Genomic DNA, 106051 nt, shown 5'->3' with positions numbered 1-106051 from the left:
TTCAGAGTGGCTCACCTTTGTGGAACTGAGCACTTCAAAACTATCTCTAGCCTCTCTACTACTAAAGAAATGTGCATGGAGCAGGAGAGCGAAGAGCTTAGATCTACGGGCAACATTACTTTTATACAGACTGTCTTTTTTTGCTTAGAATTCAGTAGTAGAGATGAGACGGCTTGAGCGAGCTGGATAGTAATAGAACTGAACTTGGCCGAGGTCCCAAATAACCTAGGCAACTGAGAAGAGAATTAAGCCAATTAAAGGTTTGTAGAAAAGACATTTAATTGACATTATTTACAATTTAAGCATAAAATAGGTCTAGTTTAAATACAAGACCCTGGATTTTCCCCAATTGCTTAAAAATGTTAGCATCATTTTAGTAATTATCCAAAAAGGGGCTTCATTCCATTTATAAGTTATTGAGCCTGAACTGAAACATGCGTGTAATAACTTTTAATTGCCTGCTTTCCATAGACCATGTAAATGCTTCACAAATTTAGCACAGGTAATGTGTAGCTAGCGCACACTAAAAAGCCTCATTTGAAATCAAGGCTATCTTCCCTTTAGCTAAATCTTGGGTTGAGAAGCATAAATGCTAAAGTGGTTGGCAAATGCAGAGGTGACTTTGCAATGATGACATCAGCTGTAGCATTTTGAGAGACCTGCATGTTAACTGCACTGTAGTTCCACTAGAAACACTGGTCCTGTAGCTTATGATGCCCTACCAGAGCGCTACCTAAATATAAGGAGGAAAGTAAAGCAGCAGTTGCAGGACTATTTGTTTGAAGAGTATCCAGGGAAAGTCCCTGTTCAAGATGCTTTCCCCAGACTATTATTTCTGAAACATGGACCATGATATTGTATCTTTAGGCATTAAACCATTCAAGTGTTTGCAAAGACTTGTATCGAATAAGCTAAAGTTGAGTGCATTTTAGTTACCCTAATCTCAGATGCACTGTTGGTCTAGCTGCAGCCCAGTCATACTGCTATGTGCTGTTACACAGCATCCATCACTGTCATATCAGTATTTTCCTTCAGAGTTGATCCTAACAAGCAGAGGACCATGGCAAATTCTGTATTTAGTTTGACAAAACTCTTTCATGCTCATGGAATTAGTTAGTTTTACAGCCTGTCTTTTACAAAACAGTTGCATAAGTAATAGCATTTTCTTAAAGGTTTTTTTGCTACCCCCATCCTCTCCCTCCCACTGAAATCTTGATGTCCTTTAGTTCTACTCATTGCCTCAGTAATCTGCCATTATCTGGGGAGACAAGTCTGCACAGAGCATTCCACTTCTAAGTTTGCTCCTTGCCTTATTTTCTGGTTTCCTCTCACTTCCCCATTAGTAGCTCCCTTAAATAAAAAGTTAACTGTCTCCCTTTACCATTTTCTTCATGGAATATAATTCTTGACAAATGGTACTGTCACACTGTTTCTCAGATTTGCCTGTCCCCCTGCTTTAGGTGCTACAGGTTCATTTCCAAATGGTATATAGTGCTTTAATTGCCTTACACCTGCTAAACTGGTAACAAGTGTCCAGCACAGGTGAATAAGTAAGGTGCATCTATATACTTTCCAGGGGCCAGCACACACCTTTATCATCAGTGGGCAGAAATTAGTTAGTAAACCACCTTTCCACTCTAAGGCTAGATTCTGCTACCCTTGCTCTTGCTGAGTCCTGCTGGACCACTGTAGCATTCATGTAAGTGTACAGACAGCCTTTGCTCATCTGCATTTATTATTTCATTAGTAGCTAAGCATGAACATGAACTTCCTTGCAAAGAAACTGAGGGGAGTAAAGGTGGGAGTAGTGGTCAAACATCGTGTGTACTTCCACTGGAGTCGATCATGACTATACATACAGTACACAGACAATTGGAATGTTTACTAGCAGGTTGCCTGCGCTGTCCCTTCCAAAGTTATAGACCGTCATCGTCCATGTGCCTTTTAACGGGATAGCAAGTCATTTAGCATTAGGTTGCGTTGACCAGAACAGAATCAGTTAAATCTGAACGTAAAGGAGACGATGCATTGAAAGAAAACGTGAGTTTCTAGAATAATTTTTGTAAGTGTATCATTATTAGTATCACACACGCTGGTAAGGGGCCCATCATAATATCAGTGTGCAGTTGCATGATTGAGATTAAAAACAAGCATGTTCAACAAAATAGAGAGCACCTAATCCGTAACGTCCTCTGCCCCTCTTACTTAACAATAATGGCCAAGGATTGAGGAATTTAGACTCCAGGCTAATACCAGGAGATTACAGAACCTGCAGCTAGTTGTAAATCAAATGAAAGAGATGCAGCATAGGAGTTGTCTACAGCATATTTACCAGCAGAATTATAGTGGTGTAATTATACTGCTAAAGTTATTCCAGGATAATTCCCCTTAGGAACACTATTCCCTCAGAATTAGTGTAGTAGTATAATTATACTGCTGTAGTTCTGCTGCTAAATTTTACCATGTAGACAAGTCTTTAAATGTTAAAAACTGTTTTATATAAAAAATTATACCTATAAACTTTGTTCTTGTTTTCTTCATGCATCTTTACATACTTTTAAAGAATACTCTGTACCTGAAATATCATTTTACTTTTCAGCTGGATTAGAAAAAGGGAAATAATTTAGACTAAAGATTTTTTTTTGCAAGTTGTACAGTATTGCCTGATGTCTTGTATTTTGCTCCCAGATCATACTAGAATTTTTTTAAACACAAAAATAAAATGTGGCCTTGCCACACTTCTACAACTCTGTATTCAAAGCAGATTTTTATCTTGTACAGTAATTAGATTTCTGTAGCGGAAAAAAGAAAAAAATCAAGGAAAAAAAACATCACAACTCTAAGTTAGCATTTCTGTCCATCCAGGTATTTTTGTTTTCCTCTAAGACCAGCAGTTTGCTGACTCCCTCTGATAATGTACTGTTGACTTCATCATCACTAAAAGTAACCCAGTGACTAAAATCTTTTGGGCTGGGGAGTTTCAAATTGCTCGGAGTGTGTGTTGGGCTAGTTGTTGCTGGTGTGGAAAAAGGAAAGGAAATATCTGTGTCCAGGTCCAAGAGATTGACGCTCTCTGTTAGTGAATTGGTGGCTAACAGCTGTGGCTGCTGGATGTCTGGGGTAGGAGGGCCTTGAAGGTCAGCAAAAAAGTCCAAAGCAGTTGGTGTCAAGTGCTTAGTGCCACTGCTGTCTGGGCTGGCAGTGGATGTTGGAGCTGAAAGATCAGAGTCTCCGGGAGAAAGGGGGAGGATGTCAGAGTCCTGTGTTGTAGGGTTGTACTCAGAAGGACTATTGTTGTTGTTGGAATTGAATGTTAAGCCACTAAGAAGCAGACTGTTACTGCTCTGAAGCACCTGCTGGTGAAGGGCAGCAGGAGCAGACTTCTTCCTTCGTGGTGGAACCTTTGGGGCAAAGGAGTTCTGCAGGGCCACCGCACTTTCCTCTGAAATGCCTAGGCTGGGCGGCTGCCTATCGCTGCTGCTTCTTCTCTCAGGAGCTTTCCCGGGCGGCGTTGTTCTCGGCTTAGGAATGGGGGTGATCCTAGTGGGACTGGTAATGGCTTTGGTTTCAAGGCAGGACTCGGACAATCCAATGTGAAAGCGGACGGGCTGCTGGTCAAGCTGCTCTTCCAGACACACACACACAGAGAGGGGAACAAAAGGAATACGAGTCAGAGCGGTGTTTTAGATTTAGACTCGGCCACTGCACTAGCTCTGCCCATCCAGATGGGAAAACGCTCAAACAATAGGTGGGATAAAGAGGATGTGAATTGTGTTGGGTGCATTATTGAAAGAAGTTGGTGGAATCACTGAATGAGATGAGGAAGTGGAAAGTGAAGGCATGAGAGTAACAGCTTTAAATCAGCCCTGCCCTTCACTCCCTGTGTTAAAAAGACATCCTTTTGTGACCATTTGCCTTTCCACTTTAGAATTATGTGTGGGGTCAAATCTCCAGCCACCACAGTTCTGAGGAGTTCTTTTACTGTTACATTTTCCTGCTGCTGTAATAATATTGAAACGATAAGGGATGACAGGGATTGCATTAATGGGGCATTAGGCTTGTGTGCCTTGTGATACATGAGGCTGAAGGACAATTAGCTTCAGCTACCCCAAAAACTGCATTCATGTCTTACTGTGGCCAGGATTTGTACCATAATGTGGAATTTTGCATTCTTCCTTAATGCCTCATATTCCACTTAAAAAAACCTTGCCTAAGCAGAAAAGGTTAACCGGGAAAAAATGTGAAATTGCATACATTTTTAAAGGTGTTGTTACGTTACTAGTGCCACTGTGGTCCCCATCCCTGCCATTATAAATTCCTGGCCATATGGATTCCTCCCTCCCTGGTAAGGGAAGCAAAAGGTCATTCCTGTTGCATTTTAGCCCAATATGCTTAAACTGCATGGCCTGGATCACTAACCAGGCACATTTGCATGAAGAGCCCATAGATCAATGTATTTTGGGCCCAGATTAAATTAGTGCTAGCTAATTAGCTTGATGTAACTATTATTCCCAATCTCCTATTCTTAGTACTTCTGAGTGAAACCACATGAACTCCTGGCTAGTCTCCCTTAGTATAAAACTATGCAAACCCAGTCTTTTTATATGCTCAGAAAATGCATCTTACATTGAATACAGGGCAATCCCCCTTTCATTTATGTCTAGAGATCTTTCTCTTTTTTTGGGGGGGGGCGGGGGTGATGGAAGAGGTGGAAGGGTTTTTTGAGGTACTGAGCTCCCTTCTAAACTCACTTCCAGATGGGGGAAACATCACATTAGGACTTGTCTACATTGTACATCAGTCTGCACCAGAAGGGTGTAAATTTTAATGCGCAGTAGGTTGTTGTGCAGTAACTGGCCCGTATGGACCCTGCTGGTGCGCACTAGAAGTTCCCCAGTGTGTGTTAATGCAGTCCCCTATGTCAGCACTCACTAGGGAACTTTTACTGTGCGCTAGCTGGGTCCCATGGGACAATCAGTGTACAATATACTAATGTGCGCTAGAATTTACACCCCTCTAGTGCAGACACATACTCTGAGTCTGCTGTGGACAAACAAGTATATGAACTTTCAGATCCTATACTGTTCAATAACTGCAGCCTTTCTATTTTGAGATCTTTCAGGAGTACGTGGATGATGGGCGTGAGTTAAATATAGGGAAACAAAGGTGGGGCTGTTTGGTTTACTTCTCTTTCTTTTTCCTTTGTGGTTCTGCGCAGTGGAAGGCTGTGCAAACTGCCTGAGGGGATATAGTAAGTGCCCTTTCAGAGCGAGGTAGGATGGAGACCCTAAAGACTAACCTTTAGGGAAGAACTGTCTGGCAAAGGCGGTCACAGAGGAAGAATATGAAAGCGCATATTTATGGTACTTAGCCTGCATTACTGTACTGTACTATATGAGCACCACAATCGTTAACGTATTTATCCTTACAACACTGCTGTGAGGTAGGCAAGCACTACTATCCCCATTTGACAGATGGGGAACTGAGGCTATGTGACTGCCCAAGGTCACACAGAGTTTGTGGGAGAGCCAAGTGTCTGGCTAGAACCCTAACCACTGGGCTCCTGCCTCCCTGGAGACCCTGTTTTACGATTTATTGGTTGTGGCAGGCCATTGCTCCTGTGAGTTTTCAGGTATGTTTTGTTCATGTTAATAAGTGCTGTTTAAATGGCACATGCTAGAGTAGTGTAGCTGGCACCAAGGGCTCTGGTGACTCAAATGAACCAACTTTGTGATTTGTAACTTCATAAATACATTATTTTTGGTTCAAAGCCTGACCTACAGATTCTCGGTTCAGAAGGGACAATTGTTAGCAGATATGAACAAAACTGATTGGATGGACTTTGGGGGATTTTGTTTTTTTTCTCTAAAAAAGCAACAAATGTTGTCCTAAGTAAATATTTTTAAAAAAAATCTAAAACACAATTTCCAATCAACTTTGACTTCAGTTTGAACTAAGGGCTTTGGATGGAGATAAGAACAATTAAAATGGAATTTCTGCATTTGCCCAGGAGGCTAAATTCTCAGCATTTTAGCAGACTGTTTCCTTCTATCTTACTGAAGGAAACCTACACTGTGGTGATGTAGTGTGATTAGTAGAGCAAAAATGCAGAAACTTCGGGTTGAGAGTAGTCACTAAACCAGATCCAAGTTCACAATGAATTATCTCAAGTTTAGGATGCATAAGAGGCAGATTTGGGAGAATATCTGGAATTCTGTGTTCAGTTCTTGACAATTCAGAAACATGTAGCCAAGATAGGAGTTCAGAGGAGGGCAAAAACCACTAGGAGGATGGACCATCACAGCGGGAAGTTAAAGAGCTGAATATGGATAGCTAAGTTTAGTGATAACTTTGTCAAAATGGGAGATAATGATTTCCTCTACTTGATGTTCATTTACTGTGCATATAGGCCACAGTAACTGCTATATGCAAAGACACTTACAGGACAGAAGAGCTCAAACAGATGCTTGAGCCAGTTGATAGAACTTCATGTGAATTGTTTAACAACTTGCCCCCTCTGCTAAAACACTCTGCAAAATGAATAGCTGCTGTGGCTATCTTACATTTTCTGATTTGACTCCAGTTCTTTGCTGGGGCACCGGCTTCTTTATGGTTGGAACTTTGGGTGGAGGGCGATGGGGCACGAGCACTGGTCCTGATTGTGACCCCTGAAATGATGCTGACTTTGTGATGCTGGGAAGGGAGTCAGGCTGGGTGAATGTTTGGGTTCTTACTGGAGCAAGCTTCAGAGCATTCTCTTGTGTTCCTGAAATGCAAAAACAACCATTGTTTGAATCTGTCTGAAGCGTAGCTCAAAGATCTCTTTCCTTTGTGGTCTTGTTTTCCAAAATGCTTTTGCCCATTATCGTACAGGGACAGCATTCAGGTTGAAGATGAAGGTTTTAGAAATAAATACAGAATTTCACCAAAAATGTATCATTAGAATGTCTTTAATTTTATGAAAACTAGTCATTGCATATTCATTATACTCCTTGCCAGCATTACTTCTAACCCAAACACAGAAGCATTGTGCTAGTGTGTGACCTAGGTGATAGGTCAATGGAGGGAACTTGGGAGAGATGGGTTAAATTCCAAACTCTGCCACTGGCCTGCTGGATGACCTCTCCATGCCAAATATTCCTCATTTGTAAAATAGGGATGATGATACTAATCTCCTTTGTAAAGCACTTTGGGTTCTATGGATGAAAAATGCTGTAGAAGAGCTAGGTGTTACTAGAGCATGAGAATCCTAAAATGAAACTGACCAGCCTAGTTTTCTTAGCCAAGCGAAATATAAAAAGTAAACAGTAATAAACTAGTGCAAAGTAAACTTGATTTCACCCATTCTTTCTCCTTTAATGTGCAAATGGGCTCTGAAGAGCAAATATAAAAATGGCATTCCAGGGTTGTTCTCTCAGTGATTCCAGATTACATTTACTCAGTTTTACGAATGAAAAAAATTTTTTTTTTCTAATTGCCAGCCCTATAAACTTGGGCTGGGATGTGAGAGTAAAGCTGAAATGTTTCTGGTTCATGCTTCATCAACAATAAAGACTCTGCATTTGTAATTTAGTTAACGATTCTGTTGCTGATGTGTGAGCCTGGATAGAATCCAGCTCACTCTACTGGTGCTGTGTAGGCTCCGCCCTGCTATCTGCGGAAGCGAACATTGTTGTTACTAAAGCAAGCAGCTACCCCTCTGGAGTCACAGATATGTTGAGAAGGAAGGTGACATCTGTCTTTCTCAGAGTACAGTCGAGTACCATAATCTATGATGTTCTTAGTAACAGGAACAGCAAGGACATATTTTAAAATATGACTTATTTTATGGGGACCCTTTAAAAGACAGAAATTAAGTAATCTTGAAACAAAAAGGCTAATGGTATCCAAGCTGACAGAAAACATTCAAAGAAAAATCTTGCAGGACCCCCCAAGGTTGTAGTAAGGTTAACAGGAGCGTTTTAAAGGTAATACATGTCTTATTTAGGTTATGGTCAGGGAGGATGAAATGCACCTACATTTTCTTTATTTGGAGATTTTAAAACTCCATTGGAAAGCTCTGCTTACCGCCTTTTGCTTCCATCAGACATCTAATAGCTTCCTCCGCTTCCTGAGCTGTGGTGGTTTTGATCTGCTTGACGTTATAAGGCTTACTTATTCCAGTCCGGGCTTTAGGCTTACAACAAGAAAAGGGGGAAAAGAGTAGGTGAGTGAGTAATTCTGAAGGAAAAGGCTTTTCCTGTGAAACCCTTTAACCCACAGGCTGTACGCTGTACCGGTGTAATCACTTCCAGCGATTCATGCACCTGTCTCCACAGAACTGCACTGGCTGCCATTTAACAATCTACTAATATTTCAAAATGGCTTTATTTTAATTTTTCTTTGGCAGCTATCATATCTTTGCTACTGGCTGTAGCTGCCCCAATTGATCTCATTACCTGTCTCTTGTCTGACGGGGGGAGAGGGAAATATTTTCACAGCATTTGTATGTAACTTTACTTTCCATAAAAGCCCCCAGTTACAGCCCCAAGCCAAGTCTGAAAGTACAGCACAGGGAACAGCAGTGCAAAGATCCCCACAGGGTCCCATTAATGTGCCTCCTCTTGACTAGTAAGGGGGTCCTCTGTGTGAGGAAGGAGAGTCTAATCCTCAAGTCTATTCAGCTCTGGGCCTCTCCATTGAAGGTGCCAGCTATGGGTGTGCTGGTCTCTCGTGTGCACTTCACGTATACACTCTGCACTGGACAGAGGCCATCAAAGCAGTGGCTGACATAGGAGCACAGCACAGCCTTCAACCCCCTCAATCTTAGACCAGGCCTATACTAAAAAGCTGGGTTGACCCAGCGGCGTGAAATACCCACTGCCCCGAGTGGCACAGTTAAGCTGACCTACCTCCTAGTGTAGACAGTGCTACGTCCATGGAGCCCCTCCTGTCGCTGCAGTGAGCGGCTACACTGACGCACTGCAGCAGTGCAGCTGCGGCTCTGCCACTGTAGCCGTTTCAATCTACACATAGCCTTAGGGCGGGTCCTCCAACCCTAACCCTAAAGCTTAAGTTGATCGAATTTATGCCACTCAAGAGTGTGAAAAAGACACATCACCCCCCGAGTGACGCAAGTTACAGAGACCTGAGCACGGTCCACACCAAGCTATGTCGGCAGGAGGCACTCTCCGGCTGCCATAGCTTCCACCTCTCGTGGAGGTGGAGTCGTTATGCCGATGGGAGAGCGCTCTCCCATCGGCTTAGCATGTCTTCACCAGACGCAGTACAGTGGCGCTGAGGTACTGCTTCCAGTGTAGACCTGCCCTTAGTATCAAATGATTGTGGGCCTGCTGGCCCTGTAGCCAAATACTAGAGCATGGTTGTTTCAACTCCGTAGTTCCAGCTCAGACCTGTGCAGAATCCCTACCTGTAAGACTTGGGAGCTATATGCAGATAATATTCCCTCGGAAATGGGGGAAGGACGCCAGGAGCTATGGTGACACCACTCTATAGGCTGATTTAGATGGATCCTGGGGCCTGTCTAGAGCAGTCCTTCTCAACCTTTCTAATACCAGTGACCAGCTGGCTGCCTTCCTAAATTGTGTCAGGGAGATCTCAGGGACTGGCACCAGTCATGGATCAGTCGTTGAGAAACACTGGTCTAGAGGATGCTGAATATTAGGATTTGGCATTGAAAAAGAGCCATTGGCAGAGAGCTAAAGTAAGTAAATCTAGAATGTAGCAGGCAGGCAAAGCTGACAAGTTCAAAGGGGAAATTTGTTAAATAGCTGTAGTTTATTCATTTTCAAGTTGTGAGGCAGCCATTATTTATTAAAGTAAGTCTCCCTGTGTCTATATGTACATATACACACTTGCCTAACACATACTCTGTTCTGATTATGCCCCCCCAGTTACTGATCCTGGGTAATTACAGGGTGACTGTATCCTTACTGCTTTGCTCAGCACTCCTGACGTAAATCGCATCTGCTGGCTGGTGGGTTGAGACTCTAATTAGCACCTGGTCCCCTTTTTAGTTAATTGTGTGGTGCAGTGCTGCTGAGGGACTCACTGGTTGCTGAGGCGCCCCTGGGAGAAGCTTTGCCGTCTGCAGGATGGAGCACAGGGAGTGACCTCCTGAGGAGATGGAACCATCGGATGGAGATTTTTTGACAGATACTCCAGCTGCAAGGGAAATAAGAATGAGTTTTCAAATGCAAGAGCCTGTGCAGTGTTTGTTAATAATAAATAATAATAATAATAATCTCAATTGGGCATTAATACTGCAGCCCAGCTATGACTATTTCAATGGCAATGTTGTTAACTATTCATTTCTGATCAAAGAAACATAAGAAAGGAAGGACAATGCTGAAGAACTGAATGTATTTCTAAAAGAGAATTTCTAGTTGCACTCTGGAGCATATGTGCTGCATGAAAGTCGAATGCCTGTGATCTATGCAGGAGTTCAGACCAGAAGATCATAATGGCCCCTTCTCATCTTAGAGTCTATGAGTGAATCTGAACAATCTGACATGACTGGCCTCTCATTTTGGCATCCCAAGTGAGTAGAGCTTTGAATACCATCACTTCACCCTCAGAAATCTATGCCGTGGCTGAGGTCAAACTATCCATCAAATGAAGAAAAACAGCTCTATTTTCCTCAGTGCTATCCCAAATGTGGGCAGTGCGTACGTATGTGAGGTAACCATCTAATGGGAAGGGATGAAAATCAGACCAAATATTTTGTTTAAACTTTTCAAGGGAATATTGCATAAAAAATTAAACCGAATAAACAAAAAAATGGTAATAAAATGCTTTGAGTATTAAAAAGAAAAGACTCGGGGAGATTAAACACTGGTGTCTTTTACTGTACCAAAGCATCAGTTATTTGCAAATTCTCCCCCTTTGCTGTTGGGTGGATGTGAGACATACACGAACTATTATAACTCCACTGAAGTGGAGAAAGGACTTTCATTACTAGAGTACCTTTCATCCCAAACTATTTCAAAGAACCACTTCACCCATCACTGAAATGCAGCCACTGCTGGAGTGAAACACAGCAGTTGTTTAACACCACAAGAGTTTAGGGAAAGAAATGAAGGCGAACACTGTGCCTGACTGAAACAGCAGGTGATGGGGATTTAAACAGGCATAGGTATTTACCTGTTTGTTATTACTAGAAACAATAGGGTGGCAACAGAGTCCAGCTGACATGGGACAACATTTAAAAAGAAACTGAAATTTTACCTGGAGGGGGAGGTCTCTGGGGTGGCTGAGGCGGGCGAGGCCTGTCAGGAACAGACAGAGATCTGCTTGGAGACCGATGGCGAAGCCCCACACCTAATTCCAGCTCCTGCTTTAATTCAGCTAGGTCAGCATCATCTAGGGGGAAATTTCAGGGAAAAAACAAACAAGAGAGTTTTGCATTTGAGAATTACGGCAGAGATGGATCAAGACTGGAGTGTCAGGAGACAGGCACCTGTGATTTGAAAACAAGAGCTGGTTAACTGAGGCTTTGTCTACACTGCACTTTCGTCGGTAAAACTTCTGGCGTGTCAGGGATACCCTGCAACTTCTGGCTGTCCCAGGTGGCAGCGGGACCCTGCAGCTCCCAGCTGCCTGCAGGCTAAAGTCATGGGGTCTTCAGAAGTCATGGATTCCATGACCTCCGTGATAAAATTGTAGCGTTAAGCATGGTTAACTGCTAAGGCAACCTGGCAGTTGCTGAGATAACTATACCATGTTACCTCAGTATCTGCAGTATTCCTTAGGGAATCCCAATACTAAGGAGAGGGAACGCTGTAGATACTGAGATTAACATTGTATAATAATTTTAAGCAACTGGCAAGTTTTTCAAAGCAACATTGTTTAAGTCAGAGGGTGCCCGAACCTCAAAATTGCCAAAAATAAGTAAAATCAGAGCACAGAGGGGTAAAGCAAACTCTTAGTCTTGGTCGTAATAGGAACTCGTTTGAAGTAATTCACCGGCAAGTTTCCGGAGAGTTCAGATTCCACTGCCACCAATGCCTATGGTTTTAAAGCCTGAATTAAAGTCCATCGAAGTCAATGGGAGTCTTTCAATTGACTTCACGGACGAGGCCTCACTGACAAGAACATAAAGTAAGGACAACTCTGCATTGTGTGCGCTGGTGCTATGTGATGCGAGATAGATAAGGAGAATTACTGCTATTTCCTATGATTTATAATACATACACACTTAGGCACAACTACCCTACCCTGAACAGAACAGCGTTAAGGCAGGGTTACGCTTAATTACTTATTTATTTTTTGTATGGCAGTAGCATTCAGAAGCTCCAGTCATGGATCCTAGGCCCCTCTGCACAAGGCACTCTTATGAACCAGAATAAAAATCTGGTCCCTGTCCTGCAAAACTTACAATCTACGTATAAGCCAAGAGAGAACATGTGAACACAACAAACAGCCAAGAGATGCAAAAGGAAACAAGCTTTAAGGCCTTCCTTTAAAGAAGCCATGTAACTTACCTTTATATGGATGTGGCTTTCCTCCAGTAAGCAGTGGAGATTTGCTTGAAGTTACTGTGGGTGCAACCGTAAAATATTCAGGACCCTCAGGTAAGCCTTCTGTCATCTCTGCTACCGGGTGCTGAGGCAGCATGTCATCCAAATAATCATCCTCATCATCTAGTATATCACCTGAAACAAAACATTTGAAAATGCAGACAGACATTGTCAGAAAACACGTTCTCTTCTCGCTCCCATTTTCTATACAGGTTATTTTGTTAGGCAACATTTTTGTTGATTCCATGTGTTTTAGGATTGCTTTTTTGATCAGGCGTTCTCAAACTTTTTTTGCTGGAACCCCTTTGAAAATATTTCAGGCTGTGATGACCCCCCACCCCCCAAAAAAGTGATAGCAAATTATGGTACATACTCATAGGTGCATACTCATGGCGTCGCTACCCTTATATCTGCACCGCTGCTGGCGCTGTCTTCAGAGCTGGGTGGCTGGAGAGTGGCAGCTGCTGGCCAGGTGCCCAGCTCTGAAGGCAGCGCCGCTGTCAACAGCAGCAGAGAAGTAAGGATGGCATGGCATGGTATGGTACTGCCACCCTTACTTCCGTGCTGCTGCTAATGATGGTGCTGCCTTCAGAACTAGGTGGCCAGAGAGCAGTGGCTGCTATATCCCCCACAACTCCTCTTTCCCCCAGCGACATTGTTGTGATCTCACGACCCCCCTACAATAGCCTTGCAACTCCCTTTTGGGTTGGGACCCCCAGTTTGAGAAACCCTGATATAGATCATTTTAATGTATTATGACTGTGATAGTGTATTTTTTTATTACTGAGCAGGTACGGATAGTTGATAGTCAATGGGGCTCTGCATGAGAACTGGGGTCTACCTGAGTAGTTCACAGTGCCAGATCAGGGCTCTGTTCACAAACCTGTTTCTAAGAATTGTTTTATTACAAACTAAGATAGTGATCACATGCAGATATCTACCCTCTGCCCACAGTGAACAACGCAAATTCTCATAGTTCAGCCTAGAGTTGTGCTACTAACCTTCTGATTCATAGTCCAAACTTGAAAAATCAAAGTTTTCCTCCAGCAGACAGGAGTTTGCGGTGGGTGACATGGGTGCAATGCTCTCCCGTTTTCGAGCAATTTCCTCCTGAAAGCCCTTCAGCCAATCCTTAGTCTTAGGCCGGATATTCACTGCTCTGCCTTTGACCTAGAGTCATGAAAGAATTGTTTTCCCTTTGTTAAGAAAATGAGAATGGTGCCCCAATAGGCTAGTAAATGCAGATGTTCCACCTGACAAATGCTTCAGAAATCTAGATGGCATCAGGTTCATTTCAGAAGTTCAGTGATAAGGAAATACTCTTCCTAGTACCATCACGGGGAAAAAAACCCCCAGAATTAATCCTTTGGATGTAACAATACTCCAGGTATTGACTGAACAACTCTGCTGCTCTTATTGGGCTTGTTTATGTTGCGGCTTCCTTTCTTCAAAGTTTTCATACTGAAATTAGCCTTGTAGTTCTTGGTTACTCAATTCTGCACTCAACAATCATTTGCTTTTGGAGAGAAATGGTAAAATATCACAGCAATTATGCTGTATAATTTTTAAAATGATAATCATAATAATTAGGGGTGGTATTTTCAAAAGTGCCTTAGTGACTTAAGAGCATATGGGATATGTACTCGTAAATCACTTAGGCCAGTGGCTCTCAGCCTTTCCAGAATACTGTACCCCTTTCAGGAGTCTGATTTGTCTTGCGTACCCTAAGTTTCACCTCACTTAAAACTACTTGTTAACAAAATCAGACATAGAAATACAAGTGTCACAGCACACCGTGACTGAAAAATTGCTTACGTTCCCATTTTTGCCATATAATTCAATTGGAATGTAAATATTGTACTTATATTTTAGTGTATAATACATAGAGCAGTACGTGTACCCTTGGTTGAGAATCACTGACTTAGGCATTTTGAAAAATCACACCAGCGCTCTAGTAGCCTGATATCTAACCATAAAGCAGGCCCCAAATTGCCTCCCCAAACGAACAAACATGACTGTTGATCCATGTGAGAAACATACCTTAAAGCAGAGTAGAACCTTAGCTGCTGATACATTTTGCATTACTGCACATGTTGGCACCATTACGCATGTTCCAGTTCCAGAGCTCTGTTTAGAAGCTCCTGAAGAAGCAATACCTGCCTTCCTTATATGGCCAGGCCTTAGAAGTGATCATTGTGGGTATTCAGCTTCTTTGAAAAATCAGGCCATAGATTCAGGTGCCTAGATATGGACTTAGGTATCTAACCTAAGCTACCCATTTTTGAAAAGTTTGGTGTGCATTCACTAAAATAAACCGGAGATGGTTTTACCTTGCTACCATCCATATCCAGAACACTGAGAGCTGACCTGCTGTCTGCAAATGTTACCATCATCTGACCTCGATTGATCCTAGTAAGAACAGAGAGACGAGACAACTGTACAGTTTGCTGTCCACAAGGAAATAGTAGGACTAAATGGTGACTATAGTAATTGTGCAATTTTTCATTTAGCTCTTTCAATAACACAATTACTAACAAGTGTTTTTGTGACAGGTGGGACCAAGCATCCCAGCACTGACTCTCCCTCACCACCCATCCTCCCTCATGTGGCCCCACCAGAGTGGACGCTACTGGGGTTGTCCTCAAAGCAACAGTTCATCCCTCTGAACAAAGGTTAAGAAAATGTTGCACACCTTCCTGCATCCACAGTATTTTCCCCATCCCCGTGTAACATACCTCTCCCCTTCCATGTACCCGCTTCATCTGCTCTGTGTGAACTCTGCACGAAAGCTGCCTCTCAGAGGGCACACAACCTCCTCAAAGGCTACTACTCTGTCCTACAGCAAGCTGCAAAGGGGTGTGAAAAAAGCAAAGCACATTTCCTTCATGCTCCTCTCAGCAGCCACGGAATGCTCCAAACCTTCATAAACCATGCGGTGGTGGGGTCCTAGGGCTGCTCCTGAACCCATATCCCCTACTTAGTAGTATGCAGGGCTAAATAGAGAGAGCCAAGCTGACAGTATTTAGCAAAACAATCTCCTGAAATAAGTAGGTCAAATGCCTCGTAATTGATTTGTTGGTCTTGCTGTCAAGTCACAACTACTGCCACAAAGAAGTTAGATTCCAGGAGGAAGCAGCAGGCATAGCAGCATTTTGTGGCCAGGCACGACTTCAGATGTATGCCCCAGCGGAACAGTCTAACATCACTCCCATTTCAGTGGCACACTCGGTTCTGCTAGCCCTTTTCCCACTTTGGACAGGTACTTTTGATGCTGTTGTTTTCTTCCACTCATGGTAATGTAAATCAGATAATGCCAAGCTGTGCTTGTTTTCTTCAACACAGAAGTACCATAGCTACCAGGAGGCCCAAAATAACTCAGCTGGAAGGAAACAAAACTCCTCCAACAGGGCTTAGAACGAAACACCCTCCCTCGCACTCAGTAGGTCCAGGAATGACAAAAGAGCCTGAGCCCCCAAGGATAGGCTAGAGGCTCTTAAATCCAAAAGAGGTGGAGTCACTCAGGAGAGCCAAATGGGTGTGAAAGATTGCCAAGGAAGGCAGACTCTCTCAGTCACAGGAATGGGAGGCACAAATTAGAAGTACTGCAAATTGAGGCAACACCCAATGCATGAGGATAAAAGGGCTGAGCCTGAGCAAGGTGAAGAGCTGGCCCCAGGAGGCACACTCAGGGCGAAGCCTCTGACCTGGAGCACTGCATACCCTTCTCCCCGACATAGCCAAGGAACCTGTTAGGATATTTCTTTAGTCGGATAGAGAGAAATAAAACATAAGTGCTAATAATTTCTAATCATTAATGCAATCCGAATGCAATATGTTACAGTCTAAAACGGTTATTCGTATTCCACACAGTTAATGCATTTTAATTAGGATTTTTTAAAAAAATAGATTGCACATGTCAAGAAATCAACATTTACCTGACAAGAACAATGGTGCCATAATTCTCAAATATTTGCATAAGCTCAGTCCGCAAGTCCTCGGGAAATTCGTTTTTCTCTTCAGGGGTTGGTGACTGGAGATTTACCATTACGGTGGCATCCAATGGTCCCTGGAAGGATGACACTTCCTGGAAAACGCTTTCGCGAGCAGCCACGTTAACTTCCTGGACTTCCACTTCTACAATAGCTAACACGGGCCTAGATTTTACACACACACACAAACATTGCTTTCATGTTATCTAAAATCACCCTCAAATAATAGGACATGCAAAAGATTGGTTGTCTGAAAGCAAGAATCTATTTTTAGATGTATTTCTGAAGCACCTTTCATCCCGGGATCTCACAGCACTTTGCAGATATTTTAATTAAGCCTAACAATACCCCTTTGAAGTAAATAACTCTAATACCCATTTTACACATAGGGTATGTCTACACGGCAGCTGGGAACATGTGTCCCTGCTCAGGTAGACAGACGTGTTAGCTCTGCTAGAGCTAGTATGCTAAAAAATAGTAGTGTAGCTGGGGTAGCAGCTTGGGCTAACTACCCAAATACATACCGATGGGGTCTGGCCGGGTTTGTACTCAGATGGCTAGCCCGAGCTGCCACCTGTGCTAACCCCAGCTATGTTGCAATTTTTCATGTATTAGCTGGAGCAGAGCTAGTGCATGCCTATCTACCCAAGCTGGGAAGCACGCTCCCAGTGGCAGCGTAGACATCCCCAGAGAGAGAGAGAGAGAGAGAGAAGTTGAGTAGTGGGCCCAAGGCCACATAATGAGTAAGCAGCACAGCGGGCAACAGAACCCCGGAGTCCGGACTCCTAATTTATTACTCTGTCTACTCCCTCATATAGGGTCTCACAGATTTACCACCACTACATTTAGTGAAAGATAGTGGTGATAATATACTGTAGTAGCAAACATAATAATAATACGAATATAATACTTGGCACTTCCATAGGACCTTCCATCCCAAGATCTCAGAGTGCTTTACTTATATTAATAAATTGTTTCCCAACACCTCTATGAAACAGGGAAGTGTTATTTCCCAAGAGGCATAGTGAGGTTAAGTGGTTTGCCCGAATTCACACAGGGTGCCCAAGATAAAGCAGTTTTTCTTCTTGACTTCTAGTTCTTTTGCCCAGGACAAACAGTGAGAGGACAATGTACCCTTAAGTGTGCAACATGTTTGTGTAGCACAGACAATGATTTTCTAAGTAGTTATGAACCATCTCTTATGTGTTAGCTCTCTGTGTGTGTCAGGTCTACATAAATAGGGGCACGCTGTCCAAAGGGCTGAGGCTCGGCCTCTGTAGATGCAATCTGCACCCTCAGGATTGTACTTGCAGATGTATTGAAGGCACTCATTGGACACTTGCATATCTAAGCTCTTGTCATTGCTACCCGCTATCTGCACTACAGCTGGTTCTGTAATACGCACTACCAGACTGAACAAAAAGACTGACGGTTGAGATGAAGGGGAGACAGAAATTAAAACAACCCTCTATAGGAAGCGTTAACTATTTCTGAAAACACTGTTGTTGCTTAGTACGTTGCTGGATGTTAGAAGAGATACACTGGAGTTTCTTTTTATAGCACATCCTGGAAAACCCAACCTACTGAGTGTAACTAACAGGTGTTGTTGAAACATGGTTACTGCAGTGGTGGTTGCTATAACTGGGAGCCAAGGTAAAAGAAGCCTTGCTTCAAATGTTGCATTTTATAATGATTGTGGCAATTACACTGTTAGCTGCAGGAGCCAGTAGTGTCAGTGCGAATGGGCTAGTGCCTTGACATAGAGAAATGGTTTGTTTGTGAGAAGCATGTTCTTTCATTGCTGGAGAAAGGTGTAGCAATGCTACAGAGTAACAATGCTGTGAAAAGCACTTTTGTGATTCACTGAACTCTACCGTGAGAAACAAAACAGCATTTCCATAGAGCACCCCAGGATAATTACAGAAGCTATTTTGAAAACAGACAAGCTTTTGAGATACATTTATCAAAGCACTCATAGCATTCATTTTCAGAACAAGTGAAACAATAAGAGTGAGCAAAGAAAGTTAATCTGTATAATTTTTCTTTAGGGAGAAGATCTATAATCAACGTGGCTGTCTCAGCTTTTGATTTTGTTCTCTTCCCCTTTCTCCGTAAGTGGGGAGGCTTAATGTGTTTGCATCTCAGAGAAGCTCATTAACATTCACACACCCCAGCTCTACACACACAGTTTATGCCGCTAAGGCAACACATCTCAGCTGCCTTCATTCTAGCAGAAGACTGGGTGGTGCCTGTCAATGCTGCACCTTTAATTGGTTTGAGCAGTCAGAAATGAATGAGGAGAGGCATCAAATCATCCAGCCCTTGCCTCTGCATCTTGTCCAGCCCTTGCTGATATCATAGTACAGAGGAAAATTAATACAAGGCCCACGGGCATTGCCACCCTTTGGTTTAGAACCATGATGGGGTTAAATGTCAAAGGGCTGAACAGAGAATAAGCATGTAGCATCCATTAACAATCATTCTTGGCCCTTCCATTGAATATATACTTCAGTGAGCCTCAATGTAATCAGAGAAAGATAATCTAAGCTAGGACATTACCTGTGATCAGATGCCTGCAGCTCCGCTCTTCCATAATACATCAGGGCACCAGGAGTCCAAGTGTGTTTGACTTTTGTTTCGGCACTCAGATCACTATCTAGGAGATTGATCTCTCCAGCTATACAGCACAAAAGAGCATTAAAGTTCATAGACTTGTAATAATAATTTAAACTATTTTAACCATTTGCATTTCACAGAACTGTGGTTTTCACCAAAACACATTGTTCCTGAAGCACTCCATCTAAAGGATGGCTTATATCCCTCTAGACCTTGAATTTCCTAATAGAAAACAAAATGTAAAAAGAAGTGCAATCGATAGCACAGATCATTAGAACAAGACAAAATGCAAACCAATAACTTTTCAGAGACCTATATAATTTAGCATCACACAACGTCACATTAAAGTATAGCATTTTTCTCCAGCCTGAAAACACCTATATTTTGAAATAACCACATGCAGTTAAAGAGACCAGACAGAGGAAATCCTGTATGGCTCTAGCTTCTCTGCTTTCCACATGGTTTTTCTGGGTGACAGGAAGTGTTCAAATCTGGGATAAGAGTGTAGTATAGATTGTTGCTTCCTTACCAGCTAGTGCCACTCTGGACTCTCCCTTTATGCTAGGGGAGGCCCTGTGCTGCACTCAGAAACATGAAGAAATGGAGGGAAGCATTGCTAGGCCTGGGGAGAAGGGTTATTTCTCATCTCCAGAGCTCAAGATGAGTTACTGTGGGACATGATCACTTCTCCTGGCTGCCTCATACTAGCTATACATCTCTTCCCTTTGATCTAGGAACTGAATTGTAAACAACCTGCAAGGAATGTCTCCCCTGCAAACAGCTCTCTGGCCCCAGTATCCTCCACTGTATAGAACAGAAATGGAAGTTGGACTATTCGGCAGATCAGCAGTAGAGAGAGAGAGAGAGAGAGAAAGAGAAGAAGCTTTGCCACCAAATCAGAAGGGGTAGTGGAGTTTATAGGTGGAGAATGGAACCAGAAGGATTGGGTGGGGCTCAAAGGCAGAAAATGGGGAGGGGGAGAAGATGGATCTCCTAGCTGTGTTACCACTTGGGCTAGCTCTGGAAGGTCTGTAAGTACAGGAGAAAGAGGTTTCATTTATTTGCTACTTTCTTCTGATATATGGTGGGCTCTTGCAGCCCTGCTAGATCATCCCATCTACAATGTCTGCTCAGCCAGCTGAAGTCCTCTCTGGAGCCACTTGAAAGAAGAATTGAGAGAGAAAGGGAAATTTATTGAATAGCTGGGGATATTTTTTTAGCTGAAAAGATGCAATGGAATTACTGGATAGTCTGCAACAATCATAAAGCAGTTGGGAAATATGAGGAGAGTTATTCAACTTCTGCATGCATTTAGAACAATGGCAGACCTGCTACAAACATGAAAAAATGACAAAAGTTGTAGAAACGTGAAAAAAATGGAAAGGGTGAGAGGTAGATACTTAAGGGAGGATTTTTAGGCTAACTGTGGTCTACAAGGTGGAAGGGGAAAAAAAATTGGGTCAATTATTGAGCAGCCAGAAGTGGAGAGAGGGTGCCTCTGCTAACTGTGAGAAGTGTAGGGAGGAGATACCAGCACTTTTATCCTCCCATCCAAGTGTTATTTTCTTCTTGGTTATTCATCTGGGATATTTCGATTATCTACAGCAACACAAACCCCTCTATTCCTGTGTGTAGGACCCTATTGGCTTAGAAGAACTGCAGCCCTACCAATATTTGAGCTTATTTCTCACACAAACTGAAGTTCACCTATTGTTATCCCCTGCATCTCATCCCTTCTATGGTTTTATTGCTTTGTAAGCTCATGCCTCTATTTACTGGTCATGATCCTCTTTTTACTACACCATCAGATTTTAAAATCAATATGAGATTATTTATGTTACATTGACATCCTCTCTGGAAACCCTCACTTTCCTTCATGGTATTTATACTGAGGCAGTCCACGGGATGACCCTTGTATCTTAAGAGGTAAAGTCACATTTGTATGCATGGATCAGGTAATTTCTCATGTAACTCTTCACTTTGCATGCGTAAGTGCAGTTTTTACACATACTAATGGATGACATGCAGATTCAGAGGCTGGTATGGAAATATGGCTCTGGCGGCAAAAAGTTGTTTTTTTTTTAAAAAACTGTCCTAGTATTTTATAGCTTTTAACTTACAGATAAAGTAATGCACTGCACTTCCGTAGCACTTTCCATTCAACGATCTCAAAGCATTTTACAAGTATGAATTAATAAAACCTCACAACGTTCAGTATTATCATTCCCTAATAACATCTGAGGAAACCAAGGCACAAGGCTCAGATCCTTATTGAAATCAGTAACAACAGGAGCAGGAGTAGGCTGTAGCTAAGTGACTTGATCAGGTTTCAAATGTGACTTCTATGTTCATGAAAGCAGTCCCACTGAAACCAAAGGGAGTACCACCATGAGTAAGGTAATCACAGTTTCACCCAGACTAAAGGCCAGATCCAGGTATAGAACCTAGAATCCCAGACTGTCCACCTTCTTCTCTAACCACTAGACCAAATTCCATCCCTTGGATCCAGTGAGATCTGACTGCCAGGCATCATTATTTAAAATGAGAAATGCAAAAATGAGAAAGACCCTACGCACCTGTTTTATCAAATGAAAGCTTCTTTCTCCACCAAAGCACTCGGTCAGTCCAAGCAGGGGTTCTGCACTTATCGCTTGTATCATAAGCCTCTGAGCCAACGTCATATTTATATGTTGGTCCAAAATGAATAGTGCCTTCATGAAAGTCTTTAAAAATCTATTAAAATAAATATCATTTCTTCAATCAGCTAATTCCTGCTTATGAAGGTTTCATAGTCACATATTCACTTTTATTAATATAATCACACTTTGATTTTTTTTTAAATGAACATACCCCTAGAAACGCATTTCTGAAAATGCCCTCATTTTCATTCTTACTTAAAGGCAATTAGTTTGGATCAAAATATGGGTGTTCTGGAAAATGGCTATTTTAAATTTGGAGCAAATGGGATAAATCCCCTTACTTTTCCACTGGATTTCTGCTGCTGTAGTTGATCAAATTCCAGGAGTCTTTTCCAGTCTTGTCGTTTAAGAAAATAAAAGACTTCTTCATATGTCAGATCAATGCGATAGTTAAAATCGCCACACCAGAACACATAGTCATGTGAGAACACATTCCTCCCCTGGTTAGAAGATACAGAATTTAAGACATAGTTTAAAATGATACATTTTAATCAACTGAGTTTTAAAACTCAGTCTCCCTCGAATACTATATTTTGGACTTGTTTACGAGGTTTTAATTGCTAAATCCAGTGCAGACTAAAAAAGTGGTCTCTACATTTCTTTCTGCATCCCACAGTTATTTAGTCACAATTTTACATCCATAATTTAGATATCTTAATTCTGGCACAGTCAAGGACTTATATGCCTGCATGATCTAAACTGCAGCCACAAAATGCTCTTGCTATTGTATGCACCCGCAAAAACAGAGGCTTCAGTCAAGACCAGGCTGAAAATTTGCCCCTACAACTGCATAGCACATTTCTGTAAATGTAAAGTAATAATATTATTAACAGAGATTCACTCCAATATTTAAGCTTCATGTGTTATGCTACAGATAACTGCACTTTCAAAAAATAAGCTCTAAACCTCTGAACACAGGGATTCATAAAGGAAACACTTCAGACCTGTATCTCTAGCATCACTAGAGGGCACTGTTAATATATATTACACACACACAAAATATACACCAATATAGTAAACTTACAGGATATAAAATAGTTAATGAGCTATTGGAAGTAAGGACTGCTATACGCATGATTTTATGGCCATTTAGAATGAATATTCTATGCAGGTCTTCAATACTGGGACTATTATTTCTAACATAAATGGAAACTGATTAATATGCTATATGTGTCAAGCCTGTAAACCCTGGAAACAACAGGGAGTTAAATTTTATGCTCTTCAACCTAAATGCCATTCTTTGCTGACTTAACAAAATAAATGAACACATCATAAACTGGTCCTTTCGTTCCCTGGCTTACAGGCTCTCTGGAGAAGTCTGAAAGAAATGGCAGCTGTGGAAATCTAACGCGGCCAACACCATTAAGGCAAGCACAGGAACAAAGCCACAAAAAACCTACAGGGCCACTTGATGGCCTTAAACAGAGACAACTGAGAGGTGATCAACAGAATACCATCCAAAAGATATCATATCTGATATAAATACAGAGGAAAGGGATCTCAGAATGTCTGTTTGCGCCACATTCTGATAAAGATAAAAATTAATTGTGCTTGGTCTTCTTGGGAAATGAGACTCTAGGGGAAGTGTAGGGAGAAAGGATGAAGAAAAGCAGGAGGCATGTAGGCTGTGTGCAGGAGACTGAGAAGTTGTGGCATGTCACAATCAAAGAGAAGGAGTAGCTGGAGTATGACACACTCTGGGTATGCTCTGATAGAAAATGGTCTTTTTAGGGACTCTTGCTAACTAATTCAAATTAGAGCAGCCCCAGGGTGAACTAAACTGTTCTGGGTCTGAGCAGAGAACCAGGGAGCCATTACTGTCTGTGTGATGCCACCACACCTGGTTCTTAAAGCGTAATCTTGGCAAACTGGTCCACAATGCATAAAGTTTTCAATCTGTGAATCAGGTGGGTGTGATAGTGAGTGATGAAACATTATGATGGTGGGAAACTGGTTATATCCCTTCATTGTTCACGTTCAGGCATTCTCACATCTGGGTTATTTAAAGGTGTAGAATTTTTGTAAAGAAAGTATTGTTTGTTTTTGGGTTAGCTGGTCTCCATGGAAATAAGCTTTCAACCTTACTTTCTTTTTTATTAAGTTCTTTTGTGTGAATACTCTATGACTTTGAATTGCCTCCCGTGCTGACCTGCCAGGTAGTATAGATTGCTACTGACTCTCACAATTAAAAATTTAAGGATATAATTTTCACTCCCATTCACAACATTTCTGTCTGAGACATCCTAAATACTTACCATTGGGAAGCTGAGTTTCTGTGTAATCTCTTTATAATCTTCATTCCTCTCTTTCACTTGAGACTGACCAGCTGTCAAGTGACTGCATATGAAGCAAAAACTGGTACTGTGGAACTGGAAACGGATGCCTACTGCACCTTTATTCCCAGCTTTCCCTCCCATCCCGGTTTTCACTGTGTCTATTGCTACATCCCTGGACCAAAAAAAAAAAAAAAAAAAAAAAAGGTGGGGGTTGGGGGGAGAGAAAAAAAAAATCAGTCAGTCATTACTGGAAAGTGGAAAGGAAAACCCCATCTTATTTAGAATGATGCTTTTATTTTCCCTCCAGTTATTAAATCCATGAATGAGCAGAGATTCATGTTGGTCAATGGATCTCTTAGGGTCTTTTGCTGCAACATTACTATTGGCGGTATAGATGTTCTAATGTTTCAGATTACCAGTTAAAAAACAACAATACAGTAATAAAACAATCAAGTGAAATAACTTTGTCCTTGGGCCACCCCTCTTGGCATCCTTTCCAAACTATTCAGCATTCTTTGCATGAAAACATTTCTGTACCTTTTGTAACTTATATGAGGTTTACTTTTGATGTTTGTCTTTATCAAAAAAATTCCTTTGAAGTAGTGACAATAATTAAGGGTCACTTTTTACTCCCTTTTATTTTCCATTCTGCTGACATGAATCTGCTAACAGCTGGTTATCTACTGAAGTGGCATTTCCATACCATGAAATGCAACTTTTGTAGTGGAGAGCGGGCCACATCTCTGGTGTATCAATGCAAATATCAAAGCATACAGATTATAAAATCTGTATTTATCATACTAGTTGATTGTTAGAAACAAATACTCAGACCTTGAGCACTGAAATGGCATCAGTTTTGATAACAAATTGCCTGTTGCATCCATATTATTAATTACATCTTAGCAATTAACATATCATTGTTTTACATTATATTACAACTTGGCAAAACAAACCACCTGTTAGCAGAGTAATTACTCCCAGATAGCCAGTCTATTTTGAGAATAATGCACGCCTGTCTTTTCAGATAAGCAAATAGTGAGATCATAATTGTAATTGCCCCAGTCCTGTGTGAATCCTTCCTATTGAGAAAATTTCCAGTTACTTTGTACATAAAATCATGAGCACTGGATTAGAATATTTGTGTCCGTTGATGCAGGGCAATATCTGGAGGGGACAAACGTTAAGTCTTTGTTGACTTTTGGTTACACACATTCTTGGAGGTTCTAGAGGTGTTGGGGCAATTTCATACCACAACCCGTGCTTTGCTTCTCTTTCCTGGCTGGTGAAGGCCAGTGGGGAAATACTAGGTCCTGGGTTGGCTGATGGGGAACATCAACACCTTCTCAGAGAGTTTTGACCATTTTAAGGAATCATGTGTTCTGTCTCTGCTCTAAGAAGCCATCCATTGATGTGCCAACCTATACAACTATTAACTGGAATCTAATCCTCCATTCTTGGTTAAGGTTATAGGAAAGGTTGTGGTGAGACAGCCTCATAGTATCCTGAGCCTCTGAGTTCCTTGACCCATTCATTGTGATATATACTTCAATCACACCCCATTTTATTAATCTCCTCTTTACACTAGTCTAACCTTTTAATCTCCCTTAGCATAGAAATCTTTCTCTGCCTCTGATGATTTTTGTTGTCCTTTTCTGGATTTTTCTTTTTTATTTTTAAACTACAAAATCACGTGACTAGGATTGGCTGTGTCCATGTATCCTGTAGCAGCTCATTAATATTAAATAACGAAACTCAGCCACTTATTAAAATCAAAACCTTTCAGGACTTTCAATGGCCCACTGTTGTATATCTGAGTGCTAACAGGTTGACAGTTGCAATAGAACCAATCTGTAGAAAGAAAAGGAGTACTTGTGGCACCTTAGAGACTAACCAATTTATCTGAGCATAAGCTTTCGTGAGCTACAGCTCACTTCATCGGATGTATACCGTGGAAACTGCAGAAGACATTATATACACACAGAGAATATGAAACAATACCTTCTCCCGCCCCACTGTCCTGCTGGTAATAGCTTATCTAAAGTGATCATCAAGTTGGGCCATTTCCAGCACAAATCCAGGTTCTCACTCTCCTGCTGGTAATAGCCCATCCAAAGTGACCACTCTCTTCACAATGTGTATGATAATCAAGGTGGGCCATTTCCTGTGCAAATCCAGGTTCTCTCACCCCCTGGAGAGTGAGTTTGTGTGTGTGTGTGGGGGGGGGGGGGGCGGAGGGTAAGAAAACCTGGATTTGTGCTAGAAATGGCCCAACTTGATGATCACTTTAGATAAGCTATTACCAGCAGGAGAGTGAATTTGTGTGTGTATGGGGGTGGGGGGGGGGGTGAGAAAACCTGGATTTGTGCTGGAAATGGCCCACCTTGATTATCATGCACATTGTAGGGAGAGTGGTCACTTTGGATAAGCTATTACCAGCAGGAGAGTGAGTTTGTGTGTGTGTGGTTTTTGGAGGGGGGTGAGGGAGTGAGAGAACCTGGATTTGTGCAGGAAATGGCCCACCTTGATTATCATACACATTGTGAAGAGAGTGGTCACTTTGGATGGGCTATTACCAGCAGGAGAGTGAGTTTGGGGGGGGGGGAGGGGGGGTGAGAAAACCTGGATTTGTGCTGGAAATGGCCCAACTTGATGATCACTTTAGATAAGCTCTTACCAGCAGGACAGTGGGGCGGGAGGAGGTATTGTTTCATGGTCTCTGTGTGTATATAATGTCTTCTGCAGTTTCCACGGTATGCATCCGATGAAGTGAGCTGTAGCTCACGAAAGCTCACGCTCAAATAAATTGGTAAGTCTCTAAGGTGCCACAAGTACTCCTTTTCTTTTTGCGAATACCGACTAACACGGCTGTTACTCTGAAACCAATCTGTAGAGTAATTCTGCTATTGATCCCTTTTTATTCAAGCTGGAGTACTCAAATTTCACCTAGTAAAAGTTATTCTCCTTCTTTGGACTACTTTTATCAGACAGGTTAGTTAAAAAAAATAAAAAATAAATAAAATAAATTCAGGAATTTAGTCTTTTCCCTTTAGAACGCAGAAGGCTGCAGTAAGGGAACACTAGTGTTACCTGGATTCCATTAGTCTGACTGCAGAGCTAGGTACGACATGAAGACGGCATGGACCTTCATGGTGGATATTTGACTAGTGAAAGAGAAAGTAAGATAGCCCAGCAGGGTTTGAAACTCTCGAAGGTTTTAGTGACCCAGCAGTGCATTTGGTATGGGGTGGATGATATTGTTCTAGTCTTCTCTGGGAGATGCCAGTGTGTAGTTCTGGCCAATTACTCCGCTCCCACCTGCATATCCGTAGGCATGCTTCATTCCACTGCACAGGCACTTTCATGCAGGCTCTGTTCTGTTATCCACCCTACCCAATGTGTATGTGAGTCTGTTGAGGTAGACAGGGAGCTAGTTTGGGTTCCCCTGTTATCACTACTGTACACAGAGGTCACACAACTCTGTCTCTGTCAATTTAGGCCCAGATGCTGTAGTCTATTTGGTTCCACAGCGCTTGGTTGAAATGGAGACTTAATGACAGTAAGCTCGCTGAAGCTAAATCTAGAGAAGAAAGGAGTCCTGGTGGCAGAAGCAGCATAAATATACGGTAGGAGAGTTTTCTCATCTTACGACCAACAAGATTATCCACTCTCTAGCCCAAGAGTTTTTGGATTTTAGTGTACTTTGCAGCCCTGATTGCTCCTGGATCTCAGATGTCATCCGTGGCCAAAAGCATATTCTTTCCCAGGTGAATCTGCCTTTTATCTCAGATCTGGACCTTGCAACTCCAGGTTGTATTGCTACAGCGCTCTCTCCATGAGACTACCCCTGAAGAACACTCCAAAGCTGCAGCTGGTGCAGAGTGCCACTAGCTACCTGTTTGGCAGTGTTGGCCACAGGGAGAATATTATGATAGTTCTGCAATGGCGAGGTTGGCTTTCTATTTCCTTTAGGGTGCAAGTCAAGGTGTTGGTAGGGATCTACATATGGCTGGGTTCCTGGGTGCCTCAGAGACTGCTCCTCTCCCTTTGTGCTACTACAACAATTGGGGAAGGTGCTCTTAATGGTTACTGTAGTTAAAAATCTGAGGTGAAATCTTGGCCCAACTAAAGTCAATGGAAGTTTTGCCATGGTCTTCAATGGGGCCAGGATTTCATCCTGGGGACTGACGGCAGGACAGTCTATCTAAGGATCTTATACAATCCCCATTACCACAGCACCTCAACGTCACACAATCTTTAATGCATTTGTCCTCACAGCGCCTCCGTGAGGTAGGCCAGTACTACTATTCCCATTCTACAGAAGGGCAACTGAGTCACAGAGAGAAAGTGACTTGCCCAAGGTGACACAGGAAGCTTGTGGCAAAGTAGAGACTTGAACCCACGCTCCCTTCCTCTATCAAAGGAATGATCTTCTCAGAGGAGAGATCTTGACTCTAGGATTTGCTTCCCCTGTTGGTTCTAGGAACTGCATTAGGCCTATATCTTTTCTCCAGCTTTTGTCTGTGTTGGGGATGGGTGCAGGGAAGCTTAGCGGGGAGAAATTTATAAAGGTGCCCTCGACAATTAGATGGCTCGCTCCTAGTGAAAGTCAAAGGGAGCAAGTTGCCGGACTCCAATTTGTGCTTTTGAAAATATCTCCTCCTTGGTCTATTTTTGATGGGAGTCTTCTCCTTTTGCCCAGTTTGGCATCAGTACAGCTTACGTTGTAAAATACTGTACAGATGTCCTAACTTGCTCGTTTCTATTGATTTTATTTCAAATAAAGAAATAAAGTAAAATTATTACTTCTCATGTCTGAAGAATTTGTTAGCCAATGAAATTCTGTTTTTAACAGGAATTTTTATCTCTATCCCTAGCCCAACCTCACGTTTACAATTGTACGGGTTAATGAGCTTACACGAAATGAAGAACACATTTCTGCAGCAGGAATTCTCAGCAAAAACCAGGCCTTCACCTCAGGGCTAGATTGAAGAACTTTGGGGCCCTGTGAACTATGGCATTTAGGTGTCCCCCACCTTTCCTTCTCCTATAGGTTAGGAAGCCTTGGGATGAGGGTCAGGTACTGCCCCAGAGGGTGGGACAATCTGTGTGTGTGTGTGGGGGGGCGGTCAGGTTCTGCCCTGAGGGAGTGAGAGGCCCTGGAGGGGCTGTTAGAGAGTGAACTCACCCTGCACTCAGCTAGCAGCAGTTCCTGTCCCACAGGGCTGGCCCGGCTCCCCACTCCATCCCACTAGTTCTTGCCACAGCATGCTGGCAGAGCCCTCCCTCCAACTCCTTCCTGGCCCATGGTGGGTGTGTGTGTGTGTGTGTGTGTGTGTGTGTGTGTGTGTGTGTGTGGTGTGTGTGTGTGTGTGTGTGTAGTTGGTACCCCTAGAGTCAGGCCCCCCACTGAAATGGCGGCACTGGTTCGACTGCACTGTGTGCACATTGATTAATCCAGGCCTGCTTTCCCTGCTCCCAACTCCAGGCCACAGGAAACCATTTGTGAAAACATGACACCTTCGTACCTAATGAAGGGGACGTGATAAGGTCGTACAAAGATGAAGAGACAAACGCCAACAAGCTGTGCCGATGTCAGCAGAATGTACCGGTGAGTCCTGGAAACCGCTTTCTGAAGCTGCTCCCCCCACATCTTCCTATTAGTTGTACTGGAACAAAAACAAACACTGAATGAATTGAACAGAAACGAAATAATAAAAATCATGTTGAAGCCTCTTTCTTTGCAATGTCTCTTTCCCCTGCTCTTGCAACACGAGGCAGAGGGCAGTAAGGTGAGAGCTAAATGGACTTTAACTGCTTAGGAGGTGACCGGCTACATGTGCTCAATATTGAATGCACTGCTACTCTCAAGTGATGGTTGGGCAGCCATGTTCTGCATAGATTTGACCTTGTAGACCTCCTTATTTTTCTTGTCCTAAAGATCCACTGATACATGCAGATGAATACTGACCCACCAACCATGCTACATACTACTGTAGCTTTGCTATTCCTAAAGATGATATCTCAATGTTAAGCTAGAAGAATCAGCAGTGAAACGCTACATTCCTTGGTTGTTTTTGCCCCTTTCCCCTTGAGTCCTCCTCCAGCCTGTCAAGGAACAAATTTTTTCACATGCACGGACAAGAAAAGTTCATTCCTTACCTCTACTTCCTACCCTAGCAGTACCTTTATGAATACACATACATAAATACTTAAGCACAGAGAGATATTGCTCACATTGTAAAATTCCACACATACATTTCAGTTGTGTGTAGAGACTTTGACAGTTTAACATTTCAGCATCAGACAAGGATACTGAGAGCACAGTGCTAAAGTAGGGCCCTGCATTGGCTTAGAAAGCTCAATGATATGCATTGTATAAAAATGAGAGAGTGCACATTTGGGCTGGTAACCTTGGCATTTGTTAATGACAAACACATTCCCACACAGAGTGACTATATGCAGGTGAATGTACAAAGCACAGCTCTGTTTTCACCTACCTGGTATTTACAATATTCCCTGCATTTAATTCCACCATCTCTTCAAATCCCACAGCAAACATGTCAGCAGGGCAGCTTTCATCGTCTGCGTATAGAGGAACAAAAGTCATTCAAGACTTACCACTTTATTTGTTGTTTCGTTTAATCATTTGCATACTTGACAGAAATTAGAAAAAGAGACGTCCTATAGTTAATTTTGTGCATCCTCTGCCAAGTTATATAATTATAGCTCTTTTATATACTCTTCCTCCCTCCAGCAGGACAGTTCAGTTTCTATCTTTAGAAAGCAACCCTTGCAGTTCCTTTTATCATTTTTCTGCTTGTCTCCTTCTGGTTGTCTGCATCTTTCTGGTAGGAAGGAGCCCAGAACAAAGCACTTTATTCTAGGTGTGGCCTCAGCAATGTTGTTTAGAGGGAGATCCTCTCTTCCCAGATTTAAGATATGATGCCACTGTGTACAAAACCCAAAAGTCACAATGGTTTGCCCCATCCCATCCAGTCACATTGAAATCTCATACCCAGTATGCGGTCCAATATCTCAACGTCTGTTTTTGACACAGAATTTATCTAGCTGCAACTATTGTCCACTACCAGCATGTTTCTTCCTCCCCACCCATGCCCCCAAGTAAGATTTTCCACTACTTTGAGGAAGTCTTGGAGGTTCCTTGCTAACTTTCTTCCCTGTCTTCTTCAACAACATACACCACGGATTGTAGCCGCTTACCAGTGAAGAAATGTGTCTTGACAACAGTGCTCCTTAGACCAACTGGTACAGGAGTTGGGGGGAGGTGTCACTGATGGGCAACCCACCTAGGTGTGAGCATGCTCCTTGGAGAGGACTCAGACAATCAGACACTGATCTCTCATGGGGCGGCACAAAACTACATCTACATCTGCTTGTTCACCAGGTTTGCCTTACATCTAAAGGGTTTTCATTATTATTCACCAGACAACAAGAACTTCACTCAGCCCTTAGGGCTATACAGAAGAATACTGTAGGAGCCTAAATCAGGTTTGCTCACAAATTAAGAATAAGAAAAGCAGAAAAGTGCACATGCAAAAATAGTAACTGCATATTTTACATGCATAATTTTGACACCCATTTTTGAAAATTTAGCCATTAATGTAGATTATTAAAACAGCTGACTGCATGAGGCGCCTGACTTCATTGTCAGTAAGTATGTCTAATGTGCATGAACAGAACACATACAGCATAACGTTGTTAATCTCCTACTTCCTGGGCCTTCTGAGACTACAGTAGTATGGGCTCAAGAGAAGTAATGCTCACGTGAGACAGCCAGGGATACATGGAATTTATTTGTGTGCTACGCACAGGAATATCTCAGCAATGCCTGCAAAGGATTATGTATTACGCTGTAACAGGGAAAGTGAAGGACAAGCAGTAATTTTAGAACCACTTCATTTCTGAAGGACAGAACACTATCTTTGCTGTTTTCTTTAGGAAAATCTGTAAGTCAGTTACAATCACAAGCCCTGTTTTGTAAACTGGAAAGTCAGCAGCCAGTTCAAACAAGCCACAAACACAACAGTTTGACACACTACTAAAAAAAATGACCCTGCTTTGTAATGATGTAATGTAATAAAATGTTACCCTTACTGTATACAATTCCTTTTGTCTGGGGGTCTCGGAGTGCTTTATAAACACTAAAGGATTAAGTGTAACATTTTCAGAGGTGCCTAAAGGCCAGACTTTTAAAGATATTTAGATGTCAAAAGATGCAGATAGATACCTAGTGGAATTTCTAAAGGCACCTAGGCACCTAACTCCCAATGAGATTGAAACACAAGGGGAGGAATGGAGGAGCATGAATAAAACTGATATTTAGGGACAGATTTTGTGCTGTCTGGTGAGAGATTCAGTGCAGAAGGCCACCTCAGGGTGAGGTGATTTTATGCCACCGTCACACACTCTGGATTCTGGGATGCTGTAAGGGCCAAAACACTCGTCAGCATCAGTTAGTGCAGCCCTGAGGGTTTCTCTAACTTATAGCAGCCTTCCCCGCCCCACCTATGGACTGCTACACCAAGGCTTGTGAAGGGGTGCAGTATAAGGCCAAGTGGGAGCAGAATCAGCCACTTAGAATTCCCCACCAGATGATATATGAATGGCCAAATATGGGACCTAAACTACTTGGCAGTTCCATTCGACACTAACAAATAATAGATTCATAGTTTCATAGATGCTAAGGTCAGAAGGGACCATTATGATCATCTAGTCTGACCTCCTGCACAACGCAGGCCACAGAATCTCACCCACCCACTCCTGCGAAAAACCTCTCACCTATGTCTGAGCTATTGAAGTCCTCAAATCGTGGTTTAAAGACTTCAAGGAGCAGAGAATCCTCCAGCAAGTGACCTGTGCCCCATGCTACAGAGGAAGGTGAAAAATCTCCAGGGCCTCTTCCAATCTGCCCCGGAGGAAAATTCCTTCCCGATCCCAAATATGGCGATCAGCTAAACCCTGAGCATACGGGCAAGATTCACCAGCCAGATACTACAGAAAATTCTTTCCTGGGTAACTCAGATCCCACCCCATCTAACATCCCATCACAGGCCATTGGGCCTATTTACCATGAATATTTAAAGATCAATTAATTACCAAAATCATGTTATCCCATCATATCATCTCCTCCATAAACTTATCGAGTTTAATCTTAAAGCCAGATAGATCTTTTGCCCCTACTGCTTCCCTTGGAAGGCTATTCCAAAACTTCACTCCTCTGATGGTTAGAAACCTTCGTCTAATTTCAAGTCTAAACTTCCCAATGACCAGTTTATATCCATTTGTTCTTGTGTCCACATTGATACTAAGCTTAAATAATTCCTCTCCCTCTCCGGTATTTATCCCTCTGATATATTTATAGAGAGCAATCATATCTCCCCTCAACCTTCTTTTATAGTTAGGCTAAACAAGCCAAGCTCCTTGAGTCTCCTTTCATAAGACAAGTTTTCCAATCCTCGGATCATCCTAGTAGCCCTTCTCTGTACCTGTTCCAGTTTGAATTCATCCTTCTTAAACATGGGATACCAGAACTGCACACACTATTCCAGATGAGGTCTCACCAGTGCCTTGTATAACGGTACTAAAACCTCCTTATCTCTACTGGAAATACCTCTCCTGATGCATCCCAAGACCGCATTAGCTTTTTTCACGGCCATATCACATTGGCAGCTCATAGTCATCCTATGATCAACCAATACTCCAAGGTCCTTCTCCTTTACTTCTAATTGATGCGTCCCCATCTTATAACTAAAATTCTTGTTATTAATCCCTAAATGCATAACCTTACACTTCTCACTATTAAATTTCATCCTATTACTATTACTCCAGTTTACAAGGTCATCCAGATCCTCCTGTATGATATCCCAGTCCTTCTCTAAATTGGCAATAACTCCCAGCTTTGTATCATCCGCAAACTTTATTAGCACACTCCCACTTTTTGTGCCGAGATCAGTAATAAAAAGATTAAATAAGATTGGTCCCAAAACTGATCCTTGAGGAACTCCACTGGTAACCTCCCTCCAGCAGGACAGTTCACCTTTCAGTAGGTCCCGTTGTAGTCTCCCCTTTAACCAATTCCTTATCCTCCTTTCAATTTTCCTATTGATCCCCATCTTTTCCAATTTAACTAATAATTCCCCATGTGGCACGGTATCAAACGCCTTACTGAAATCTAGGTAAATTAGATCCACTGAGTTTCCTTTGTCTAAAAAATCTGTTACTTTCTCAAAGAAGGAGATCAGGTTGGTTTGGCACGATCAACCTTTTGTAAAACCATGTTGTATTTTGTCCCATTTACCATTGACTTCAATGTCCTTAACTACTTTCTCCTTCAAAATTTTTTCCAAGACTTTGCATACTACAGATGTCAAAATAACAGGCCTGTAGTTACCCGGATCACTTTTTTTCCCTTTCTTAAAAATAGGAACTATGTTAGCAATTCTCCAATCATATGGTACAACCCCTGAGTTTACAGATTCATTAAAAATTCTTGCTAATGGGCTTGCAATTTTGGGTGCCAATTCCTTTAATATTCTTGGATGAAGATTATCTGGGCGCCCCGATTTAGTCCCATTACGCTGTTTGAGTTTCGCTTCTACCTCATATATGGTAATATCTACCTCCATATCCTCATTCCCATTTGTCATGCTACCATTATCCCTAAGATCCTCTTTAGCCTTATTAAAGACTGAGGCAAAGTATTTGGTTAGATATTGAGCCATGCCTAGATTATCCTTGACCTCCACTCCATCCTCAGTGTTTAGCGGTCCCACTTCTTCTTTCTTTGTTTTCTTCTTATTTATATGGCTATAGAACCTTTTACTATTGGTTTTAATTCCCTTTGCAAGGTCCAACTCTACTTGACTTTTAGCCTGTCTCACTTTATCTCTACATGTTCTGACCTCAATAAGGTAGCTTTCCTTGCTGATCCCTCCCATCTTCCACTCCCTGTATGCGTTCTGCTTTTTCTTAATCACCTCTCTGAGATGTTTATTTTAAAACAGATACACTACCACTCAAAGTCTTACCCTGAAATTCAGAAACCCCAGAGAGCTTGGGAGAATCCAGCAGCCAGTCTGTTAACTCACTGGTACCAAGGATGTTGCTTCTAAATTGTTTGCCTCCATTTACATTCCAGGTCCCCATGGCAACACGAATCCGCTTGAAGCACGTGAATTCAAACTGACGCTCTGACATGGCCTTCAAAATACTGGGAGTCACTGATGGACAGAGAAAGTAAAAACAATTTGCTGCAGTGGAATAAATGGTACTATGTCAGTGACATGTAGACTTACTGTGAAATAATGATAGTTACCTTACTGGCATCAGTGCAATAACTAAAAAAGTAATTCCCGTGGAAATAACAATAACTGTGTAAGTGAAAATGATGCCACCAATTTCTTTCCTGGTAACTGGGTGCAGTCACTGAAATGAGTTGTACTAGTGGAGGGGAAGGGAAAACAGGACTTTCACAGTGACAAACTTGAAGAAAATATATTCAAAATATATGTTACTAGAATTTTCTAATCCTTTCCCTAATAATGACTGAATAATACGGTTTGAGATTGGTCTTTCTTGAGATTTTCAGCTTGGCCCACAAAATGATGGTTGTGTCACAATTTAAGAACCAAACCCAAGACCCATTAGATTTTTTTGGTGCATACTGTTATACACTAATTCTGAAAAACTATCATGAATTTGGATCTATATTCTGATATGGCCAGGACTCCACATAAGACCCCACCATCTTGATTATTCCTGATTGGTCCCCATTTTAGCCTTGCTTTAATCAGACTTCCTCTCTCTTTTTTTTTTTGGTGGGTGCAAATAATTAAGAGTGTAATTTTTTGACCACCATTATTTGCAGGAGCAATTTAGATAATTTCAGCATTTAAGTAACTGATTTGCACGTGCAGTCAGATATTTAGACACCTAAATGGCCTAAAGAATCCAGAAATTGCAGGCACAAAAAGAGGGGCCAGTTTGTAAAAAAAATCTGGTCTCAAGACAATTGCCCATGGTCAAAGAGTGAGTCAGGGACAAAGCTGGAAAAAAACCCGCAGAAATTCAGACTCCTAATCCACTCTTCTAAACAGTAGACAACAACTTCCATCAGCACAGATTATCATCAGTGAATGAGTCAACCTATGCAGAAGTTTAATTGAATATTTTGGGAAATAAAAATAGTGGAATTCAAGCACATGCTGTGGTGACTTGAAAGCATTGCCTCTATACATCAATGCCTTTGTGCAACTTCTGTTTATTTCTAGACTCTTCAAAAGAATGCAACTGGTCATCTAGAACATCTGGAAGCGAACACAAGACAAAGAAGATAGATTTACATCTGACTTACCCAGCAGAGCTGTGCTGTCCATAAGCATCCTTCCTTTGTCTGCATGTTCCTCGCTGAAGAAATCACCCATGAGTAGCAACTTGATGGCTTCCTGCTTCACACTGTCAAAGAAATTTGACTGAATGGTGCGTGACACAGCGCGGGCTCCATCCTTGAGCTTCCCTACCTGCATTAGGCAAAAATGTTCAACACAAGTGACCTTTGCAGTGATAGTGTAGACTTCCTTTAAAGTCACTCATGAATAAGCAGCTCTGATATTCTCCTTTACCTTGGCTTTCCCCTCCAGGGCACGACTGCCTGTAAACACTTTACTTAGATTGTGACCATTGAGAGTCCACATTGCCTTGTAGGACTCCACAAAGCGGTCAACAATAGACTTTGAGTTCAACCCTAGGCTTTCTAACTGAGTGTGCAGAACCTGGAGTGAAGACAGAAAGAGAGGTGAGGAAAAGCGACTTTTCATATTTCATTTCCCCCCCGCACCTCTTGTAAGAAATTTCACCCAGCCATCATTCTATAGTTAAACTAATGCAAGTATCTTAATGATGGAAAGACAGAGCTAGGAGACCTCCCTCTTGCCCTTTCTGGTAAAGCACAAAATACAAGCAGAGTGCGTGTGTATGTGTATGCAAGACCATTAATGAACTCACCTCAAGTGCAATGAAGGACTGTACGCTATTTGTACGATCAAGACAGTCCAGGCAATTCATTCGCAAGGTACCTGTCTGCAGACTTCAATAACCAAAAAAAGAATAGAGAGAGATACAGCAGGTTATTAGGAGCCTCCACATCCAGTTGTTACTGATAAACTATTGTTTTCTTTTATCATCAGAAACATTTAAGTTAGAAAGTCAATAAAAATGGCATTTGATCCACAGGTAGATAAGACCAGATTTTCAAACACTCAGCCTGGATTTTTCCACCCACATTTTGTAGGTGCAAAAAGCTTGCCTGCTCAATTTATTTCAAGTACCCAACTGTGCCTGCAAAACCACACCTGCAATTATATGTGTGATGCTTGCAGACCAGGTGTTAGCTCACTCCAAGGCCCTAGGCCTCACTGAAAACCTGTCTGGCTGACCTGTGTGTTAGTATTGCTAAAAAAAGGTATTAGATTTATAAAAATGCGTTCAGACTTTAATCTCACTTAAGACATCTGTATCCCATGTTACACGGTAATATTTAAGTGTTTGGTCTGTAACTACAAGAGTATTTGCTTTAAAACCTTAAACCCCCACAGTCAGGAGAGAAGCACTACTAAGTGTGAAATGCTTGTTTATCACAAAGAGGTGTCATCTCCTCTCCAGAGGAGCCACTGTCGAACATCAGGGGACAAAAGACTTTGTTGATTGCTCCTCCTACACCCATGAAGAGGAGATGTGCACTAATTTATCCCATCAGCTTGAGCTCTGGCGGAAGGGAATAAAAATCCCTGTCAAGAAGAAATTCTTATCTTATGCTGCTTGGACATCAGGGAGAGGGCAAGACTTCTAAGCATAAGAAAGGGATCACTGGCTGTTTAGCTTGGATTAGCCCTAAAGGACATATAGAGCTTGCTTATTATAGAAGCTTCTATTATCTTTGGAACCTAAAACTGTAACTCATTTGTGTGTGTGTTTACCTGCTTTAACCTTGTAAATGACACTCATTTCTTTTTCCTAGTTAATAATTCTTTAGTTTATTATAGGATTAGCTACAAGTGCTGTCTTTCCTGAGAGATCTGAAGTGAAATTGACCTGGGGTAAGTGACTTGTCCTTTGGGACTGGGAGTAAACTGAATATTATTGTGGTTTTTGGTGTTTTTGGATTATCTGTCACAAAGACAAGCTTGCCTATGCGTTAAGCTCAACTGAAACACCCAAGGGCACTGTCTGTGACTCCATGTTAAAGCTGTTATAGTGCTTGAGGAGTTCTCACTTGACACTTGGTTGGTGAAATCTAATTATAGAACACACAACCAGTTTGGGGTTTGTGCCCTGGTTTGTAACAGTCTGCCCTGAGGTTGGTATTCATGTTTGTGAGCTACTCTAGACAGCTTGACAACATGCACAAGCAATTTTCCAGGGTCAAGAAACTGGAGAACTAGTTAAGGCCTGGTGGTAAATTTGGCAGGGGAAAGCAATCTCAGAACTGTTAGCAATTATCTTTGAAACTCCTGGAGGAGGGATGAGGTCCCAGAGGACTGGTAGAAGGGCAAACATAGTACCTATTTTTAAAAAGGGGAACAAAGAGGACCCGGGAATTATAGACCAGTCAGCCTAACTTTGATTCCTGGAAAGATATTGGAATAAATTATTAAACACTCAATTTGTAAGCACCTGGAGGATAACAAGGTTATAATGAATAGCAATCATGGATTTGTCGAGAACAAATCATGTCAGACCAACCTAATTTCCTTCTTTGCCAGGGTTACAGGCCTAATGGTTAGGGAGGAAGCAGTAGATGTGATATATGTTGATTTTAGTAAGGCTTTTGACTCAGTCCCACACAGCATTCTCATAAGCAAACTAGGGAAACACAGTCTAGCTGAAATTACCATAAGGTGGGTGCACAATTGGTTGAAAGACCATACTCAAAGAACAGTTGTCAATGGTTCGCTGTAAAACTGAGAGGGCATATCTAGTCAGGTCCCGCTGGGGGTGGGGTGGGGGGGCAATCTTGGGTCTGGTACTATTCAATGTTTTCAAAATGACTTGAATAATGGACCGAGAGTGTATGCTTATAAAATCTGAGGATGCTTGTTTATCACACCAAGCTGGGTGGGGTTGCAGGCACTCTGGAGGGCAGGACTGGAATTCAAAAAGACCTGGACAAATTAGAGAATTGGTCTGAATTCAGCAAGATTAAATTCAATAAAGACAAATTCAAAGTAGTTCACTTAGGAAGGAAAAAATCAAATATACAGCTTACAAAATGGGGAATAACTGGCTACATGGCAATACTACTGAAAAGGATCTGGGGGTTATAGGGGATCACAAATTGCATGAGAGTCAGCAATGTGATGCAGTTGTGAAAAAGGCACATGTCATTCTGGGGTGTATAAACAGGAGTATTGTAGGGAGGAAACTGTCTCGCTCTACTCAGCACTGGTGAGGGCTCAGCTGGACTATTGTGTCCAGTTCTATTTTAGGAAAGATGTGCACAAACTGGAGAGAGTCCAGAGAAGAGCAACAAAAATGATAAAAGGTTTGGAAACCTGACCTACGAGGAAAAAGGAAAAAAAAAATGGCATGTTTAATTCTGAACAAAGAAGACAGAGGGGACCTGATAATAGTCATCAAATATGTTAAGGGCTGTTATAAAGAGGCCACTGATCGATTGTTCTCCATGTCCACTGAATGTAGGACAAGAAGTAATGGGCTAAATCTGCAGCACGGGAGATTTAGGTTAGGTATTAGGAAAACTTTCTAACTATAAGGATTGTTAAGCTCTGCAAAAGGCCTCTAAGGGAGGTTTTGGTATCCCCACCTCTGGAGGTTTTTAAGAACAGGTTGGACAAACACCTGTTTGGGATGGTCTAGGTTTAGACTTGAAATTAGATCATAGAATCATAGAATATCAGGGTCGGAAGGGACCTCAGGAGGTCATCTAGTCCAACCCCCTGCTCAAAGCAGGACCAATCCCCTACTAAATCATGAAGATGAAGGTTTCTAACCATCAGAGGAGTGAAGTTCTGGAACAGCCTTCCAAGGGGAGCAGTGGAGGCAAGAGACATATCAGGCTTCAAGACTAAGCTTGATAAGTTTATGGAGGGGATGGTATGATGGGATAGCCTAATTTTGGCAATTAATTGATCTTTGACTATTAGCGGTAAATATGCCTAATGGTCGGTGATGGGACACAAGATAGGGTGGGATCTGAGGTACTACAGAGAATTCTTTCCTGGGTGTCTGGCTGGTGAGTCTTGCCCACATGCTCAGGGTTTAGCTGATCGCCATATTTGGGGTCGGGAAGAAATTTTCCTCCAGGGCAGATTGGTAGAGGCCCTGGGGGTTTTCTGCCTTCCTCTGCAGCGTGGGTTCACGGGTCACTTGCTGGAGGATTCTCTGCACCTTGATGTCTTTAAAACACGAGTTGAGGACTTCAATAGCTCAGACATAGGTTAGGGGTTTGTTACAGGAGTGGGTGGGTGAGATTCTGTGGCCTGCATTGTGCAGGAAGTCAGACTAGACGATCATAATGGTCCCTTCTGACCTTAAAGTCTATGAGGTTTACTTGGTCCTGCCCCAGCCGTTGGGGTTTCTATGATTCTATATGATGGACTCATTGGTCCATGTAGTCCATTATCGTACACCAGTGTCCAGTATCTGATGCTTGAAAGGAATGTAAAAAACAAAAACAAACAAAACTATACACCACCCAGAGACAGGTACAGTGCTGTAACTGCGGGAGGGAGGGAAGATTCCTTCCTGAACCCAGTAAATCAGCTTCCACCCTGAAGCATGACATTTGATTATACTTGTTATCTTGCATAACTATAAATGTTGTTAGTGGTCATGAAGAAGCGTCCCAATACAGACGCTAAACAAGCAATGAAATATCTGCTCTTTTCAATGTACTATCAAAATAGTTTCTTTCTCCTTCCTCCTAAAATTATAGTGGTTATTTACAGGAAGGCTAAATGTTATTTATCAGCTCACTCTCAGATCCTCTTGTACACAACAGGCACTTCCATTAACAAAATCTATCAGCACAGCCAACAAATCAATATTTTCAGCATCACTTGCTACAAATACTTATAGTTGGACCTATAGTAGAAAGATGGACTCTTTCTACCACAGTAGCTCAACAAGTTTTATAAAAGCTAAACTAAGTCTGTGAACAGGATATTTATACTCTATGAGGAAAAACAAACCTGAGATGGATCTGGTATTGTGTCACCTAATTAAAATGATTCCAAGAGAGAGAGCCTCACAAAGTTAACTGAATTTGTGAATCAGAACTACAAGTAGTAAAATAAAATGGACCGGGGTCTAAATTTTCAAATGGCCTCTGTCTTCTGGACACAGAAAAATATTTGCACAAGCCCATGTGTACAAATGGAGGCTACTTGAAACTTTGAACCAACATGTTTTTAAAACATAAATAGCACAGAAAGCTACAGCAGTCTCCAAACAAAGTGATGAACTTGGTTCAGTAGATGAACTTGGTTTAGTAGATGGCATGATTTGTGTATGGAAAGTGATAAAGGGGCAGGGACACTCACCGGGCAGGTACATTCTTGCCCTTTGTGAAGATGCCAAATTCATCCCAGTGCAACTTTAGCTGAGGCCTCAACAAATTCTCCAGCTTCTCTATTTTCCCACCTTTTGCAAGCTGATGGTAGTCAAAATTAATCATGGGTGTGTCTGCAGCATGGGAAGAGGCCCACAGCAATTTCTGTTTGAAAAGGGAAGAAGGAAAGCAAATTCTACTTACTTCTACAGCCCAGATATCAATACCTGCATGCCTTATACTGTTGATAAACTTTAATCATGGCTTTCATATAGAGAAGTCTAGAGGGAAGTACATTATTTTGCTGTATGCTTTTCTAATGCAAGTTCCTTGTTTTTTACTTTCCAAGAGTAAATTGGACTGTTAGGGCCAAATTTTCCTATGTGGGAACCTAAGTTGTAGCTGTAAAATATAAGCGTAAGCTGGTTATGAGTGTGTAACACAAGCAACTGTGCACATAAGTACCTATATGGCCTCAACAGTCTAGCTTTTAGAGCAAAAAAAATTTAAGACGTTACAAACCAAAAGCATACAATGAAATAATGTTAGTGATCAAGATAAAGCATGATACTTTCCTCATTCCTCATATGACTGCACATGATGTATGTACGATCATCTTATATTTTATTAACATACATCATGCACTTTTCAGAATTCTATCACAAACCCATGAAGTAGTGAGAATAGCTTTAACTCTGAATATTTATGGCCTTTTCCCCAGCATGGACACTCTTATTCCAGTTCATGAGTGCCTTTTTTCCATGTTGCTTATGTTGCTTGAGAAGGGATTTAAACTAAACTGAAAAACAAACAAACAAAACAAAAAAATGCTCTGATACCAAACTAAGAATGTCTCCACAGGGCTATAACTATATCAGTATAACCATTAAAACTTCCCTGCATAGACAAAGACAAAAGGTATTGTATGTAGTTTAGTGAAGAGGTGTATTTCATTGTACTGTTATCAGAGTCAAACACACTAATAAATTTGTTAGTCTCTAAGGTGCCACAAGTACTCCTTTTCTTTTTACGGATACAGACTAACAAGGCTGCTACTCAAACACACATCTGTTTCTCTGGTAACTGTCCACATTTCAGTTTGTACATTTACATTTGACTGTACTGGTAGTATTCTTGGGAATGATATCTCACTACTACCTCAGTGCAAACCATTGTCAAAAGTATTGCACCCCATACACTGTGGCTTTGTTTTTAGTACAAACATAATTGCAGTCTGTTATAGTGGTTAAGAAATGCTTGCAAAATCACTGGGAAAAATACTGAATTTCATCTTCTGCTACCAAGTAATGGTGGAAATTCAGAGGCATGGTACTGAATTAAAAAACAAACAAACAGAAAAGAAAAAAAAGATTTTTCTGCATATACTAATGATATTGGAGACCATCCTACTCAGATCAAAGGAAACTAGCAGCAACTGCAATGAACATATTTTAAAGTGATTTAAATAAAACTTTAAGACTGAGGGAAGAAATGAAAGGGAAGGGAAGGGAAGGGAAGGAAGGAAGATGGGAAATTAAAGTGGATAGTGGAAGATAGAGAAGCAAGGAGATAAGCTTATGACAAAAGGGAAATGAGGGTCCCATTACTTATACTGCCTGTAATTTTTAATTTGAGTATTCTGAAATGCACCAAGTTAAACACTGATAGCACATCCCTCCTAACCATTTATTTATGAAGAAACAAATATAATGAAAATGCCCAAGGGGTCTCTGTTTTGGATAAATACAGAATTTCAGTATCCAGTGCTGTCAATGCAGATCCTTTCACCTTCACAATAATTCACTTACAATTCTGTTAGTCTGACATACAGTTTAAAAAAAATGGAAATCAACCCAACCCTTTATTTAAAACAAATGAACAAATGCATACAATCTTTATATGACAGATGCACTAAATTCTGATTTAGTAACCAATTTCCTGTTCTATGATCATAACAAACAATGTAGATAATTGTAAAGAACTTGTCTAGAGAAAGATGGATCTCATATAAAATAAGGAAGACGTTATTTTTGCACCCATAAACTGTTAATAAGATAATAGTTAGTCCTGCCATGAGTGCAGGGGACTGGACTAGATGACCTCTCGAGGTCCTTCCAGTTCTAGGATTCTATAAATGGTGAGGATAATATCTTCAAGAATGTGGATATTGCATATGCACTACCTAAAATAATCTAAGTAAGAATTCACCAGGGATGTCAGTTTTAGATTCCTGTAGTTCTATCTTGACATTTGTGAGAAGACTGTAATTTTAGAGTAGCAATATTCAGCTCTTAATTATAGATCTCAAAGTACTTTATAAAGGGGAGTAAATAATCATTATTTCCAATTTACAGATAGGGAAACTGAGAGCACTTATGAGTTAACTCTGGGACTTAGGTGGCTAAGTACTTCTGAAAACCCTACTAGTTGCCTTGCTGCAATTTTAAGTGCCTAACTACCATTAAAAATCAGGCCCTAAGTGACTACATCACTTTTGAAATGGCATTTCGGTGCTTTTGAATATTTACCCTAATTCTCTTGAGAGGTTAGTAAAGAAAAAGTGAATACAATTTGAAGAAGTAAGGAAAAAGACAGCCTGATCATCCATTCAGGAAATATTACACACAAAGAGAAAGATGCAATATAGGCAGTGCAGTTTCCTGGACTAACTTCTTCAGATCAGGTGCCCTGAGGCCGATCTCAAGTGATTTTCCCTCTTGAAGAAGCAGGACTCTGACGCTCAGCAATTTAACAAAAGTTGTTGTTATTGTTTTTACCTTGAAAGCTCTGTTGAGCACCTCCTCTCCTCCTCTGCTTCCCAACAGGTTAACAATCACTTGTTTTCCATATTGCTCTTTCAGAAGCATCATATGCCTGCAACAGTAGCAGCAGCAGTACAATCTAGTTTAATATATATCACGTACCAGCCACCCTTTCCAAAACACTTGCAGAAGAGGTCGCTGGCTGCTTGAAGGTTTCAACAGCAGTAGCTCCACAAATATATCTTAGCTTCCTTTTAGTCAGCTTTTACAGTAAAGAACTGCTTTATAGGGCCCTCATTTTCTGTCATCATAGTAACTGTGGAATTAATAACTGGAATGATACTTTACTTTTATTGAGTGTAAAGACTGGAGAGGTAGGACAAGGATACAGAGCTCAGATGATCAATAACATTGTTAGTTTTCATACAGTCCTACGTATGCGGCCTTTTTATGGCCCTGTAACTGCAAGGACTGAGCAAAGCCAATGGGAGTTGAGAGGACTAAGCACCTCCAGGAATTGCTCAGCATCTTGCAGGACTGAACCCTTAGGCCTTGTCTACACTACAGGGGAAATTCAATCTAAGCTATGCAATTTGAGTTATGTGAATAGCATAACTCAAATCAATGTAGCTCAGATCTACTTACCGCAGGGTCCACACTATGCGATGTTGACGTGAGATGCTCTCCCGTCAACTCCCGCTACTCTTCTCGATTAAGAGTCAACGGGAGAGCGATCTGCGGTTGATTTAGCGGGTCTACACCCGCTAAATCGACCGTCGATTGCCACTTGTTGATCTCCCAGGCAGTGTAGACAAGTGCTTAGAGAGTCAGCTATGGTCTGGGATTCCAGACCCAAGGTCAGCAAATGAGTCATTGCCAGATAAATGTCATCAGCCACACCGATCAATTATTTCTGAGCTGCTACATAATTCAGGTTTGTAAAACTATTCGCATTCCACTTGTATGTTTTTAGCAGGCAGGTTGGTGGTTAAGAGTCAGATCTTAGGTAGGTAGATACATGGGCATAAATTCTCCCCTCAACACATGTGTGTATATTGTTTGGGTGTATGTGTGTGTTTATTATAGGAGTTAAACAAGCTCAGCAAGAGCCTTGAAGGGTCCAAACGTAAGAAACCCTGCAGCAGTTAAAGCTGCTAAAGCACTAAAGCAAAGGCCAGGTATTAAACGCACGCTAACACAGCACTAATGAAAAGGTTGCTTGTGCTGCCAGTGCTTGCATGGCCTGGCGATAGTGTTGTTAAAAGGTTACTGTCTCTCTAACTGGCAAGTACATGTCATAGGCTGCATTGATGAGTCCCATGAACAAGAAATAATGTGCCCTGTAAAAGACAAAAAAAATTGGCAGGCTTTCCTGAAAGAAAAACAGCCAAAGATGCTGGTGCTATCTTACAACCCCGATCCTACACTTGGATCTGTGCAGGCAGAACCTTGCTCCACACAGCCAGCCAGCCCCTTTGAATTCAGTGGGTCTCAGCAAAGCTCCAATTGAAGCATTGGAGCCTATTTATGGACTAAGAATGTGACTTTTCATTTTTTCCCCTCCAGATTTGTGATAAAGGGCATCAAAGTGCCCCTACTGTGAACTTAATAGTTACACCAAAATGCCCTCAAGTCCACTTAAAAAAAAGGAAGTAGGATGTTTTAAAAACAAACATATAAAAAGGCGAATCCAAAACCTTTCATGTGAGCCCTGCATTGGGATTTATCAGAAACAGATGCTAAAACAGGACATTTGTATTCACTGCTCCCAGTGTCTTTTCAAGATGTCAAGGTGTGAGCTGTGAAAAATTAACAGACTGTGGCCATGCCAAAACACATGAAAAGGCTGCAGTGACTTTACAGGCTTCAGTGAATTTTTCTGTATGAATGTTCAATTGCCCCTTACCAGAAACGCTCTTAACACAATCCTTTAAAAATTTAGTTTGGGCTGGACTGTCTCATGCAATTCTGATCTGGCAACTGGGCTGTGATGTACACAAGTAAGAGAGGAGCTAGATCCAAGCCATTCTCCCACTTCACTCTACCATGAGGAAGCCACTCAGGGGTATGTCTACACTGTAGCCGGGAGAGAGCCTCCCAGCCCAGACAGACAGACTTGCGCTAGCTCAGCTTGAGCTAGTGAGCTAAAAACCACAGTGGGGACAGTGCAGCTCAGACGGCAGCTCAGGCTCTCAAGCCCTTGGGTTGTTAGCCTCAGTTTCTGCTGAAGCCACAACATCCACACTGCTATTTTTAGCATACTGCTTGAGCCCCACTAGCACGAGTCTGTCTACCTGGGTTTGGAGGCGCACGCCATGCTGCAGTGTTCACATATTCTCTGTGGTTGCTCTGGGGTAGGGAGAACAGGGTTTGGGGTTAGATGGGGTAGTGGGGTCATAATCTGCATCACAGTTTCCCCTCAACCTTTCGTGGATTATGCATCCTCAATATTACCTTATGTGGGTTCCCTCTCTGCTTAGTGAAACCCTCCAACGTGAAGGCAGTTCAGGGAAAGTGGCAGGCAGAGACTTCCCAGAGTAGACTACCACAGGAACCAGAAAACAGTAAGATCCTGGGGCAGGGTCCCCACCATCACTTCTTAGTAGCGAGTCTAGAATAATAGGACCCTAATCCCTGACCGGAGTCCTGAGGTGCTACAAAGTGATCGATAATAATCATCTCCACTAAAAGCTGCAATAAGTGAAATCAAGAAAATACTGCGGCCTATTAAAATAGACATGTAACTTGAATATAAATTTTGATTTATCACTTAAAATCACATGCCGAAGGCAGACTAGGGTGTGGTAATTCATCAGAGGTCAAATCCTCTCTCAGACAAAGCTCCCAATATGAATTTGCTCCCAAAGAACTGCAGGGTTTTCCCCACTTGATGATCATGCACTCAGAAGACCCACATTAATGTATGGATTTTGGATATTTGGATAGCTTCCAGCAGAGTTGCAGAGTCTGATGGGGTTAGATCCATTCCTCTGGGTCGGAGCAAAAGAATGTTACCAGGAGAGCATCTCACGGGGGGGGCGGAGAATGGGCTGCTGCTGTTACTCTGCAGCAACAAGCTCCAGTCATAGAAAAACAGGGAGAAAAATAAACTCAGAAGGCAACGGGGTTTGCATTTAGCTTCTATTTGGTTGGGACAAAAGGAGAAGAAGAAAGAGTATGGAGAGGCTATTTCCAAATGTAAATTTCTCGTTTTTGACTTGCAAGTGGTTACATGGCACTTTTTTGCACAGTATTCAGAATTTCATAACTCCTTCAGAAATAGGCTGAGATCATTTTGATTCAATTTCCACCAAAACTAGAAAGGACAAAGCACTAAAACCATACCGTAGGGAATAACTGTGCAAAAGCAAGGGCGATGGACTAGATGATCTAATAAGTGCTTTCCTTCTCTAACAGCTCTGGTTCGCTGGGACGGAATACCGCTGTGAAATCATGGTTACATGCTTAGCTGATGTGTTACTGACAGAATCTAGTGAAGCCTACCTGTCAAAAGCAGGAGCATTTGCTTCTAGGCCTCTGTTAAGTCTCAGATGATGGGAACCAACCTAAAAAAAAAAAAAAACAGAAGAAATATTATGAAGTAATTCTCTAAGCTGCTGAAATCCTGAATCATTAGATGTCTATTTCCCTCAAAGAAAATGTCTGTTTATTAGCACCCAGACACCCCGAACAGATTACATACACCCATACGCATAATGCACTTAGTACAAAAAGCTTAGCTACAGCTTTTATTAGAAAACAACATTTTCAATTACAATGAAAAATAATGAATAATTAACATTTGTTAATGGAACACCTACGCCCTTATTTATGGCCAAACAAATTCTCTATCCTGGACAATACTCTAGCAAAAATCTCACTGCACCACAGGAGCGTGCTCTGTGCTCAATCCTCCTTACCCCTGTAAGTAATCAGGAGGCACTGCATATCCACCAATTCTATGGCGAGACTGTGGACTGACTAGTTCGATCTTTTGTTTTTTAGATTAATTGGATAATACTTGCACGGTGCTTTCTAAATATAAAGGATTATGGGCTACATCCTGTATCACTTATGTCAGTGGGAGTTTTAACACTAACAATAGCAGTAGGTTTAAATAATTTATAAGTACTGGTATTTCTATTTAGTGCAGCTGAATATATATATATTTATTGTATTTTTTCCAATGAATATCTGAATCCTCTAAAAGACCCAATCAGAATTTTCAAAAATCTTCTTTGGTTAACTGTTTGTCAGCATTTAATCTGTATTTCTTTCTACATAAGGGCAACCCTTCCTCACTTTGGCGCCAGCACACGTACACAAGGAGTGAATGAATGCTCCGATGAGTAAGTGCTCACATATGCAAGTAAAGGTTGCACAATCCAGCCCTGAATGAGCACAAATGTGTGCCATTTCCTTCTTAGAGAGGGAAAAAATTCTGTATTAAAAAAGGCCATAAGCACTAAATTCAGGGATAATCTCCAGGTTTTAGAATATACAAAGCAATATAGAACTGTCATAATTCATATCCAAGCAAACCTGAGGCATTTAAATCAGTCTCAGACATTATTATAGAATATTAAAAAGATAACTTATTCTTATTACATATTATGTACATACTTAAATTGTTTTTTTCCCTCTATTCTGACAATGTGAAAATACCAGGCTGCCTCTTGCTTGAGCTTTTCAATGACATCTCATTGAAAGTGTGGCCAGTATAAATGGTTGGGTGGAAACGGGTTTAAAAACAAAATAGTTGCTTCAGGAAGCAGCCCATGTGGAAAATGTGTTCTAGGATTGGACTTGTAGAGTTAAATTCTATGGTCAAGCTCAGTGCGGCCGGTGTGCGTTTGGCATGACGACTGCAGGTAGGTTCTGGCCCAAAACGTCAATATCATTTGTAGGGAGGTGTTTTGTGTGTTTGTTTTATTCTTCATTGTATTTAGATGACATTCATCTCTTTTACAATACTGACGCACAATGCTGGATCACACAGCTACTCTAAACAAAAGAATTTTGGAAATGAGATTTTGAAAATTATGGGGATGTATAGCAGAGGTGGGCAAACTTTTTGGGCCCGAGGGCCACATCTGGGTATGGAAATTGTTTGTCAGGCCATGAATTCTCACAAAGTTGGGGGCTGGGGTGCGGGTTCTGGGGTGGGGCCAGAAATGAGGAGTTCAGGGTTCGGGAGGGGGCTCTGGGCTGGGGCAGGGGTGCGGGTGGGAGGGTGAGGGCTCCAGCTGGCGGTGCAGACCTGGGGTGTAGGAGGGTGGGACTGAGGGGTTCGGAGAGCAGGAAGGTGATCAGGGCTGGGGCTGGGGCAGGGGTGCTGGAAGGGGTCATGGGTGCAGGCTCCGGGCAGTGCTTACCTCAAGCAGCTCCCAGAAGCAGCAGTATGTCTCCTCTCCAGTTCCTACGTGGAGGCACGGCCAGGCAGCTCTGCACACTGCCCCGTCCGCAGGTTGCCGGCCCTACAGCTCCCATTGGCCGCGGTTGCTGGCCAATGGGAGCGTCAGGGGCGGTGCTTGGGGCAGGGGCAGTGTGTGGAGCCCACTTACTGTCCCTACACGTAGGAGACAGAAGGGGGACATGCTGCTGCTTCCAGGAGGCGTGCGGAGCCATGGCATGCGTGGAGTGGGGCAAGCCCTGGGCCCCGCTCCCCGGCAGGAGCTCGAGGGCCGGATTAAAATGTCTGAGGGGCTGGATGCGGCCCCGGGCCATAGTTTGCCCACCCCTGGTGTATAGCATCTAACTGTGCACAACTGTTAAGCTGCTGGGCTGCTGAGATCACTGCCTGTCATGCTGATCAGTATGGTCTCATTGTTTCCTTGCACTCCCCCATTGGTCTTTCTGTAACCATTTCTTGTCTTAGTCTGCAAGCTCTTTGGGGCAGGGACTGTCATTCTGTTCTGTGTGCAGCACCTAGCACAGCAGGGTGCTGATTCAGGACTGGGGTTCCGAGGTGCTACGATAATACAAATAATCATAAACACATTTTAACTTTCAAATTGTTATGTAAGTTATTGGAGTTGATGCAGGAAACACTTGGTAAAATTCTCTGGCCTGTGGCATGCAGGAAGCTAGACTAGATGATCATCGTGGTCTCTTCCGGCCTTAGCTCATGGTCCCTTCCAGCCTATGCATCTATGAAATCTATTGAATACACCCATATACCAATTATATTTATTTTAAAATCATACAGCTCCTGCACTGGAGCCCTCACCTATACTATGGGGGACTAAGACACCATGCCAAACTGGCATTTCAGATGGAAAGGTTATTCTGGATGAAGTAAAAAAAACATTATTAAGAAACATCTGTGTAAATAAATTATTAACTCTTCTCTGGAGTTATCTGAGCACTTAAAATATTAATCTTCAAAAACTAATCACTGGATAGATATTTGCCTATTCCGTTTAAAAACAGCTTAACTTTCCCACAAATAGAAACAGAGTCGAAAGAGTTCAGTACTTCACAGAGCAAGTCTCCTAGTGAATGAATACCATTAATAAACAAATCCTATGCAACTTTTAGTAGCGCTAGTGACAGGCCACTTGATTTTTCATTATATTTACCTGAAGCCCTGGTTGCTCCCAAAACAGTGGGACGGAGCCTCTGATTTGAACAAAGGAAGAGATGTCATCGTCCAAATAAATTGTCTGCAGCAACAACATAAAGGAAAAGAGATTCTTCAGTGAAAAGTACTGTTCTCACTCCTCAATCAGACAACACAAGTTAAGATACAAATACTGAAGAAAAGGCGAATGGTGGATCTCAGTTTATCTTTATCTCAATCTCTGTCAGTATTCCTGACCTCACAGAAACGGAAACAAAATCATGCCTTGTTTGCTTTCATGCCAACTCACTAGGTTTAATTTGCTACTCACTGGTAATAAAAGAGAATTTAAGGCACAGATGCTTGTATGACAGAGATTTCCCTCACACTGAAGATGAACTAGCTACGCTGGTGGACAGACTGAGACAGGCCACTTTCTCTTTCATAGAATTTTAATTATGGAGATGTCATCACTCCATGTGACCAGTGATGGTTAAATGCCAGGTGTGGGATGAGCTTATCTGCTGCTCTATTAAACTATTTTCTTTGACCACACATTTTGTCTGGTCAATGTGGCCAATAAAATGTGTGTGAAACCTTCAGCTTTTCCGCTCCTATTTTGAGATGGGCGGGGAATAAGATTATGTGCACTATTTCTTATCTAGGATGTTTATAGTAAAATCTTTCCAGTCCTCTTTTCTCCCCAGCCAGCACTCTCTCCCACCCTTTGTATTTATCTCTGTGAACAATGCTAGTAAACTAATCTTGCAGCAAAGCTGACAATTAGACGCACAAAGGATGTACCCCATCCTCCCCTCTAAACCTACCTCCAAAAGTATTATATTTTCAATGAGCCTAGTGTAAAAGGATGTATGTTCATACATAGTATTACCACAGGGCAAGAGTGTAAAGCCAACTTCACTGCCCTGGCCTATACTTAGCAATGGAATCCTGAGCCTTTTGCATTTGTGACATATAATACAAGTCTCAGTTTTCTTGTACATCACAATGAGCCTTCCAAAGCCCAGCAGATGAATGGTATCAGTCAGCTCATTCAGGTGCCTTTTTTTTGGTCACACTCTATCATTTAGCTTATCAGCTAGCAGCTTGGCAGTAGTTCCAAAATGGGATGAACAGCAGGTGCCAAGAAAGAGGCTGCATAAGAAAGAGGTTTAGGCAACGGGAAACCAGTTACCACACGACTATAATGAGGTTCTATTCCTGGCTCTGCCCCTGGCCTGCTGGGTGACCACGGGAAAATCACTGAAGCCCTGTGCCTCAGCTTTCCCATCTGTAAAATTACCTCTTTTGTAAAGTGCTTTGAGATGAACAGGTGAAAATATTATTTTTACATATATCACTGACAAACACTCGCAACACTTTTGGGAGGTAGGTACGTGTCTATTATTATCCCCATTTTGCTGAGAGAGAGGTTAAGTGACTTCATCAAGGACACAAAAGGAGACAGTATCAGAACCAAGCTTAGCCTGATGGAGTTCAGGTCATGATGTAACACACACTTGTTCAAAACGGCTTTTCAGTCAATGCTCTTAATTGTGGGCAATGCTTGGTTACCATGGTGACAGGTGCTCTATAAAAAACTAAGATTGATGCTGTTCTCCTTCTGTTTCTGCCCTAGGAAGTACTTGGTGTAATGTGAAGGGGCTGCAACATGAGAAGTAAGTAACCCCATCCTCGCCTCTTTCTTTTCCTCACTGAGCAGGCCAGTCATAAAAATTAAATGACTCAATGACCTCTCTAATCATCTGTGAAAATAAAGTCAGACAGAGCAGGCCTGATTCTCAGCTAGTGTAAACTGGTGTAGCTCCATTGACACTAGCAGAACAATGCTGACTCTCACCAGCTCAGAATCTGGCCTACAATCTAAGAAATTCTGGAGTCGGATCTTGACTCATTTATGATTTTAAGAACAGTCACCTGCTGACAAATGGGATGAGTCAGTTATCAGCATAACTTGAAATGAAATGTTAAAGCTACATTATGTCATACACAGACAAAGCTCTTATAGAAGGAGATCATATACATACAGTATCACATATATAGTACAATTCTGTGGATAGTGGTGGATAATCAGCTGTGCATGAGTTCCTGGTGCAATGCTGAGAAAAAGGGCTAGTGTGATCCTTGGATGCATCAACAGGAGAATCTCTAATAGGAGTAGAGAGGTCATTTTACCTCCATATTTGGCACTGGTGCACCCAGTGCTGGAATACTGTGTTCAGTTCTGGTGACCACAATTCAAGAAGGGTTTTGATAAATTGGAGAGGGTGCAAAGAAGAGCCACAAGAATGATTAAAGGATTAGACAGCATGCCTTAGAATGACAGACTAAATAAGCTCAATCTATTTAGCCTAGCAAAGGGAAGGTTAAAGGGTGATTTGATTACAATGTATACGTATCTACATGGGGAAAAATATTTGAAAATGGGCTCTTCAGAGAAAGATATATCACAATCCAGTGGCTGGAAGCTGAAGATGGACAAATTCAGACTGGAAATAAGGCACAATTCTTAAATAGTGAGAGTAATTAACCACTGGAACAACTGACCAAGGGTTGTGGAGGTTTCTCCAGCACTAGCAGTTTTTAAATCAAGATTGGAAATTTTTCTAGGAGATCTGCTCTAGGAATTATTTTGGGGAAGATTTATGGCCTGCGCTATACAGGAGGTCAGACTAGATCATCACAAGGAGCTTTCTAGCGTTGGAATCTATGAACATATGAACAGTCAGACTAATCTACTCCTAGGAGGCTAGTATTCATCCAAGTGGATTAGGATCAAGATCATGCCATGCCATTCAAAAGGGCACTTCCTCCTAGATTACTGCACCTACGTTAACTCCTCCTAGACCAGTGGTTCTCAAACTTTTTTTTTCACGGACCACTTGAAAATTGCTGAGGGTCTCAGGGACCACTTAATGATTTTTCCAAATGTTGTTTCTACCATTAGCTAACTATTGTAAAGCGCTTTGGAAAAATGGGCTACATAAAAAAAACTTAATAATAATTAACTTTTTGTTCTATAAATAAAAGCACACAACTCATTTTAATATCAGTAGTCTTACCTTTCTAATGCGATGGATGTGCCCTCTCTCCCCTGACGTAGCAGCCCACAAGCTGGGACTAGGAAGGGTAGGGGAGTCTCTAACCTGCCACAGAGCTGAGGCTGGGAAGGGGTGGGGGTGTCTCTCCCCAGCAGCTGCGGAAAGTCACATCTTTCTCTGGCTGCTGCAGACCTGCACATCCCAACTTCCCCTCACCCCCTCTTCTCACCCCACTGCCCCCTCCCACCTACACCTTATTCCTCCCAAGGCCACCACCTCATCTTACATTTGCATCTTCTCCAGGGTCCACGCATCTAATTAGTGGAGCCTCGCCGGCACGGCTACACAAATTAGGTGGGTGGCCCTTCATTCTCTCACGTGCGGCTGCCCAGGCATGCACCTTAGAGGGAACTATTCGCGGACCACCTGAATGGAGCTCGCGGACCACAGTTTGAGAACCACTGTCCTAGACAACTGGGAGTTCAGTCATGCCAGGTCATTGAAAAAAGCAGTTTTCTCTAAATTTTGCAATAAAGTCTCAGAACTGCCATCTTGCCGCTCTGTAACAGGCAAAGATCAGGAGAAGAAAAATGGTTTTTTAACATGATTAGACCCCACTTCGGTCCCTGCCACACAGACTAGAACAAATCACAGCCCTGATCCTGTAAACACAGGCAGAATCCTATGCCCAAGTAGAGTGCTGTTGAAGTCAGTAGGACTCTGTGAAGGAATGAGGAGCCACCTGTGTGGATTCCATTATAGAATCAGGCCCACCGCTGTCTTTAAGCCACAAACTTAGGTGAGGCCTAAATCTGGACTACCATTTTGGGGAAGGGCCGTAACAGTTTTCAAAAAGCAGATTCTGACAAGGATAATCAGGATGCCAAAAAAGAAAATCCTGATGAAAATTTCTCTGGAAAAAATAGTAGGACCCATACACAGCTATTCACATTTCTAAATATTAAGGCCTCAATTCAGGAAGGAACGTAAGCATGTGCTTAAATCCATTCCTATTCAGGGCAGCAATCAAGCGCTACTGTAATTGCTGTCATGAAACTGCAAAGCTTTTCTGAATTGGGGTCCAACACTATTTTTCTTAAAATAGGGAAGGGAAGGTTAATTGAAAAAGATCCTATTTTCTTTTATGGTCTGTAAAATTTCAATTTTAAATACACCATGTAACAGATTATATATATATATACATACATATATATACACACACACATACACAGTAGAACCTCAGAGTTATGAACCACAGACCAGTCATTTATGGACCAGTCAACCACAGACACCTCCATTTGGAACCAGAGTGCGTGATCAGGCAGCAGAAGAGACCCAATAAATAAAATAAATAAATAAATACATAAATAAAGCTAATACAGTACAGTACTTTGTTAAACACAGCATTTTTCTTCTGCATAGTAAAGTTTCAAAGCTGTATTAAGTCAATGTTCAGTTGTAAACTTCTGAAAGAACAATCATAACGTTTTGTTCAGGGTTATGAACATTTCAGAGTTATGAACAACCTCCATTCCCTAGGCGTTCGTAATTCTGAGGTTCTACCGTATAGGGGAAAACAAAAAACAACCCCCACACACACACTAATTAATCTTTTTGATCATTCTTTTTGCTTAAAAGCAGTCAAAATCATACACCAAGAATTTAATACTGGGGGGAAAAAAGAGGTCCGCTCAAGAGTTGACAGTTCCCTGGAAGACAAATGCGGAGAAGGAGGAGAAAAATGAAATGTTAACACTGACAAGCACATAATCTAAATAAGGAAAGCATACTTGCTTCTTCAGTACAAACTGGAGAAAAGAAAGGAATGGGGGGAACGTTGAATCAAGTTAACTTTTGTTCTCAGTAGAAATCCATCAGAAAGATGTCTTACTTTTTTCCTTGCTATATGAAACATTGTGAACAAAGCGAAAACATGTTATTTAGGCCCCTTCTGGGGAACAAAGTATCATTTCAAACCCTTCTCAAAAGGTTATTTACAGCATTGTGAGTAGGAAGAGGTGCCCCTTTTTTTACAAAATGCTGGCTACAGTGGTTCAAGTGCACACTTTCAGAAGGCTTTTTCACAATGCCCCTCACCCTCTACTTCTGCTGTGTCAGCCTAACGGCTTTTATCTTTCTTGTAAAGTGATTAAACTAAATGACCAAGTAACTAAAAGATTGACTGGTGGCCCGATTTTGAAAAGAAAAAACTAAAGTGAGATATTTAGCTCCCCCACTCCTTTTCTGCACAATGAGTCACCGCAGTTCAGTGAGCCCACAAAAAATGACTCATTGCAGAGCTGAAATGCCACAAGGCTAACTCAGTGGGAGACAAAAGAATCCCATCTACGCATTAAAGAACTGCCTGGAGAGAAGGCTAATTGTTTCTTCTTCTTAAAACAGAAAAATATTAGAATTAAAGCTTTGTAAAGGGGGAAGAGAGTCTGGCCTTTTCAGAATCCTGGGGTGATATTTATTCATGAAGCACAGAGCCAGCATGCCAGTACTGTACAGGCTGCTGCAAATGGAAACAAAATGTTATTCTAATTACAGATGGCCAAGATATTACCTCATAGCTGATTAGTCAGTAGTCTACTGTGAAAGCAGAAGAGAGTTTAATTTAGGGCTTTTACTTCCTAATGGTAAGTGGATGCCAGCTTGAACTGGACCTCACGTATCTTGATGTTTAGTTCTCACTTTGTTTTCGTAGGACAGTTAGCCTGACAAAAATTATACCTATTACCAATGACAAAGTGAACATTTTTTTCTTCCTTATAAACAGCAGAGCACTCCTATAGTTATTGATCTTCCAAGTCCTTGAGTCACCCTGTACTCATTTCCTCCCTGCTTTGGCTTTGCCTCTTCCAGTTCCGAATCACTCAAAAACCTTTAGTCTTCCCACTCTTAGATGACGACTTGCTGAACTGGAAGAGAAGTACAGCAGGCCCCATGAAGGCTGCACGGCTCCTGACAAACCCCTGTCCCATTCAACTGTCAGCAATCTATCAACATTTTGCCATTCCATCGGGGGCTGAACCCCACTTTTTCTGTGATGCAATGGGCATTATATTTTTATGTTAATCATTTCCAGCTTGCAAGAGTATAATCAAATAAGCTAAGGAACCGTGGACCCAAATGGCTGGCATACTGAGAAACAGTAATTGTATACAGGACTAGCAACTGAACCTAGGAGGTAGCACTGCGAATTTGGGGCTGACCTAAGAAAGGTTGGCTACCCATCTCAACATCTAACTTTCCTTCCTTTACAAGAAGATCAAAGCATCCCACACTTATTTGGGTGAGGAGGTACTATACTATACTTGGTATGGTTTCCGGGGATTATATATTGCTTTAGAAGGCGAACATAGTGACATCTTTCTCTTTTTTCTGTTCCCTCTGCCCAGGGGTAAATTTCACCTACATGTGCACAAATCTGTGCGCTCCAACAGATATGTTTTCCAATGGACTAGGCACCAAAATTCCAATCTTCAAAAAATAGATTCTCAAGCTTTGAGGGCAGAGTTTTGTATATTTGCTCCTCAAAACGTTGAAAACTGTTGACCAAGTTTAGAGGTGATGTTTTGTATGCTGGAAGTTATGGCCTTCTCATTTATCTCTGTTCTCCCATATAGATGTACCTCTTTGTGAACATTAAAATCTGCATTTGTTTAAAACTATCGTTCTTTTGGCTGGGAGTAGCTTCCAAAAAGGAAAGAGAGGCTATAGCTGAATACGAAAGTGCTCATTTCAGCAGACATAGGAGGTCTCAGGTTCTTCAGGGTCCAGTGCTTTTTGTTTATTTTAAATGTAACAAACCCAGCAGTAAACATATGACTGCCTTTCCTTGTTTGCTTTGCAGTTGTAGCTGTGTTGGTCTCAGGATATTAGAGATCAGCTTTCAAAGCTTTCTTCATGTTCTGAAAAAGACAAGTTTGAAAGCTTGTCTCTTTCACCAACATACGTTGGTCCAGTAAAAGATATTACCTCACCCACCTTGTCTCTCTATTATTTAGCTTTGTCATGTTAATTTAGGGACCCAGATCAAATTAACACATTTCACCCTCGTGTTTGTTATCAGCACCAGTTGGAATTAGGGTTTCCACCTTTCTGCTGGGCAAACCTGAAGCCTAAAGTCCTGCTTTATCCCCTCTTATCAAACCACACCCCATATGCAAAGCCAAGTCTATCCCAATGGGGATGTACTGGAATTTGCCTCCTGGCCACTGACCAGATGACAGCTTCTCTCTTTGTCCTCTTTGCTCTACTTAGTTGGCTGGAGGAATTTTTTAATCTCTCACCCACTTTCTGGTTTCTTTGTCATGCATCTTCCTTCTGACTAGTGCATTGCATTTCAAAGCTCCAGAACCTTTCCCTTATTATATTCTGGAGATTATTATGGTATCTGAATGCTGACAACATATTAATTTAGCCTTGCAAAAGTCCTGGGGGGTAGGAAGTTGTTAGTATCCCTTTTTACAGATGGAAAAATTGTGAGACAAAAAATTATGACGCTACCCTGAAAACACTTATCCATAAATTAACCATGTGCATGCACATTGTCCTGGGACTACTTATGCAGGTAAGTGCTTGCAGGATCCACGGCTAAGTGACCTGCTTAGGGTCACAAAGGAAGTCTTCGCAAAAAGAAAAGGAGTACTTGTGGCACCTTAGAGACTAACCAATTTATTTGAGCATGAGCTTTCGTGAGCTACAGCTCACTTCATCGTATGCATTCAGTGGAAAATACAGTGAGGAGATTTATATACACACAGAACATGAAAAAATCGGTGTTATCATGTGTCTTCACCACAAGACCCCTTTCCTCTTAAGGAGATTAAGGCCAGGTCCACACTAGAAACATTTGAAAGTATAATAATGTTGGCTAGGGATGTTATTTTTATGACATTTTTATGCCAGCAAAAGCCCTAGTATAGACACAGTTACAATGGGGGGAAAAAATGCTTTTGCTGGCACAGCTGATTTTGTTTCGTGAGCTAGTGTAAACTGTACTGGTTACAACACATTTTTGCCAGTAGAAGCAGTGTCTGTACCAGCAAATCTTTTCTAGTGTAGTCTAGACCTAACAAAACAGACTTTAAAAAAAAAAAAAGGCAAAAAAAAAAAAGCGTGGAATAAAGTTACATGAGCTTTCAAAAGAACTTCTGGTTTTTTTAGGATGACCAGATATCCCAATTTTATAGGGACAGTCTCGATATTTGGGGCTTTTTCTTATATGGGTGCCTATTACTCCTCAACCTCTGTCCTGATTTTTCACATTTGCTATCTGGTCACTCTAGCTTTTCTCCCACCTTCTCTTGCATGGGGAATCAGTCGTACTTTAGAAGAAAAGTGCTTTAAAAAAAAGATTTTATTTTCAGAGCAAAATTCACAGTCATTTTATAATAACTGTATTTTAAAAACCTTCTTCTTGTGATGAAGCACTGGCCTCTTGATTGATTAAATACTTGGTGCCATTGAGAACCTTGTGGCTTATGTCAATGGTTCCCAAACTTTAGCAACCCCAGGACCCTCATTTTGATTTAAAAAAATTTGTGGACCCCCCCCGCGCCCCCCCCGCTCAGCCCCAGATCCTGCCCCCACTCCACCCCTTCCCCCAAGGCCCCATCCCCGGCCCACCTCTTCCTGCCCCCAATCCACCCCTGCCCCTCCTCTTCCCCGCCTCTTTCTGCCCCCTCCCTCAAGCACGCCCCCTCTCTGCTCCTTCCCTCCCTCCAGACGCCTCCTGAATGCCGCTGAACAGACGTTCCCAAGCGTGCAGGAGGCACTGGGAGGGAGGGGGAGGAGTTGAGGGATGGAGGGGGAGGAGTGGATCGGCGGGGCCAGTGGCCCCAGACATGATTCTGCCCCCTTCCCTGAGCACAGCCCATCCCTGCTCCTCCCCCACCTCCCGCAAGCCACTGAACAACTGCTCCCCAGAGTGCAGGAGGCACTGGAAGGGAAGGGGAGGAGTTGAGGGAGGGAGGTAGAATAGTTGATCAGCGGGGCCGGCAGGCCCCCTGGAGTACCCTTGTGGACCCGCAGGGGTCCACGGACCCCAGTTTGAGAAATGGTGGTTTATGTGTTGATTTTGCTCATGAGTGATTGTTGCTCAAGACAGGAATTTCTGAATCCACTGAAAAATGCACATTTATAATTTGACAGAAGCCTGGGGAGCTAGAGCTTCCACAGTGGGAAATAAATCAAAAACATAAGTTACGAGTGCCCAAGAAGCTAGAAGTACAGAAGGAGAACTGATTGCGTAGGAGCTTAATGAGCGAGAGTGAAGAGACACTTCATACATAACAGCATCTTAAAACATTGCATGCAGAAAGCATTTGCCGAGCTCCTCTGATTCTTGCCGTAAACGATTCCCCAATTATACACTGATGTACTGAATTATTTAGTATCATAGGATCCATTCAGTCATTTACCTGCTCTGTCTCAACAAAATTAGATACGTGTCCATCATCACTGACCCCTCGAATGTGAAACCTGGCCCCAGCTCGTTCGCAACTGATCCGGGAAATGAGGCAGACCTTCGCCTTCTTGTGAGAGGCATAAACCGTGTGGATGTCCACTATGCCACAGATCACTTTTAGCAGCCAGTCGGAGCAGCTCACCTGGTTGTGTTTAAAGGGCACATGCAGCAATTGGTTCCTGCAAGATTCAACAGAGCATAGATTCATTTACTCAAAAAATGAGAGAGAGAAACAAGTTGTACCCCACATTGTTCACTAATTAAAGCTTATAATAGGAGGTTATTCCTTTTTTATTGCACCTCACTTTATCTGAAACTAATAATTAATAGATGGCAATCCTGGTGAAGGCCATAATTCACAGAAACTGGGAGATTTTAACAGTGTGACAGCCACCATACTTTTGCCCATGTGTCCAGAAGACTTTGCCCCGGCCATACAAGTTCATATGCAAATCTCACCTTTCCCAATTTTCTGATCTCTGGAAACATGCTGGTGGTCATTAAAAGGCTCTTACCTAAATTACAGTGTTGTCCAACTAACTCGTTCAGGCAGTGCTGCCTGGAACCTGGTCTACACTATAGTTCCAACAGGTTTTAAAACTGGTTTAGCAGAACTCTTTTTAAAATCTGTTGGAATTTTGAAGGAAGTTTTCCCAGCATAGACCAGGCCTAAAAGTGAAAGGAACTGTTACAAACTGAGTTCTGCATGGTTTACAATGGAAGTATTACCTTTGTGGTTTTTTGTTTTTTTTTAAAGCAAGCCAGTCTGTGACCAGGTCTGAGAGGCATGCATAGTTTCTCCAACTTACTTCCATCAGACATCAGCAATTCCCTATTACAGTTACTATACCAGTGGAATTCTACTAAAGATTTGCGCTTTGCGAAGCAAAGAATTTGAAAAAGGTAAAGAATTGTTCTACTATTTTTATATAGCACAGCTAAAAAACAGCTACAAAAGAATTACATTTTCCTCATTCCTTCCATATCTCCATGTAAGAAGAAAATCAGATGGCACTGCCTACAGTTAAGGTTGCCTGACACTGTTATAAGAACCTTTTTTCAGCTGTTTTTATTTTTTTCCCAAACTTTGGAAATTGGGGATGAAATTTTCCATGCTAGTGGCCTATCTTGGGTTTTTTTTTAAATTTCACATTATACATAATGTTTCACATATTCATATTAGAAATACAAGGGATCTTATGTTAGACAACATATAAAAGCATAGGGCTTCCACATAAACTAAGATTAATCTAGCGAGACACAATAGATGGATACAGAAAGCAGATGTGCCACTGAATTCAAATATGTATCTTCTGAGAGCAAACTATCAAAAGAAAGCCTTTAACAACTGTATATATTGTACTATTTCTATATTAAAGATAGACCTCTAATTTGGCAGTTTAATTCTGTTGGAACACAGCTGGTTTGCTGTGTCAGCTGTTCCATGAGGAAGGCGCACACAGCACAGTTGAAACTGGGTTTTATATTGCACTATTCTGAACTAAACACCACTTATCAGGTGAAATCCCATCCCAGCTGGAGAGATTATTTACCAAATTGAATTCCTCTGCCTTATCTGTTAATCATCTGTTACAACCCTGTTCAGCTATTGATATTTACCTACTGCCGGCCACAAGAAGTATTTCACACTATCAGCGTAATTCTGCCAAAGTATTACTTTTCACATGCATTATATAACTTCTTATTTATTTCCAGTACAGTTTAGCTTCCTATGGGACTTCCTACCATTAAAAAAAAAAAACATACTGGATGAGGAGGTTTGGAGTACCCTATCAAAACTGGTAGGATAAACAAACTGAACTCCCTCTGCAGCAGGCCCACATAGGAAGGATCCTCGTTTCTATGTATTTTTTTCCATTCAACCAATCTTTGCTGCAGTGAGACATATTTTTACTTTGTTTTTAAAACTGTGTTACTCAGTAAATAAAATAAGTGCACATCAACATACCAGAGGAGTTAGTGTATGTGCAATGGTTTGATTACAGTTTTAATTACAAATTAATTGATTAACATAGATATTTGCAATGTAAAAACTAGGGTACATTACTGCAATGTTAATTTAGAGACTTTAAACCCACAAGAATTAGGAAATAACACATAATGCAGCAGAAGTGATGTATGAGCACAAGTATAGGTTTTTACCACATTAACGATGCTTGTTAAACAAATAATTAAAAAAAAAAAAAGCCTTGGGAAGTAAACTACTTATCACATATAAAGAAATGTATTTATACTGTATGCAGTAAATATAGCAAATATATTTTTTCTTTCTAGAAAAACCAGAAACTCCAATTATTAAATTTGCTTTTGCAGCTAGATTACATAAATAAGCTAGATGTTAGTGGCTCAACCCTGATTGACCATGAATCTGCCAGAGCACATGCCCTGTAAAGTAAAATGTTAGTTAAGCAAAACGTATTTAAGTTTAAATCTATAGCTTTATTTTTCTCCAGGGTTATAGGAGATTGAGAGGGAAGCCATGCTTAACTAAAGACTTGGAGATATCGTGCAGTACTAACCAGAAGAAGGAGTTACCAGATTCATAGTTGTTATCACCCTGCTTCTGGGCCCGCACTGTCAGGTCAAAGTTTGAGCCTGCATTTGGCCAGGAGAAATAGAACATCCCAGAGTTCAGGATTTTCTTAAGGGCATTAACACGATCCTCTTCCTTGGTTTCTTCCTGGAGGGGACAGAAATCTGTTGCGGTGATTTTGTAAACTTCAGCATCCAGGATTTTTCCCACCGATGTACAGCCTGTCACCAGGACCAGAAAATGCAGCCGCATGTTACCTAGAAGGTGACAGTTACATAAGAATTATATAGAAACACAAGCTATGCCATTCCAAATCAGCCCAGCAATCTGTCATGTCTGCTGTCCTGCCTCCAGCCATCAGTATCTCTTGCTTCAGAGGAAATAAAACCTATGCTGTGTGTGGCTAACATGAGATCACAATATCTATAAGGATAAGTTAAGTTAAAAAGACAATGTAGTTATGACACACATTTAAGAAGCAGCAACATTTCACAGACCAACCAATTTATTTGAGCATCTCTAAGGTGCCACAAGTGCTCCTTTTCTTTTTGCGAATACAGACTAACACGCCTGTTGCTCTGAAACATTTCACAGACCGTAAACTTTTCTACTCTTCCCTCTGTTATCGTGAAAGCTGGCCCTGTGCATGGGCCCAGGACAAAGCCTATTTTGAGGGTTTAAGTGGGACTGGCCCTGGTGCTGGTTCACCGCACAGGGGCAAATTTCACCCTTGCACGGCAGGCAGTTTTCTTAGTGTGCAATGCATTTGTTTCAGGTGAAACCCTGCGATAAAACATCAGTTACATTGAAGCTTTTTAGCTCAAACAGAGTAATAAAATGCAAACATCACCCATGCTGGCAGAACAGTGTCCCGTTTACTCATACAAGGCTCCTGAAGGCTTTTGTTCCAATTAGCATGAATGCAATAGGTTAATGCAGTGGTGAGCTGGAGCCGGTTTGCTAGAACCGGTTGTTAAATTTAGAAGCCCTTTTAGAACCGGTTGTTCCGCGAGGGACAACCGGTTCTAAAAGGGCTTCTAAATTTAACCAGCCAAAAGTGGGTGCTCCAGCCCTGGAACACCCAAGGGGAAAATTTGGTGAGTGCAGAGCACCCATCGGCAGCTCCCTGCCCCACCCCAGCTCACCTCTGCTCCGCCTCCTCCCCTGAACGCGCTGCCCCGCTCTGCTTCTCCGCCCCCCCCCCAGCTTCCCGTGAATCAGCTGTTTGCGCGGGAAGCTGGGGCAGGCTGAGAAGCAGGCGGCGGCTTCCGCTCAGGCCCAGGGAGGCGGAGGTGAGCTGGGGCAGAGGGGCGCGAGGAGAGCTGCCCGCGCCGTAGCAGGTAACCCGGTGGGGAGGGCACACAGGGGAACCGCTCCCCGCCCCAGCTCACCTCCGCCTCCCTCGGCCTGAGCAGGAAGCCGCCACCTGCTTCTCAGCCCTCCCCGGCTTCCTGCTGAACGGCTGATTTGCGGGAAGCCGGGGGGGGCGGGGTGGAGAAGCAGGGCAGGGCGGTGCATTCAGGGGCGGCGGCGAGCGGGGGCCAGGCGCGGGGCGGGGAGCTGCCGGTGGGTGCTCTAGCCCTGGAGCACCCAGGGAGTCAGCACCTAAGGCGCCACTTTTGATGTGATCAGTGGGGGAGCGGCCACTCCCCCTGCTCCCTGCCCTAGCTACGCTCCCTTGCCCCTAGGAGCCAGAGGGACCTGCCGGATGCTTCCTGGGAGCTGCCCCAGGTAAGCACCTCACCTCGCCCCCCAGCAGGTGCCTCTAGCTCTTAGGGGTGGGGTGGGCACCCACTACGGTGGCCCACGAGACCCTCCTGCCCGGTTCCAGGGGCAGTCAGAGGACAGGGGAGGGGGGGTGGATGGGGCAGGTGTCCTGAGGGGGGCGTCAAGGAACGCAGGGGGGTTGGATGGGGCGAGGAGGGAACCTGTTGTTAAGATTTTGGCAGCTCATCACTGGGTTAATGTACAGAAAGATTGAGGCCTTGTCTACCCTACACAGTTTTGTCTGCAAAAGGCAGCTTTTGCCGATAACACAGTGGAGGTGTACGCGCTACAATGCTACTTTTGTCGGCAAAACTCTCCTGTTTTGCTGACAAAATAAAACCACCTCGACGAGAGGCACAAAGCTTTTGGTGGCAAAGTTAAAGCAACAAAGCGTCAGTGTAGATGCTGCCGTTCATTATGTTAACTTAACTGGCCTTCCCCAGTATCCCATAATGCCCGCCATGACCACTCTGCTCACTATTTTGAGCTTGGCTGCCCTGCAGGCATGCACCCCTCCCCTTTCAAAGCTTTGGTAAGTTCTGACAGCTAAGTGTGCCGCTCTGGCAGCAAAGAGCAACTTGGAATCCTGCTCTCCCCTGCACTAGGAACACAGCGGCCGGCAGGTTGCTACTACCCGGGGAGAAGGGGGGAGGGACTGCTGTGCTGAGCCAGGATGGGAGGAGGAGGCTGACATGTATGGGGGTGTCCCCTTACCCCTGCCTCAGGATTGATTGCTGTCTGAACTTAAAAAGACAGCATGCCAACACACCCACTCTCCCCCAACAAGAACTCTGTCTCTCTCACATACACACTCCCCCAACATACAATCTGTCTCTGTCTCTCTCCTGATACGCCCGACACACACTCCCTGTCACACACTCTCCTCCTTCCTCCTCCCCATACACACTTCAGTTGAAAAGCAGCTGGCAACTTAGTAGGATGCCCATGGAACAATGGGATTGAGAAACTTGCATCATGTGATGCTGTACCTGCCCATGAAACATTGGAAACCCTCCGCAACGCACCCTGCAGCCAGTTGCACAGTGGGATAGTTACCACAATGCACTGGTCTCTGTGTAGATGCAACAGCTCCTAATGTGGATGCGCTCCACCGACACAAGGAGCATAGTGTGGACGTGCAACAGCAGTTTAATTAAAGTGGTGGCTGTACATCGGCATAACCTTTGTCTACAAAACTCTGTAGCATAGACATAAGTCAGCAGTAGGGAATCAGGCTTTCGATAAAAAGGCCTTGAGCACTTAAACTCCCCACGACTCTTACTTTCAGACATCAGATCAGGTGAGAAAACCTGCCTTAAGAGGGATATTTGGGGAGCCCAGAACATTTGTGTGGGACTTCAGCATGAAGCACGAGACTGTCTGAATCTACTCATGCTGTTCTGCAGAGTTTAGTTCACAATAAAGGCCAAAGTAGATGGTTATTTATAAAAAGTTATTTTCATAGTGTTTCTTTCTGTTAACAAGGGTACACCATGTTCCCATTCTTGTGTGTGTGTGGGGAAGGGGTTGTTAAGCACATATGTTATGTTTTCTTAGCTAGTACTACAGCTTTGAGTGTTAGAAATGGTAATAACCCTATATTTTATTCCCACTTACTTTGTAACTGACTATGCATAAAGGATTAAAACGAGGAGATTACATCAATTAGCTTAATGGTGAACCACACTTGATCACACACTATTCTGTGGCATCTAATAGAGAGGATCCAGAAAAATATTCCTTGTTCTGGGTTGCTTACAGACTATGAGCCAGGTCCTCACCTGGTGTAAATCAGTGTAGCGCCTCTGAAGTCAACAGAGCTATGCTGATTTACATCAGCAGAGGATCTGGCCCACAGTGAGGAGTTTGGGGGCAGCATTAAGTGATCCTGTAAAGAAACACAAATATACACAAATAAACACAAATTGTTCTAGTCAGTTTCAGCATGAGGGAGGTGGCCCTGACAAACTGATGGCTGCCTGGTGGGTGACAGATATGGCAATTTCTGCCAATATCTTTGGGTGATCTTACTGTATTAAGTTTATGTATCATTGTGGGCCAGGGACTGTATAGAATACCATGGGGGAGGATGACCACAGCTCCTTCAGGAACTAAGAACAGTGTGGGGTGATTAGGCAAATTCACTCAGGTAGTCAATCCTCCAAAGTACCACCATCACTTGAAGATGCTCACATACACTCGTTCAAACTGGATTCTCCAGAGACCAAAAGACAAAGAAAGGACTTTTGGATAAAAGGTCTGAGTTTAAGCTGACTCAGAGACTTCTTTCTGATCCAGCAAATGGACAAGATCTTCTGTCCAGGGGAGTCCCCAGTTCTTTTTGGGAAAAAGTTGGAAGGGCTTTGAGGCCCCATAAGACTGATGGTTGACTTCTGGTAAGCTTTAGCATGCGTCTACAAACTTCTATGTTTTTATATGTTTTCTCTATAATGCTTTCACCTTAAGAATAAATATGCCTGCTTATTAAGAACGGTATGGCAATTTGTGACTGCTGGCAATTGCAGTTGTTCATAGCCTTTAAAGAGAAATCAAAGCACAGATGCTGGCCTGTTTAGGCAGTCTGGCTTGCTGGGGATATCAAGCATCAGCAGGAACTCTGAAAACCCAGTCTGCAAAACCCCTGATCAGGAGGGAGAGAGATTCAGGTTTCTGCCCAAGAGAGGTGGTGGCCAAGGAGCCGGGAGCCTAGAGAAAACACTCGAGGGACAGTTGCCCTGAATTGTGACAATAGGAATGCTGAGACAAAAGGGATTTTAGATCTAAAACAGGATCTCATGCAAAAGTTTTCACTGGCTGCTGGGATCCTAATCTTTTTTATAGGGATCATAGCCAGAAGGGATTGAAGGGAAAGGCAGTGTCAGACTAGGAAAAATTAAGTTCAAATCTAATAGTACTTAAAAAAAACCAAACAAACCCATAGCAGGGTGCATTGTGAACAGCTCATTGTTACTGAAACATCTGACCATGTGAGGGGAGACGCTCTGACAGTCAACACCAGGTGCTTCAGACTTATCTTTAAAGTTGTATGAAGTGGTGGTGTAACCACGTCAGTCCCAGAATATTAGAGAGGCAAGATGAGAGGCTTGCTGCTACCATGGGCTGCGTGGACATGCCCAAAGTTATGCCAAGCAATGCTCCACCCTGTGGAGCCACCAGGATTGGAAGGGTGCAAAGATGGCTTAAAGCCACAATAGCGCCCCACAGCTGTGAGCTTTAGATGTATAGCACAGAATCTAAGGTGACCAGATATCCCAAAATTAGAGGCTTTGTCTTCAACAGGCAACCTATTACCTCCCCTCCTGATTTCTCACACTTGCTATCTTCTCACCCTAACAGAATCTAACCCAAGATACTTTACTATTTCTTTGCCAGAGATATTAGCCTATTTTTTTTTTAAATAGGAAAGCACCTGAGATGTGCAACCTCTACCCTAGGGCCCCAGATGTTTGGGAAGGGCCTCATCCTGTTCCCATTGAAGCACTGTGTCTAGAAGACAGGTCATTAGCTGGTCATAGTCACACTAGATGGGAGCCTAGGGTTGACCAAAATCAGCTAACATATTTTTAAACATTACTTGCCCTGTCTACAATAGGTGTGATGTCCTGTTTAAAATCATGTTTGTGAATATCCTATTTTCCTAGTCTAGACATGGCCTAGTGATTTTGCCATGGACTGCAATAAGAGCCAGAGCAGGCCCATGATATGCAGTTTAAGCACTCTCTACTGTAAGGCTTCTCTGTTAACTTTAAAGGTATTAGAGCAGGGGTCAGCAACCTTTCAGAAGCGGTGTGCCGAGTCTTCATTTATTCACTTTAATTTAAGGTTTTGCGTGCCAGTAATACATTTTAACGGTTTTTTTTAGAAGGTCTCTCTCTATATTATATAACTAAACTATTGTCGTATGTAAAGTAAACAAGGTTTTCAAAATGTTTAAAGAAAAGGAGGACTTGTGGCACCTTAGAGACTAACCAATTTATTAGAGCATAAGCTTTCGTGAGCTACAGGAAGTGAGCTGTAGCTCACGAAAGCTTATGCTCTAATAAATTGGTTAGTCTCTAAGGTGCCACAAGTCCTCCTTTTCTTTTTGCGAATACAGACTAACACGGCTGCTACTCTGAAACCTGTCAAAATGTTTAAGAAGCTTCATTTAAAATTAAATTAAAATACTGATCTTACGCCACCGGCCCGCTCAGCCCGCTGCCAGCCTGGGGTTCTGTTTACCTAGGCCAGCAGCAGGCTGAGCGAGGCCTGCGGCCGGGACCCTGGCTGTCAATGGGCAGGCAGCCAGAACTCCAGACCGGCAGCGGGCTGAGCGGCTCAGCCCACTGCCGGTCTGGGGTTCTGTCTGCCAGCTCCTGCCAGCTAGGGTCCCAGCTGCTGGCCCCGCTCAGCCCGTTGCCAGTCTGGGATCCTGGCCCTGCCCACATAGAGTGGATACCTACCTTCTCCCTGGTTCTAGCCCATTCTCTTCCTCTCTCTGCACTGAGCTGAGGTTGGGAGTGCACTGAGCACAGGGCTGGGGATGAAGGAGCAGGCTGGGGGTTGGGGTGTAGGGTCTGGCCAGGAGCTAGAATGAGGGAGGGGGCTCAGTTTGGGGTAGGAGCTTTGGGTGTGGAGTGCTTACCTGGGCAGCTCCCATTTGGTGAGGGCTGCAGATGGGAATGGGGGGGGTTTGCAGGAGCTCCCATTTGGTGCTCAGGGTGGGGGTTGGAATGTGGGGGGTGCAAGAGTCAGGCATGGAGGGCTGGGTATGTGTGGGGGTGCAGGAGTCAGGGCAGGGGGATGGGGGCGTGTGAGGAGGGTGCAGGAGTCAGGGCATGTGGGGGCTGGGTATGTATGAGGGGGGTGCAGGGGTCAGGACAGAGGGCTGGGGGTGTGGGCTAGGGTCTTGGGGGTGCTCCCAGCCCCCTGCCCAGAGCAGCTCACGGCAGGGGGCTGGAGGGGATATGCCCTGATTCCACCCCCGTTCCCCACCTCTTCTCCGCCTCCTCCCTGGAGCAGCAAACGCGCTGAGGCTCCGCTTCTCCCCCTCCCGTGCAAGGGCCGTCAGCTGATCGGCAGCAGGGAGGGAGAGAAGGGGCAGGAACCCAGCACACTGGGGGAAGAGGCGGGGGAGGGAGGAGCTTGCCTGCCCTGCAGCAGCAGCTGGCAGGACCAAGCTTCTTCACCCTGCCCCCATGGGGAGCAGAGAAGAGCAGGCTGGGGTGGGCAGGATTTTTAACGGCACGCTGCTGCCTGCCGGGGTCCCAGCCTGGGTTTGAGAGCAGGCTGAGCTCACACCCCACCCCGCCCCACCCCACCCTGCCCTAGGCATCAGAGTGAAATCTGGAACTTAGAAGTGCGGTCTGCACAGCTAGCCCTGCAGGCCCAAGTCTGTCGTCCCAGGCTGGAGGGTCGCTCTGCCACGAGCTCTGTAGACATACCCTCTTAGGCAGCCCTGAAGGCCTCTCTAATTTACAGCAGCCTCTCAAGGCTACATTATGGGCCACAGCACACTCCAGACTCTCCAGTGCTGTGGCCCTGACCCTCCAACATGCCACCTACACCAGAGCTTGCAAAGGGGTCCGCAGGAGGCAGCCTTAAGGCTGTCTCACAAAGCCTATCCTAGGGGAATCCTCACCAGATGGAGGTGGAGCTTTGACAGTCCTAGGCCACTCTGGCCCTTTTATGTGAGGTACAGGGGACAGTGTGGAGGTGAAGATCTCGCATCTCAAGCTTTCAGAAACATGCACAATAATAAGAATGTTATCAATATAATACCATTCTCAAACTGTAAATCATGTCTCTTTCAAGCCTCAAAACCACCAGATAGTCTCCATTCATGAAAAACCAAGCCCTCAGAGACAGACTTACTGTACTTTCCACCCTTAAAAAAAAACATTCAACTCTTCTTTTTCAGGGTTCAGATGCTTGGTGGGTCACCAGCTAGTTTCCCACACTCATTACATTTTCTGTGTGCGCGCAATATATATATTATATATATGCATGTGCTGTTTAGCATCTGGTCATGAACATTTTGATGCAGCTTCCTCCTTACTCGCTCCACCCCTTTCCTTCTTTGCCAACACTTTCAGCTTAGCCTTGGAAATGCTCTTCTCTCAGTTCTAAGAAAACTTGCTCCCCGTGTTATCTCACTCCTGGGCCTTTCCCCAAGCACAGGCTGCCAATTTCCCCTCCCCAAAGCGGTCTCTAATTACATCTGCTGCATTTGTGATGCGAGCCTAGACTGAACTATGTCCATTCGTCATTTCACTTAGACATTTTGTTGGACTGAAAACACAGTCCCAGAGAATAAAACAAAAGCTTTATTTACCCAAGCATGCTGTTTGAAATACCATTTTGTGTGGCAATAGCAGCATTACCAGCTGCAGGGCCAACCCCTCTAGTTACCGTACTTAACAGGAGCAGACAGGCCATACAAGTCTGATTATAACAACTATTAGTATATCTCATTCTGAAGCCAGCAATAAATCAAAATCCAACTTTATTTATTTCCAGCTAAAATTTTTTTTTTTTTTAAATGTGATTCCTCTTCTGGTATATATCACTTCAAGTAACCACCCTGCCACCCCCACCCCTCCGGGCCTTTTTTTTTTTTTAAAAATAGTTGCTTTAATGTGAGAATAACTACTCAGCTTTTGGGCTCTGATCCTACAAAGACTTATGTATGTGCTTAACTTTAAGGACAGGAATAGTTTCACTGAAGCAATGGGACTACCCACATACTTAAAATCAAGCACACACAAGTCTTTTCAGGGTTTCGGCCTTAGGCTTTGTCTACACTGGCAAGTAAAAGACAGAGTAACAGCCGTATGGAGTGGAAATCTATCAACTGCATGAAAAAACTTGTACAGATACAGACAGACATCATCTTCCTTTCCAAATGCAAACAGATGGGCATCGTACCAAAAGGACTGAAGGTAAAAAATCCATTACAATCTACATACCACACAGACTATGCTGACAGCTTGTGCCACACGGTCTCAGAGAAACTGCGGAACCACCTGATCAACATCCTCTACAGCAAACAGGGAAAGATAAAGAATGAGCTCTCAAAAATGGATACTCTCATAAAAAAACAGACTTCCACACAAACTTCCTTGTGGCTGGACTTTACTAAAACTAGACAAGCCATTTACAACACACACTTTGCTTCTCTACAAAAGAAAAAGGACACTAAACTTTCTAAACTACTACATGCCACAAGGGGCCACAGCAATGGTTCCCTCAACCCACCCAGCAATATTGTTAACCTATCCAACTATACTCTTAGCCCAGCAGAAGCAGCTGTCCTATCTCGGGGCCTCTCCTTCTGCCCCTCCACCCCCACAAACATGATACAGTTCTGTGGTGACCAAGAATCCTATTTTGGACGTCTCCGACTCAAGGAATATTTCTAACATACCTCTGAACAACATACTAATGCACAGAGACCTCCCTACCATCACTACAAAAAGAAGGATTCTAGGTGGACTCCTCCTGAAGGTCGAGACAGCAGACTGGACTTCTACATAGAGTGCTTCCGCTGACGTGCACGGGCTGAAATTGTGGAAAAGCAGCATCACTTGCCCCATAACCTCAGCCGTGCAGAACACAATGTCACCCACAGCCTCAGAAACAACTCTGACATCATAATCAAAAAGGCTGACAAAGGAGGTGCCGTTGTCATCATGAATAGGTCGGAATATGAACAAGAGGCTGCTCGGCAGCTCTCCAACACCGCTTTCTACAAGCCATTACCCTCTGATCCCACTGAGGGTTACCAAAAGAAACTACAACATTCGCTCAAGAAACTCCCTGAAAAAGCACAAGATCAAATCCGCACAGACACACCCCTGGAACCCCGACCTGGGATATTCTATCTGCTACCCAAGATCCATAAACCTGGAAACCCTGGGTGCCCCATCATCTCAGGCATTGGCAACCTGACAACAGGATTGTCTGGCTATGTAGACTCCCTCCTCAGGCCCTACGCTACCAGCACTCCCAGCTACCTTCGAGACACCACTGACTTCCTGAGGAAACTAAATCCATCGGTGATCTTCCTGATAACACCATCCTGGCCACTATGGATGTAGAAGTCCTCTACACCAACATTCCACACAAAGATGGACTACAAGCCGTCAAGAACACTATCCCCGATAATGTCCCGGCTAACCTGGTGACTGAACTTTGTGACTTTGTCCTTACCCATAACTATTTTACATTTGGGGACAATGTATACCTTCAAATCAGCGGCACTGCTATGGGTACCCGCATGGCCTCACAGTATGCCAACATTTTTATGGCTGATTTAGAACAACGCTTCCTCAGCTCTCGTCCCCTAATGCCCTACTCTACTTGCGCTACATTGATGACATCTTCATCATCTGGACCCATGGAAAAGAAGCCCTTGAGGAATTCCACCATGATTTCAACAATTTCCATCCCACCATCAACCTCAGCCTGGTCCAGTCCACACAAGAGATCCACTTCCTGGACACTACAGTGCTAATAAACGATGGTCACATAAAAACCACCCTATACCGGAAACCTACTGACCACTATTCCTACCTACGTGCCTCCAGCTTTCACCCTGACCACACCACACGATCCATTGTCTACAGCCAATCTATGCAATACAACCGCATTTGCTCCAACCCCTCAGACAGAGACAAACACCTACAAGATCTCCATCAAGCATTCTTACAACTACAATACCCACCTGCAGAAGTGAAGAAACAGATTGATAGAGCCAGAGGAGTTCCCAGAACTCAGTTCTACTACAGGACAGGCCTAACAAAGAAAATAACAGAACGCCACTAGCCGTCACCTTCAGCCCCCAACTAAAACCCCTCCAACGCATTATTAAGGATCTATAACCTATCCTGAAGGATGACCCAACACTCTCACAAATCTTGGGAGACAGGCCAGTCCTTGCCTACAGACAGCCCCCCAACCTGAAGCAAATACTCACCAGCAACCACATACCACACAACAGAACCACTAACCCAGGAACCTATCCTTGCAACAAAGCCCGTTGCCAACTGTGCCCACATATCTATTCAGGGGACACCATCACAGGGCCTAACAACATCAGCCACACTATCAGAGGCTCATTCACCTGCACATCCACCAATGTGATATATGCCATCATGTGCCAGCAATGCCCCTCTGCCATGTACATTGGTCAAACTGGACAGTCTCTACGTAAAAGAATAAATGGACACAAATCAGATGTCAAGAATTATAACATTCATAAACCAGTCGGGGAACACTTCAATCTCTCTGGTCACGCGATTACAGACATGAAAGTTGCGATATTACAACAAAAACACTTCAAATCCAGACTCCAGCGAGAGACTGTTGAATTGGAATTCATTTGCAAGTTGGCTACAATTAACTTAGGCTTGAATAGAGACTGGGAGTGGCCTATTTCCCCTTGTTTTTTCATACCCCCCCCCCCCAAGACGTTCTTGTTAAACCCTGGATTTGTGCTGGAAATGGCCCACCTTGATTATCATACACATTGTAAGGAGAGTGGTCACTTTAGATAAGCTATTACCAACAGGAGTGTGGGGGACCTGGATTTGTGCTGGAAATGGCCCAACTTGATTATCATGCACATTGTGAGGAGAGTGATCACTTTAGATAAGCTATTACCAGCAGGAGAGTGGGGTGGGGGGAGGTACTTTTTCATGCTTTGTGTGTATAAAAAGATCTTCTACACTTTCCACAGTATGCATCCGATGAAGTGAGCTGTAGCTCACAAAAGCTTATGCTCAAATAAATTGGTTAGCCTCTAAGGTGCCACAAGTACTCCTTTTCTTTTTGGGTGGAAATAAAGCATTTAACGAACAAGATTTTACAGGAGGGTTTCCTAGGCTCTAAACAATTTCACTTGTATTATGCAGTAAGTCTCCACAAAAGAAAAGGCCACAGAAAGCTTCCTCTTTGAAAAAAATAAAATAAAATCAGTTTGTCACATGGCAAACTATTTCCTACAGTATGTGAACTGACGACAACCCGGGATTCTCACGGGATCATGGTTTACAAATTTTCCTGAGCCACAGATTGGCATTAATGCTGATATTTTGCCAGCAGAGAGAGAATGGCTTTAAGCCATGGAACTTACACGGAGAAAAAGATATACAGCAGATACTGTAATCATGAGGGGAGAGAAATGAAAATAAGACACACACTGACATCCCCCTAGGTCCATATGGTACTTCCCCCAATTTTTTATTTTCAAAATAGAGGAATAGTGTTAGCCTCACTAGCCTTAACTTTTCACATGTGTAGCTTTCTATCCATTTTATTTCTGTCATAATATTTTAATGTTGCATCCCTTGGGATTCCAAATAAAACTTTGATTGAAAAAAAGTGTAAATAATGTGAACTACCATATTCATATAAATCAATCAACACTACATGATTTGTTTCATTTTTGATCCATCTTGCTGCATCAGCAATGTGCACATGCGCGAGGATCCAACTCTTAGGAGGAGCTGAACAGCAGTCAGAAGATTTATGCTTGTTTTACTGAATACACAAGCAGCAGAATTAAAAAACTACCGCAGATGAGACATAGACATTTGTTGCTTTACCAAATGTAACTGGCTTTAAGATTAGAAGAAGGTAGACAGTATTCCTTTAAGATCAGAAGAAAAATTAACCCAGAATCAATTCCCTGCAGTTTTCATTTGCTAGCAGTGCTAGTCAGAAGCAAACCTTGCACTCAGGGGACTACATGTACTCTAACTGTGGCCAGCCTTCATTTGTGGCCAGGAGGTTCCTTGCACACTGTGGAGGGACAGGCCAAAATCCAGCCCTATTTCTCAAACCAAAAAATCTTAGATGAGAAACGAATGCAAATAAGGTGGAAGAAAGAGGAAAAATATGGTTAAAGTTTCCTTTATATCAATATCCCAGGGCAGCAGAAGAAAGCATATTACATACTGCTTAAAGAGCTACAGAGTGCTTGATGCACAGAGCGAGCAGAAAAGAAACAATTTAAAGAAATCCAGAAAAGGAAACCTTAAAGAGTAATCAAAGAGCTCAAGGTCTTAATATGCACTTCACACTTGCACAAGCAACAATGCCAGCAGTGGACCTTTTAAAGTAGCTCTCACCTTAGAAACCCTGAATCTTCACTTAAATTGCTTTTTAAACAAAAATTAGAATTTACTTTACAAGTGGGGTAAAATCTACATTCCTGCTTCATTCCAGCCTTTACAACGCACTTGTAGAATGACATTTTCATCACTACAGTGCTAAAAGGTGTTTAGGAACCCAGAAGCAGCCATAATGGATCAGACCCTGCCCAGTCTAGTCTGGTATCTTGTCTCCCACGATGGCCAGAATCGGATGCCTCAAAGTCAGATATAGAAAATAAATATATTTGAGAAAGATGGAGGAGTGCACTTTCCATTTCACTAGAGCAAATACAAGAAAACAATCCTTTCAGGGATAATGAGATAAATTCTGAACACAGTTATCCTGGTGTAAATTTGATGTATAGTAACTGAGATCATTATGTAGCCCAGTGGTGAACCATAATAATCATAGTTGGCTTTAAAGAGGAACTTTACAGCAAATGGGAAAACTCAGCTATTCGCAGAAATATGTGCTGAATGCCCCACTTACCAGGCTGTGTGTGGGAGGGTGAGTCTGGGAGAACATTCAGCAAGACAATAAGACAAAATTAACTTTTATACTTTTTGTGCGACGCCTATGAAATCAGCTGCCTTGACCAAAGTTCAGCGAGGATACCACCAGGAAGCATAATTCTGGAACATCGCTGATAACAATAAATGTGGCTGCTGTATTAAACCTGCGTATATATGCCTCTTGTTATTCATTTTCTCCCACAGTGTGTCATAGGTTTCAAAGCTTTCTATTATGAAATACAGTAAAAAGGAGAAACTAGTCAATTTTCAATTCACATTGTTGTGAATACCTCAATCTACTCCTTTCTCTTTCCTTTTGCAAGTGAAATCACTCATGGTTTTTCACTCTCGTTATATGAAAATCCAGAACCCAACCATCTCCTCCTAATTCAGTCTCTGCTATATTTCAAGGTAAGGTGACCAAAGCTGGACACCGGACTCCTAATGAAAACATGTATCTCTGCTCGATAAAATACAGTATTTTTCAGAATTTTTTTTCTCGCCTTATGTTATTGCACCAAGTATGCCATTTTCTTTTCTGAACTGCGGTTGTCCACTGGGCTTCATCAAGCTATCTTTGCTGACAATTTATACAGCAACTATCTGTATTGAGGGTTCTATTAATCTCCATTTTTATGGGTACTGAATTTAAATTAAATTTTTAAATAAAAAACCCTCCTCAGACTTACAGACTTTGAGGCCAGAAGGGACCATCATGATCATCTAGTGTCTGACCTCCTGCACATTGCAGGCCACAGAATCTCACCCATCCACTCCTGTAATAGACCCATAATCTATTTATATGGCTCCCAGACCTATGGTAGCCAAGTGCCTCATTGTCATCAACACACATATCCTCACCCCTTCTCTGTGAAGTACTATTATCCCCATTTTACAGACAGGGAGTTGAGGCTCAGAGAACAAGCAAAGTCTGTGCTGGTCACAACTAGAACTTGATCTCCCAAATCCCAACCCAGTGTTTTAACCACAAAACATTTCTTCGTCCCTCTAAGCAATGACGCTAGACTTTAAGGAGGCAATTTTTAAAGGCAAATGGAAGCTGGGCACCTATCTGCCCTTTGTGCCTGTGAATATCTCTCACTTATATTTTAACATATGTATACATACCCATACACAGAGAATGTTTCTCAGAAGAGAAATCTGTTATTTCATCAAATAAAGCAACCCCCATAGTTTGTAGTGTCCAGAATTTACCTTATACAGTACACATCTTTTACTGGCACTACTGCATCTGAACAGTGTGCTGTACAATACCATAAACCCAGCGTTAGCATACTGCTTAAAATAAACATCACTGCTAAACCTGCCTTGAGAAGCAAAACCTTGGCTGAAGCACAGCACAGAAACCTTCAGCTGTTAATGCTATTACAACTCCTCCCAAACAAAAAGAAAACGGGGAATCTAGTGAGTCATCCAAATTGACGTAAATGCACACAAGTGAATGCTGTCACTTCTGGGAAACATTAACCTTGTGAGCAGCTTCATAAAGTCCATCAGCATTCCTGTGCAAAGGCAAGGCAATGTAAAAAGCAGCCTCTATTCTCTTCTCCTTGGCAGGTGGAAATGGAGTACACTAAACTTCTGCAGACAAGGAGACTCAAGACTACACTGATCCCTAAGTACTAGTATTTACAGGTTAATTCATTGCCCGGAGAGCTCCCAGACACATTTTATATTTCCTACAAGAGACTGTTTCTCAGCTTGGCAAATACTCTCCAAAGGCATACACAAAAGAGTGTATCTTCAAAATATTTTTGGCTAATTTAGCACTCACAAAAGGTGCTGATTTGCTTGCACATCTCCCATAGTTGGTTTGAGCATTAGCTTCCTAAACCCAGGGTTGTGAGTTCAATCCTTGAGGGGGCCATTTAGCGACCTGGGCCAAAAATTGGGGATTGGTCCTGCTTTGAGCAGGGGGTTGAACTAGATGATTTCCTGAGGTCCCTTCCAACCCTGATATTCTATGAAATCCAAATAGTGACCAACTGGTCAAACAGACCACTCTGTCACTGCCTATTCCATAGGTTCCTGAACTGTGGTCTGCAAACCACTGGTGCGCTGCAGAGAGCTGGCTGGTTGCATTGCGCTGCTCTCCTTGTATTTTTCACTTCTTTTAATGCATTTTAGCAGCTAGAAACATTAAATATCTTCCTATTGTCACTTTTTCCATGGAAACAACTGCTGTAGGGATTGTGAATGAGAAGGAAGGCAAGTCACGTATTTGGGACCAGAGAAAAATGGTCCCCCAACCACCAATGAAAGAGCAGGTGCGCAAATGACATTTTCTCTCTCTAGCTGAAATCTGCCCTGGGAAATGTTTGGGAATCATAAAATCATAGAATATTAGGGTTGGAAGAGACCTCAGGAAGGCATCTAGTCCAATCCCCTGCTCAAAGCAGGACCAACACCAACTAAATTATCCCAGTCAGGGCTTTGTCAAGCCAAGCTTTAAAAACCTCTAAGAATGGAAATTCCACCACCTTCCTACGTAACCCAATCCAGTGCTTCACCACCCTCCTAGTGAAATAGTGTTTCCTAATATCCAACCTAGACCTCCCCCTCTGCAACTTGAGATCATTGCTTCTTGTTCTGTCATCTGCCACCACTGAGAATAGCTTAGCTCCATCCTCTTTGGAACCCCCTTTCAGGTAATCCCCCCTTACTCTTCTCTTCTGCAGACTAAATAATCCCAGTTTCCTCAGCTTCTCCTCTTAAGTCATGTGCCCCAGCCCCCTAATCATTTTCGTTGCCCTCCACTGGACTCTCTCCAATTTGTCCACATCCCTTCTGTAGTGGGGGGACCAAAACTGGACACAATACTCCAGGTGTGGCCTCAGCAGTGCCGAATAGAGGGGAATCATCACTTCCCTCGATCTGCTGGCAATGCTCTTACTAATACAGCCCAATATGCCGTTGGCCTTCTTGGGAACAAGGGCTCACTGCTGACTCATATCCAGTTTCTCATCCACTGTAATCCCCAGGTCCTTTTCTGCAGAACTGCTGCTTAGCCAGTCAGTCCCCAGCCTGTAGCGGTGCATGGAATTCTTCCTTCCTAAGTTCAGGACTCTGCACTTGTCCTTGTTGAACCTCATCAGATTCCTTTTAGCCCAATCCTCCAATTTGTCTAGGTCACTCTGGACCCTATCCCTACCCTCCAGTGTATCTACCTCTCCCCCCAGCTTAGTGTTATCTGAGAACTTGCTGAGGGTTCAATTCATCCCATCATCCAGATCATTAATAAAGATGTTGAACAAAACCGGCCCCAGGACTGATCCCTGGGGCACTCCGCTTGATACCGGCTGCCAAATAGATATCGAGCCATTGATCATTACCCATTGAGCCCAACAATCTAGCCAGCTTTCTATCCACCTTATAGTCCATTTATCCAGTCCATACTTCTTTAACTTGCTGGCAAGAATACTGTGGGAGACCGTATCAAAAGCTTTGCTAAAGTCAAGATATATCACATCCACCGCTTTCCCCCATATCCACAGAGCCAGTTATCTCATCATAGAAGGCAATCAGGTTGGTCAGGCATGACTTGCCCTTGGTGAGTCCATGTTGACAGTTCCTGATCACCTCTCTCTCCTCCAAGTGCTTCAAAATGGATTCTTTGAGGATCTGCTCCATGATTTTGCTGGTGACTGAAGTGAGGTTGACTGGTCTATAGTTCCCCGGGTTCTCTTTCTTCCCTTTTTTAAATATGGGCACTATATTTGCCTTTTTCCAATAGTCTGGGAACCTTTGGTCTGTTCTATTTAAGTACAGCCCTCTGTGGCTTTTCAGTTAAGAGAACTATGCAAATATAACTTGCAGCTGGTCCTTATTATCAAGACATTAACAGAATTTTTGGCAGCCTCCCTTCAGAAGTGGCTCTGAACAGGAACAGTATAGAGGTAAAATTGGGACAAGAGAGATGCACTGGCAGAGCTCGACAGGGGGAATTTTCTTAGGTCACGGTCACCAGAAATAACTAGATTTTCTCAAAAAATAAATAAATAGATGTGGGGAAACATAGCAGCAAAAGTCTGAAGAAACGAAAAATAGGTTATAACACACAGCTGCCATATGTTTATCCCCTATAAAATTATTATTAATACAAGATTTAATATGAAGGTTACAGGGACTTCATAGAGTTCATAGAGTTCACAGATTTTTAAGGCAGGAAGGGATTACTACGTCATCTAGTCCAGGGATGGGCAAACTTTTTGGCCTGAGGGCCACATCTGGGTATGGAAATTGTACGGTGGGCCATGAATGTTCACGAAATTGGGGTTGGGATACAGGAGTGGGTGAGGGCTCTGGCTGGGGGTGCAGACTCGGGGAGGGCAGAAATGAGGAGTTCAGGGTGAGGGAGGGATTTCCGGGCTGAGGCATCGGGTTGGGGTGCGGGAGAGGGATCAAGCCTGGGGCAGGGGTTTGGGGCATGGGAGGGGGTCAGGAATGTAGGCTCCGAGCAGTGCTTATCTCAAGCAGCTCCTGGAAGCAGTGGCATGTCCCCCCTCGGACTCCTATGTGGAGGTGCGGCCAGGCGGCTCTGCGCGCTGCCCCACCTGCAGGCGCCACCCCTGCAGCTCCCATTAGCTGTAGTTCCCAGCCAATGGGAGTTGTGGGGGTGGCGCTTGGGGCGGGGGCAGGGCATGGAGCCCCCTGGCTGCCCCTAAACATAGGAACCGGAAGGGGGACATGCTGTTTCCGGGAGCCTCACCATGTGTGCATAGAGCAGTCTCTGACCCTGCTCCCCGGCTGGAGCGCGGAAGCAACGCAAGCCCCAGACCCCGCTCCCCAGCAGGAGCTCGAGGGCCAGATTAAACCAGCAGGAGGGCTGGATGTGGCCCGTGGGCCATAGGTTGCCCACCCCGATCTAGTGTGACCTACTCTGTATCGTAGTGTATCACAGAACTTTATCCAGATACACCTCTCTTGATCTTAGTGACTTCAGACAACTGAACTGTTGTGTGTCACAGGCAGAGAACAGGAGGGACTGAGGTGCCACCTGTGATTGATTTAGTTCCCCTCTGCAAAGAGGGAACTAGCTATAGCTGTGGTTTGAACTGCTCGTATTTATTCGCCACATCCCTTAACTATCACAACAACAGATTTAATTGAACTGCTCTCAGGAAACATAGTTCTATGTGCCAAGAAAAATGGACCATACACTATCTATTTTATTTTCAAGTGCATGAACAAAACTGACATTCAGTTTAACAGAATTACTCAACTACCCCACAAGAAACTTAACAAACCAAACAAAAAATCCCCTTCTTGTTTCAAGTAGTGAGATAGATCTGCAGATTTACACCGTGATATAGAGTGTTCATCTGTAAGTAACTACTTCAAATCCATCCCAAATTGTAGTAGATGGAAGTCATTACCTCCTAACAGCTGTTCAGTGCCCTATATGTAATGAGCTAGGCTATGTCTGCACAACACCACTGTAAGGTCTCCTGTGTAGCCACTCTATGCCAGCAGGAAAGAGCTCTCCCACCAACATAATTAAACCACCCCCAAAGAGCAGCGGTAGCTGTGTCAGCAGGAGACACTCTGCTGCCAACATAGAGCTGTCCACACCGGCGCTTTTGTTGGTGAAACTTATGTTGGTCGGGGGGGGGGGGGGGTTCACACCCCTAACTGACAAAACGTTTGCTGACAAAAGTGCTAATGTAGACAAAGCCTAAGTACATAATCTTATATGATTCCTAGTGTACAGCCATTACTATGTTTGTTATCCCTGTTGGCAGGTTCATTAAAGAGGCCAAGGACTGAGTAGATGCGGAATGGAAAAGTAGTAGTCTCACACCTCCAAGTCAAGGTAAAGGCTCATTGCCAGAGCAGTGTGGGGAAGTCTGTACAGCTATTACCGGCTTTATACATGGAGAATTTCAGTCTCTGAAGCTGTAAATGAGGCACATTTTACAAGCACTAAAATTTACTTAAATATTTGGTTTAAAAACCACCTTAAGCAGTGAACTGAAATGTATTTTATTGGGCCCAATTCTGCAAGGTACTGAGCGCCCTCAAATCAGTGTCATTTGGCTCTGTTCCCTATAGCACTACAAAAATTCATTTTATGTTCCTGTTGTAGAGAGTAGCAGCAACTTCTTTGCTAATTCAAGATTCCTGAAAGCATATGAAAATTAACAATGCTGATGCATAATGATATTCTGCAGTGTGTTACTTGAAGTTATGGGGCTGATTCAGAAAACACTCATGCATGCAAGAAGGCTCTTTGAAGTTAATTTGGCTTTTCATGTGAGTAAAGTCATTCATGTACTTTGGCGTTTGCACAACTGGGCCCTTAGTAATCATAAGAGCCATTATTGAAACTAGCTCAATTCAAAACAAAAGGAGGGGAGGGGAAAAATCAATATTTGTATTATACAAAAGTGGTAGGAAAAACAGCAAGCTGTTAACAAAAAACAACGAGGAGTGCTTATGGTACCTTAGAGACTAAAACATTTATTTGGGCATAAGCTTTTGTGGGCTATAACCCACTTCATCACATGCATGGAGTGGAAAATACAGTAAGCAGGTATAAATATACAGCACATGAAAAGACGGAAGTTGCCTTACCAAGTGGGGGGTCAGTGCTAACGAGGCTACAAAAATAAATTTTCCCTTTGTTGATTCTCATGCCTCCTCGTGAACTGCTGGGAATGGGCCACATCTGCGTTGATTGAACTGGCCTCATATTAGCACTACAAAAAGTAATTTCCCCTGTGTTGATATTCACCCCTTCTTGTCAATTGTTGGAATGGCCACATCCACCCTAATTGAATTGGCCTTGTTAGCACTGACCCCCCCCCCACTTGGTAAGGCAACTCCCATCTTTCATATGCTGTATATTTATACCTGCTTACTGTATTTTCCACTCCTTGCATCTGATGAAGTGGGTTATAGCCCACGAAAGCTTATGCCCAAATAAATGTGTTAGTCTCTAAGGTGCCACAAGGACTCCTTGTTGTTTTTACTGATACAGACTAACACAGCTACCCCTCTGAAAGCTGTTAAGAGGGTCTCATGAAACAAAGGAACGTAAAATACTTAACCTAAAAACTCTTAAGATAATATTTTACAGTGTGCTTTTAACCCAATGCACAGCTTATAAAAAATATGTTTGCATCAATAAACCTATCAATAAAATGGTTATATTGGGCAAGAGCCCAAATGTCTTCCAAAACTGACAGAAATCAGGCAACTCTCTGGTCACTGGGATTAAACGAAGTTTGTTTGGGCATGGGCATCTAACAACTGTCCTCATCGTCAAAGCTACTTACCACATTTTAGCCGGAGCTCTCCCAAGCAGCCATAGGCATCCATGAGCTTTTCATATTGCCCTTTAATTACCTCCTTTTCTTCAGGAGCTGAGAAGAAACACAATAAAAAGGCAGCAAGCCTTAGTTACCCAATTCAGTTTTCAGACTGGTATAGTCCTGTACCAAACCCTCCCAGGAGATCTCACTCAACAAACAAGACAATTAGATAACACATGAATAAGTATGTGGGGTTTACAGTGTTAAACTAGGAAGCTATTTAAAAGTTAATGGAACATCCCCATAAAAGACTGAGTGTTAAAAGGTACAAACACGCCTGTTCAAACACCACACAAAGGAAAGAGAGAGGTGCCAGTTGTAAATCCACAGATCATTAATTAATTGTTGCATCTACTAACACATGGTGCAGACACCAGCAAATGGCCTATCACTATCAGAATAAAAACACAAACGATTAATTCATACAGTCCTAAGACCAGAGCTGTTAAAAAAAAATTATTTGTTTGAATAGCACTCACACATGCTAGGCATTTTCCAGACATATGAGAAGGGACCATCCCTGCCCCAACAATCTCACAGTCAGACTGAAGACAGACAGAGGACATGGAAGGGGAACAACAAACCGGGATTTTTTTTTATACAAGGCAACAAGATTCAATATAGGCAGCATGGCAAAAATGAGTTTTTGAGAGTCAAAAAATGTATTTTATTGAAGTCAAAACTATTTGGCAAAAGAGCAAATCAGTGTAAATTTACAACAGAGTAAACAAGAGAACCTATTCTGATCTTAGTTACATCAGTGTAAATCTGGAGTAAATCTTCTCAGGCCATCTTTATAGATCATAAAGAAATGAAGAAGGGGCAGAAAACCGTTTTCCTCCTTTACTAATGGCAGCAGAAGCACACTTTATGATAGAAGAAAAATCCTTGCCCCGAACACTGCAACCTTCAGGACCCTTCACTAAAAGAAAGGATAACAGAAATAGCTAAAGAGATTGAGATAACAAACTGATGGGGGAGGAGGTCAGATTAACAAATTTGCAGGCTAGACACAAGAGGCAGCAGGGAGAATGGAGATATTTCTTCAAGAACCAGGGACTGGAATGTGCGACATCAACATTATTTTAAGGGCATGATCTAAACTAAAGACTGAAGTGTACAGTATGTGTATCAATGTGAGATTAAGCAATACATAAATATGACACCACGTGCAGCTCATGGCAAGCAGCAGCTGATGTTGCCGTGTGTAGAAAAGCCACAAAAATTGGCAAGGCGAGCCAACACACTGCGCGCATATTAACAGAGCTTGGAACAGAGATGGAAGTTTCAGCAAGCATCAGATGTTAAGCCTGGACTAGCTTGGTTTTGCATACAGTGCTGCAGATATATCCCGTCATTTAGGCCCGATCTACACTAGAAACTTTTGTTGGTATTGTAATGTTGGTCAAAGGGGTGATTTTTCATGACATTTCTATACTGGCAACAGCCTTAGTGTAGGCAGTTATACCAGTGACAAGTGCTTTTGGCAGCATGGCTTGTTTCATTCACAGAACCTGAGAAAGCTATACCTGCAAAACCCCCTTTTCCGCTGATATAAGTTGCATCTACACTACCCTGTGTGGGTTTGCTGATGTAGCCAGTATAGCTATACTAACAAACCTCTTCTAGTGTAGACTAGGCCTTAGCTTAGCAGGTCAATGAACAGGAGATGGACTGCGGAAGGTAGACTGTGTGTTGACATCTCCCAATTAGCTAAATGTGAGCTGCTTTGGCTGCCTTCTCACTGAGAGAAGACCCAAGGCATGAGCTATTCTCATGGGCTGTATGGTACAGACCTGCTGGTGGCCTAGCTTTCTTAATAAAATGTTACCATTTAACTTATCAGGAGTTTTTCTAGTGATTCTCCTCAAAGTACTGAGCTGCAGACATGTTTTCTCCCCTGCTCCGGCCCCTACATGCTGCCCTAGCAGTGTACAGGGGTCATTAATGGGCCATCAGAGTCTGGGGGAGAATCCACCCAGAGGAGGTACAACATAGGGGCTCCAGAAATGGCCCTATGCTGCTCCCCTCACAAGACTTGGCACAGGGAGTGTGTCTGGGGCAGGGCTGGGCACAGGACATGGCACTATGAGGATTCTAGGCTGTGCTGCAATCTACAGGCAACCCAGGGTGAGTTGGCATAAATTATATCAGCTGGGGGCTGCTTTAATTTTTGCTGGGCACCATTGTGTCCCCTGGAGGAACTCCGAATCCAAAGGGCACAAATGTAGCATCAAGCCGCATTTGCCCATCCCTCCATCCCAAGGCTGCATTTTCTGTGCTGCGTCCCTTGGAGATGCAGCCCAGAATTGAACCTTGCACGTTTATAGTTGCCTCTGAACACAGTAACTAACAACATGCCAAACACAGCTGTAGTTGATGACATGGGGGCTATACAAATCTGGAGGGTGGGAAAGTCCACAGGTCTGTACAGATTGAGTCTTTGTGCCAAATTACGATATGTACTGGGTGGTAGAGTCTAGAGGCCCCATCCCCACGGTGCTGGGCATTGTACAAACTCATGATAAAGAGGCAGCCCCCGCCCTAAAGACATTACAGTCTAAGGCTTGGTCTACGCTACCAACTTATGTTGGTATAACTGCATCGCTCAGGGGTGTGGAAAATCCACACCCCATGCAATGTAGTTATACTGCCCTAACCCCCCCCCCCCAGTGCACACAGCTACGTCAATGGAAGGGCTTCTCCCGCCAACATAGGTACTCCACCTCCCCGAGGCGGTAGCTAAGCTAAGTATGTAGTGTCTTCACTACGTGCTACAGCGGCACAGGTGCACCGGTTCAGCTGCAGCACTGTTACTGTAAAAGAAAAGGAGGACTAGCGGCACCTTAGAGACTAACCAATTTATTTGAGCATAAGCTTTCGTGAGCTACAGCTCACTTCATCAGATGCAACCGATGAAGTGAGCTGTAGCTCAAGAAAGCTTATGCTCAAATAAATTGGTTAGTCTTTAAGGTGCTGCTAGTCCTCCTTTTCTTTTTGTGAGTACAGACTAACACAGCTGCTACTCTGAAACCTGTCATATTACCGTAGACAAGCCCTGAGTAAGTGCGCGGTCCAAAATCAAAACGGTGTTTGGTTTACTATTTTTTGAGTGGAGAAAGGGGTATAGACTGAATTTGAATTAAGCCAGATGGTATCAAAGTGAATAGCAAATTAGTCACTGGGCCTAATTCACTGGGCACTAAAGGTATATCTACACTGCAAAAGATCCTGGTTCAACCGACTTGGACTAGCACCACGGGTCTAAAGATAGCAGTGTGGATGTCCCTGCTCCGACTGGTGCCCAGGCTCCGAGACACACACATCCCAGAGCCCAGGCTCCAGCCCAAGTATCTATACGTCTGTTTTTAGACCTGTAGCATAAGCCCCATGAGCTTAAGCCAGCTGACTCAGCTCTGAGATTCACTGCCACCGGCTGCCTTTTTTTTTTTTTTTTTTTTTTTTTTTTTGCAGCGTAGACGTACCCTGATATACATAGGCTCTGCTCTGCTGATTTCAACTGGGTTATGCCTGCTTACACTAGCAGTGCATTCCCATCAGTGGGTTCAACAAGTGCTACTCCGAAACAGGATTCTGTCACTGGGCCAGATTGTGACTGGCCTTTATGCAGTGCAGGGGTAGGGCACTACGAGTCTTTCCCCTCTGCAAGGTATAAAGGCCAGTCACAATTACAATCGCTGTGTTCAGGGGAGAGTAGGAACTGTTCAGTCTGTGTGTCCCCTGGCATGGCCTACCCTTTGCCCACTTCAAGCCAGCCTGCAGAACCAGACCAGAGTGCGAGAGGTAGCATGCAGCCCTCCTGAAGCGATGCAGTACTGGATGTGCTCCCTCTGTGCAATGGGAAGCCCTAGAAAGAATTCTGTCTGAGCTAGACTTTGACACGTTACTGTTACAAGAGCCCTGGGGAGGGGGACTCCCATCAACTGAGGTCAGCAACAACCATGCTGCTGAGCTGCACAGATAATAGTATGTTCACCCAGCTCGGGTACCAAACAGCAATGTTAAAGGGACACGATCAGACAGTTTAGGCCCAACATTTAGGTTTTATTATTTTAGAAAAAGCATTTATAAAACATAAATTAATAGGAATGTTTTAATGAAATGTAAAATAAATGTACACAAAGCCAGGAGTTTTTGTCTGGATTGAAACATTGCCCTGTAGTGTTTGCAACTCATGCTTGGGCACGAGAATTAGAACCAGAATGTGAATGTCTAAAAACAAAAGTGAGATTAACGTGTCTATGGATGTCCAAGCTGGATGAAGCACAAAGAGTAAACAGTCCAAGTAGTGAAACTACTGTAGAACTTTAAAATTTTTTTAGTTGTAAAACCCTAAGGTATCATTGAGCAACACAGGGAACGATGTTTGTGCTTTACATCTGATATAATATTCAACCTGAAAGTAATCTTTCAAGCACCATTTTTCCACTTTCACTAGATCACATAACACCCTAAACATTCTAGCTTCAATTCCTTTCTTTATTAAGGATGAGAAGTATCAATGCATAAGATGGCAACTACCAGTTCTGCTTATAATATAAAGTTATGTTTAAATTAACCCTTTTTGAAACCCCAAACCAGACCTCTGGCAATTTAAAGGAATAAAACAGCAATGTACTGTATTTAAATTATACAATTATTAGTCAACTTTTTACTTTTTTAAAAGTAACTTTCCACTAGGGCTCTAATAGCAGCAAAAAATGTTAGTTGAGTGCCAGTGGTTCTCAATCTTCATTGCACTGCAACCCCCTTCTGACAACAAAAATTACTACACGACCCCAGGAGAGGGGACTGAAGCTTGAGCTTGCCCGAGCCCCACTGCCCCGAGCAGGGGGGCCAAAGCCTGAGCCCCACCGCCCTGGGAGGGGGGGGCAAAGCCAAAGGGCTTCAGCCCCAGGCGGTGGGGGCCTGTAACCTAAGCCTCGCTGCCCAGGGCTAAAGCCCTTGGGCTTTGGTTTTGGCCCCGGGTGGTGGGGCTTGGGCTTAGGCTTCAGTCCTGGGCCCAGCAAGTCTAACGCCAGCCCTGGTGACCCCATTAAAACGGGGTTGTGACCCACTTTGGGGTCCCGACCCCTCAGTTTGAGAACCGCAGGACTACATTATTTGATAAGTTTCCCTGGCATCTGTTGAATAACATATTTGCAATTGCATCTCTCTCGCTGGTCCAATGCTAAGTATTGAAAGCTTTCCTGAGTAGCAACAAACTGACATGATACACGCTGGTTTCCTTGTTGCTCATGGGGTACTGAGGAGTCCGTTTCACACTACAGCAGCTTGCAAAAGCCCCAACCAGCAGAGGTACCTGGAGCTGTTTGCTTGCAAATGTAGAAAACAACACAGCACTGGGTTATACTCTGTTCACATTTGGAAACCTTTCTTTGCAACCAATAGGAGAGACTTTTTTTTTTTTAAATGAAAACTTACATGCTCCAGCAGTTGCTGGAACTCACCCAGGAAGCTTCCTACTCATCTGGATGGATGAGCAAGGGTAGTTTCCAAATACATACTGTAGTCATCTATTTTGTAATCACTGTTACAAGAACCAGACAATGCTTCTAGTAATTACCACGCCTTAATGAAGCTACCCACTAGTGTTTATACAAGATTATCTTTCCTATCAGTGTTTGTACATACACTATTCACTTCTGCACCAGTAAGTACAATTTTGTTCTGGTTTAGAGGAGGCCGTGGGAGCAGAATTGGGACTTAAATGTATGAAACCCCAGTTACTGGTACTTTTATAAGTGCCTCAGTAGGAAGAAGGCAGAGAGAGACCACAGTCCCTGCAGCTAAATTGGGGTGGGTGCTGGGTACACCTAAAAACATTGGCTGACATAGAGGCAAGTGGCTTTTCAAGAAAAGAGCAGGAAGAAGAGAGCCTGGCACCCAGTGGCAGGATCTAGCTCCTCCCTCTGCCTACTTAGGTCCTGATCCTGCAAACACTTACATACCTGCTTACTCTATGCACTCGTGTGTGTAAACTTTATAACAGGGGTCGGCAACCTATGGCACGCATGCCAAAGACAGCACGCGAGCCAATTTTTAATGGCACGCTGCTGCTCTTCTCCACCCCCCACCCACTGCTCACCTCTTGCAGGGCAGGCAAGCTTCCCCTTCCCCCTACCTCTTCCCCCTCCTTCTCTCCCTCCCTGCTGCCGATCAGCTGGCGGCCCTTGCCACAGAGGGGGAGAGCCTTGGGGAAGGGGTTGGAATTGGCATATTCCCTCCAGCCCCCTGCCGTGAGCTGCTCTGGGCAGGGGGCTGGGAGCACCCCCAAGACCCCAGCCCACACCCCCACCCCTCTGCCCTGACCCCTGCACCCCCACACACTCCCAGCCCTCTGCCCTCACCCCTGAACCCCCCACACACACACCCAGCCCTCTGTCCTGACCCCTGCACCCCTCCACAACTCCAGCCCTGACTCTGGCACCCCCCCCCACAAATATCCAGCCCCCCAGCCCTGACTCCTGCACCCTCCTCACATGCCCCCATCCCCCGACTCTTGCACCCCCCCCACATTCCCACCCCCACCCTGAGCACCAAACAGGAGCTGCCCAGGTAAGCGCTCCACACCCAAACCTCCTGCCCCAACCCTGAGCCCCCTCCCTCATTCTAGCTCCTGGCCAGACCCTACACCCCAACCCCCAGCCTGCTCCTTCACCCCAGCCCTGTGCTCAGTGCACTCCCACCCTCAGCTCAGTGCAGAGAGAGAGGAAGAGAATGGCTAGAAGGTAGGTATCCACTCTATGTGGGCAGGGCCGGGATCCCAGACTGGCAGTGGGCTGCGCGGGGCCGGCAGCCGGGACCCTGGATGTCAGGAGCCAGCGGACAGAAACCCAGACCGGCAGTGGGCTGAGCGGCTCAGCCCACTGCCAGTCTGGGGTCCCAGCCGCAGGCCCCACTCAGCCTGCTGCCAGCCTAGGTGAACGGAACCCCAGATTGGCAGCAGACTGAGCGGGCCGGTGGCATAAGATCAGCATTTTAATTTAATTTTAAATGAAGCTTCTTAAACATTTTGAAAACCTTGTTTACTTTACATACGACAATAGTTTAGTTATATAATATACAGACTTATAGAGAGAGACCTTCTAAAAAACGTTAAAATGTATTACTGGCACGTGAAACCTTAAATTAAAGTGAATAAATGAAGACTCGGCACACCGCTTCTGAAAGGTTGCTGACCCCTGCTCTATAACAGGGGTCGGCATTTTCAGGATCATAGCTGTGCTGAGGTGAAGGCAGCAGCAGCTTGTTCACCTCACCTGTGCTTCTCCTACTAACCAGAGAAAGGTGAGAACTTTTCAACAAGAAGCAAAACAAAGAGGAACCCGATCATGTGTCATCACACTGTGAGAAACAATACAGTCAGTATATTACCTAGGACTCAGAGTAACAGCCGTGTTAGTCTGTATTCGCAAAAAGAAAAGGAGTACTTGTGGCACCTTGTAGTTAGTCTCTAAGGTGCCACAAGTACTCCTTTTCTTTTTACCTAGGACTGTGCTTCGCGGCATCCTGTAAATAGGGTAGATTTAGAGGGACTAAGCTGATTCCGACTTTTTTCTGCCACCCTCACCAAACAGACCAAAAGACATTACACATACTCCCCTTCTACCAGTTCCAACAAACAAAATTATTATTTTTTTCCACTAAAAATCTTCCTATCCCACATGCAGTCTTGCTAGATCAGCTTTGACTTCCTTCCACACAGGCTTTCAGCAATCAGGGTCTATTTTGTAATACCATGTAGGTCAAGGAAAATGTTATCACTTTACAAAATGAGGTTTTGGGCCAGGATTGCTGCCAGTGCATTAGGATGTTAAATTAACAAAAATCAGATTTAGCAATTTTCTAGAAACTAAACATTATCACTCCAAAAAGAAGCCCTAGGAATAGCACTTCAGAGAGGTTAGTTCCTAGGGCTTCTGTATTATACTGGAAATATTCACATTCTAGCAAGCTGATTTACACACACACACCCACACACCCCATAGTATATACTTTTTAATTTAACATCCCAACAAAAGTCTGGTAATAGAATAACGAAAACACATTGTGTAACGTGTAGCATGAGTTAGTCTATTGGTAAACATGGCAGCATACATAGCAAAAGCCCGCTCAAACTCCTCTGATGAACTTAAGGCCAACTGTTGTGTAACATTCAAGTCATAAAACACCTGTGACTGTGGCGGCTTAGTTATCTTAACATGGCAATATATTATTTTAATATCTAACTTGCTAGGACATGTAGACCTAGCCCATCAGGAACAATTTATGCATAATTAGCATAGTTTTCTAATGTAGAACAAATATGAATCCTATAGACTACATTCATCACTAATAAGCTTCACCCTCAAGTGCACAAAACATGTATTCAACAATTTGCCCACACAATGCAATGCATCAGTGCTTATATAGAACATGTTCCAACAGACTACAAAAGATTCCAAAAATAAAAGGATAATTTGACATTTAAGAATGCAAACAAAGTTTTAAGAATGCAAACACAGTTTTGAACTTTGCCATATAATTATCTCCGCAGGAGAGAAAAATGGATCACACTGTGGGTTCTTTTCTGTATTTTAGTAAATATAAAACATGTTCAAATTACATGTTAATCAACGTACAGCAGTCAAATAGTTTGTGCATTATTTGTTTGACTACTAAGAGCAGCTAGGGAAAGAACTGTATGTACAATTACAAAGAAAATTAGTTTTAAAATAGCAGATGTATATAAAATGTGTAATTATTATGATTATTAAAAAGAAAAGGAGTACTTGTGGCACCTTAGAGACTAACAAATTTATTTGAGCATAAGCTTTCGTGAGCTACAGATTACTTCACTGGATGCATTCAATGGAGTCTATTTTCCACTGAATGCATCTGATGAAGTGAGCTGTAGCTCACGAAAGCTTATGCTCAAATAAATTTGTTAGTCTCTAAGGTGCCACAAGTACTCCTTTTCTTTTTGCGAATACAGACTAACACGGCTGCTACTCTGAAACCTATGATTATTAAGCATTTGTATTGCAGTAGCATCTAAAGGCCAAAAGCAGGTGGGCCCCCATTGTGCTAGGCACTGTACAAACATATAATAAGTGGCAGTCTCTGCCCCAAAGAGGTTGCAAACTGAATTTTACCCTTGTCTCACATCCTTTGACTCCAATCCTGCAAATACTTATGTATTTGCATAACTTTATTACTGCAGGTAGTCCCATTGACATCATTTCACTGGATTCAGTCATAGTAATAAAGTTAAGCACATGCCTATATGTTTGCAGCTCTGGGGCCTTAGTATGTTGCGCATTTTCACAGATTGTATGGTCCTCAAGGCAGGGACAGTGTTTGCCTCTATGTTCTCCAACCTGCAATCTTTGAGAGATTTGTTTTTCATAATAATAATTTTCCCCACTATTCTTCATAAGTGAAAGTTGCTTCTTCAGCAGAGGCTAACGCTTAATGTTCTTCTAATGTGAATTCCATGAAGAACTGTTCTCTTTCAAAATGGCTGCCCTCTTCCATTGTTCTAAAATGAGACTGAAGCTGTAGGGCTGCCACTGGCAAAATGCCCTCTTTCAAAATGCACTGTTAATGCACCCAAACAACCTTAACTTCACCCCATGGGGACACCATAAGGAAAAAAATTAAAAATCAAATGTATGTTTAAATATCAATTTAATCTAATCTAGGACTACAAACACTATTTATTATGCACTAACCATAATTGTCTGGCTATTACGTGGCATCACTATAGGGAGGAGTTAAGGTTGTTTGAATGCTATAGATGCATTTCCATATCTAAATATATCTTTTAAATTAAATTTAACTCTAAATTTCCTTGGCTTGTAATGTTGGCTTTGGAGATAATTACAACAGCCTCATAGAGCCTTTCCCATTACAGATATGTATGCCAATCTTAACTCCATTTTATTATATTTTTTATCTGGAAATATGAAAAAGACATTGTATGCAGTACAACACACTAGAAATACAGACAGACACAAGGACAACGGAAATTGTAATTTTGATTAATTCAGAGGCTTGCAAGGGGAAAAAGAGTGTCCAGTCATTTGCTCTGAATGTGATTTTAAGTTTTTCATTGTACAAAACAAAGATGTTCTAAGTTATGAGGTGGCCAAAGATTTACAAACTTGAAACATTGGGCTTAGATCAGTTTCTAGTTTTGTTTTAAATTTTTTGCTTGTAAAATCCCTGTTTCCATACTTGCTATCATTCCATTCTGCCATTTTAACTAATAGTGGTGGGGAAGGGAAAATATATATATATTTTTTTAAATGGGAAAAGAATAAAGTATGAGCCTCTTTTTGTGCATAATAAACAAAGGAACTGACACCCTCCCCCTCAAAAAAAAAAAACCAACTTCAAATGTCCCCTGGCCCTAGTCCTCAATGACTAATGGTTGCTTGATAACTATGAAAAAATATTTTTAAATAAAATTATTAGGGATTGACATTTATTTTTGCCATGTTCAGCAAAGAATTTCTCACCATTTTATGTATATAAGAGGATATTTCTCTATAGAGTTGCACATCAGTGTTGCAGGCGTAGGTTTTTGTCTCTAAAGAACATGGAAGTTTAAACCCATATGAAGTTGCACAAAAGTACAATTGCACAACTCTATAGTGCCACAGGTATTTTTTGGTTTTGTTTTTATCTTCCTTTAAGGATAGGGAAATTAGATAACCAAGCCAAAGGTAACGTAACTTCAGGCTGTAAATCTGAAACACACAAAAAAATTCAGCAGTGAACCCCACAAGAAATAAAGTATCCTTTGATGTAAATATTCCAATAGAGTGAGGCAATAACAAATCAGCAGCAGTAGGACTAGCCAAAAATTCTCCATTAAACAAATTTTTCCTGATGTGTCTGCTTTTCACAGAAAATTTAGGTTTTTTTAATTAAAAAAAAGAATGCACAAAAACGCATTGAAAACGTTAATATTTCAATTTGGATGTGTTTCCATAGTGCACCATGGAAGTTGAAGTTCAGTTTCCTCATGTCCCCATTCTCTTCTATGGGCCAGGCTCCCAGCAGGACTTCATCTCCCATGATGCACCCCGGTAATGGAACTCCTATGAGGCATCACCTCACCACGAAAGGAGACCATGCTGCATTATGAGAGATGTAGTCCAATCAGAAAGCCCATCTTATACAGAAGAATGGGAGTATAAGACACTTGAACTGCAACTCCCATGAGGCACCACAACATTTCAGAATAATAGTATTTTGTTTTTGACTGAAATGTTTCAATTTTTTTGCCAAAAAGTCCAAATTTTCCACAGAAAAAAAGACTTTTTTTCCCCCAACCAGTTCTAAATTATCAAAGAATGATAAAAATCTTAACGTTTATAACATGAACTCAGTCACATCACATACATTGTATGGTAATGCACATTATTATTTGTTAAGTGCTGACAATGTGCTTAGCACTGTACAAAGCATATATTACACAGTTCTCACCCCAAAGAATTTACAGTCTAAGGCTGTAAGTTGCCCTGTGTATGTGGACTTCTATTCCTGGACAGAGCCACAATGAAAATAATGGGTGCTCCACCGTGACAATGTGATACTAATGCAATCATGTGCCAGCAATGCCCCTCTGCCATGTACATTGGCCCAACCAGACAGTCTCTATGTAAAAGAATAAATGGACACAAATCAGACATCAGGAATGGTAATATACAAAAGCCAGTAGGAGAACACTTCAATCTCCCTGGACATTCAATAACTGATTTAAAAGTAGCCATCCTTCAACAAAAAAACTTCAAAAACAGACTTCAAAGAGAAACTGCAGAGCTACAATTCATTTGCAAACTTAACACCATTAATTTGGGTTTGAATAGGGACTGGGAGTGGCTGGCTCACTACAAAAGCAATTTTCACTCTCTTGGTATTGACGCCTCCTCATCCATTATTGGGAGTGGACCACATCCACCCTGACTGTATTGGCCTTGTCAACACCTTACAAGTGGAGAACCAGTAACTCCCTTCTCTTCATGTGCCAATATATTTTTGCCTGTATCTGTAATTTTCACTCCACGCATCTGAAGAAGTGGATCTTTTTACCCACGAAAGCTTATGCCCAAATAAATATGTTAGTCTTTAAGGTGCCACCAGATTCCTCGTTGTTTTTGTGGATACAGATTAACATGCCACAGTGATATGTTCACACAGATCCAACTTCAGGTACAGGACCTAACTGTTATAGACTTAACAGCCTCATAACCAAAAATACTATATGTGCAACAAGATCAAAGTTAACATTGCTATTGAACTTTGACCTCTCAGTTGCCTGACCTTGTTGTGACCAGTTTGCAACCTTAATGTTGCATTAAAATAGGTTAACTGTCAAAACCTACCTACACAGGATGTATAATACATGGGTACAGAAATGTTTGCTGAGGCTATGACACCTGGGCCATTGGCAAGGGTTGAACCTAGAACCCTCAGTTCTAAAATGAGCCTCTTACACTCCAATTAGATAGTATTTGGGCCCTGTCCTCATTAAGGAAATTCACACCAGCCTAACTACATACAGTACAAACCACAAACTGCTCTAGTTCAAAGCAGGGCTTTCTTTGAAGTAGATTAATCTGGTAACAAACTGAAGTAAATCACATTAGTGTAAACTCTACTTTGAACTGATACCACATGTCTACCTTAATGGTTTGCACCAGATGTAGCTTCCTTGATGTAGTTACACCAATGTGAATTTTCTGAATGTACTCAGAAACCCTTCCCTTTACTCTGGAACCTTGTCTTTTTTCCCTCCTTACATTTTCCATTATTGGTAGAAAGCAGTGCAGCCCCGTTGCTGGTAACAACGATGGGAGCACTGGTGTATACAGACTATCCACATTTTAACAATGCATTCTCTAGAAAACACAATGGTTAATATGCAGGTGACTCCTGGCAACCTGGGCCCATATCTGCAGGCACCTCCCTACCTCTTTCAACACCTAAATTCTCCACTTAGGTGCCTGTGATGTTCCAAAAGCTCTCATTCACTCTATCCAGTGCTTAATTTGTAATGAAAGAGATGCTGGGGCTCAAACAATTTTTTTTACATTCATAAATGACACAGCAAGCCCAGAGGTGCTGGGGCTACGAACTGCCAAGCCTAGAGGTGCCAGGGCTCAGCCCTGGTACAAATTAAGCACTGACCTTACCCCACAGGGGCCAAAATGCCCTAGGTGCTTAAGTTTCCAAAGGTCAGTATTTGCACTGTCCCCTAAATGTTGAGCTGACCCACAGCTAACAAGCTGCTCAGAGCCCTAGCTCAAGCCAAAGCCCCAGAGGTGGCAGTCTCAAACTAGGCAGGGGAATGCTTATCTTGCCAGTGAGGCCTGATCATGCAGGTGTACTCTGAGCTGGGTTCTATCTAACATCAGATGCCCATCAGAACCTGCTGCAGGAGAGCTAGAGACAGACTACTGAAAGGTGCAGGGATAACACTAGATCTGCAAAAAAGCCAGCTGGAACACAAGGAAATGTAGGGTGAGTATGAGAAAGGTGTGATGCCTGAGCAGGAGACAGACACACACAGATGGTTTTGGCTGCTAGGACATAGACTACCTAAGCAGTAGACCTGGTTTCTGTACCTAACTTCAGGAAGGGGTGGTCGCTAACGATCCCAAGTGGCAGAAGGTGCCTACCTCTGGCCTGTTAGCCAGGTGTACCATGCCAGCCACTTAGGTACCTACGCTCTTCCTCCCCTTTCCTCTGCATTTCATTCCTGGTTAGCTTCAGGTGGCTCCCAGAACTCAGTAGGTGGCCAGCTTCTGAAAGTCCCTTCCCTGAGCACCTCCCTCTCTCCATGCACTGTATGGGGCAGTGGTTCTCAACGTGGGGTACTTGTATCTCTGGGGGTACATCAACTCATCTAGATATTTGCCTAGTTTTACAACAGACTACATAAAATGCACTAGCAAAGTCAGTACAAACAAATTTCATACGATGATTTGTTTATACTGCTCTATAAACTGTACACTGAAATATAAGTACAAAATCTATATTCCGATTTATTTTATAATTATATGGTAAAAATGAGAAAGTAAGCAATTTTTCAGTAATAGTGTGCTGTGAGACTTTTGTATTTTTATGTCTGATTTTGTAAGCCAGTAGTTTTTAAATGAGGTGCAACTTAGGGGTACACAAGACAACTATAGTCTGGAAAGGTTCAGAGTCACTAATATGGGGAACCTGAACACCTAATTTGGGGCTGAAAGTTTCACCAGGTGGCCAGGCAGCTGGGGTTAGGCGTTACAGTGCTGATCTCTGAGTAACGCCTACGAGCTTTAAGGCTCTGGGCCCACCTCTACACTAGTACCCCTACTGTTGATACTGCAGATGAGGCTGTGCCAACAGTAATTACAGTGAGGGGGAGGAAGGGGAAGTCTTGTGTCTCCCTGGCCTTACTGTCCCGCAGTGGGGAGGAGGCACCAGCCCCCCGACAGGTGTAATTGTCAGAGCCTTAGCCCTCTGCAGAGCAGGCCAAACTTTCAGGCGTGTAGGGGATCCTGATAACAACAGCCCAGCCCAGGGCAGATCCAGCCCGGGACACCCTGAGCACATTAGAAAATCTGCCCTTAGTTTGGTGCCTAACTGGGAGCTGAGCTCTTTGGAAATCTGGCTCTGGACGCTTAGCCCTTCGATGCTGGTCTGTGCCGGCATGAACCCGCCCCGCGCCCTGCCCGCCAGAGGCACTTACTGAGGGTGGCCACGGTGCCGGCCTCCAGCAGCAGACAGTCGCGGCGGCTGCGCGCCTCCAGCAGGGCGCTTGGAGCCGGCTCCTGCTTCCAGAGCAGCCGCAGCCCTTTGGTCGGAGCCATGGGGGCGGCTGGCCATGGGGAGCAAGGCGCAGGAGGTGCCAGGGGAACGGACCCGCTCCCCGCCAAAAACTGAGGCACCCACAACGGGGAGCGGGCAGCAGAGAAAGCGCCGCCGCTTCCCCCCTTCCGGGGACCTCCCTGGGGTCCAGGAGAGACACGGCTCCCTGCAGTACCGCCCCAAAGTCACCGAGTGGGCTGGGGGCAGAGAAAGCACCGCCGCGTCTCCCCTCGCCGGGCTCAGAGCCGCCCCCACACGAAGGGGAGCCGGGGGCGCACCAGGCTCGCCGCGAGCTTCCAGCCCCGAAAAAGTCTCCAGCAACTCGGCGGGGAAACAGAAAGTGTCGCTGTTTCCTTCTCCCCTCCCCGCCAACGCAGCGCCGCCCCGGCTCCTTGCAGCCCTCCCCCAGGCGAAGGGTGACCTGGCTGGATTGCCGGAGCGTCCTTGGCTCCAGCGGCCGCCCGCTGCGCCTCGCTTTCTCGCGCTCCCCGCGGCGCCTGTCCCGTGTAAACTAGGCGTTGACTTGGTTCCTCCCTTCTCCAGCGGCGGCGGCTCCTCCCGCTCCGGGACAGGTAAAAGCCATTGCCCGTCTGTCTCCCGCCCCGCGGGAAGGGCGGGGTTGGAATCGCAGCTCCGCGGGGAGGAGGCAGCTGCTGCGCTGCTCCCAGACTAAGAAAACAAGGCGAGGAGAGCCGTCCCACAGCCGGCACCCGCCTGACTTGGAGAAGTGAAGTGGCAGTTCCAGGCTCATGCTTGGGGAGCTAATGAGACAGGCACGATCCAGAGACTCCGAAACTTTGACACAGATCAGATCTGGATCCCAACAAGCAAAACTCACCACACTGCACCGCGTGCTGCATCCCTGACGGACAGCAACCAATACCGCACTCTTATCTAGTGTCTTTCAAGTGGGGCGCCCAAAGTGTTGTATAAACGTGAACTAATAACGAGAGGGCATAAAATAATTTACAAGGTAAGCTAAGGAGTGATTAAAAATCCTAACAACATATCACATGAAAATATGCCGAATGCCAATCCACGCAATAGGGAACTTTTCATATTGGTACAGACAGAACATCTATCCTAGCCAACCTTGTATCCATTAAACACACCTTTACCATTGAGAACCTGGGATGGTCCTAGCTGCACTGGTGGAAGTCAAGCTCCCGCCTGCCTAAATTTCTCAAGAGAGACAAGGTGGGTGAGGTAAAATATTTTTAATTTTTAGTTGGTCCAATAAAATCTTGTCTTTCTAATATCCTGGGACCAACACCGCTACTATGCTGCAAACAACAATGGTAAATTTTCCCAGGCAGTTTTCTTGTATTGCTTCTCACTTCCTGTTCTAAACAGTTGTGTAGCCTTATTAAACAGCTCCCCTATTTTTCTCCAGAAGTGGCTGCAGTTCAGTGGTCAGGTGACTTATATTTATGTAAGTAGATACTAGAATTCTTTGCACACTCAAAGTGAATGCCAGCTCTGACCCCTAGTTTGTAAAATGCTTTGGGCTGAAAGATGCTATATACATGTATGTTATTTTATAATTAATAATTCTCTTGTTTCTTCTAACAATGTCCAGGAATAGAGCTTGGCAAAAAAATTAAGATGAAACTTTTTTTGGAGAAAAATGCAGATTCGGTGACAATGAACTGTTTTTTACAAATTTGTTGATTTTGCAAAATTGTTCATTTGGAAAACAAATTTGTTTCAAAAGTTCCTTTGATTTATTAAAAAGTTTGAAATCTACAGTTTTATTCAGCCCAAAATGTGTGTGTGGTTTTGTTTTGCTTTTACTTTTCAGTTTTCCAAAAATTTTGATTGATTCAAAATAACTTTTTAAAGAACTTTTTAAAATTGCCAATTACTTAAAAAAAAAAATCCCATTATTTGCCTAGCTTTATCCAGGAACCTCCTTCGCTTTCTAGTAGTGCAGTGTTCCTCCGATATTTCCTTATTGAGTCATTAAAAGAGAGCTGCCAGATTTTCCCAGAATGCAATTAATACAAACAGATAGCAAGGCAGGTGTGGGTGGATATGCAAATATGCAAACACAGCTTTGCTGGCTATGTGGAAACAAACAGAAGTAGGTTACTTAACCTCAGTTGAGGTGACTGTGCTTCTAACCAGTTACAAAACAATTGTGGCTGTAGTTGTAGTGTGGATGAACCCCAATTTAAGTATTCAGGGAAACAATGAAACACAAAATGCTGCCTATTATTTGCTTTTTATTAATGCCTGGGGACATTAGTCAAGACTCCAGTGTGCTAGTCCCTTTATGGACACACAGTGTAAATACAGTCTCATGGAGTTCAACTTCAACAAACTTCAAAAAAAAGAAATCTGTTTATAGAACTCTAAGGCCATGTCTACTCTACCATTTTTATCAGTAAAATTTATGGTGCTCAGGGGTGTGAAAAAAACCACACCCCTGAGTAGCATAAATTTCACCAGCATAAGTGGTAGTGTGCACAGCACGATGTTGGAAGGAGAGCTTCTCCCGCAGACATAGGGCATGGCTACGCTTGCAGATGTAGAGCGCTTTGAGTTAAACCCGTCTTCGTAGAGCACAGTAGGGAAAGCGCTGCAGTCTGTCCACACTGACAGCTGCAAGCGCACTGACGTGGACACATTTGCAGTGGCATAAAGAGCGGTGCATTATGGGCAGCTATCCCACAGAGCACATCTTCCCATTCCGGCACTGTGGCTTGTGGGAAGGGGGGGGGGGCATTCTGGGTCCTGTCCCAATACCCCGTGATGCATCAGTTTGCATCCCAGCAATCCCTGTGCTTCTGCCACATTTGGCACCATCTTTCAACGTTTTTTGTACTGCGCGCTCTGTCTTCCCTTTCGGTCTGCGGGACTGGAGCCTGAACTGCTGAGGAGTATGTTGATGAGTCTCGCCAGCATGTCACAGTCGAGTTACTCCTTAAGATCTAAACTGATAGTGAGCCGATATCATGATCGGAGCCCTCAAGTAACACACATGACAAGAGTTTGCTTGTGGCATTCACGGACATGCTCACTACCATGGAACGCCGCTTTTGGGCTTGGGAAACAAGTACTGAGTGGTGGGATCACATTGTCATGCAATTCTGGGATGACGAGCAGTGGCTGCAGAACTTTCGGATGAGAAAAACCACTTTCATGGGACTGTGTGAGGAGCTCACCCCCACTCTGCAGCACAAGGACACGAGATTGAGAGCTCTCCTGACGGTGGAGAAGTGGGTGGCTATTATAATCTGGAAGCTGGTAAATCCAGACAGCTATCGATCGGTCGCTAATCAGTTTGGAGTGGGAAAGTTGACCACTGGAATCATGTTGATGCAAGTTTGCAGGGCCATTAATCGCATCCTGCTCAGAAGAACCATGACTCTGGGTAACATGTATGACATTGTGGATGGCTTTGCGCAAATGGGTTTCCCTAACTGCAGAGGGGCGATAGATGGCACACACATTCCAATTCTGGCACCAGCCCACCTAGCCTCAGAATACGTTAATCGGAAGGGGTATTTCTCTATGGTTCTCCAGGCACTTGTGGATCACCATGGGCGTTTCATTGATATTAACACAGGCTGGCCTGGAAAGGTGCATGACATACACATCTTTTAGAACACTGGCCTGTTCAGGAAGCTGCAAGCCGGGACTTTTTTCTCAGACCAGAAGATCACCGTAGGGGAAGTCAAAATGCCCATTGTGAGCCTTGGAGATCCCGCTTACCCTTTAATGCCGTGGCTCATGGAACCCTATACAGGGAACCTTGACAGCAGCAAGGAGCAGTTCAACAACAGGCTGAGCCGGTGCAGAATGACTGGGGAGTGTGCTTTTGGCCGTTTAAAGGGCCACTGGTGCTCTCTGTATGGGAAGCTGGACCTGGCCAATGACCGCATCCCTGTGGCTATATCTGTGTGCTATACCTGCCATAACATTTGAGAAGGGAAGAGTGAACGATTCACTCAGGCACGGAGGTTCAACACCTGGAGGCTGAATTTGAACAGCCAGAGAGCAGGGCTATTAGAGGGGCCCAGCGTGGGGCTGCAAGGATTAGGGATGCCTTGAGGGAGCAATTTGAGGCTGAAAGCCACCAGTTATGTCTGGTGCCCTGCATGGGAGTGAAGTGCAGTGATTCCAATGTTAGTAGGAATCTGTATTTGCTACGCTGACTTGCAGTGCCTGTTTCTTTCCTGGGCTAAGGTATCTTTTACTTTATGCAATAATAAAGAATGTTTTCAAAGCCAAACAATCCATTTATTGAAAAGAAACACAACTGCTTGGGAAACAGAAAGGGCTAGGTGGTGCAGTGGGGAACGGTCAATCACAGATTTGCGTATGTCCTGTTCTCATATTCAGCCTTCCTGTCTGGAGTGCTGTGCAATGAGTGTTGCACTTCAGGGTGGCTATACTGCATGGTGATGGGGGTTGAGTACAGCGGGTAAGAGTCGTAGTTTTCAGGGCTGGGTGGTGAAGCTGCAGGTGTTGGAGGCAGCTGGTGGTGATAAGAACCCAGATATTGGGGAAAGTGGGTTGGAGGTGACGTGGGGGCACAAGGGAAAGAGTTTTAGGACAAGGGTGGTGGGGGTGGGCGCAGGCACAGTAGTGCTCTGCCTGCATGGCTACGAGTGCCTGGATAGAGTCCACTTGGTGCTCCATGATTCTTATCAGCCGATCTGTGCTTTGCTGCAGGAGCTCCACGCTTTTGTGCTGGCGTTCCTCATTCTGCTGGCGGATCCTCCTTTTACTGTCCCACCACTCCTGCACTTTTTGATTTTCATTACTTGAATGATGCATTACTTCATGCAACATGTCTTCCTTGCTTCTCTGTGGCCTCTTTCTGATTCTTCGGAGTCTTTCGGCCAGTGATAACACGGATGGCTGAGATCTCAAGGTTGCATTTGTAAAGGCAAAATGTAACACTTAACAGAGGCAGCATTGTTGACACCAGACGGAGCAATGATTCCCCTGTACTTAAGGGCAAGCACAGTCTACACAATAGCATAATTTGCCCATCCCAAAGCAAGCGCACATAACCCACGGGAGGCCCAAAATGGGAGTAAGCACAGGGTCAAGCGTGACTGATTGTTTCACAGCTGTACTGTCCTCTGGGTTTCTGTGCCTTGGGGAGAGCCAACAGTGGCAGGGAGCCTCTATACTGAACACTGTACCCACATTTTCCATGGGAGTTCGTCCTGGAAGATATCTCACTGCTGTGGGTGACCTGGGAATCAAGGGAGGGTCTTCTACTGCAATGCGGCTTCCGCCCTGGCCCATATGCAGCTTGCCTTTCTGCAGCAGTGGTCCCCCCGCCCCTCACTGCACCGTGGCGAAGACAAATTAGCCTGACTGGGACAAGGACCACAGTGGCTCTCTCGAGAAGCCTGCCCAAGCGCATTGTCCAAGTTCTGGATGAAACCTTTGAAGAGATCCTGGAGGCCGATTACCGCGAAGTGAGAGAGCACATCAACGCCCTATTCCGCATCTAGGCGTGCATGCAGCCCTAATCTTCCTCGCTCCAAGAGTCCACACTGAATAACTTCCTTCCCAAAATAATAGCCACTTACTGGGAACCTCCTTTGGTGTTTGTCCTTCCCCAAGCACCGGCCGCGGCGGCTGCCATTTGTTAAGGTGGTTTTATGATGTTAATGGGAGAGATCTCTCCTTTTGGGATAAAACAGCTACACGAGCACTCTTACAGTGGTGCAGCTGCATTGATACAATTGTGCCGCTGTAAGGTCTCTAGTGTACACATGGCCCAACCTGAGCAATGTAGTTATACCAGTATAGGTCTTTAGTGTAGACCAGACCTTAGTAGCAATAGTTAAAAGAAAAAGACAAAAAAAAATCACATTTAAGTTTATGGGGCCCCTTCAAGAAAGAAAATGGTAATGGGATCTGGTGGAAACAGTAGGTTTCAGTGTTAAATTTGGCATTGTGTCTGGATTAGGATTCTTGGGACAGTATGTAAGATTAGGTGAATGAGTGAGAGCTAACCTATAGGAAGTCACTCAAATTAAATGCTTTGTGGGGTATGTCAGTGACCAGGATGAGAGGATATACAAGTGCAGCTCAAAGTTTGTTTTCACTGGATGTAAGAAATGCACTGAATAGTATGAACATTTCACATCCTAAACAGAACAGGGACATTTTTCTTACCATGGGTTTTTTGTAGGGAGACAGGCAGGCCAAGAATCTATTTCCATCTTTGTCATCTTTCCCCATGATCTTTTTTCCCTAGTTATGATTAAGTGGCAGCAGTCTCGCATGTGGGATCAGAGTTGCCTAATAATTCAGTATCCTAGATGATGAGGGAAGGTTGATTTATAGGTAACATGCTCTTTTGTAAATCTGGTGCTGTATCATTCACTTATGTATAAATGTGTCTGTTGCCTTCAAGGAATGATTGCTAGAGCATCCTGTTCTCATGATTAAACTCTTCCCATACATCATTAGGAGTGTACTGTCACTTGGAGGACAATGACATGTCAGAGATTCAATAGTACCTGTGGTTGTAATTCATTTGTACTTGCAATATGCAGTAGAAAACATTAGTGACATGAAGACACCAGTCAGGATTATTAACAGAGAGCTCAATATCTGAATTGTTAAAGAAAATACTTGCCTGGCATAGGACTGGGGTGGTAACAATACACTTTCTTTTAAGCACAACAAATCAGGTTCAGAGAACAAAATGTAAAAGCAGAGGCAGGTGAAGATGGAGTATTGGAAACAATTTAGCTGTGCAATACAGTTGAGCATGGTCTATAAATCTGTTTTTATGGGAGTCTTACTTCATGTTTTGGAAAGGCATTAGTCTCTTTAAGGGAGCTCACATTCTGAGCAGTTCTCCATTAACACATTCTCTCACTTGATGGATACTTTGTTCGTGGGTGGGATGGCATGTTTTTTTTGGTCATTGAAAAAGTAGTGTGTCCTTCAAATAGACTTTGTGTTCAAAGGCAACTACAGTGGAATCTTACATTGCTAAGAGAGCAACTAGCATAAGCTGCTTAATAGAGAAAAGTGCTGAAGAAAGCTGGACAGTTTGTTAAAATATATACTGGAACGGTTTGCAAAGGTTTACTTTTTTTTATTTTATAGGATACAAAATCAGAATATCTGAATAACACAAACCTTGTCTTATGCACTGTATGTAAATCCATTTTTCATGTAATGTAATGAAAACACTGTGGTATGAAGTTTGCCTTCTAATTGACATTCTGACACCAGCTATCTTTGACTGTGGCCCAGTTTGTATATGGGTGTTGTCGCACATGACTGGGTTCCATATTCAAGGGAAATGTTCTCCATCTTAGAAA

At 43.2% G+C, this 106051-nt stretch overlaps 1 protein-coding gene across 3 annotated transcripts; it reads right to left on the bottom strand.

Moving 5' to 3' along the window:
* Window positions 1-2664: 2664 nt before the first annotated feature.
* SYNJ2 (synaptojanin 2) lies at window positions 2665-100327 on the bottom strand. 3 transcript variants are annotated; one of them, XM_084624696.1, is made up of 27 exons: window positions 98623-100327; window positions 83838-83924; window positions 63090-63360; window positions 60503-60728; window positions 51029-51112; window positions 47952-48013; window positions 44463-44559; window positions 41678-41850; window positions 37122-37203; window positions 36740-36889; window positions 36472-36637; window positions 35147-35338; window positions 30596-30680; window positions 29624-29764; window positions 24078-24270; window positions 22104-22262; window positions 21700-21856; window positions 19067-19184; window positions 16454-16672; window positions 14849-14927; window positions 13520-13688; window positions 12483-12653; window positions 11227-11361; window positions 10052-10164; window positions 8068-8176; window positions 6564-6766; window positions 2665-3620 (listed from the first exon to the last, which is right to left on the bottom strand). In XM_084624696.1, exons 1-27 carry the CDS (start codon window positions 98741-98743, stop codon window positions 2832-2834), a joined length of 4551 nt encoding a protein of 1516 aa, XP_084480822.1. In that variant the 5' UTR covers window positions 98744-100327; the 3' UTR covers window positions 2665-2831. The 3 variants fall into 3 exon arrangements, with proteins under 3 accessions (XP_084480822.1, XP_084480823.1, XP_084480824.1); XM_084624697.1 differs by lacking the exon at window positions 22104-22262; XM_084624698.1 differs by lacking the exon at window positions 98623-100327 and having other exon boundaries at window positions 63090-63250.
* Between the last annotated feature and the right edge of the window lie 5724 nt (window positions 100328-106051).

Source organism: Lepidochelys olivacea, assembly GCF_965140295.1.
Source record: "Lepidochelys olivacea isolate rLepOli2 genome assembly, chromosome: 3".
Taxonomy (NCBI): Eukaryota; Metazoa; Chordata; order Testudines; family Cheloniidae; genus Lepidochelys; species Lepidochelys olivacea.
Note: the sequence above shows the minus strand (reverse complement) of the source record. Positions and strands in the feature narration are given on the sequence as shown.

Bases quoted from the DNA above. Each gene is read 5' to 3' on its own strand.
- SYNJ2 (XM_084624696.1), bottom strand. From the start codon at position 98,743: ATGGCTCCGACCAAAGGGCTGCGGCTGCTCTGGAAGCAGGAGCCGGCT. The intron at 35,339-36,471 runs GTAAGTCAGATG...TCTGTCCATCAG, and splicing joins GGACAGCACAGCTCTGCTGG to TGACTCCCAGTATTTTGAAG. The intron at 14,928-16,453 runs GTAAATGTTGAT...TGTTCTTACTAG, and splicing joins GGCACCATTGTTCTTGTCAG to GATCAATCGAGGTCAGATGA.